Source organism: Spermophilus citellus (genome assembly GCF_964194105.1).
Source record: "Spermophilus citellus genome assembly, chromosome: X".
Lineage (NCBI taxonomy): Eukaryota > Metazoa > Chordata > Mammalia > Rodentia > Sciuridae > Spermophilus > Spermophilus citellus.
Window position 1 is genome coordinate 91,889,020 of NC_138190.1, and position 144,179 is coordinate 92,033,198.

Consider the following 144,179-nt stretch of genomic DNA (forward strand, 5'->3'; position numbering starts at 1 on the left):
TTTCTCTACATCCTTGTTGGCATTTTTTTAATTATTTGCATTATTATAAGTACTGCCTATAAAACTATTGTGCCACTGGAGCTCCTGATATTTGTCTTCTTGATGATTGCCATTCTAACTGGAGTGAGGGGAAATCTCAATGAGGTTTTGATTTGCATTTGCATATATTTAAAGATGTTAGAAATTTTTTCATGTTTGCTGTATTTCTTCTTTTGAGAAGTGTCTAGTTAATTCATTTGCCCATTTATTTATTGGATTATTTGTGGTTTTGGTATCAAGTTTTTTGTTATATTCTGAATATTAATCCTCAGTCAAAAGAGTTACTGCCAATGATTCTATCCCATTCTGCAGGCTGATTCTTCATACTGTTAATTGTTTCCTTTGGTATGCAAAAGCTTTTTAATTTGATGCTGTCCCATTTATTGATTCTTGGTATTATTTCCTGAACTATAGGAGTTCTATTGGGGAAGCTAGTGTCGGTACCTATATGTTGGAATGTTTTCCCTGTGTTTTCTTCTAGCATTTGCAAAGTTTTCAGTCTCAGTCCCAGGTCTTTGACCCATTTCAAGGTGACTTTCGTGCAGGGTGAGTGTTTTAGCCAGATTTTTTGTCATTGTCGCCTAAAGGCCTAATAAGAGCAATTTTAGAGGAAGAAAATTTATTTGAGGCTCAAGGTTTCAGAGAGTTCATCCATGGATGGCTATTTGGGCTTGAGATGAGGCAGAACAACATGGTGGAAGAGTGTGGAGAAGGAAAGCAGCTCAGGACATGGCCACCAGGAAGAAGAGATTGATAAATAGATAGATAGATAGAAAGAAGAGGGAGAGACAGAGAGAGAGAAAGAACTCAGCTCAACAAGGATGAAATATAAACCCCAAAGGCATACCCGTAATGACCCACTCCTCCAGCCATACCCTACCTGCCTCTAGTTACCATCCAGTTAATCCATATCAGGGGATTAATGCACTGATTATGTTAAGGCTCTCGTAATCCAATCATTTCACCTCTAAATTTCTGTATTGTTATATGATCTCTCTCTCCTATGATCCTACCTTGGCCATCCATGATGATGTGATGCAATCAATGTGGCTCTTGTCAGAGCCCATGATGTGCTGTTTGGACTTTCAGCCCCCCAAACTGTGAACTAAACAACTATCTTTTCTTTTTAAAGTACCCAGCCTCAGATATTTAATTATATTAGTGAAAAGTTGACTATTATAGTTTGTATCCTTCCAAATATTTTCCTTTGTATTTGTAGACATGTATGTACTTGTTGAAATATGTGCTTTTGTTTTGTGTGTATTTTACATAGGCATACATGTTGTATGTATTCCATAATGTGCTTTGTTTACTTACCAATGTATATTGGTTATGCTTTATGCCAAAACATTTAGCTTTACCTCATTCTATCTCATTGTTGCATAATATTCAGAAGTATGGATGGTAATATGTTCTTCATCCATTTTTCTACTAATGACCATTTGAGGTTTTTTTTTATTATTATAGAGAGAACTCCTTAGATCATGTTTGAGAATGGATTTTCTTCAGGATTAATAAGGAATCAGTGGGTCATAAAATTCATCCATTTTTACTGAAATATATGTGGGCCAAATTGTCTAACCAAAAGACTATAACAGTGACACCAGTAGTTTTTTGAAACAAAAGATAACTTGAATGGTGAAACAAAACATGTTCCTAGATGGAAAGGCTCAACTTTATAAAGATGTTGGTTTTCACCAAATTAATCTGTAAATACTATACAGTTCCAACTAAATCCCAACAGTAAATTTTTATAGAGTTTGGCAGGCTGAATATAAATTTTAAGAGACAGAGAAAATGAGAAAGAAGAGTTGATAATTTTTTAAAAATAATAAAAATAGGAGTGGTAATGTTGCAAGAATATTCACACAATTCAATGGAACACAGTAGGGGTTCTCATAGAAATATAACAATTTATAAATTGAGAAAGGTGAAACCTGAGTTCTGTGGGAAAAATTATTTAATGGGGCTGGTAAATTTGGATATCCATCTAGAAGCAAAGTTAAATCCCTACCCTGTACCCTATATAAATATACATGATTAGAATATTTACATTTTACAAAAAATAGAAGAGAAAATTTAAAGGAAAACTTGAGAGTATTTTATTATCTGGAGTTGAAGAAAGCTTCTTAAGCCATGGAAGAAATGTAGAAGTTAAATAAATAATGGAAAACATTAGAATGTATAAAATATTACTTTTTTACATCTTTAATGGAAAGAGGCATCATAAATTCAAAATAATATTACAAAATTTCTGCAAAATAAAAATGACCAATTGAAAAAGGGGCAAGAGGTATACATAAGCATAACAAATAAGGGTAAATGAAAATGGCTAAAAACAAGTAGAAATATCCCCAACTTCTTTAGTCATCAAGAAAATACAAATTAATGTAACATTAGGATAAAAAATTTTTCAATTATCCAATTAGAGAAAATTTAAATGTGCCAACAGTACTAGCCACTTGGCTAGAGTAAGAGTACTATCACAAGGAGAGTTTTGAGTTGCCAATACCTTTCAGGGAAGTAATTTAGCTATAACTATTCAATTTGAAATATTACTCTATGTATAAATATCTTTGGAAGGTTATACTCTTAATAGTAGTTGTCTTTGGTGACTAACCTGGGGAAAATTATTAGTGATAAAAGTTTAGCTTTAAAACATTCTGACAAGGGGCTGGAGTTGTGGCTCAGTGGTAGAGCCTAGCATGCATAAGGCACTGGGTTCAATCCCCGGCATCACATAAAAATAAAAACAAATAAAATAAAGGTATTGTATCCATCTACAACTAAAAAAAATATTTTAAAAAATATTCTAACAAGGTTTCACTGCCAGGGCTGGGGATGTGGCTCAAGCGGTAACACGCTCACCTGGCATGCGCCGGGCGCTGGGTTTGATCCTCAGCACCACATACAAACAAAGATGTTGTGTCTGCCGAAAAACTAAAAAATATATATTAAAAATTCTCTCTCAAAAAAAAAAAAATAAATAAAAATTCTCTCTCTCTCTCTCTCCCTCTCTCCCTCCCCCCTCCCTCTCCCTCTCTCTCTCTTCTAAAAAAAAAAAAAACACAAAAACATTTCACTGCCAGGTTCATAGTGCCAATAATGTGAATATTAGTTTGAGGCAGAAAATTTGTCTTTTAGGACTAAATACATCATGAGTATCTATAATCTAAACACTAATTATAATTTAAGAAACGGAAAAGGCTATATTTATTAATAGTTGCTATCAATATTATCTCTAATACCACACTAACCCTGAAAGTCTTCTGTTTAGAGATACAGAACTGAATGCATACCCTGATCTGCCTGACTCCAAAGCCAGTTATATTATATTATATAGTCCATTGCCTCTAATATATTTCAAGACAGATATGTAAGGAATATTGGTTGGCAGCAACCTTATACAATTTTAGTTTTCTGATTTGGGGAACAGTATTCATGATGTTTTTGCTTTCTTTATTCATTTTTCTCTTGGAGGTTAGTGATAATGAGTTATCGTTTTTTGATTCTCTTATTCTGTGTCATGCTACTTTGTTTCTTGGTAGTCTTTTTTATTCTCTTGGGTCTGTCTCTTTCCCCTCTCTTCCTCTTCATTTCCCTTACTTCCTCTCCATTTCCCTTACTTCCTCTCCCTCTTCCTCTACTCCTCTATCCCTCTCCCTCTGTGCATGTTTCCCTCTCTCTCCTTCTCTCTCTCTCTCTCTCTCTCTCTCTCTCTCTCTCCCCCCCCCCTCATTTTTTTTTCTGACCCACATTGAAGTTCTGGAAGGTCTTGCAAGTTTTGATCCTAAATTTTTCCACAGGAAAAAGAGAAATGACGTTTTTCCACAGGACTATGTCTAATTTTAGCATTGTTTATGCAATGACTTTCAAAGTATGTTTTCACATTGCTGTTAGTCTCTTTGTGTAGTTCTTGTGACCTAAGCAACAATCAAAGTTAAATGTTGATACTTTTAAAGAGGGAAAAGAGCCTGATGTAGCAAAATTAAACAAATATTTAATGAGCTCCTACTATGTGCCAATATAATTATAGACCTCAGGGAACATAGCAGTGAATTAAACACACACAAAAAAATGTAAAGATAAAAATGGATATATTTATGCTAAAAATTGATTTAATGGCAACGAAAAATGTGTTTTAAAATTTCTCAGTAGGTGATGTAACTTCTATTTGAAACAAGTTTTATCCATTTATAGATTTAATATCTTTGATCTAATCATTTTATTCTATTTTTTGTTTTATTTGTGGTGGGGAATCAGACCCAAGTCCTTTATGTGCTAGGCAAGCACTCTACCACTCAGCTTTACCACAGTGTAATCATTTTGTTTAAAATAAGTAAAAGCAAGCAGTAATGTTACTTGCCTATTTTTTCTTTTTCTTTTTGGTTGCCTAAATCATGTGCTAAGTATATATTTTCACTTTAGTCTTTTTGTGGTAACTATTAATTTAAAGCAATTTGCAGCACTGAATATTTCCACCTAGATAAAATCTTCTGCTCAAAGCCACTCTGTATTTTTTCTAAAGTTATGTGCCATTAAAAGTAGACTATAATATTATAATTTGTTAGTGAGATCTAAGATTTTAGAGTTGAGGAAATTACTTTTTTTGCTTTGGCAGAAATTTTAATAATTATACATTAAAGGTGAATACAGGGGCTAGGGATGTGGCTCAAGCGGTAGCACGCTCACCTGGCATGCATGGGGCACTGGGTTTGATCCTCAGCACCACAAAAAAAGAAAATAGAGATGTTGTGTCCACTGAAAACTAAAAAATAAATATTAAAACTCTCTCTCTCTCTCTCTCTCTCTCTCTCTCTCTCTCTCTCTTAAAAAAAGGTGAATACAGCTAATTTGGGGAGGATTTAAAATCCTTCGCTACCTTTAACACTCATCAACTTTCCTATTGGTACCCTGTGAGGAAGATGAATATAGAATATCCTTTTGTTTCTGGTATATTGGTGGCAACATATGGCTTTGTCAAAGACTTGCTCCTCAGAGCTGTATCTAATAGTTTTGGAGCAGATCGTAGGTTCTTCGTTATTCCCGTCCTATCTAATTCTTCTGGTCTACTCTTTTCTCTTCACTAGTCAACATTACTACTGTGATAAAACACTTTATTATATATTAATCCTAATACTACTCAATAACTGCTTATGTCTCTTGTGCATTAGCCCTTGTTTAAAGCTCCTGTAGACAGAGTCAGTGTCTTAAAACTTAAAAATCTTTTTTAAAGCATTGGCTGCTTCTTCAACACATTTCACATTGGTAAGCACATAATAAGAACTTGATAATTGCTTTGAATTCATTCATGGTCCACATGCAATGATTGGTGTAACGGTGTGGAACAAGTCAGGAGAACTTGATTTGAGGTTGAACTTCAACATTTATTAGCTGTACAACCTTAAAATTCTCACAATATTTGTGACATTGTTTCTTCATTCAAATTAAACCATTTTTTCTTGTTTCCTTGCAATTCTATGATCCACTGATCCAAAGGAGTCAATAAGACTTATTCAAATTTCTCCTTTCCCACCCATGCCTTAACCTTACTCATATTTCTACTTTCCCACCCATGCCTTAAATATAAATCCTCTGGGATTTATATTTATGGCTCTGCTTGATGGTATATAAAAATGATTTTTTAAAAAGATAACTCTAATACAGTGTGTTATATTTAGTAGATAATTAGTATAAAAAGAATAAAAATGTAGATTTTTTTCTACAGTCTATTGTTTTTTTCAGGCATAGTTACCAGTGGTTTCAAAACACATCCCTCAGAGAATGACAGGACTTTTTCTCTTTAATCTTTCCCTTACATACTTACTTTATTTTTAGCTGAGTAGAAGATCTGTGTGTTATAGACCAAATTTCCTCAAGCTGGCCTTCTTTTTAACATATGCAATTTTTCTAATCACAGTTATTTGTGAGAGCAAGACTGCACATGCCGATGCAAAAGACAGCAGAATCAGCCAATTTTAGAAATAATTAGACCAGTCATGAACATAAGGATTGATCTATGTATACAGAGCCTGAGAAGAAATCAGTCTTGAATAAATAAATAAATAAATAAATAAATAAATAAATAAATAAATTTATGTGTGTATGTATACACACACACACACACACACACACATATATATATATACATATATACATATATATCCTGATATTTATACTTAACATCAATCATTTTGATCAAATAAGAAAAATCATAATTAGATATTAAATATCTGGCTCAGTTTCATAGAGTTATTACAAATTTTTAATGGGATAAGATTTAGTATATAAATATTATATCTTTGACCTCTTTACTCACCACTGATGTTCATTTAAAAAAAAACTGTTTTAGTTGAATATGGACACAATACCTTCATTGTACTAATTTATTTATTTTATGTGGTGCTGAGGATTGAACCCAGTGCCTCACATATGCAAGGCAAGCGCTCTACCACTGAGCCACAATCCTAGCCCCTGATGTTCATTTTTGAGTAAGGACAAAGGACACTCCTTACTATCTCTGGAAAACCTTAAATTACCACTGGTGAAGACCCTGAATCTATATTCCAACCTTGTTTCATACTTTAACTTTCCTTTTTTAAAAAATATATTTTTAGGGCTGGGGATGTGGCTCAAGCGGTAGTGCGCTCGCCTGGCATGCGTGCGGCCCGGGTTCGATCCTCAGCACCACATACCAACAAAGATGTTGTGTCCGCCGAGAACTAAAAAATAAATATTAAAAAAATTCTCTCTCTCTCTCTCTCTCTCTCTCTCTCTCTCTCTCTCTCTCTCTCCTCTCTCTTTAAAAAAAATATATTTTTAGTTGTAGACGAACACAATATCTTTGTTATTTATTTATGTGGTGCTGAAGATTGAACCCAAGGCCTCATGCTTGCAAGGCAAGTGCTCTACCATGAGCTACAACTCTAGCCCTGTACCTTCATGTTCAATTTGTTATTTTCAATTGTGTATCAGGAATCATGTCTGTGATAGTGAATCCTACTATCATTACAAAATCAATGGAATCACAGTCAGATTGATCAACTTCCCCACTTCAATTGTTTTTTTCCTTGCAAACTTTCTAGGTTTTCTCCAAGCCAGTTTTTCCTCCAGTGCAAACAACCAGAAAAGGAAAAATGTCTTAGACTTTCCCTAAGAAGGTGTGAACCTCTAAGAGTGAGCAATGTCTAGAAAGAGAGTTACTAGCTGCAGGCTGGGAAGTTGGAGAGGTGAAGCAGAAAAGGAGGTGGGGAAAGAAAGGAGATTTGGAAACTGAATGATTCAAAGGCAAGAAAAAGAACAGGGGAATTGAAGGTCAGTTCAGACATTCATTGCACAAATATGGTTCCTCTCTTTTGCGATCCCTCTTATGTGGCTCATGCACCTGTTGGGGACTAGAGTCTTAAATTTGATAGGACCAGAAGGTGGAGTAAAGCTCCTAATTTAAACACTTCTTTAATGGACCAAATTATGTTATGTGTATGTAAGAGTATATAATAATGAATCCCACTATTATGTTTAATTATAATCCACCAATTAAAAAAAGAAATACAAAAATTTTCAGGAAAAATAGACACTTTTTTCTGTTTTAAAATATTAAACCTTGAAGCCATCTTAGAATCTTTACTCCCCATAATATTCTCCCAATTAATTAAACAGCACACAACAAACGCTAGAATGAATGAACAAAAACCCTAATGCTGCTTTCTCCCCTAGGCTTAATTCAACCTTTCTGCCCTACTACTACTGTAAGCCTAGACTGAGCCAAGAAATACTAAGTCTGAACTTCCCACTTTAGTATTTGACTTCCTTCAAAATAAGACCCACATGTATTCCAACTTTATATTTCCGTACTGCCCATCAGGGTCTTTCTATGTACCTAACTCAGTCTCCATTCTTTCTCTTTTTGTCATATGCATTTTTATCTCTCTCTTTCTCACACATTCTCTTTCTCTTTATACAACTTAATCCAATATCCCTTAAGACTCACTTCAAGAGAATGAGAATCTCATTTTAAAAACAAATTCTGTTGTAACTCCTGCTGTATCATATATCTTGGTAATTATTTTTCCCCCTCCTAAATGCTATATATATGTGTATGAATTCCTAGAGGTTGTGTCTTTAAAGGCAGAAATTATGCATTATACTTTTGTGTTTCACACATGCTTAGCAAAAATGTCTTTTTAAAAATTTTTAATTTTTATTTATTCTTTAGTTATATACAGTATCAGGACACACCCTGACATTATCACAAAAGCATGGAACACAACTGGCTCCAATGCAGTTCCCAGTACTCCCCCAGCCCTGCATCTCACCTCCTTTCCCTCCACTCCACCCATCCTTCTTAAATCCTTTACAGTTTACTATTTAAAAAAAAAAAAATTAGTGTCCTGTGGATACACCAATGTCAGGGCCTACCATGCCATATCCATGCACAACATCCAAAAGTTCATCAGATTCATTCCACTGTTAATGAATGATTCATGCTGAGTACAGACATAGAAGGAAAAATATTATAAGCCTCAGTTTCATTTTGTTAGGATAAAGATCAACAAAGGAACTTAAAGACAGAAAATATCTTTGGCATCCCAAATTTATAATGACAACAATGTATAGGCTGGGGTTGTGGCTCAGTGGTAGAGTGCTTGTCTAGCATGTGTGAGGCAGTGGGTTCAATACTCAGCACCACATATAAATAAATGCATGAAATAGAGGTATTGTGCTCATCTATAACTAAAATTTTTTTAAACAGACTGAATAGAGAACTTTCTAAAGCAAGAATTTAAAAGTTGAAATCAATTCAACATGAAAAACTTTTTTCTTATAAACATATTTGAGGATTTGGAAGGAAATTTATGTATTTTAGATTTTAGAATGACTCTATTGGGCTTCTAATAAATAAAATGACCCCTGAAACAAGTTTTTTTGGATAGTCATATTCAATGAACTTTTAATAAGATAACTGCTGTTTTGCTTCTTTCAAAACTCAAAGTAAAATTGTCATTGAATGCAGATATTGAGGGCACTGATATAATTATCCACACATAGTCCAGAGAACAATTTAAAACCTTGATAACAAAAGTCTTAGAAGAAACAAGCAAGCCATTGAAGGCAAGAAATCTTTTGAGGCTATTTCCAGTTACTGAAGTTTAAAAAAAACATTAAACTTGTAATTGTTACAAATATTATTTTCCAGATAGGTAAACTTTAAGCAGAGAGAAACCTTAAATTAGAAAAATGTTCTCTGAACATCTGAAGTGGAGACTGGTCTATTGGTCTGAGGATTATAAAATAATCATAAAATTAGCTCATTCTGAATAAAATGCTAATCTTAAACCACTTCATGAAATTGACATGCATGCCTTTAATAGCTCATTTTCCTTTTTTCTTTCAGATTTTTTCTCCTTAACATTTCATAAATGTCATAATACACATTAAGAATCATGATGCCTCCCCTGTATTTCTGAAATCATTATCTTGGATATTACTGCACAATTTCAAACATTTGAAATGCTGACATTGATTGATATAGTTATTCATAATACATGCCTATTGCTGATTTAATTACTTTGGGGTTAAATGAAGAAGCATTTTAGATGATGTGCTCGAATATAGTTCAATTATTGAAAACAAATCAAACAAGAAATACATTTCAAAAATGAAAGATGATAAAAGGACATCATTTCAGTGAAAAACTTTATTTTAAAATGCAGAATATTTATAAATTAATGGCATACAGGAAAGATGAATTCCTTGTCCTTTCTCTTTAAATATCAGCATCATCAAATATTAAGTGCCTGTAAATATCTACTCTAATTGATCTCGTGCTTTTCCTTGACCTTGATATATAGCTGGGTATGTCCCTAAAGAGCTAAATACCTGTTCATTTCTTCTGGTTTGCTGCGTAACTGATTCCTTTCTCTTGCTAAAAATCATTTGTTCTCCAAACTCTATTCCTTATAGGATTTAACCTCTCTTCTTGAAAGTTCGTGTATATGCCACAGCCCATCATATTAATGCCATCTGCACAACTTGTCAGTAAAATAAGCCTGCAGTGAAGGTAATGCTGCAGCTTTCAGTGCAGCTTCAAGCATAATACAGTCAACTCATGTTGGGAGATGATGTAAGATGAAGTTTCAGGGCTGTGATGAAGAGGTCTTCAAATTTAAATAGCTTCTGCAAGGCAAATGGTTCTGGGTTTCTCAGGTAATTGCAATCCCTGAAATCAAACCACCTCTCAAGGTGTGCAATGACATGGTTAGCAAATGTTTTAAATTGTTTTTTGAGCATCAGAGCTGAAAAGAATGACAGCTTTAGATTTGTTCAAAATTCATAATATTTGTCATTCAGCCTCTGAACCAGCTTGTTCCTATCATTTGGAATGGGGCTATACAGATGGCAACCACTTGAATGCCTTTTTTTTCCCAGAGACTGCTGTCCTAGAATTTTAGCAGCATATTAAAGAAAAAAAAAAGATTATGTCCTTTAAAAATAAATTCCCCTTATCCCCTGGGATGTTATCCTGGGAAAACCTGATACTTTATTAAAAATAAAACAAAACAAAACAAACAGGTGCCCAGCAATATTTCACATCAGTTAAGTGTTTACAGTAGAAGTTTCTTAGGTAAATCTTATGTGTTTCCAGTTGGAATTTTAATTTTGATGTGTTGAAATATTCAAAATTAGATTAATAAGAATAAGAATATAAAAATATTGATCTGCCCTAAATAGTACTTGTTAACCATTAGTGAGAAAGCTAACACATTATACTTAGGAGTACATGTCATTTAAAAAACTTGCTATAGGCAGGCATAGTGGCATATGCCTATAATCCCAGTGACTTGGGAGGCGGAGGCAAGAGGATGAGAAGTTTGAGGCCAGCCTCAGCAACTTAGAGAGGCCCTAAGCAACTGAACAAAAAAAGGGCTGGATTTGTAGATTAGGGGCAAAGAGTCCCTATGTTCAACCCCCAGGACTCCCAAACAAACTAAACAACTTGCTATGAATGACTATCTGTTTCACTCTTTAATGACCATACTGAATTTATTTATATAAAGATTTTTAGTTTTTAAGCACAAAATGGATAATTAAGAACAAGGTATGCTTATTTCTTTCTCAGCTAACCACACATACGAGGAACATATGTTCAAGAAAAAAGAGCATGCCAATGCTGGTAACATGTGGCAGTGTCTCTTGATTGTAGGCGGAGTATACTAAAAGTGAATAAATCTGCATTTAGCCATTTCTCTTTTGTGCTCTTCTCTATGATGACTACTTTTTTTGTAGTTTTTGGTTCATTGGCATGCCTCTTGCTCAGACTGTGTGCTTCTTGCCTTTTATCTTTATACCCTCCTCACTTAGCCAACTGGGGAACATAATATAAGGGCGGAAATAAGGCCTGATAATTGCTGAACATTTTCAGTTACAAGAACCACGAGATCAGTGATTTTTGAATTGATATTTATAACTTGAATACCTAGTGCAGTTCCTCATTGAATGAATGTGGAACACATGAAAATATAGCTTTATATTTTGTTAATAATGGTTACATCATCTTATTTCAGCCTTCCATAAGGAGGATTCAGGGGATAGTACCTAGAGAATTTTATTATCATCCCATGATACAGATACCAAGGCAAAGATGCAGAGTGATAAATTAGTTTACTAAAATTAACTTTATTTACTAAAATTTACAACTGTTGAGTGGCAGACAAGGCAAGGTTGCCCATTCACCAGTCATTGTTATGGTTTAGATATAAGGTATCCCCCAAAAGCTCATGTGTGAGATAAAACAAAACAGTTCATAGGTGAAATGATTGGGTTATGAGAGCCTGAACCTAAACAGGGCTTTCATCCACTGATGGGTATTAACTGGGTGGTGACTGTAGATTGGTTGGCTGTGGCTGGATGAGGTGGGTCGCTGGGGGCATGCAACTAGGGTTCATATTTTCTCTGTGGTGAGGAGAGTTCTTTCTCTCTCTGCTTCCTGGTGCCATGTTCCCAGCTGCTTTCCTCAGCCATACCCTTCCACCATGAAGTTAGGCCCAGAGCAATAGAGCTGCCTGGCTGTAGACTGAAACCTCTGAAACCATGAGTCCCCCCAAAACTGTTCTTCCTTTAAGTTGTTCTTATCAGGTCTTTTGGTTGCAGCAGAGAAAAAAAAGCTGACTAAAACAGTCAGTAAATGCCTTTAAGAATAGATATGGGAGAGCTTGTGATGTTTTGAGCCATAACTCATCCTTTACTTGTACTCCTACTTTTAACTAGAAAAGATACTTGCTGTGATTGAATATGGGCACTGGCAAGTATTTTTCCCTTACAGATATTTGAGTGTTTTTGCGCATGTGTTTGGTGACATTCTTTTGGTTCCTTCAAAGACACGAGGACTAAACATCTAATGTTTAATAATTTCTTTTATACAATGTTTGTAATTGGCCAGTTAATGTAAACAAGGTAGTGTTTGATTCCATTCTGTGAACCCATTGTCTTTTTTTTTCCTTGAAGGTGGCAGAATACTTCCCACAACTTTTCCAATCATAACTCTTGGTGAAATGGATCAACATCAGGTAGTCTAAATGGCAGTTTGGTCATAATACTGATTCTCTGAGGTTGAAAAACTATTCCAATAAATTTGATGAAAAATTAATGTCAGAATTTTCTTGGAAAATTATTTTACTTCTTGTTAAAGTTGACTGGAACTCAGAATAGTTTCAAAAAAAGAAAGACTTTGTGAACATATCACAAAATACCTTTTTCATTTATTGTTAGAAGATTCTGAAGTATTCTTTTCCTGAAGAAGTCCATGCTTTGCTTCATCCACACTAGGAATGGTTTTCAAATAACAAAGTAGCTTGGTGCTGCCATCTTAAGTGGCATTTGTAACCAAACCATAAGTTGCTGCTCTAGTGTTTGATAAACTCCAAACATTGATGCCTGTTGCTCATTTTTCATTGATTGAGAAGTCTCCTAGAAGGACACATGATCTTATCCTTTTCAGCAGTCAAAACCATTTGGGTCATTGCCAACATGAGAAAGAAAGAAAAATGAGTGTGATGCCCTATCAAAATTAGTCAGCTTTGGGATGGAGTTATAGCTCAGTGGTTGAGAAACTGCATAGGATGCAAGAGGCGCTAGGTTCCATCCCCAGCACTGGAGAGAGAGAGAAGGAGAGAGGGAGGGAGAGAGAGGGTGAGAAAAGAATTAATCAGCTTTACATTCAGAGGACTTGGTGGGTAGATAGAAATATTTTGCTACCTTCTGAGTCCATTTTTTTAAAAAAAATAGATTTTAAATATATGTCATGAAGATTATTAAAAATACTCTCCATTCTAAAGTTTATTTTAAAGATATTCCTCAAATTGAACACAATTTGTGGAGCCTTAAACACACCTTACTTGGCTCAAAGCCAACATATTTCTAGAAATTGTTTTCTTTCATGAGAATGAGAAGTGGAAAGGTAGGTGTTATGGTTTAGATGTCAGTTTTTCCCAGAAGCTCATGAGACAGTGCAAAAAACTTTGTGTGAGACAATGCAAGAAACTTTGTACATGAAATGATTGGATTATGAGAGCCTTAACCTAATTGGTGCATTAATCTACTGATAAGGATTAACTGAGTGGTGACTGTAGGCAGGTATGGTGTGGCTGGAAGAGACAGGTCACTGGGGGCATTTCCTTGGATTTTATATATAGTCTGTGGTGAGGGGAGCTCTCTCTCTGCTTCCTGGTGCCATGTCCTGAGCTATATTCTTTCTCCACACTCTTCTGCCATAATGTTCTGCCTCCCCTTGGGCCCAGTGCAATGGAGCTGACTATGATCTGAGACCTCTGAAACTGTAGGCACCAAATAAACTTCTTCTTCCCTGAAATTGTTCTTGTCAGGTCTTTTGGTTGCAGTGGTGAAAAAGCTGACTAAAACAGTAGGTAAAATTAACAACTATAACTTTCCTCTTTTCCTTCCTCTTCTTCCTCCATCCCTCCCTCTCTTATTCTTTATTTCTCCTTTTGATTATTTAATCGGAACACCCTGCAAAGGAAAAACACACAAACAAAACCACTCTTAAGCGATAATATCTGTCTACATCTTTGTTGGTAAAGTTTGGAGCTTCCTTAGAGGGTCAGGGTAAATAGAAACTTTTTCTTGCTGTTAAACTGGTGACTGATTTTTACTGAGGAGAAAGAAGTTCCCTGAGATCATGGTCAGAGGAGTGGCAGTACCACTGTTGTGGGGAGGTATATGCAAGAGACTGATTGAAGAGACCCATGTGGTCTTGCCATGATAGGTACAATTAGGATACCCTAGGGTAAATCCTGCAGTCACTGGAAGCATGAGGAAAACATTACTGGAAGGTAGGTCTATTATCCTGCTTCTTGCCATATGTACCACTGAGCAGGACTGCCTTGCAGATGGCAGAGAACCAAAGCAGTAACACCAGTAATATTGATGACCACCAGATATTAAGGATATTAGGAATTAGCCTCTTCTTTCTCATTTTCCTGTGATGCAGTAAGCTCCAAGATTCTTATAGCAACTGGGGCATGTGCAGAGTGTAAGCTCCAAAAATGCCTGGTGATAAATGCCTTAGCAGGAAAAAAAAGTGATGTTTTTTGCATTCAAGCAATCTAGAACAGGTTCAATAAAAAATATAGGAAATACATTTTAAAATGTGGAAGGATACATCAGACTTCTGAGAAGTGGGTTAATTGTTATAGGACTTTTGCTTTTTACTTAAAATGTGTATGTAGCTGGGGGTAGGATATGCAATTTTTTTCTTTAAAAACAAAATCAAAAGACAATATGGATTGATAAGAGGACCTAGAGGTGCATTGATGTCTACAAAATCATTTAGAGGAGCCCTAATCTCAATGTTTATTCCTAGTAGGACTTTGAGGCCAGGAAGCTCCAGATTCAGACATAGTTTTAAAGTAGTTTTACTAGTAGAAGTGCAAAAGTATGTGTGTTTGCAAATTTAATATTTTATACTATTATATAAACTGCAATTACATGACCAATTAATACTACTTATTAGTTCATTCAATACTTTATGAATATTTATTAGGAGTCTATTATGTGCTAGTCACTTTTCCAGGTGCTAAACTTACACAGGTAAATAAAAAAAAAATCAATCCTGCCCCTTCTGTTTATTTTAATTGACCACATTTTTTTTTGCCTTGAGTTTGCTCAAATGCAAAAAAAAAAAATCATTTTGTGTTGATATGAGACAAGCATAGTTCCTTCCAGCTGATTTTTAAGGTTGCTAATCCCATTCATGAGGGTTCTGCCCTTATAATGTAATCACTGCCAGAAGGAACCGCTTCTTAATACTATCGGTTTGATGATTAAGTTTCAACATAGGAATTTTGAGGGGATGCATTCAGACCATAACAGCCATTCTCTCTTGATAGAGTATTAACTTCCCAGAGCCCTAGCGCCACTTTTGTCATCATGGGCTCTTTTTTTTTTCCACAAAAAATATTAAACTTATGTTTTATGACTGCATTACCATAGAGACTACTACAATTGAGCTGAGTTCATTTTCATGATTTTCTTCCCACTTTAAAAGAAATTAAAACATTTTGTGGGTACTACATACTGTGTATATAATGCCTAATAGATAAACTGGTCCTGGTTTCACAAAGATTGTTCCTGCCTTGGTCACCACTGTAACTCAATGCCTACCATCAAGTAGGTGTTTAATAAATAGTTCCCAAGTGTATAAATTAGTTAAAATGTTGCTAAACATTAAGAAACATTTCTGGGCTGGGAATGTGGCTCAAGCAGTAGCGCGCTCGTCTGGCATGCGTGCGGCCCGGGTTCGATCCTCAGCACCACATACCAACAAAGATGTTGTGTCCGCCGAGAACTAAAAAATAAATATTAAAAATTCTCTCTCTCTCTCTCTCTCTCTCTCTCTCTCTCCTCTCTCACTCTCTCTTTAAAAAAAAAAAGAAACATTTCTAAATATTTGGATCACAGAAGACTTGAAAATAATTTTAATAGAGTCAAGATATATACTCATTAGATTTTTCCCCTAAATTTGTGCTCTAGTTTTGACACATATTTAAAATATTCTACACTCTCATATTTATTATTAAAACATCACAGATATGATTTATCTATAATTATAAATAAGTGGCCTTCTACTTCACTCTACTATCAAATAATTATAGTCAGATTGAGAACATAGGCCCATATCAGATTACTTTGTGTGGATTCTTTGATAATTTTCTACTGGGTTTTCCTTTATTTTGGAAAGCAGTTACAATAGGCAAATTTGAAAGTGATAGGATGCCTAAGAGACGACAATTAAGAACCAATTCAACTAATTAGAACAAATTTTAAAAATTTATGAAGTGAAAAAAAAAACCAACCAATTCTACTTTGCTGCTACTTAGAACTGTGATTTTGACAGTTTTATAAATCTGCAGTTTTAATCTATGTTAATTTTGATCAGGTAGGCCCTGCCTCAAGGAGCTTATGGATTAATACTATCCTTAATATGTTTTCCTTTCTGGGATTAGGGTGAAGGATAAACACTGGTAATCAAAAGGCTATGAGGTAATTATGGAGTAAGAGCAAAATAATTGGTAGTGGTGGGAGAAAATTACGTCTTAGTTATGTTGAACGAAGCAAACTATTCCTGTTTTACTCTCTAGTACATCTTTTTAATGATAGAATATTTATGTCCTCCTGCTCCTTTAGGCAGTGTTCAAAATGTTATTTTTCTATCACCAAGAGTCCTGACATTGTTGAACTTAAATTAAATATTTTATACTTTTGTAACATGTAACAATTCTCATGGGAACAGTTGTTGTTTGCTGATAGCACTTTAGGAGATATGATTTGTGATGACATGGATGAAAGCTTTTTTGTCTCATTAACATTTCTCCCATTGTAGGATGGATACTCTCTAGGCAGGTTTCCCATTGTGAATTAAATCCAGCTAAAGAATGTGGATTCTTGTTTGATTCCACAAAGGATGTGACTTACTTTGGTTATTATGAGTCAGTTGTCACCTCCATTAAGCCTCCCCTAATCCTTGTTGATCAGAATCAATCACTTCTTTCCTTGAGCTCTCTCAATAGGGTATCTTTATCTCTATTTAGCACTTACTTCTGCTGCTTTAGTTATTTGCTTAATTGTCTTATTTCTGTTGCAAGGGTGTATTAGTCAGCTTTTCTTAGCTGTGACCAAAACACTTGATGGGAACAACTTTGAAGAGGTAAAGTTTATTTCTGCTCATGTTTTCAGGCATCTCAGTCTATAGACACCAACTCCATTTTTCTGGGCCTAAGGTGAGGCAGAAAATTATGGAAAAAGGACATGGTGGACAAGTGCTACTCACCTTATGGCAGCTGGAAAGCAGAGAGAGCAAGGGAAAGGGGCTGCAGGGAAGATGTACCTCCCTAGGGCATGCCCCTAGTGACCAACCTCCCCTAGCTGCACCTCATCTGCCTATAGTTACCAACCAGTTAGTCTGTTGAAACTATGATGGAATTATTAGGATACAACTCTTATAATCTAGTCATTTCACTTCTCAACATTCCTGCATTAACACAGGAGCTTTTGGGAGACACCTCAAATTCAAACCATTATAAAGAGAAAGTAGGACTCTCATTCATCTTTGTGTTCCTCATACATGTATCATAATGCCTCACACATAGTAAGTCTCAAAACATTTTGGTTGGAAAAATAATTTCAAAGATGGAATAGAGGTTGTAATGCCATGATATCATTAGAGCTTCATGTATATTTTAAGAAGGTTGTATTTTAACAGTATGGGTGTGTCCTTGTGTTTGGTAAAACTCCTCTGTACAATCTGCCTTGCTTTTTTTTTTTTTTTTTTGTTCCAAATAGGATTTTCATCAGCCAGGCAGCTTTTAGTGTTCACAACCTTATCACTACCAGCTGTAAATTTCTTTGAAAATGCCTAGTGAGGGTCACCAGGCTAATGGATTTATCTACTATGATATTCTAGGAAATTATGCCAGCCAACTTGCCAGAAGTTGCTTCAAGGTCAAACGCTGAAATGTCTAAGTAGATTACAAGAGTGCCTGGAAGATTCTTTTTTGACAGTCTTGCCTATTTCTATATCCATATTCCCAATTCTGATTACATATTTCTACTGTCCAATGATAAGATGTCCTTTCTGTAACACCTTTCCTATTTATAGTCAATTATTTGAATTCTCTGCTCACTGGATATTTCTGAAAATGTTACCCTTTAGCAAGCACTTCTTTGACTCTAAGGAATAAAGAATAAAATCAGGAAGATGAAAGAGTAACACTTCATTAGGAAATGGATTCCTAGCAAGTAGACTCAGTTTGATCAGGAATTAGACTATTATCATAAAGGTGTACTGAGCTGGTCAAACAACCTTCTAGAAAAAGGGAACATACAGCTAACTCCCACTCTGTCAGAACTTCTGAAAGCATTATCAGTCCCTTGCCACTTTCTTTCTAGTTATTCACAGAAGACAGGACTTCAATCACTTGGCCAATTATGAAACACAATACTGGCTACCTGTTACTCTCTAACTTCCTGTTTACTTTGACAGATCTCTGATCGTTGGGTTTATTAAAGAAAAAAAAAACAGCATCCTGAAAAGACATTAAGTATATAACACACAGTCCATTTTGAGTTTCAACTGTGCTCAGGTAAGTTTCAAAATGCCTCAATACATTGTATACATATTCCTTGAAGGCAGGGATCATCTTTCTTATATTTTTTAAGCTGCACCTCTATCTTCATTACCATATTGGAGCTTCTGGTTTGACACTTGTGTCTGATTTTTTAAATGCTACATCTTATTTTGGTTTGGTTTGATTCAGCATGCCTTCCTTGACCTCCATATTGCAAATGTTAGTAACACTTTGGGAGCATCAAGGAGGAAGAGTGCTATATATGGGATCGGGGTAGAGGTGGCTGGAAGGGCTCAAAGTGTGAAGGTAAAAGGTTACAGCTTTAAGACATAGAATGAGAATTTAAGAGACTTAAGAGTTGGTGGGGCACACATTTGGGGGTGAGAGTTCACCTCTTCAGCTTCACCTGCCTCCAGGATTCCTCAGATTTGGGCAGAGAAATACACTGGACTTCTCACTGTATGAGCCATGGGAGTTTGCATTATTTTATAGTTGGATATTAAATGATAGGGTAGCCTTGAAAGGCTGGAGGACTTGGCAACGTTTGGATATTCTAGCAATTGTCTTCATATAGAACTTTTTCTGTTAAAAATCCTGAGTTGCGTTTTAACCCAGTTGGAGAGGAAAATCAAAGAGGAGGGTAAAGAAAGCTTTCTGTACTTCTGTGCCAAGAGAGTATGTGAGAATTTAACTCAAGATATAGCATTGGATATGATTGAGGAAAATACCAGAGAAAATATAATTGAATTCCTATAAAGGAATATATTCTTGAATTCAATATCATCTTTTACGTACCAAGAACATGCCATTGCCTCGTACCAGGAAACTAAATTCTATTGTGCTTACCTTGAAGTGCTGCATATAATGAAGTCATAGGCAAACTCTATTTATTTTTTAAAGGTAAGCAAGAGCAAAATAGCAAAACCCAAACCTCTCATTTCTATTGATCACAGGATGCAGATCTTATTTATTGTCTCTTTATCTGTCAAGAAATAGGAACATGTAACTCTAAAAAAAATGTGAATACTTTGATCTAGTTTGCTTCCCTTCCTCTTCAGCAAGTTCTCTGAGTATTTTAAAAGACTGAAAGATCAGAAAACACATTTCTTTTGATGTCTAGACATTATTTGGTTAGAATCATAGCATACATGTTTTGTTTTTGAAGAAGTAGTATGGAATGTTGTGTTAATACTGTGATAAAGAATAAAATGACAATATGAAAATGTTAATAATCTTTAGACACTAATACTTTGAATTTATAACAAGTTTTGATGAAATATATTTCTAGAGTTAAGTGATAAATTAGAAGACATGCTTAACTGTCATCTGCAACATGTTCAACCAAGGAATAATAATGCTTACAAAATTAAAGGATTTAATTCTGCCTAGGGGCTGGGATGTACCTTAGTGTTAGAGTGTGTGCCTTAGAATGCATAGGTCCTAAGTTAAATCCCTAGCATCAAAAATTTAAAAAGAAGTAAAATAATTTTGCAAGTTGTTTTCTCTGCAGGAAAAAATACTAGAGCAAAGTATCATCCATTAGTAAGTTAAATGTGAAAAATCAGTTTTTACATCATTATGTTATTTAGTTTTCTGAGTTGAAATGATGTTGTGTTTCTTACTTGGTAAAAATTTGTTCTTCTTTTCTTTACATGTAGAGGATTGGTTATCACAAAGGCTTGCTCTGGGAATTGAAGGGCATTGAGATGCTTAAGTTCTGTCCAGCCATTCCGTTCTGCAATGGCTTCAAGAAAGAAATAATAATTGCTGGGACACCCTGATAGTGTCTTTTCCACACAATTGTAGAAAATAATTGCTGTGACACCCTGGTAGTGTCTTTTCTATGCAATTATAATATGGACAGGGCACTGCATGTCAGTCACTGTTTTGTGTCTAAGAGACTTAGTGGTGGTGAGCAAGCACCTGTAAGTTCAGGAGGGAAAGATAGCAGAGGCATGAACTCAGACAATTATTTAAACCCAGTCCTCCATGTACAGAAAATAAAAAGCCCACACAAAATTGCACATAGAATATTCCTGTTTTTGTAGGAAAACAGAATGTGGACAACTTATTAAAATAACTATGAAAAGCCCTCAAACAATTGGGGGTGGTCATTAGCTTTTTGTAGGGAAATTCTTTCTCTATCTGTACTATAGTGTCAAGGTTATCTTTCATGTGGAGGATTTTGTAATTTTGCATTGATCAAGACTGTTACTTATTTGCAAAACTAGTTTATGCAAATGGTGATTAAATTCCTGGGTATTTAATCTTTTGAATATCATTTCAAAATAGGAATTATGGTACACTGAGATGATAATTAACTCATTATGAATATTTTATTTTAAAGTGTAAAACTCTGTGTAAAGCAAATTTGATGTTGCCTAAATTTTCAAGTAGCTTCTAGTTGAGATATTAGTAAGTTCCACTCATGTGCACAGAATTATGTATTAAGTGAGAATCTCATTACAAAAGCCATGCATTTAATAATTCTTAGTTTATAATGTGCATGCTAAAAATTCCTAGCTTGGGACCCTAAAAAAATAATAATACCCAAATAATGCTTTTTTAAAAGTGTATTTCAAATGTTTAGCCTTCCTGAAAGCAGGACAACTAAAACTACTATAGCTAGCTTTTGTATCTTAAAAGTTTTTAGCAATTATAATTAGTCTTTTTTAATCTACTAAGTGAATATAAGCATCTTCTGATTACAGATTTTGAATAATGGAGACCATTAGACATAAGATTTGATGAGATCAAACAGTATGTCTTTCATAGATTATATTAAATTCTCATGTCAAAGAGGAACCCCTTCATCTATTGTATGCCTATTAATGTATTTTAGCATTTTGTTTAACTATTTAGCACTTATCATGTGCTAGATAATATTCTAAGCATTTACAATAATCCAATGAGGAAGCATTATTATTATCCTCATTGTAGTTGAGAAGTACAGTATAATTGAAATAGTCTGGATTTTAAATCAGATTTGGGTTGAATCCTGAATTTGCCACTTACTAACAGTGTGACTGTGGACATTTACTGTGTATTTATATCTCTGAACCTCAATTTCCTTTAAACAAAATGAAGGACAACCTTATGTGCCTCATAGTACATAATATCTGTTTCTGTTGTATCACAAGGACATTGTGAACATTAAAGAGAATATAGGATAGTACCTAGCACCATTTTTTAAAAATATTTTTTTAGTTGTCAAAGGACGTTTATTTGTTTATATGTGGTGCTGAGAATCGAACACAGTGCCTCACACATGCTAGGCAAGCACTTTACCACTGAGCTATCACCCCAGCCCATTAACACCCTTTTTGAAATTAATAATTTCTCAATACAGTTTAATTTGCCTCCCATTCCCTTCTGCCTGTGTTAGTTAGGATTCTTAGTTATAAGTGAGGGAAACCCACATCAAACAGATTAACAAAAAGGAATGTGTTGATTCATTTAACTGGTAAATTCAAGGGGTTCCACCAATGCTATTAGACTGTCTTCCTGTGGCTTGGTACTTCTATTCACTGTTTTGGCTTATTTCCAGGCAGACTATGAATCCAATCCTTTTAAAACCTTAATTGGCCTTTTGCCAATTTGCATCTGGTCAGCTTCATGGGCTGGTAACCAATGACACATATCCCTCTGAGTCATGGTCCTTGAATCTGTGCCTCAGGGTTTCTGTTTTTGAGCAGTGGATCCAGGAGGTTTGGCCATTGACCCAGTCCTTAGTTAAATGGTATTTGTCTTGCTCTTTCTTGGGGCAATCCAAATAACAATAAATTAGGGTTCAGGGGCAATACAGTCAATCTGTCCCTTGTCTAAGGCAGAAGAATACCAATGGACTGTTCTTTAATGAAGGTAAGCATGCCCTTAGTCACACAGGGAACACACAAGAAAAAGTCCTAGGTATGGAGCCTAGGGGATAAATACTAGTCTTATCGTCTACTATACATCCTGTTCCCTAAAGTTTGCTAACACTCAGTTTAGCTTGGAGCACAGTATACAACACTTCCTATATGAGAAGATCCATGATTTCCTGTCAGCCATTTTGTATTGCTGGCCATAAGCAGAAAGTATGTCTATTTTCTTCCCTCTGTTTTCAGATATACCAGCTTGGACCATAGCTTTCATCCTCCCAATAGGTATTTATTCACGGTTAAAAGCTGTAACCAATAAAATCCAATATGCCAAAGTATTTATATCATGTCCCTGAACTTTGGTTGTCCCCAAGTCTGAGCCATAAGATATAAAAGGGACAATTCACTAAGTTACCCCACAATAGAGCTTACCAATTTCCCAGCTGGAGGCAAAAGAATCTTTAGTGTTTCACATTCCAATTGTAATCAACTAGTTCCACTTTGGATGTATGTTACTTTCCAATCCCACTCTTACAGATATGATTATTAAATTTATGAGCAGTCTTGCTTGCATTTATTGACTTATAATGTAGATTTTTTAAAATGGCTTAATCTAAATGTTCAAATTTTATCATAATAGCACTGTCACTCTCTAATCAAATGGGCAGTTAGAATACAGAAGGATAGAGTTAAACATAGGGTGCTACATTATAGAGAAATGATAAGAATGGAAAGTAAAATAAAATTTCCCCTTTCCTTAAAAATTTCCTGATATAACAAGAAACACATACTTATAGAGAGATCAGTCTATGTAACATGTAAAACCTTCAGGAAGAAGAGTAGGAGAGTAGTCTTTGAAAAAAAAAAGATAGAGAAATAAATGGAACTTTCCTGGAAATATAGCAATTGGAAAAATAGAATTATGAATGGCTCAAATATAATTCAGATGTACAGACATGCCATTGGTATATATTAGTTTCCAAAGAGATACAGATTTATACACGTTTTCAGCATAACATCATTTAGTGGATTCTTGAAACACTAAAATCATGTGTCCTGAATTTGCTGAGCCATCCAGTAGATTGCCTATGTTTTACAGGGTGCTAGATTCTTTGAAGCCTTACCAACTCTTTGAAATAAACGTTTTCACAGAAGTCAGTAGTTTTTTACAATAGACAGGACATTAAAAAATACAACCTTTAATGCATGAATATGAGATACCCCCTAAGCTGCAAGGCTAAATTTTGTTTTAATGATTTTTTTTTTCCTTCAGCCAACCCAACTTTCATTTATACACATTTCCTTTAATCATAAAGTTGATGTCAATGTTCATTTGGAAATGTCTTTAGAATTCTCATTAGCAATGTGAAGAAAAATTTTCATTGACTTTATCGAAGAAAAAGATGAGCACTTCCATATACATTTGTGAAAGGAAACATAAAAGCTGATCTCCAACTGACCAGGCTGCCTATTGAGTTTCACTGATCTTTCTTTTCTCTTCCCTAAAAGGGTTGCTTTGCTTTTCCTGTTTGCTTTCCTCTACCAAAGGGTAACAATGACTTATTCTGTGGTTGAGAAGGAAACAGTCAGGCCCTGACCTGAGCATAGGGGGAGGGGACTTGCTGTGTAATGTCTAGCTTTTACTTAGAGCTTGGCTTTTTGCTTGCATTTCTTTGTGACAGACAAATAAATGATACAATCTTGAGAAAGCTTTTAGGGTGTCCCAGAGGGCTGCCTTAGAAAAAACCAAATCTCTGTTGAATTCCAGAAAGAAAGCAATTTCTGTCTATGCGAAAGATGGAAAGGGTAGAACAGTGTGTTGACCACTGTAGGGATTTGAAGGATATCTGGGGAAAATCAGTTTCCCTGGGGTACAATCTAAGTTTTATTTGATGGATGATATCTATTGATGTAGCTCTGTCTTTTGTAAGGAGGCGAGCCAACTTATTATTGACTTATGAATCTGAAGAAAAAAGCCAGGGAAAATATAGAGCGGCAATGTACTTTCTACCTGTCAAGTATACATGGATTTGATGTCAAACTGAAGATAACATTTGTCTTGGGAATCACTTTGAATAATTTAGAAATAATATTAAATGATTAACACCTCATATGTTCTGTCATTCTTGTTCCTACCTGTTCTCCTATGATATAACATTATTATACATTGTGCTTCATCCCAAAGGATCCCAAAGTGGTTTACAATCACAGCATACTTTTAAATCAGTCCAGGTCTCCTGGATGAACGATGTATTTGGAATGAAAGAATTATAACTTCCTTGGCAGAACCATGCATAATTCACTAAGAGTATCTGCACTAAAAAAATCAGTTTATATATAATTCTTAATAATGGAAAAATCACTCCCTTAAGTTGAATGCATGTCAAAATGAGGGAGAGAGTGAAACAGCAATGCTGATTAAGAGCACCAAACTTGTGTAAAACAAAAGGATAAAGGTCACTATACCCTCCCATCAGAGATGAGTTTGTAAAGGATCATGTAAAGGGGATGGAAGCACATGGCAAATTACATAGTTTATGTGTCTGGGCACGTCCGTAAGTTATAATGCATTGTCAAGTATTCCAGAACTCTAGTTAGAGTGAAAAAGCTTATTGAACATACATTAGTCATTCTCCTGTGAAGCAAACCATACCAAGTCCACTAAACATGGACTATATTCCCTGCCTCCTCATTTGCTGCTACTTGATTTCAAATTTTCTGTATTAATTTAGGTGCTACCCCTCATTTTTCTCATTTTTATACACTAACATATTAAGGAAGAAAGTGGATTAAACAAAATCAATTTTTGTGACTTTCAGAGCATATCTGCTAATAGTCATTTGTAACAAAATTTATAATAATTTGGCTCAGCAAAAGTCTTTTCAAAATACTCTTTATTGTATATACTTTTGGGTACAACATAATGTTTCTATTATGTGTACACTGTGGAATGATTAAATCAAGCTAAATCACATATCCATCACATACTTATCACTTTTTTTTAAAGAGAGAGAGAGAGAGGGCTAGGGATGTGGCTCAAGCGGTAGAATGCTCGCCTGACATGCGTGCGGCCCAGGTTCGATCCTCAGCACCACATACAAACAAAGATATTGTGTCCACCGACAACTGAAAAAAAATAATAAATATTAAAAATTCGAGAGAGAGAGGAGAGAGAAAATTTTTTAATATTTATTTTTTAGTTTTCAGTGGACACAACATCTTTGTTTGTATGTGGTGCTGAGGATCAAACCCAGGCCACACGCATGCCAGGCAAGCGTATCCCCAGCCCACATACTTATCATTTTTATGGTATATTTGAAATATACTCTCTTGGTAATTTTCAAGGATATAATACATTATTATTAACCAGAGTCACCATACTGAACAATAGACCAGAACTTATTTATCCTATTCAACTGAAATTTTGTGTCCTTTAATAGAAATATCCATATTTCCATTCCCAATCCCACTCCCCATCTCCCACCCAGGCCCAACCCATTCTACTCTCTATTTCTATGAGTTGAACTTTTTCTTTGTGTTCCTGATTTATCTCATTTGACATAATGTCCTCCTGGCTCATCAATGTTCTTGCAAATGACAAGATTTCCCTTTTTAAGGTTGAATAATGTTCCATTGTGTTTATATGCCATAATTTTTTACTCCATTCATCTGCTGATGTCAGCATAATTCTTGCCAAGTAAAAAGTTTAAAATTTCTCCTGCTTACAACTTTAAGGTGTAACTAAAGCTTGAGGGGAATTAGATTTCTATAGTTTATCTAACCATGCCACCAAAAACTTAAGGCATACAAAAGAAATCAGTGTCTTATAGAAAACTAAATGCCAATATTTATAATTCTCTATTATATAATGTAGTTGTCTATGAACAAATTCCATTAATATTTTGCAAGAATATATGCTATAATGTATCATAATATCTTTTTTAATATTTATTTTTTAGTTTTAGGCAGATACAACATCTTTATTTGTATGTGGTGCTGAGGATGGAATCGGGGCCACACACATGCCAGGTGAGCACGCTACCGCTTGAGCCACATCCCCAGCCCATGTATCCTAATATCTTAATGATATTAATGAAGGTAGAAAACACATATTTTGAAAAGTACTTTTAAAATGTATTCTTTTTCTTCATACCAGACTTAGAAAAGAAGAACCTAGTTATTACAATGCAGTGAAATTTTAACATCTATCTAAATATAAGTTAACACACCCTTTTATGCGAGGGTAGGATTTGTGTACATGGTATTCCAAAGTGGTTAACTCTAAGCACATTTTATGACATCACATAGATGGCTTTGTACAATATAAAGCATTAAAGCTGAAGAATGTTGTCATTACAAGAGTAAGGAAACAGAGGCTGAGCTCTGTATATCCTCAGTTGAAAGAGATGGAGGTAATAAAGTAAAATGCTAGTTTTTTCAAGTTATTACATGTAATATGATTGGTTAGTCCTGGAAAATGTGAGGAAATTAATTAATATTGTCATCAGATAAAGATAATATTGGATATTTCTAACTTCAGTCAACAAGGAGCTCATAAATGACTGGCAATTACTGCCCAAAATTGGAAGAGAGGAACTAAGCCAAACTCCTCTCTCTCTCTTTTTCTATTTCTGAAGAATTACAGCTGTTCAGAAAGTAGCAATGTGTCCTACTTCTCTTTTTCTCTGTGTGTGGGCTCAACTATGAGCAATGGCTCTTCATAGTCTATTTTGTAGATACTTTGATAAATATATTTACCTTTCATGCTATATCAGTTATCTACTGATGCTTAACAAATTACCAAAAACTTTATAGAGGTTTATAACTACAGGGATTTGTTATCTCAGTTTCTATACCTGGGTGTCCCTGGCTCAGTATCAGACATAAGGCTGCGATCAATTTGTGTTCTGAGGTTGCCATCATTTCAAGGCTTAATTGGGAGAAGATACATTTCCAAGTTCACTCAGGTGGCTGTTGGTAGGCCTCAAGTCCTTGCCATGTCAGCCCCTACATAGAACAACACACAACATGGCAGCTGCCTTCTCTTGAAGCATACACCTCAAAGAGGTAACCCAAGAGGCAAGCCACAGTCTTTTGTAACCTAATCTTTTTTTTTTTGTAATCTAATCTTAAAATGACTTCCTATCACTTCTGGCTTATTTTATTTGTTAGAGTTGATAAATTCAGCCCACACTCAAGGGGGTGGAATTACATGAGGGTATGAACACTAAGAGGTAGAGATCATAGGGGTCAAGATAGAAGCTTTCTATCTCCCTTGTTCTTTTAATGACTTTCAAGTATAGTCTAGCATGTCTCTATTATTTTATGGTTAAAATTCCATATGAACATTTGCACTGTACTTCAAGAAAGTGTGGATACACTTGTGTAGTAATGCTTTCCTCCAAATCTTCAAGTACATTTGAGGTTCTGGAAAGATGCTTGTTTTCAGGTGTCATAGACATACCTCATCTTTCTACTTCAGGAATAAGGTTACAAGTTTGAAAGTTGCTAGGTTACTTCTAAGTTCTAGAAACATCAGGGACTTGTCAAATGGAGCCAAATTTTCATTCCCTCTAAATTCATTTGCTTTAAAATTCTACCATTAACCATGTTCTTTTGTTTGATCTTGACATTCTGTATTTATATTATAAGAGTTAATCTTTTCTATTTGACAAATGGGAATATTTAAAGTATATTCAGAAGTTGAATTCCTAGACTTTACTCACTTTTCAAACAGTGGATTTTATTTATTGGGTCAATTAAAGTAAAATAAAAATATGAAAATACTATTTATCTGTAACTGATTGCAACATATTAGGTGACAGTTTATGGATATAAATTTTTTGCTCTATTTTGTTTCAAAGGGGACACTTCAAAGGAAGGGAAATTTTGAATTCACCATTGAATAAGGAAAGGGCCATGTTAAGGCAGATGTCTGTCATGGAATGTATGAACTGTCATAACAGTATGCTTTTGATTTCTAAGTCAATTTTTAAATTATTCCCTCATTATCCTTACATGCCCTGAGATTTTTCTGATGAACATACTCTGATAAACTATATTTTGGGTGAGTAGGGGAAGATCTTAGGTATGCTGGCTTATTTCTTTTTTTCTTTTAATATTAACTTTTTATTGTTCTGCAGATGAACTACAAGAGTCTGCTATCTTTGGAAATTATGTTAAGATTAAAGGAACAATCTTTAAATCCTTTCTTTAAAAGGAAGAAAAGAAGATGATTTATATTTGTCACAAGAAAGACAAAGCCAGGTGGCTTTCTTTCCTTTTGCCCATTGGCACTTTTTTTTGTTTTGTTTTAAAGAAGGAATTTTCTTTGTCCTGAGGAAGAGCTACTTGACCATATTGGTAGGAGTGCCAAATATCATTTCAGCTAGGAGATAGGCAGCAAAGTACAAAAAATACAAGACATTCCAAATCTCTTATACCCTGTGGCCAGTTTATTTACAACCACATAGAAAATTGGAAATAGCCTGATTGGATTCCTGCTCATTTATAGGCATGTATATATTTGGTAGAGCTGACTTTACCTCTTCCTTCCTCTAACCCTTATCTTCCTTCCTTCACTCATTCCTTCCTTCCTTTCTTCTTCGTCTTTTAAGAAGCAGAAATGTCTGCTTCACACTATTTTTATCATAGTGTAAAGAGAGTGTAAAATGATAGAAATAAACAATATTTTCCTTTGTTGTATGTTTTTGGTAACAGATTCACTGATATATAATTCAGATATTATATGACTCACTCACACATTTAAAGGGTACAATTCAATGATTTATAGTATATTTACAAATTTCTGCAACCATCGACCAAATCAAATTTAAAATATTTTCATGACTCCAGATAAAAATCCTATAAATAGGCTTTAGCTATAAATAGCTTTAGCTATTTAATTATCTGCCTTTCTTCTCTTTTTTTGGTACAGGGATGCTATAATACTGAACTATATCCCCACTACTTTTTACTTTTTATTTTTTGAGACAGAGTCTTGCTAAGTTGCTGAGGGCCTCACTAAATTACTGAGGTTGAATCCTCCTGCCTCATCCTCCTAAATTGCTGGGATTACAGGCCTGCACCACTATGTCCTGCTAGCTATCACTCTTAACTCCCTTCCCCTTCATTTCCTTCAAGCCCTAGACAATCAGTAGTCTATTTTCTATCTCTCTAAATGACCTATTCTGGATATTTCATATAAACAGAATCATGAAATGTTGCACTTATATTTGCCTTCTTTCAGTTATCATAATATTTTCAAGGTTCATCCATATCATAGCATAAACCTGTAATTCATTCTTTTTTATGGCTGACTAACATTCCATTGTATGGGTAAAACATTTTGTTTAACATTCCTCAGTTTGTGAATATTTTACTTATTTCCACCTTAAAGCTGTTATGAATACTGCTACTATAAACATTCATTTACAAGTTTTAGTGTGGACATATGTTTTCATTTCTCTTGGTTATTATTAAGAGTTTAAATTCTGAGTCGAATGATACTCTATGTTTAAATTTTTGAAGAACTGGTAGATTATTTTCCAGAAATTTTGCACCAGTTTACATTTTCACCAGCAGTATATGAAGGTTTCAGGTTCTCCAAATCTCATTTTTATGTTATTTTTGATTTGTATTCCCCTAATGACTAATGATACCAAGCAACATGTTGTTTTTTTTTTTTAATAATGTTTAGTTGTCAATGGACACAATACCTTTATTTTATTTATTTATTTTTATGTGGTGCTGAGGATCGAACCCAGGGCCTCACACATGCAAGGCAAGCGCTCTACCACTGAGCCATAACCCCAGGCCCCAACTTTTCATGTTTTTATTAGCTACTTACATATTTTCTTTACAGAAATATGTATTTGGAGCCTTAGCCCATTATTTATTTAGGTGATTTATAATCTTATTATTGAGTTGTAAGTTATTAATAAGTTCCAGATTCAAGTTTTTTATCAGACATATGATTTGCAAATATTTTCTTCCAGATTGTCACATGTCTTTTCACTTTCTTTGTAGTATATTTTCAAGCACAAATGTCATTTTGATGAGGTCTAATTTATCTGTTTTTGTTTTGTTGTTGTTTTTTTTTATATATATCCAAGAATTCACTGCCAAATCCAAGATCCTCAAATTTTCTCTGATTTTCTTCCAAGAGTTTTATGGCTAATTGTATCTTATATTTATGTCATTGAATAATTTTCAGTTAAGTTTTGTATATGGTATGATTTAGGGGGTCCAGTTTCTTTCACATGTGGATGTCCATTTGTCCCACCAACACTTATTGAACAGGCTTTTCTTTCACTATTGAATGGTCTGAAGACCTTGTCAAAAATCAATTGACTGTAGGCATATGAATCCTTTTCTGAACTCTCAATTTTATTGCATTGATCTCTATATATGTCTATCCTTATTGCTAGTACCACACTGTCTTGATTACTATTGCTTCACAATAAATTTTGAAATGGAAAAGTGTGTGTCCTCTATCCTTGTTCTTTTTTAAAGATTTTTTAAACCATTGCGTGTCCCTTAAATTTATATATGAATTTTAGCATCAGTGTGTCAATTTCTACAAAGAAGTCATATGGGGCTCTAACAAAAATTATATTGAATCTATAAATCAATTTAGAGATTACTGAGAGCTAAGCAATATTAAATCTTATGGTCATGTAAGCATGTGATCTCTCTTCAATTTATTTAGATCTTCTGTAATTTCAACATTGTTTTGTAGTTTCCAGTGTATGTATTTCACCTATTTGGTTAAGCTTATTCCTAAGTATTTTATTCATTTTGATGCTCTTGAAAATGGAATTGTTTTCCCAATATCATTTTGGATGGTTCATTGCAAGTATAAAAATACAATTGATTTTTGTATATTGATCCTATATTCTTCTACCTTGCTGAAGTCATTTATTAATTCAAATAGAGTTCTAGGAGTTCATTATATTTTAATTTTAAAATAATAAATATTTATTTAAAAAACAAACTCATCTTTTGCCAACTCTAGAGAGCTCAAGGACTTGGCTCAGGGTATACTCCCTTCCAGTAGCCTTCCCCTGAGGCAGTAACCCTGTATAAAGACTTCTTACCAGGCCTGCCTCTCCTCCTGCAGCCTCCTATGTGGAAAAGTCTCTCCACAACTGCAGTGGCCCCACATACTGAGCGAGGCACCTGATGGCCCTGGAGCAGTTGGGCAGGTTCAGGATGCTGTGCTGGCAGTTGCATGCTGACAAATACAAAAATAAGCTAGAATTGGAAAATATCTGAAGAGAGAGAGAAATTATCCCTGGATGGATGCAATAACCATATGTAAAGATAAATTTTCACATTATAATGATCCAGATGTTTTGTGAGGAGCATATACATTTAGACAAGGAGATATGCTACACCTTAGATGGCAGTAGGCACTTTGATGAAAGAGATAAGGAGAACAATTGGATCTTGATTTTTGTGGAGAGGAGAGACAAGATCACTCTTCCTGTAGGCATTTATGACAGCTTTCATGCGGGATGAAAAAAACTATGTGAAAGCCATGCATCTATTTGTGGGAAAACCAATGTAAATGGTGTACAACTGGCCATCTGACCATTTCAATGCCCTGCAGAGAGTACATGAACTTTCTGGTACAAACAGCATTGCAGTGCTCCCTGAGAACTAACACATACCTTGAAGAGGTCCTAAACACTCATTTTCTATTGACTTTTATATTGTACACTTGAGGAAAGTGTACACTTGAGGAAGTTTTATATTGTACACTTGAGGAAGTTATCTTTCCTTTGCAAGATCAGTTGATCAGAATATTTCTTAAGGAAATGATCTATAAAACTGATTTTTACATAAAGCAACTATGGAAATGTAAATAAGGCACCTTGATTTTCTCTAATTTAATCAAGACTAGTGATGCAATAGCCCTATGTTTGCACATGTATTCATCTTCAACAAAATGGAAATTCCATCATCCTGAATGTGACTCCTTAGACACTCTATCAAGACATGATACCATCCCTGCATTTTTTTTTTAAATTAATTGTTTGGGGTACCTGAGATTGAATTCAGGGATGCTTTACCACTGAGCCACATCCCAGCCCTTTTTGTATTTTTTTAAATTTAGAGACAGAGTCTCGCTAATTCGCTTAGGGCTTTGCAGAGTTAATGAGGCTGACATTGAACTTGCAAATGTCCTGCCTCAACCACCCAAGCCACTAGGATTACAGGTGTGCACTACTGCACCTGGATATTCCTGCCTTATAAGAATGTGCAATAGTAGAGAATATAATTAACCAGATAGATGACACCTTTGTCCCAAAAGTGTAGCTTGGAGTGGGGAGTGGTGTAGAAAAAACATAGAAGAATGACTCTCACATTACAGTTTATACTCTGAGTTGCTTATACCACTTCCTTGTTTAAAATAAAGTACCTTGATTTTATGCTGGTTGCTTGCAGTTACATACTATTCATGTAGATATGGAATTTTTCCTGAATCATTAAAATCACCTGTTTAAAACAAAGTCAACCTATATATTGATCCATAAAAACCTAATCTAACCTAATCCCCGAGGCAGGCAAAATTTCCTGTCAAACTTCTCTATGTTCATTCAAATATATGTATACTTATTACATATATACATTATACACACACACACATACACACAAACATATATATACACACATGCACGTACATATATTCTTATTTCTCTAATGCATATAGATAGAATAATTCTTCCTCGATAGTGGTATAATATTCTATAATATTGATGCATCATTTTATTAAATGGTTTTCCCATTGATGGAAATTAACACAACTTTTTATTGGATTTGCCAATAAATCAATGCAAACAACATTTGCATATGCTTTTACAATAAGGGTCTTGGATTTGATTTTCTCCTTCTTACAAGCTACCACATTTCACCACCATGATTTCATGGATGCCAACAGAAGGCACAATGCTTCTGGTTCAAAATCAAAGACAAAAGACTTTATGACATACAGCACTGCAAGCAGTATGAGCACTAGCATATTTGTGTTAGCTCCCTTTTCCTCTCAGTCCCATAGGGAAATATGATATGGATTCTGGTAGATGCTTTACATGTAGAGGTGTTTTGTTAGTTCCAAGGAGCATTAAGTTTAGGTAATCCACCACTTCTATAATACATAGTAAGCAAGCCTACTATTTGTGCAGGAGGGAGATGCTAATTCATCCTTCAAAGTTATTAACTGCAACCTTGTAGTCCAAAGACTGCAGCAGTGTCAGTTACTCTCTGGATGCCCATCCTGTGGGTCCATTTTGGACTTACTTGCATGAGCCAACTCCTTAAAATAGATCTCTTTCTCTATGCACATATTCTGTTCTGTTCTCTGGAGAACCCTCACAAAGACACAAACAAGTAGTATTTGCCATAATATTTCTGGTTCCTTTTTAAAATTTGTTTTAATTAGTTATACATGATAGTAAATGCATTTATGTGCTTTGATATACATAGTATCATTTTTCTGATTATACATATTGTAGAATCACATTGGTCATTCTATATCCTTCTGTTCATATAGTCTGTTCATTCTACTATCCTTCCTATCCCAATATTCCCTCCCCTTCCTTCATTCCCCTCTACCTAATCTAAGGTAACTTTATTTTTCCATAGTATCCCCCCCTTATTGTAAATTAGCATCTGCATATTAGAGAAAACATTTGGCCTTTGTTTTGTTGGGATTAGCTTATTTCACTTAGCATGATATTCTCGAGCTCTATCCATTTACCAGGAAATGCCATAATTTCATTCTTCTTTAAAACTGAGTAATATTCTATTAAATATATATATATATATATATATATATATATATATATATATATATATATATATATATACACCACAATTTCTTTATTCATTCATCTCTTAAAGGACATCTAGGTTGGTTCCATAGTTTAGCTATTTTGAATTGAGCTTCTATAAACATTGGTGTGGCTGTATCACTGTAGTTTGCTGATTTTAAGTCCTTTGGGTATAAACAAAGGAGTGGGATAGCTGGGTCATATAGTGGTTCTATTCTGAGTTTTCTGAGGAATCTTTATACTGCTTTCCATAGTGGTTGCAACAATTTGCAGTCTCACCAGCAATTTATGAGTGTACATTTTCCCCATATCCCCACCAGCATTTATTGTTGCGTCTGTTCTTGAAGATTGTCATTCTGACTGGAATGAGATGAAATCCTAGAGTAGTTTTGATTTGCATTTCTCTAATTACTAGAGATGTTGAACATTTTTTCATATATTTGTTGGTTGATTGTATTTCTTCTTCTGTGAAGTGTCTGTTCAGTCCTTAGCGCATTTATTGATTGGGTGATTTGTATTTTTGAGTGATAAGGTTTTTGAGTTCTTTAAATATCGTAGAGATTAATGCTGTATCTGAGGTGGATGTGGTAAGAATTTTCACCCATTCTATAGGCTCTCTCCTCACATTATTGTTTCCTTTGCTGAGAAGAAACATTTTAGTTTGAATCCATCCCAGTTATTGATTCTTGACTTTACCTCGTGTACTTTAAAGGTCTTGTTAAGGACATCAGATCCTAGGCTGGCATGGTGAAGATTTGGGCCTACTTTTTCTTCTATGAGGTGCAGGGTCTCTGGTCTAATGCCTAAGTTTTTGATGCACTTTGAGTTCCTTTTTAATGTAAATGTTTCTCTTTTATTCATTACTTTTGGGATATTAACTTGTCGGTTTCTTTTTCTTTTTAAAAACTCTGAACTATTTCAAATAGAAAAATATAATGAACACTCATATACTCATTACCCATTTTTAAGAAATACTCATGATTTGCCATATTTCTTCAAATATTTTATAACTAATAACATAATACTAATAGAATTGGAAACCCTGTATTCTCTACTCTAAGAGAGAATACCCTTGTTTTCCACATTTTGTTCCTTCCCTAAAGATACCTCTGTCTTAAATTTTTTGTTGATAATAACCATGTATAATTGAATACTTGTTCTATGTGCTATTATATTTGGGTAAATTATATGGGCATATATGTTTCTGTCCTCAAAACATATGTATAATTTTGTTATGTGTATAGTTTATATGTCTATTTGATCAAACAACTTATTGTTCTAGTCCTATATTCCCTTATTGATTTTTTTGCTTAATCTATCACTGAATGAGATATGTTAAAAATTTCCCATTGTGAAGATAATCTATTTCCCTTTGAAATTGTGTCATTTACTATTTATATATTTTGAAACAGCTAACACGTTCATGCAAATTTAAAATGGTTACAGCTTCCTGGTATATTTGGGGTCTGTCTCTCTCTCCCCCATCGTGTGTGTGTGTGTGTGTGTGGTGCTGGGGATGGAACCTGGAGTCTCAACCTCTGAGAGCACTCTACCTCTGAGCCACATCTCCAGCCCTTTTTACTTTTTATTTTGAGATAGGGCCTCACTAAATTGCTGAAGCTGGCTTTGAACTTGCAATCTTCCTGTCTTGGCCTCCTGAGTAGCTAGAATTACAGGAGTGGCCCACTGTGCCTGACCTGGTACATCGGAATGTTTATCATTATGTTGTACCTCTTTTTCCACAATCCTTACCTATTTCCCTTTACTGTATCTTTTGTTTGCTACTCACATAGCAACTGTAACCTTTTATATCTGTTATTGTTTTTAGCATTTGCCTGAAAGAATCTTTAAGACCCTTTTTGGTATTGGCACCAAAATAGACTTGTAGACCAATGATACAGAATAGAGGACACAAAGATAAACCCCACATAAATATGGTTATCTCATACTAGACAAAGGTGCCAAAAACATTCACTGGAGAAAAGATAGCTTATTCAACAAATGGTGCTGGCAAAACTGGAAATCCATAGGTAGCACAATGAAATTAAACCTCCTTCACCCTGCACAAAAATCAACTCAAAGTGGATCAAAGACTTAGGCACTAGAACAGAGACCCTGCACCTAATACAAGAAAAAATAGGCCCAAATCTTCACCATGTCAGCCTAGGCTCTGACTTCCTTAACAAGACCCCTAAAGTACACAAAATAAAACCAAGAATCAATAAATGGGGGGGGGGATTCAAATTAAAAAGCTACTTCTCAGCAAAGGAAACAATCAATAATGTGATGAAAGAGCCTACAGACTGGAAATATGTTTCTAACTAGGGACCCATTCTTTGGAGATACACGATGTTGGGATTCACTGTGGTGTATTAATATATGTACATAGGAAAGTTATGTCAGATTTACTCCACTGTCTTTTCTTTTCCTAACCCCCCATTCATTTGTTCCCATTTGTCTAATCTACTGAATTTCTATTAAAAAGAAAATTTATTTTGGATAGACACATGCCTGTCACATTGCCTCTCACCTTGCTAGACTTATTTTTCTTTTGAGTTGTATATGTAGGCAGTTGTTGATTTTTTTCTAGCTTCCTTCTTAGAGCAAGATAAATCCACCCCAAATCTTGGTTTTTAGTAATAAAACTTGCTCATTTCCCTTCTTATATTTTACAGTTTTCTTTTTTTCTTCTTCAGTGCTGGGAATTGAACCCAGAACCTGGAGCTTGCTAGGAAAGCATTCTACCACTCAGCTACACCCCCAAGACCCTCTACAGTTCTTTTATTCCTTATTCCCCAAAGGGAAATTCCTGGACCTCCCTATTTTGCTTCTAAAATCTAAAACCAGCTGGCCAATAGCGGGTCCAGAATTGCCCATCGCTTGGCTTTTCTGTTCAGTTTCTGGTTTACTGAGTTGTTTTTCTTGCTTTTGAACTGAGTTGCATCTTCTTATTTTTATCTTTACATATTTTATCTACAATTGCAATGTATTTAGAACATTAGAGATACTTTAAATTGCGACCTTCCTATGCCATTTCATTTGAGTCTTTTTTGTTTTTGTTTCTGATGATTTGTAATTATACTTCTAACTTTTTTAACAAAATAAATTTTTACAATTATCTAAGGTGTAAAAGATAGCTTCTTGGGTTTTGATGACCTCTGTAAAGTTTTTTATTCTTGAAATATCTTAAAGCAAATCTTTGACTTAGAGAAAGTGTTTAAAATGTGTCAAGGTTTCCAACAATAGACATTAAAATCCATATTCAGTAATTATTTTGAACATTTAAATAAAATATAACACATGCAATATTTAACAAACTTTTTACCATGGGAAATTTGAGATAGATTTAAATATATATATATATATATATATATATATATATATATATATATATATATATATATATATAGTAGTTGGACACAATATCTTTATTTTTCTCATTTTTATGTGGTGCTGAATATTCAACCCTATGCCCCACACGTGTTGGGAGAGCACTCTACTCCTGAGCTACAACCCCAGCCCTTGAGGTAGATCTTGATGTATCCATCACCTAGCTTCATTGTTATCAACCTGTTGTCATTCTTGTTTCATTTATCCTGTGTCCACTAACATTTCATTCCATTGAGCCGGAACATGTCACAATAAATCTCAACTATGATATCAATTCAACCATCCACACTTCATTATCTCCAAATTAAAGATAAGGCTTTAAAATTATTGCCACAATATTATCACCTCCCCCAAAAGTAACAATTCATTACTTGTAGAATCCTGTTCGATTTTCCCTGATTATCTCAACCATGCCTTTTTAAAGTTAGTTTGAATCAGAATACAATCAAGTTCACATACTAAAGTTGTTATGTCTCATAAATATACTTTATTTTTTTTTAATTTTTTGTGACCTTGCTGTCCATTTCACTGCTCATTGCTAGCTATACCTAACAATACTATGTGCCAGTATTTCCTGCTTGGTTGCATAAGCCGTAAGATGAGCAAGACAGGTTTCTTGTTCCAAGGAACATAGAGTCTAGTGTGGATGTCAGAGTAATGGAGAACCAGGCTAGATGGTGACTGGGCCATCCCGGAAGTGTGAGCAGGGCTGGCTTTATGCTTGAGCACATGACTACTCAAACAGAAGCTCCAAGGCTATTTTTAATGTATGCTGATTTTCATCTTATGAGGTACTTTTCTCTCAAAAAAAAAAAAAAAAGACCAATACAAAGATTTTCATTCCTTTCTAAGGCATTTTTTTTATTGGTTGTTCACAACATTACAAAGCTCTTGACATATCATATTTCATACATTAGATTCAAGTGGGTTATGAACCCCCAATTTTACCCCAAATGCAGATTCATAAATCTACTTTAATCGGGCTGGGGATGTGGCTCAAGCGGTAGCGCGCTCGCCTGGCATGTGTGCGGCCCGGGTTCGATCCTCAGCACCACATACCAACAAAGATGTTGTGTCTGCCAAGAACTAAGAAAAAATAAATAAAATATTAAAATTCTCTCTCTCTCTCTGACCCCTCTCTCTCACTCTCCCTTTAAAAAAAAAATCTACTTTAATCAATCAGTTTTCCTTCATACTTTTATACCCTATGCCATATACTTGTTGAGTAATCTGGGCTCAATTGCAGGTCATGTGAATTTTATTTTTAAAATTAATTAAAAATAACTACATTTCTTGCTGAGAAAAAACTTATTAGTTTGAGTAAGTCCCATTTGTTGATTGTTGATTTTAACTCTTGTGCTATAGGTGTCCTATTAAGGAATTTGGAGCCTGACCCCAAAAGATGGAGATTTGGGCCAACTTTTTCTTCTATTAGACACAGAGTTTCTGGTTTGATTCCTAGCTTCTTGATCCATTTTGAGTTAACTTTTGTGCATGGTGAGAGAAAGGGATTCAATTTCATTTTGTTGCATATGGATTTCCAGTTCTCCCAGCACCATTTGTTGAAGATGCTATCCTTTCTCCATTGCATGCTTTTGGCACCTTTGTCTAATATAAGGTAGTTATAATTTTGTGGATTGGTCTCTGTGCCCTCTATTCTGTACCATTGGTCTACCCGCCTGAGAGGTAAATAGGGAGCCTACATCCTGGGAACATCCTGGGGATAAATTTTTACCCCTCACACTTCAGATAGAGCCCTAATATCCAGAGTATACAAAGAACTCAAAAAATTAGACAATAAGAAAACAAATAACCCAATCAACAAATGGGCCAAGGATCTGAACAGACACTTCTCAGAGGAGGATATACAATAAATCAACAAATACATGAAAAAAATGCTTACCATCTCTAGCAATCAGAAATGCAAATTAAAACCACTCAAAGATACCATCTCACTCCAGTAAGAAGGGCAGGCATTATGAAGTCAAACAATAACAAGTGCTGGCAAGGATGTGGGGAAAAGGGTACACTTGTACATTGCTGATGGGACTGCAAATTGGTGCAGCCAATTTGGAAAGCAGTATGGAGATTCCTTGGAAAGCTGGGAATGGAACCACCATTTGACCCAGCTATTCCCCTTCTCGGACTATACCCAAAAGACCTAAAAAGAGCATACAACACGGACACAGCTACATCAATGTTCATAGCAGCACAATTCACAATAGCAAGACAGTGGAACCAACCCAGATACCCTTCAATAGATGGATGGATAAAAAAATGTGGCATCTGTACACAATGGAGTATTACTCAGCACTAAAAAATAAAATCATGGCATTTGCAGGGAAATGGATGGCATTAGAGCAGATTATGCTAAGTGAAGCTCGCCAATCCCTAAAAAACAAATGCAGAATGTCTTCTTTGATATAAGGGTTGGGGGGGGTGACTCAAAACAGAGCAGGGAGGAAGAGCATGAGAAGAAGATTACCATTAAATAGGGACAAGAGGTGCGTGGGAATGGGAGAGAGAAGGGGAATTGCATGGAAGATGGAAGGAGACCCTCATTGTTATGCAAAATTACATATAAGATGGTGTGAGGCGGAAGAAAAAAGAGAGAGAGTGAAATGTGTCACAGTAGATTGGGTAGAAGAGGTGATGGGAGGGGAGGGGAGGGGAGGGGAGGAGGGGATAGGAAAGGGATAGGAAGAGTAGTAGAATACAATAGACACTAGGTATGGCCCTATGTATAAACGTGGCTGTATAACCAATGTGATCCTGCAATCTGTACACGTGGAAAGATAAGATTACATACCCCATTTGAATCAAATGTATGATATGTCAAGATCATTGTAATGTTTTGAGCAACTAATAAAAAAATAACTCATTTCTTGAGAATAGGCTTAACACCATTCTGTGTGTTGATAAGTTGTAAAAGACCTTGGAAGGAGAATTCTAAACAAATTTTTAAAGAATTATTTAATACTAAGGTAGAACATTATGCATTATTTATTGTTACATATTAAATTATTATAAAACTTAGATCAAAACACCAAACATTTATTATATCATGTAGTTCCTGAGGGTCAGGAATTTGGAAGTAGCTCATCTGTGTGCTTGCTCAGAGTCTCTCATGAAGTTGCATTCAAGTTGTTGGCCACACTTGAAATTTCTGAAGACTTAACTGGTGTTGAGGGATTCTTTACCAGGATGGCTTACTCACATGCCTCTTGGCTGGAGGCTTCAGCTCCTTGCTACCTGATCTCTCCATAGGGTTTCTTACAGAATGGTTTCCCCGAAATGAGTACTCTGAGGAGGAAGGGACAAAGACAAAAGTCATAATCTTTTGTTACCTAATCCCGAATGTTTATATACCATCACTTCTTCCATATACTATTCATCATGCAGACCAGCCCTAGTACAAATTTGGAGGAGAGCTTGAATGCTGTGCTTTTAAAATTATATGAACATTTATTATGATAAAAGAATTTAACAAAAGGATGCATCTCTCCCCAGTCTAGAAGACAATTAACTTGTATGGACCCTATCACCTCTACAAGCCCATTCTTCAATGAGGTGATCCCAGGAGTGATCATCTTACACATTGAAGTCACATCATTAAGATCCCATGACATTTCAGGGATGATAATCAGTAACAGAAATAAACAAACTCCTCAGAAAATACAATCATGAATTATTTCCAATGAATTTTTAAGCTATTAAACTTCTTATTAGCACAACACAGTTAATATTCCAGGCATGTATTATTAATGTTATTTTGTCATTATGAAAACAGGAAAAAGAGTACTTGTAGTAATACCATGGATTTAAAAATGTTATGAGAACAAGAATTATGCATGCATGAATGAGATGTTCATTACTTTATTGCTTCTTATTTTAACTGTATTAACATGCATACTTAGTAATATAAATCTATGGCATGGCCAAAGGTGGAATACTGTAGATATGATAAAAGTATGATGAACCTATTTTGTCAGTAGTATTCACTAGCTATTTTTAAATATTTTAAATATGATATTAGAACTAGATGAAACCTTAAAATGCATACTACTTTTTTCCCTTGTTTTAAGCCTCTGACAGGTAAAGTATTATACCCTAAATCAAAAGGCAAATTTGTAGTTGAACTCCAACTAGAACTAGAACCAGGACTCTTAACTCTTATTCTAGGATCTTTCTACTACCCAGCACCACTCTCAAATCACTAAAACCAAGACATCTTCAGCATCACCTACAGGTTTTAAATAAATTCAGTGGCATTTAGGAGGCAAACTACTATAATAGCAGATCTGAAACAAAAACAAAATTAATCCAATACTAATTTTATCATTTCTTAATTTTAAAATATTTAATTAAAAAATATATGTATATATTCAAGGTACAATGAGAAGATCTGATATACATTGTATAATGATTATCACAATCACATTAATTAATTCACCTATTACCCTATTCTGAACATTAGATCCTACAAAATGTTCATCTTAAAACTTTTTTTGCACCCTTTGGTCAATATTTCCCTATTTCTTCCCAGACCCAAGTCCCTGGCAACTACCATTCTACTCTCTGTTTCTATGAAGCTGACCTTTTTTAGATTCTACATATAAGTGAGTTCATAGGAGTTTTCTTTCTCTGACTGGATTATGTCACTTAGTATAATATTCTGTTGTTGCAAATGGCAGGATTTTCTCCTTTTTATGGCTGAATATTATGCCTTTGTGTATCTATTCTACATTTCCTTTATCTTTTCATCTGTTGATAGACATATAGGTTGTTTCCATATCTTAGTTATTGTGGATGGTGCTGCCATGAACATGGGAGTGCAGACATCTCTACAGCATACACATTTCATCTCCTTTAGATATAAACCCAGAAGTAGGATTGATGGATCCTGTGGCAATTCTATTTTTAATGTTTTGGGAACCTCCATACCAGTTTTTATAATGGTGGTACCAATTTACATTCTCACCAACCTTGCACAAGGGTTCCCTTCTCTCTACCTCCTTCCCCCTCCTTCCCACCAACTTGTTGTCTTTTCTTATACTAGTCATCCTAACATGTGTGAGATGATATCACCTTGTTTGGATTTACATTTCCCTGATGATGCTGAACAGCTTTTCATGTTGGCCACTTTGGCAACTTGTATGTCTTCTTTGGAAAAATGTCTATTCAGGTCCTTTGCCTATCTATTTTTTCTTTGTTTTTGTTTTTGTTTTGTTTTGGTATTGAGTTGTGTGAGTTCCTTATATTTTTAGATATTATACCGTTATTGGACATAGGGTTTGCAAATATTCCATTAATCGCTTTTTAATTTTGTTGATTGTTTTCTTTGCTGTGCAAAAGCATTTAATTTGATTAGTCCCACTTGTTTATTTTGCTCTTGTTTCCTGTGTTTTTGGTGTCATATCCAAAAAATCTGTCAAGCCCAAAGTTAAGGGGCTTTTCCTGTTTCCTTATGGTTACTGTTTAGTTTTTATGTTTAAGTCTTGACTCCAATTTGAGTTAATTTTCACATGTGGTATAAGACAAGGGTGCAATTTCATTCTTTTGCATGTGGATATACAGTTTTTCTAATACCATACATTGAAGAGACTTTTCTTTTCCCATTCTGTGTTCTTGCCACCATTGTCAAAGATTAGTTGGCCATATATGCATAGGTTTATTTCTGGGTTCCCTATTCTGTTCCATTGGTCTATGTTTCTGTTTTATGCCAGAAGTATACTCTTTTGATTACTATAGCTTTATATTATAGTTTGAAATTGGGGAATGTGAAGCCTTTCCCATTGCTTTCCTTTGTCAAACTTTCTCTGGCTATTGAAAGTTGAAGTAGTGAAGGAAATGAATAAATAATTTATACAAGGAATCATGTGTTATTTTTTCCTCTTAATTGACAGAGGAAAACAGTTGGTGGTCAAACACAAAATTTCCATAAACCAAAAATGAATGTTCCAGCTTTAAGGATCTTGAAGAAATACAAACAATACAAACAACATCAATTTTCACTTTCATAATTAGGAACCACAAAGCTAAATTGTAGAATTTTTATAGTTTCTGTATTCGTTTTTCAGTCTTTTGTCTACAAAGAATGTAAAGTCCTTTTGAGGAGCATATTCTATAAAATAATTGAGTAAATACAAATAGTAATGATCAAGGCAAGCTAAAATTATGTGTGGAAAAATCAAGATCAGATTAAATCAGGGCACAAAACTGTGTAATTACTAAAATTGAGCCTCACATTTAGCTCTGAGATTCCTGAAATTCAAAGAAAAAAGGAAGCAGTCATTTTAATGATCCTCAAGGAAGTTTTCCAAGTGGTTGTAGTTCAAAAGAAATTTCACACATTAGACTTTTTATCAGGAATACTGAATGATATAGTGGACAGCTGTTTCAATCTATACCAAAAGCTATAGTGAAATTTTTATTAGTGTTTCCTGTGTGTTCTTTGTACCCTGATATTACATTTGACTTGGTGCAGGTTATTTGAGGGTTTAAGGTAGAATAGGCCATAGACAAGCCATTCTAATAGTCTAACTTAATAAAAGAAAAAAACCTTGAAACATCTAGAAAAATGAGGGATCTGAAATCACTTGAATAATTTCCAAGAATATAATAAAATATGGTTATGAAAGCTTTGATCAGAAAACCATAGTTAATTTATAAATACTTATTATTGATGTGGTTATGAAATCTACCAGGAATTTCAAAATAATTACCAAAGGATAAATTATATAATAAAATGATTTAATGATCTCAAAAATCAGGTTATTTCAATATAATATGAGGATTGATAGAGATTGGTGGTACTGGAGAATAAATATATATTAAGCCTTGTATCCTATTATAGATGGAATAAATTGACATACATTTTTACTTTTATTAGTGCATTATGGTTATTCATGATATTTGGGTTCATTTTGACAAAATCATTCATGCAAGGAATTTGATCTATTCTATTTCAGTCTCCAGGCCCCACCTCTGAACTCCTTTCTCCCATTATTCTCCTTCCTCTACTCTACTGTTTTTCCTTTCACTTGTTTATTTACTTTTGATTGGTTCTATATATATATATATATATATATATATATATATATATATATATATATATACACATAAAAGTAGAATTCACTATGGTATATTTATACATGTACAAACATGATTCTGTTAAATTCATTCTGCATTTCCTCCCCTTTTCAGTCACTCCTCCCTCCTTCTCAATCTCTTTCTACTCTACTGAGCTTCCTTGTATCTTCTATGATATCTGACCCTTCCCCCCATGTTTTCCCCTCCTTTTTCTGTGGTTTTCTGTCTATGAGAGAAAACATTCAACCATTGATTTTCTGAGTCTGGCTTACTTCATTTAGCATGATGTTCTCTAGTTCCATTCATTTGCTGGCAAATTCCATAAAGTCATTATTTATGATAGAGTAAAGCTCTACTGTATGTATATGTATGTATGTATATATATATATATATATATATATATATATATATATACACACACACATAGACACACACCACATTTCCTTTATCCATTCATCTATTTATGGGCATCTGGGCTTGTTTCATAACTTGGCTATTGTGAATTGTGGACAAATATTTTTTATGTTTGTGGAGATTTAGAGATCAAATTTTAAATGTAAATGTAGTAAAAAAAAGTCCAGTATGCAAGAGTCAGATCATACCAGCTCCTGAGATCTAATTGTGTACATCTTTTCTTATATCTTCATTGTAGCATCATATTAACAACTGAAATTGGCCATGGTGGGAGTTGGTACAAAGTACAAAAACACTACAAATCACAGATCTTTTGGGAGGCTAGTTTACTAGAGCACCACATAACAAAACTATCATATGCTATCACTGTAGTACAAAGAGAAACAAAGTAAACACCAGAAACAAGAGTACCAGGGAAACAAATTTTAATAGACATGATATATTAAGTCTGGGCATATACATCAAAATAGCATGCCAAAATTAAGACCAAATATTTCACTCATCGTGACAAATGTGAATGGATTAAACTCTCATAAATGCAAGACTAATATTCTAAAATGAAGTTAAAGAAAGGTTAAAAATAAAGCAAAGAGCATAGCTATACTAGGCAAATGCAAATGAGAGGAAGGAAAAGTTCACCACTTCAATACCAGGCAAAGTAGAATTAAAAGTAAAAAGCAAAAAAGTATATTGAGTAGTCTGATTTCTATTGATAACACAATGTTTACTTATCAGATGTGTAACAATGAAATACATAACACATAATTGTTCGAATGTAAGGGAATTTGGTAATTATAATTATCAAAGGAGTTTTTTTTCATGGTACTGGGGGGATTGAGCCTAGTACTTACACACGCTAGGCAGCTGCTCTACCACTGACTACATCCCCATATCCTTTTAAAATTTTTATTTCAAAAGGGTCTTGCTTCTGAGATCTAATTGTTGCTAAATTTCCCAGGCTGGATTAAAGCTTGCAATTCCCCTGTTTCAGCCTACAGAGTAACTGAGATTACAAGTATGTGCCACCATGCCCAGTTTATCATGAGAGATTTTAATACTATTCTAATAACCTTAAACAAATAAAATAAGAAAGGAAGAAAATAAGAGAGTAATTTACTAATGCTGTCATCTTGACATATACATTAATACTATAGATTATACACTTCTGTTTTTTCAAATATCTATGAAAACTTACCAAAATTGGTCATATTTTAATCCACAAAGAGAGTCTTCCTACATTTGTCAAATTGGAAACTGTGTAAACCATATTCTTTATCAAAAACTCATGAATCATATTAATATCAGAATTATAAATAGAAAAAAATTATACCATTATATATCTAAAACTCTCTTCAAGAAACTGTGGTATCAAAGAAAAAAATGAAGCTTAGTTTAAATCATTATTTAGAAAATAATGCCAATGAAAACAATAGTAATAAAATTATGAGGTCAAAACTGCATTCAGAGAAAACTTAAAAGCGTTAGGTGCATTTATTTATAAAGTAATTATTTGGTACCACTTGTAAACATTAGTACAAAACCCTAAATAATAAATCAGAAGAATGAATCCAGTAATGTATTTAATTAATAATATTTGATAGTTAAGTAAATATTATACTATTAATACATGGATGGCTCAATATTATGAAACATAATAATTCATAATAATACACCAGAGAAAACATATTTCAGTAGATGCCTAAATGTCGTTTTTGAGGGATAAAATTCAACAGACATTCCTAAAGAAAATCCCTTATAAAATAGAATTAGAAAGATAATTTCTTCAAATTATAACTAACTTAAGTCTACACTTAACACTAGCATTATACTTAATGAAGAAATACCAGAAGCATTCCCTTTAAAATTCAGAACAAATAGTTATCTGCTATTACCTCTATTTATTTGACATAATTATGGGTAGGTTTGTCAAAGGTCTCATAAAATACATAAAATGAAGTACAGATAAAGATAGGAAATTTTTATTATTTGTAAATTGTATAATTCTGCAAAATCCTAGAGTATGAAGTACTGAACTATAATATCAATGCACTAAAATCAATGTATTTCTTTTTTTTTTTTAAAGAGAGAGAGAGAGAGACAGAGAGAGAGAGAGAGAGAGAGAGAGAGAGAGAGAGAGTTTTTAATATTTATTTTTTAGTTCTCGGCGGACACAACATCTTTGTTGGTATGTGGTGCTGAGGATCGAACCCGGGCCGCACGCATGCCAGGCGAGCGCGCTACCGCTTGAGCCACATCCCCAGCCCATCAATGTATTTCTTATACTTCAATAATTATCCATTTGGTAATAAAATAAAATCTTCACAGTATTAACACAAAAATACCAGGTAATAAAATTTAAGAAAACATGTACATTGAAAATATTTAAAAAGACTTTAGTGAATGAAGAAACTTAGGAAGTTTATAATATAACATACTCTTGAACAAAATTACATCACAGTATCATGTGTGTGCATGTACATTTAATATCTGTATGTATGGAGAGAGAGATGTCTTATAGCTAGAACATCTTACAGTTTATCTGAAAGAATAACCATAGAGATATTCAATTAAATTCTGATAAAGAAGATAAAAGGATAGAGAGAGATGACTTGTCTACTAGATATAAAAACATATTATAGAGCTTTAGAAATTGAAATGGGGAGATGCTGGTGCCAAAATGAAAAGATGAAAGGAACAGATATATAGGGTATTTCAAATCAGTGGAGAAGGCACAATTATTCAATAAATGGCTCTGAACAACTGGATAAGCAGTTGCACAAGAATAAATTCTAGATAAATTGAAGGGTAAAAATGTACCAAGCAATAAAACCCAGCACAGATGAGATGCTAATATATAACAAAGATGGTATTTCAAATTCAGTGAGAAAAGGATGGAATATTTAATATATGACTCTGAGACAACTGGCTATCCATATGGAAGAAAATAAAGTTAGATTTCTATCTTACATCAGATTAAAAAAAAGCAAAATCCCAGATGGGTTAAATACTAAGTATAAACAAATAAAAATAAAAATCCTGGAAGAAAAATAAGGAGACTACATTTATAGTTCAGGGACAGGGGAGACATTGGCAACACAAGAGAACCAGAAGTTATTTTTAAAAAACATATTTTACTATATAAAACATAAAAATATTGGGCATAACAAAAGAAATAATGTCAATAGATAAATTATAGATTTGGGGAAATTCTGTCTCTAAAAATGACTAGGTGTTAATATGTATTATATATAAGAATTGTTACAAATGGACAAGAAATGAAAATGATGTAATAGATAAGTGACAAAGGATATAAAACAGTACATTATAGAATAATAAATAAAAAGTAAAGATTCAAAGTTCACTGACAAGGAGTTTATAAAAACAAAATAATAAGTTGCCATGTTTTATTAATTCAAAAACATTTTTCATTTTTCACTGTTTTTCATTTCTAAAATTGCAATGCATCTTAGAAGTGATAGCATTCTACAGCTGCTGTATGCTAGGCATGAATTATATCATAGTTTCCCCTGCTGCATACACTTGAGCATCACTGTTGTCCATGTCTGGACAATCATAGTCTCTCAGTGTTTCATTCAGCAAATTCACTGGAGAAAAGAACATGAAAATTGATCATTTTCTGAAAACTTTATAATGACATTTCTGATACAATCAAGAAGACCACAAGTGACAAGTCTTCATCATTTTCTATGGCTGAAGAGTATTTATTGTGTGTGTGTGTGTGTGTATGAGTGTGTGTATGTGTGTGTGTGTATATAATATATATACATATACATACATACCACATTTTCTTTACCCACTCATCTATTTATGGGCACCTTAATTGATTTCATACCTTCACTATTGTGAATAGTGCTTCAACAAACATAGGAGTTCAAATCTTTTTGACATACTGATTTCATTTTCTTTAAGAAAAGGATAAAATCCTGTCATTTGTAGCAATGCAGGTAAACATGGGAGACATTTTTATTTTATCTTGTTGTTTTTTTTTCTTTCTTTCCTTTTTCTTCTTTTGCAGTGTTGGAGATTGAACCCAGGGCCTTTTAATTGCTAGGCAAGCACTCTACCACTGAGTTATATCCCTTAGCCCTGGAGGACATTATGTTAAATAAATAAGTCAGGCACAGTAAGACAAATAGTGCATGATATCCCTCATATATGGAATCTAAAAAAGTTGATCTTATAGAGAGTAGAATAGTGGTAACAAGAGGGTGAGGAGGGTAAAAGAGAAGGGTGAAAGGGGAGAGCTGATCAATGGATACAAAGGAAGAATAACTTTTGTTGTGTTAAGTTCTGTGTATAGTAGGATGACTATAGCTAACAGTAATATATATTTCAACAGAGCTGAAAGAGGATTTTGAATGTTATCACTACAAAGATATGATAAATATTTGAACTAATGAATGTGATCATTATCCTGATTTGATTATTTTATAGTATATACATGTATTAACACATCACATGGTACCTAATAAGGTTATGATTGGGTTCTCATTTCACCTCTGAACTCTCATGTATTGTCTCACATATGAGCTTCTGGAGGACACCTCATATCTAAACCATAACACACCAGAATAATATATGTTAAATTCTGTCTGTAAATGTCTATAAGAACTCTTTCAATTAGAATAAGGATTCTAACAAATAAGAAAGCATTGTCACATTTAATGGGTAGCACTTTTTCTTTCTTAATGGTACATAAAATAATAATCATACAGTCAAAGGCATTTTAAAATTTAATGAAATACAATATTTCTAACATCAATGAAACAAGTTCCTACTTTCTAAAAGATGTGCAAATAATTTTATCTTTATAAAAGAAATGATGACCCCAAATTCCCATATGTAATCATACTTAGCATTTATATAACACATGCAATGTGCCAGAACTCTTCTAAGAAATTTATATGTATTAACTCAGGTAGATATTTTTATGATGCTTACTTCATGAATAAGGAAAAAGGTATACAGAGGTAGAGTTACTTGTCCATGTTCACATAGCTAGTAAATGGCAAAAATACAATTTGAATCGAGATGTTTTGGCTCCAGAGTGTCCATGTTCTTAACCGTTGACCATTCATGTTCTCTCTCTCCTTCTCTATGTACCTCCTTCCTTCCCTCCTATCTCTCTGTGACACACACTTCAAACACATACTATTTTCCTCTTTCTGACTCTTTCTTATTTTACTTTATTATACAAATGTTTGTGAAGGAAACTCTGGAGGGATACAAGCTCAATTGTTGACACAGGTTATGGGGATGAAAGTGATATAGGACTCTGCCATTTCAAAAGAAGAAAGAAAAATGAGAAAAACTGCATTAAAGCTTCAGCCATGTGTGATATGGTTGTGTTTATACTTTATATAAACTTGAATGTGTATATGTGTATAAAATATAATAAAATAGTTATTAAAACACAATACATAAAATAGATATAAATGATCAACAAATATATTTGCATTTTACAAATAATAAAAAAGTCAAGTTAAAAAATGATGGCATATGACTTTTGTCTGTAAAACTGGCAAAGATGAAGAAGTGAAACATATAATATTACTAGTTTAACAGAAAAATGGGAGAGAGCTCTTATCTATTGTGAGTAAATATTTAACTGGGCCAACCTATCTGAAAGGAAATGTCCATATGATATTGAGACTTTTGATCTAGTAATTTTTTCTCTAAGAATTCATCCTAAGGTCACAATCAGAGATGACAACAAATACATGTGAATGATGTTCAATGTTGGGCCAGGCATATATTACAGTATATGGTGGCAAATGGCTGTAATCCAAGTAGCTTGGGAGGCTGAAGGAGGAGGATCACAGTTTCAAAGCCAGGCTAAGCAACTTAGTGAGGCCCTAAGCAACTTAGCAAGACCCTGTCTCAAAGTAAAAAATAAAAAGGGCTAGGGATGTGACTCAGTAGTAGGTAAGCGTCCTTGGGTTCAGTCCCTGGTACAAAAAAGAAGATATTCAATGTAGCTTTATTTACCTATCTATTCTTACATTTGTTCTTATATTCATTATATTTTGGTACCAGGATGCATATTTAAGTGCTGATTACAATAGCAAAGAAGAAGAATGAAGGGTAAGAGAAAGAGCAGGATGGGAAAGAGAAGGAGGACATAACCTAAATGTCTAAAAATACAAATGGCTAAATAAATTTTGGTATTTTTTAAATAAAAAATTACAACTTAATTAAAATTACATTCATGCAGATGGGGTTCTGGCTTAGTGGTAGAGCACTTGCCTAGCATGTGTGAGGTACTGGGTTTGATTCTCAGCACCACATAAAAATAAACAAATGAATAAAATTAAAGTCCATCAACATCTAAAAAAAGATTAAAAAAAATTACATTTGTAAGGGCTGGGTTTGAGGATCAGAGGTAGAGTGATCACCTAGCATGTGTGAGGCACTGGGTTTGATCCTCATCAACACATAAAGTAAAATAAAGATATTGTGTTCACCTCTAACTAAAAAATAAATATTTTTAAAAATTACATTTGTAAGTTATTGGAAAAGTTCCTATTATACTATAAAGTAAGCAAAAATGTGTATTTTATGATATGAAATTTATACTAGAGATTTATGAATTCCTAGAAAATTGGAAAAATAATAATAGTAGTTGGTTTAAATGTAGGATTAGTTATGATTTTTATTTTTAATTTATCCTTTATAGCATTCAAAAATATTCTATAGTTCTATTTAGATAGTTGCAGTTATTATTGCTATGTATTATATGCTTTGTATATTTTATGGGAATATAACTTTAATTATATTATAAAAATAAAAAATAAACTAATAATAGAATGTCATTCAGGAAGGCACTCGTCCTTTCATAGATTCATCTTTACAGTGTAATGTCACAACTAACAATAGCAGGAGCCAACAGTTATAGAGCAATACCATGTCCTTGGCATCTATGTATTAACTCATTTAATCCTCCCAACATCCCTTCTTCAGAAGCTGAGACACATTGAGTTTCAGTACTTGCCCAAGTTCGCACAGTTCATAATGGTCAGGGCTTAGATTTGAACCTGGTAGTTTGGTTCTAGAGACTTGTTTGTAATCTGCATAATTATATGTTAGCGTTCTCTCACTGTGAAATAATACCTGAGCTTATGAAAACGAAAGGCTTATTTTGGTTCACAGTTTCAGAGGTTTCAGTGCATGGTCTCCTGGCCCTGTTGAGGGCCTGTGGTAGCACAGTACATCATGGTGGGAGCACATGTTGGAGAAGGTCTGTTCACCTCATGGCAACCAGGAATCAAAAGGGGCAGGAATGACCAGAGTCCCAATATCCCCTTCAAAATCAAGCCCCCAATCACCTAACTTCCTTCCACTAGACTCCATCTCTTAAAGCTTCTGCCCCCTTCCTTTAGTACCATGAGCTAGGGACCGAGCCTTTAACATGAACTTTTAGGAGACTTTCTAGATCCAAACTCTAACATTATGCTCCTATCACAAATGGATTAAACAATAATCTGAAAATATCAGGGACGATGATGTAATCATACAGTATAATTGGAGATGAGTCTGAAATATAGGAGAAAATTGTTTGAATAAGTATGCAATTAAGATTATTCAAAATATTGTCTGTGACAGCTTGGGGCAAATGTGAAGTAAAGAACAACAATCTTAGTTTTTCTTCATATTCAGTTTATCCCTTGTAATGATATATAGAAAAATTTGATGTATTACTATATCAATAATTTCTTCCTTCCTTCCTAGTAGAAGCAATTATGTTTTTGTCCAGACTATTTTTAAAGGTCTCGCAATCCCATGGGCTCAGAAGTTAATTCTTCATAAAAGGTCCCTATGGGTATAGTTGCTTCAGGAAATCCCACCAAATTTTACCTTCCCAACCTACCCCCATTGTCCTGGGCCTCCCATTTGATTCTTGTCAATGCAAACCTCTCCATCCACCACCTGAGCACAGCCAGGTTCTGATGGTTCTTTGCTTAATTATGCTGCCTTGCCTTGAACACAGATTTTATTCCTGTATTAGTCCAGATTCTCCAAAAGTCCATAACTCCCTTCTTAACCTATTGACTCGGGTATGAGGATCCCACAGCATCTGGGTGACAGTCTTAACTTCCAGTTCAATGGAGTCATTGTGTTTCCTGGTAGAAGCAATCTCCTTCTGAAACTAAGACCTCTGGGCCAGCAAAACACAGTCATGGGAACAGAAAGTAAAAATTTTGCTAGTGGCTGACAAGGTCTAACAGTGAGTGGTGCCACTTCCATTTCCACCCTTCGATTCCAGGAACATGAATCTTGGCTATAGGAGAAACAGCATCATATATTGAATGCTGATTCAGAGTATATACTGCCTTAAGGAGAAATCTGGCCCCACCTTGCTATAATTGAGACTTTAAAAAGCCATTCTACTGTTTTATCAAACCAATAGCTTGAGAATAGCAAGGAACATAATAAGACTAATGAATTTCATGAGCATGGGCCTATTGCCACACTTCTTTTGCTGTGTTGTGAGTTCCTTGGTCAGAAACCATGCAGGGTAGAATGCAATGATGGTGGATAAGGCATTCTATAAATTCATGGTTGGTAGTTTGGGCAAAAACGTTGCCATTCATGGAAGGCAAATTTGTTTACATAATAAGTGTATAATCCATTAAGAATAAATACTGATCTTTTCATGATGGAAGCAGTCCAATGTAATCAACCTGCCATCAGGTATCTCACTGATCAACACTTGGAATGGTGCCATACCAGGTGTTCAGTTCTCATCTCTGCGATTGGTAGATATGGCATTCAGTGGTGACCACAGGCAGATAAGTCTTGCTGAGTAGAAGTCCATATTTTTTATTCTATCCCTGCCACTCTGGGCACTTTGTTCATGAGCTCATTGGGTGATCACAGAGTTGATGGGGGAAAGAGGCTAACTAGTATCTACAGAATGGGTCATCATATACACTTGATTATTAGAATTCTCCTTTCCTGAAGTCACCCTTGAGGATTCACATGGGACACAAATATCTTTTTTTTTTTTTTGTATCATTAAGAGAGGTCTGGTCACTTATATCTTTCCCAAATTTTCTTGTCATTGGTTTTTCAATCATTTTTCTTCCAATCTCTGACCATTCAACCAAGACATTGGCCATAGTCTGTAAATCAGTACATCTTTGCACATCTGGCTATTTCTCCTTCTAAGTAAAATTAACAACCACTTGCACTCTGTAAAACTCTGCCCACTGAGAGGGTTTCTCTTCACATACCCTTTAGGTATGTCCCAGAAATGGGCTGAAGTCCTATAGCTGTCCACTTTCAGGTGGTGCCTGCATGTTGTGCAAAACCATCTGTAAACTAGTACTGAGTCTTCTCTTCTGTTGGTTAATTGTAGGGAACTCCCATGAGACTACATTAGAGGGAGGGAGGGAGGGAGAGAATGCCGCAGTCTGGCTGGGCACAATTCAGGAGCCACTTGTCAAAAGAAACTAACTTTATTTTTAGAACTACAAACGCCAAACAAAACAGCTCCTCAGGAAAAAACCCTCAGAGCCCAACTGCCACCACCGGCTTCCCACAAGCCTCTCACCCCCACACAACCCTCACCACCTCCCACAATCCTCCTGTTCTTGAGGCTGATTGGCTGGGTCGCGTGGGCGGAGCCAAAGAAGTCCCCCAATGAGCAGCTCCGTGGAGGAGCCAATCAGCTAGATGTTGCTGGGGCCGCTGTGAGCCAATCATCAGCTGGCAGTCTGAAGGGCAGGGAAACAGCCCAATGAACATCACCGCAGAGGAGCCAATCAGCTAGATGTTGCTGGGCCGCTGTGAGCCAATCATCAGCTGGCAGTCTGAAGGGCAGGGAAACAGCCCAATGAACATCACCGCAGAGGAGCCAATCAGCTAGATGTTGCTGGGGCTGCTGTGAGCCAATCATCAGCTGGCAGCTGGAAGTTTGCTGGCAGCTGGAAGTTTGCTGGGGCCCCTTTGGCTGTGGCTCTCAACAAGAGAAAAATAAAGAGAGAGAGAGAGAGAGAGCACGCGCGCAAACAAGAGAGCATTGTAATAGGAATGGGGACCATGGGCTTTGGGCCACGTCTTCATAGAACTAATTGTGCCCTCAGGGCCCATTCAAGCCTGGCCATGTATATACCTCTTCTATTTGATGATGGAGTATTGCTGTATATCACCAGCTTTGTGTCTTGGTGGGTCAGATAACACCTGACAAGCCCAGACATGATGAACAGCACAAGTCTCATGGTAACTTAGTGGCCCATGGTTAAGCATTCAGTATCCAAGGCTCAATAGCAGGCCAATAGCTATCTCTCAAAAGGGAGCAGTTATTCACAGAAAATTACAGGGCTTTGCTCCAAAATCCTATGGGTCTATGCTGTAATTGACTAATAAAGGTCTACCAAAAATTCCAAACAACATTTCTATATGCTCTTGATACCTCAAGCACCATTTGATCTACCAGGACACATGGCCTAAGTGGAAGGGCAACCTGCATAGCATCCTGGGACTTTTGCAGAGCTTCATTTTATTCTGGGCATCACTCAAGACTAGCACCTTTTTGGGTAACTTGGTCAATGGATGAAAGTGATATACCCAAAAGAAGAATATGTGAAGAGGAATACATTGCCTCCCAGATCAAGAGGCCTACTAGGCAATGTGCCTCCTTTTTGCTTGTAGAGCGACAAGATGCTGTAATTCCTTTGAGCTTAGAAGGGTTAAGTGTTAAACTTCAGTCTGAGTTCAAAGGCAAGAGAAGATGGACATCTCATCTGGAAGAAAGGAAGAGATGCTGATGTTGATCTCACCTAGCAACACCCTCACAGACATACATAGAATTGTAATTAATCAAATTTATGGACACCTCATATCCCAGTGAATTTAGCACATAAAATTAACTGTCTCAGTTCCCTTTACTCCTACACCTGCTCCTGTGGGACCATATTCTGCTATGCCTCAGGACAGAGGATCTGCCTTTCCTTCTATAGGAAATAATAAAACTCAAAGCAAAAAAATCCATAAAACTAGAGCAGTTTTTAAAAAAAATTATTAGTCTGCTCAGGTTGCCATAAACAATATACCACAGGATGGGTGACAGGTGACTTAAACATCAGAAATGTATATTTTTATAGTTCTAGGGACAAGATATCCAATATCAAGGTGTCAGCAGGTTTAGTTTCCTATTGGGTCTTTCTTCTTGGCTTGCAGATGGCCATTTTATTGCCATCTCCCTCACATGGCTTCATCTCTATGTATGTATTCTCCTTGTGTCTTTTTTTTTTTATAAGGATACCAGTCCTGTCAGATTATGGCCTTTATGCCTTATTTAACCTTAATTACTAAAAGCCCTATCTCCAAATATAGTCATATTGAAGATTAGAGTTTTAACCTAGGAACTGGAGTAGGGAGGGGGATTCTGTCAATAACAATTACCATCATTACTTTTTCAAGAATTAGCAATTTGGGTGCAACACTTGGTTCTTTTACAACCCTTTATACATGTTTAATCACTATGTTCCAGTTTCTCAGAATGTTTTCTCTATATTGAATTTTTATTTCTAATTGATGTTTCTCTTTTGTGCTTCTCATGAAAGGGAAAATTTGGAACAAGCTAAATGTCCAAGAACTATTTTATTTTATTGATTGTTTTAGTCAGCTTTTTGGCTGCTATAATCAAAAGACCTGACAAGAACAATGTTAAGGAGGAAAAATTTATTTTGGGCTCACTGTTTCAGACATTTTAGTCCATAGACAGCTGGCTCCATTCCTCAGGGCTTGAGATGAGACAGAACACCATGGTAGAAGAGTGGGTGAAGGAAAGTGGCTCAAGACTCACACCAGGAGCTGGGGTTGTGGCTCAGTGGTAGAGTGCTTGCCTAGCGTGTGTAAGGGACTGGGTAGAATTCTCAGCACCACATAAAAATGAATAAATAAAATAAAGGTATTTTATGTATCTACAACTATTTTAAAAAACACACACCAGGAAGCAGGAAGACAGAGACTAAACTTGGCTCACAAAATATGTACTCTAAAAACCCGCCTGCCAGTGACCCAGCTATCCAGCCATACCCTACTAGCCTTACTATCACCACTCAGTTAATCCCTATGAGGGTATTAACCCAACGATTAGGTTGAGGCTCTCATAACCCATTCATTTCACCTCTAAACCTTCTTGCCTTGTCTCACACATACGCTTTTGGGGTATACATCACATGTAAACCATAACACTGATTATGATATTTTCTTATTACAAAAACAATACATGCTCATTAGGTACACACAAAAATACATACACAGAAATGCATGCATATACAAACTGTGACCTCAGAGAATACTCATAGCCCCTCTTATCTAGAAACGATGACTGTTAGCTGTTATACCTGGATGTATGTCTCAGATTTTAATTGTTTTCTAACATTTTCTATAAAGTGGGTTATTACCATGTATGCTGTTTAGTGATCTTTTGAAATCTAGTTTAGTAATCAACAACTACTTTTATATTTAGGCCAAATATCACCTTTGCTACTACTGCTGCTATTACTCCTATTAGTAATAATAATTATAATATTAACTTTGATACCAAAGTCAAGACCTACTGGTTGATATGAGAATAAAACAAACAAACAAAAAGATTGCAGGAATGCATTCACTACAATTCCTGGTTAATATTAAGAGGTTAATTAATTCTAATGTCAGTTTTTCTTTTTTCAGTCTTGCCAGGACCTATGTTTCCAGAATTTTCTTTCATTTTTCTCCCACTGCTCTGACAAACAACTCTCATAATAAACTACAAAATATTGAGAATGTCTTGCAAGGAATTTCCTAATGAGCTCCTCCCAAATATCTCTTTATCAAGGACACTTCCCTGTCTTGTCAAATACTCTGTTAAGGTGGCCTTTTAAGACATCCCATAGCATCCTTAATTCTCCTGTCATAGTGCTCACCACAGTTTATTCTCAATGCTTGCTTAATTTTCTTCCTTGCCAGGTCATATGCTTCCAGATCAGCTAGCCCAATAATTACATCCTTAGTATCTAGTCCTGTAGCTGGTATATAGTTGGCACATAATCTGCTCAGCTTCTAAGCATGTGCATATCTTCTTTTTCATAATAATAGAAAAAAATCCTATCTTGTAGGATTGTTAGCAGGATCAGATAAAGCATTGCATGTGAAATAAGGAATGTATGTAAAGTACTTCCACAAATAAAAAGCATTTAAATAATTTGTATATAACCTTGCACAAGGTTAATAAATCTTAATAGTTCCGAAAATTGTAATCGGATTTTAATGGGAAAATGTTAATGTACATTCTCTACCAATATTTAGTAATTATATAAAAAAGTAAGAGACATTTATAGCAGTCAAGATCTTTATAGTGTATTTCAATACATGATAAATTCATGAACATTTCTTATCTCCTAGAACAGTTGTATATCTTAAGAACTCATCATCATAAGCATTCTCAGGATTTTCACAGAATTAATCCTGAATAATTAATGAATATAAAAGAGTTAGGCAAGTACTGTAGCATGCTAATCATTTATTTCAATGTCAATTAGGAAAAATCGTCTCTTTGGCCTGCTATCTTAGAATATGTATTGAATAGTTAACTTTGAATTTACAAATATGAAAGGTCTCTAATTATTTTTCAAAGAAATATGATGAGATACAGATCAATGCCATTGGTGAAAGTTATAGCTTGTAGAAAAAAAATAGAGGCACTTTGATTTAACAAAATTATTAACTATATTCAGACTGTTCTTGCAAATGTGTTTGGTTTATAGATATATATTTATATATTTCCTCAAAACTGATAAGATATCTTAAACACTAATGACTAAAGAATTATCAAATGCAAGTCTTAAAGAATTGTAGGCATAATGAATATAAGTTTAATACAAATATAATTGAAAGAACAGGTAACATTTATTCATGCTTATAGTTCTCTCAAATGCATGTAAATCTTGACTGTTCTATTTCAAAGATCTTGCTCAGTCACAATTTATTGGTGTTAGCTCAAAGTTTCAGCCATAATGGTATGTGGTTGTGGCTCAGCAGTAGAGCACTTGCCTAGCATGTGCAAGGACCTGGGTTTGATCCTTGGAACCACATAAAAATAAATAAATAAAATAAAAGTATTGTGTCCAACTACTTATAAAAATATATTTTTAAAAAGTTTTGGCCATAAAGTAAAGATAAAGTTGATGTATCACCAAAAAGAGAAAAAAAAAATCTTAAAACATGTAGATTGCCTCTGTGAATTTGATAAAAAAAACAAAAAACAAAAACAAAACAAAAAACACAACGACTTATAGATTGAAGGATGAGAAAAGTAATCTTACCTTTATGTAACCTTGAATTTGTATTGTACATTACTCTGCTTGTCAGGAGAGGGAAATTTTTGTTAGGTGAAGTTTCCTTATTAAATAGTTGAAAGATTGTTACTTTTGACTTGGAAAATATTTTCTAGAATCATGATGAGTTTGCCATGGCAGAGAATTTCTGTCTGTAATTATAGAAACTTTTGGATGATAAACCTAAACTGAAAGTTCATAAAACTTGTCATTTTTCATTTTTCCTCTGCCTCTATGGCTTAGACTTTTAGAAGGTTTGGTCTTTTACCTGGAAGGCATTAGTAATGATTTTTCAATAATTAAAACAATATACCTTGTGAATTAAGTGTAAAAGCCTTGTATGTGTGTCATATGACTGAATTTGAGACTTAGCTCTGCCACTAATTAGTTCTGTGATCTTAGAAAGCCCTGTCTTTAAATGAGCTTTGGGTTTGTTTTTAATCTGTAGAATGGCAATGATGATTACCTCACAGGACTTTTGAGAAGATTATGGAGCATGTTGGCTGTACTTTATAAATCATAGACCATTACATAAACACAAATAATTATAGAGGGTTAGTACCTTTGTTTCACCATTAAATACAAATATTGTTTGAATTTGTTCATGAATAGACTTTGTTTTGTATTTCAGTCTTTTCATTTCTGAAGGTTTTGAAATGATTTTAACAGATAAGTTATTTGCAAAAACAGTCCAGTTTCTTAGGGTGAAATGTACATTCAAAAACAATGAATTGATGCTCAGTGAATTTCGTCTATTATTACCTCTATGTTCAAAGAAGTATTGTAATTTTAAATTTAGTGGGTTTTTTTTTTACTTTTAAAAATGCATTTCTACACTTTCATTTGGTAAACCAAGTTTTTTTTTTAAAGAGAGAGTGAGAGAGGGGAGAGAGAGAGAGAGAGAGAGAGAGAGAGAGAGAGAGAGAGAGAGAATTTTTTTTAATATTTATTTTTTAGTTCTCCGCGGACACAACATCTTTGTTGGTATGTTGTGCTGAGGATCGAACCCGGGCCGCACGCATGCCAGGCGAGCGCGCTACAGCTTGAGCCACACCCCCAGCCCATGGTAAACCAAGTTTTAAGTGTATATTTTGAGATATGTTAATTCCCAAATTGTGCCTTTAATGAAAAGGGTATGTTTTGCCTCTATAAGACAAAAAACGCCACTTTCACTGTAATATCCTGTGGTGCCCAGTGTTACTGATTTGTCTTTTCAGGAATAAAATTGGTTATTTTGGCTAGATAAGCACTGAGCCATGAGTGTAGCTCTTATTAAAAAGTTAACTTATATTATATTAATTGAATACCATGGAATAATCAGATTAAATCCATTATGAGGTCCTCCTAATCCACAAGTTATGTAATGATATAAATATCATGGCTAATATCTGTATGTTTCTCAATATAATATGAAGTAGAAAATAAATGTTCTTTAATAATTAGGGGTTGTATAAGCAGTTGCATATTATATACTTTCAGTGGAGTGTTAGAAATTAATTACTAGTACAAATATTTTAATTATGTGGAACAATGATCAGCTCTACCACAATGCCTAATGTTTCCAAAATAGACATTGGTGATTGGTATACAAACAGATATTTTCAGTAGTAATCATACAGAAACACTATCTTAATTGTCTATATGTTCCATAATATTTAGAGAATAATAAAAGATAATCCAGTTTTTATTTTTTTAAATTCAAATGAAGCTAAAGTGGAAAATAAACCAAACAAAGTGACAATAATGAAGCCTTCACTCAAATAAAAAATAGTTACTATAGTAACTTAAAATTGCAGAATTACAATGAAAGTGGAATGAAAAGATAATTTCAAATGCTATATTAATCTTCTGAAGTATGGGGAAGAAGAGTTGCTGTTTGATATTTGAAAGAGACTAGGTTGCTGTTTAACCTTCTAAGATGACTGATTTTGTCTTGTCTCTTAATAATAAAAAATAAATGTGGAAGCCTCTAACTGCAGGCATTAACTAGAAGAGAACTATTGGTTTTGCTTGTATTAATTTCCCTAAGATTGATGACTATCACTTTATTCAAGCAAGTCATAATTACCTGTGCGAATGGAGGGCAGACTGAATGAAGCAGTATATTTATAAATGGTCTCAGGGATATAAGTTTTGTGTTTATTTTCTACTTTATCCATCACTACAATAGAGGTGCAGACACGTGGAGGCATGAGATTTTACTAAAGAGGGAAGGAGGGGAAAATCCAGAATTTTGGATGAGTAAGAAACTACTCATTCAGTGGGTCTTATATATACCTAAAACCAATGGGATCATATTGTGTTTAGGTCTCTTTAAAATTTCCTGCTAATGGTACAGTAATTGTAGATGGTGTTAGCACATTTTTCTTGGGTCTGAAAACTAGAGTTATAAGTTTATAGTCAGAAAAGAGGTGATGCAAAAGCTAGGACCCACTCTGTTGATGAAGGAAAATTTACAGCAGGTCTTTGAAGTCTTCTCTGTATTCCCATAAACAGGGGTAAGTCACTCTTTTTTTTTTTTTTTTTTTTTTTTTGGTACCAGAGATTTAACCCAGGGACACTTAACCACTGAGCCCCACTCCCAGTTCTTTTTATTTTTTTTTTATTTTGAGACAGGGTCTCAGTAAGTTGCTTAGGGGCTTGCTAAATTGCACAGGCTGTTTTTGAATTTTTTTTTATAGAGAGAGAGAGAGAGAGAGAGAGAGAGAGAGAGAGAGAGAGAGAGAGAGAGAGAGAGAATTTTTTTATTTATTTTTTAGTTTTTTCGGCGGACACAACATCTTTGCTTGTATGTGGTGCTGAGGATCGAACCTGGGCCGCACGCATGCCAGGCGAGTGCGCTACCACTTGAGCCACATCTCCAGCCCCTGGTTTTGAATTTAACAATCCTCCTGCCTTAGCCTCCCAAGCCACTGGGATTACAGGCATGTATCGCCATGCCTGGCCACTCTTCATTTATTCAATCTTCCTTTGCTTCCTGCCTCTTTTCCTTTTTTCTTTCCACGGATGGATATTGAGCAAATTCTATGTGTCAGGTACTATGATGGCCACAGGGGACACAGTAGTGAACAATATAGTAGTCTTTCCTTTATGGAGTTTATAGTCTATGGAGAAGACAGACAATAAACAATTACACTGATAATTAATTACAATTGAGATTGAGGCTAGTTGGAAAGTAAAGGGTACACTGAGAGTATATCACATGAAGAAAACCTCAGTGGTTAGGAAAGAGTTTTCTGCAGATGCAATATTTTCATAGATTATTATAAGTAAATAAGACTTAGCTAGTCAATGAATGTAAGAAAGAATTTTTTGGAAGAAGAAATAACATGTGCAGAGGCTCTGAAGTTAAAACTTAGAGCATTTGAGGTAAAAAGGAGGCTAATGAGCTGAGAGGGTAGTGACCAATATGAGATTAGAAAGGTAAGCAAGGGTGTTGATCCCATTCTACTGCAATTGTTTGTATAAATGATTACAGAGACATTTTTCCCTTTTCATTTTTGTATCCTAGATGTCAAGTATAGTGCCAGATATATAGTAAATGCCCTATAAATGCTTGTTGAATTAATGAAGTAAAGGAAAAATAGCTCTCTCACAATTGGAAGGCCACATCATTTCAAAGCTCAGCTTTCATGTGACTATTATTTCTCTTATCATGTCTTATCACAAAAAAACACATTTATTTAAAGAAGAGGTGACTTTTTTATAAGCAAAGAGACTGAAAGGGACTGGTTGGTGAATCAGTGAATTGCTAAATTGTACTAAGAGGAAACCAATATTTCAAGGCAAATACTCTTTTTTTATAGTTAAAATCTATACCATAGTAAAACCCTCAAAGTCAAAGTGTCTATATGAACTTTGGAAACAGAAGCTAATAAAACTTAATGAATCCTACTTCTGAAAGCCACATAGGGTAAAGAGAAAAAAAAAGATGTGCAGCTGTTAAGAAATTAAGACCATAAGATACATAGTTTTTTTTTTAATTTCTCTAAACTTTGTTCCAATTTTATTTTAAATATGATAATATATGATTAGGTATATCAATAAAGAATGAAAAAAGTACATTGACATAATTATCCCAGGGTTATGAAATAATAACCAATACATTATTATCTAACAAATAGCATCTGGGCTATTTGCTAATGCAGCTGAACTCCCCAGTATAAGGAAAACACTTTTAAAATTGTAGGCTTGCAAAGGTGTATATACAGAGGAATCTCAGAGCCCCCTCTGAATTCCTGTTATCATCTGTTACCCTTACTTGACACAGGTGTATTGTCATAGGTTGACCATTTTGTGTATGCATCTTATCTCCTCCATTAGACCATAAGTCCTTTAAGAAAATGGCATTAGGCTTCACATCTCCAACAATTCTATGTATAGATGGTGTTAATTTAGAGTTTTATTGGAAGGTGCATAATATACAGATTTTATTCTAAGTAATTTTATTGCTTATAATGCCTGACAATAATGAAAGAGTACTTTAGTAATATTACTCTATGAGCTCAAGAATAATTTAAAATTAAAGCTACTAAAAATGAAATATTAGTGACTATTTTAGTTATTTTTGCACATAACTTTTTTGTGTTTAATTCTAATAAAAATGTGGTTTTGATAATCAATCTCATAATAGAAAGGCTAAACATAATACACATGCCTTTGCATATAAGTAGTCTTAGATTTTGTTATTGTTGTTACCAAGGTTTTCATTTATAATCTTTGAAATACTTCCATAGTCAAATTACATTGGAGGAGAAAAGCCATGGAAACATTTTATTGTAATCTGTTTACTGAATTGTAGAGTTGCTTTTTTTTTTGACCTGGGTTTTCAGAGAAATCATATTCAGGGCTTGCCCTGGGTTATTCAACCTCACTAACACAAGGTTGTCTTCTTTTTCTATATAAGGCACATTCTATTTTGTTTAATTCCTGATGGATTAATTCAACCACTTATTTGAGATACTGTAAAAGAAATAAGCACTATAAAGTGACACAAAAAAGACTTTATGTTAGAATCACAATGTCTGGTTTGTGGGCTCTATGAAGACATTTAGATGCTAGAGTTAAACTATGTGCTCCATTAACAATTAGACATAACACCTTTCCTAGCATTTTCTTTTGTCTTTCTCCATGCCAATGTAGTGTCATAAGTATAAATGCTGTCTGAACGTCAAAAAATTATAGAGGTAACCTTCTGCTCTCATTGTATGTCAAATTACTAGATCATAGGATTAACAAAAGAAACACCTAGAAGCTGCTTACCAATTTTTGGCATCCCTTCAGCCTTCTAAATCTTACAGGGATCTTTAGTTCCTCTAAATTTATATGACCAAGCAGATGTTATATATAAGCAAGATGTTTATTGAGCCTTGGAGGTTGCTAATAGCTTTGCAATTACCTCTCATGCGGGAGGGGGAAATAGACGGTAACTTTGGTTCTTTAAAATTCTAGTATTTTAATAATTCTGACAGTTATGAGAAATAGTTGAGCTATTCTGAATAGTGACTTTTGTCAAATGGCAGGATTTCACTAAGTATACACCTGTGTAGTTACACAAAATGAAAAACACTTGGTCCAACAAAATAATTCTCATACATAGGCACAGTGGACATCTGCATCTTTGTCCATCCTCTCTGCTCTAATCTTAAATGCCATTCAGACCCTCTCTCAGTGTATTAAACACCTTGCACTCCTTGTCAAAGATCTGTTGTACTTTAAGATCATTTGAACCGCTCCAGAAGGATTAGGAACTTTGTCCATGTTTCCCATTTCTCCAGGCCTCCCTAACCTGTGGCAGTTATCACATAATAGTAGTATTTCAAATAACTTGCTCATGCTTCCATGCACATCACACATGACAGCAAGTTTCTTCAAAGAGCCCTCTCCCGGGTATTTCTGGAAGGTTTCAAGGGCTCCCTCGTATGTATTCCTGAACAAATCACTAAACTCATCAGCCTTCTACCAGATTACCTGTTGTTTTTCTTTGCTCTTATTTGTCTCCATGTTACCCTCTGTATATAAGGGAACCCTTGCAAAAATGCCTACACCCCCCAAAAAAAAACTTAGGAGTTCAGGACTTGAACATGAGTCAAGTTGAAGCTACATTCAAGAAACCAAAACAAATAACAGCCACCACATTTTACCCAATATCACTTCACACTTTATTTTTATTTTTTAATATCTATTTTTTTAATTATAGGTGGACACAATATATTTATTTTATTTTCATGTTGTGCTGAGGATCGAACCCAGTGCCTCATGCATGCTAGGCAAGCACCCTACCTTTGAGCCACAACCCCTGCCATATCATTTCACACTTTAGAGGACTCCTGGATCCTTCTTCTCTCAGGAGGAATGATTCTAATAGGCTCCTCATACACATGGACTTTGATTGAGTTTATTTGACCACTGTGCTGGACATGTTGATTCTTGTCTGGATCATGTAGCATCTCAAGTTGGGACTCCCATAATTTTATTTTTCAAATGATAAGCAACATCTTTAAGATGCTTTGATGTAAGATCTGGCAGGTGTTAAGAGCCACTGAAAAAAGAGAATTGTTTTCTGCAATTAAGTCACCTGGTATTTTCTGTCTTTGGTGATTCAATTCCATCCCTTAATTGATATATCCTGATTCTCCCATCCACATCTTTCCCCGCTGCTTGAACTCACTCTATCCATGGCAACTCCCAGAAATTTTTCCATGCAAACTTTGATTATTGCCCTCTGTGATTCTGGCTCAAGGAAGAGATATGGCACCAGAATGCTTTTTTTCTCAATCTATTCAGCTCATATCTTACGAGGTACAACCAGTGAAGTCCTTATCCCAACATATTGTGATTATTTAATGCTGTCAACTCTGTCCCAATTTCTAATAATTTTGGTAGTGGGGATTGCCAAGTGCTTTTTTTCATAAGCAGTTTTCCCAGGCCTGGTTTCTCCCCATTAGGAAAAGTAGGCACAAGCAAACTGACAATTGTCAGAGAAATGGCCCCTGAATATTGCAATGAAAAGTCTGTTTGGCTTGAGAGACATTAATGAAATAGGAAGTCTTTGTGAACTTCATTATTTAAATATTTTTCTAAGAAAATGGATTTTTTTATTTTACAGTTTTATTGAGATACAATTCACATATCATACATTTGTTTTACTCTTTCAAAGTATACATGATAATGTTTTTCAATATATTTATCACCATTGTCAATCTTGGAACATTTTTATCACCTCACAAAATCAAAACAAAGCAAAACAAAAAACAACAGCAAGAAAACACCCTGTACCTTTTAAGCTATTGTCTTCATGCTCAATACCTCACCAGTCCTAAGCAACCACTAAATTACTATCTCTACAAGTTCAGCTGTTCTAGGAATTTCATATAAATAAAATCATATAACACATGGTCTTTTGTACCTGGCTTATATAATTGCTTAGCATAATATTTTGAGGGCTTATTCATGTGGTAGCATGCATCATTTTGTTCCTTTCTATGACAAAATAACAAAGTAGTATCACATTGTATGGTCATACCACAATATATATATATATCCATCCCTCCATTGATGCACTTATGACATTTTGTTGTTGTTGTCATTTTATACCAGAGATTAAACCCAGGGGTGCTTAGCCACTGTGCTACATTGCCAGCCCTTTTTAATATTTTATTTAGAGATAGGGTCTTGCTGAGTTGCTTAGGGCCTAAGTTGCTGAGGCTGGCTTTGAACTCACAATCCTTCTGCCTCAGCCTCCCAAGCTGCTGGGATTACAGGAGTGTGCCACCATGCCTGGTACTTCTGCTTTTTAGCTAGTGTGAATAATGATGCAGTAAGGATGCGTGTACATGTTCTTGTTCAAATACCTCTTCCCAATCTTATGAATATATTCCTTAGTGTAAAATTGCACTTTAACACTTAGGAATATATTCATGTTTAATATATATTCATGTAATTCTATGTTTACCTTTTTAAGGAACTCCCAGTTTTCCACAGCACCAATCCATTTTTATTTCCACTAGCAATGTCTGAGGATTCTAGTTTCTCCACATCCTTACCAATACTTGCTCTTTTTAGTTTTTTCAATTATAGCTATCTTTAGTGTTTGTGAATTGGTATTTCATTGTGTTTTTAATTTTTATTCCCAATGTCTAATAATGTAGAGAATCTTTTCATGTACTTTTTGGCAATTTACATATCTTCTTTTGAGAAATATTTAAGTTATTTGTTCATTTTTAAATGTTTGTGATATGGAGTTTTAACAATTCTTTATATTCTAGATACTAGACCCTTATCAGATACGTAATTTGAAAATATACTCTTCCCTTCTTTAGATCATTTCATCACATTGTTTTTAATGTCCTTCAATGTAGAAAAGTTTTTTTTTTATGTTGATGAAGTCTAACATCAGTTTTTTTTCTTGCTTATGCTTTGAATGTTATATCTAACACTCCTTTGCCAAACACAAGGTCAAGGTTTACTTTTATGTTTTCTTCTGAGTCTCTGGTGTTGTCTTTTATATTTAGATTGCTGATCCATTCTGAATTAATTCTGAATCAATTTTGGGTATGGTGTGGGGTAGGTATCTGACTTCATTCTGTGCATGTGGATATCTAGTAGTCCCAGAACAATTTGTTGAATATACTGTTTCCCCATTGAATGAGCTTGGCCCCTTGTTGAAAATCACTTGACTTTATACATATGGTTTATTTCTAGAATCTTAGTAATATTCCTGTGATCTATTTGTCTATCCTTATGCTACTATCACAATGTCTTAACTATTATTGTTTTGTAGTAAGCTTTGAAATTGGAAATTGTGTCATTAGACTTTTGTTCTATTTAAGGTTGTTTTGAATATTCCCTTATATTTCCATATTAACTTTAGAACCAGTTGTGAATTTTTACAAAGTTCTGGTAGGAATTGTGTTGAAGATGTTGGTCAATGAGGATTATTGTGTGAAATCTTCTGATTCATGAACAAGAGATGTTTTTCAATCTATTTACATCTTATTTATTTTCAACAACATTTTGTAGATCTTAGAGTATAAGGTTCGCACTCATCTTGTTAAATTATTCTCTTTTAGTTTTATTTTAAATTGTTAATAATAATTGTATATATTTATGGGGTATAATGTAACATTTTGATTCATGTGTATATTATGATAAAATCAAGGTAATTGGCACATCTGTCACCTCAAACATCATTTTCTTTGTGGTGAGACTATTTTAAATCATTTCTTTTGGTTATATTTAAGTATATAATACATTATTATTAACTGTAGCCACCTTGCTATAAAATAGAATATCAAGAGTTATTCTTCCTATAAAAACTGTGACTTTTGTACCTATTGACCAATGTTTCCCCTTTCTTTTTTTTTTTACCCCAAATGCAGATTGCAGAATCACGTCGGTTACACATCCACAATTTTACATAATGCCCTATTAGTAATTGTTGTATTCTGCTACCTTTCCTATCCCCTACTATCCCCCCTCCGCTCCCCTCCCATCTTCTCTCTCTACCCCATCTACTGTAATTCATTTCTCTCCTTGTTTATTTTCCCATTCCCCTCACAACCTCTTATATGTAATTTTGTATAGCAATGAGGGTCTCCCTTCATTTCCATGCAATTTCCCTTTTCTCTCCCTTTCCCTCCCATCTCATGTCTCTGTTTAATGTTAATCTTTTCTTGCTGCTCTTCCTCCCTGCTCTGTTCATAGTTGCTCTCATTATATCAAAGAAGACATTTGGTACTTCTTTTTTAGGGATTGGCTAGCTTCACTAAGCATAATCTGCTCTAGTGCCATCCATTTCCCTGCAAATTCTATGATTTTGTCATTGTTTATTGCTGCATAGTACTCCATTGTGTATAGATGCCACATTTTTTTATCCATTCATCTATTGAAGGGCATCTGGGTTGGTTCAACCACAGTCTAGCTATTGTGAATTGTGCTGCTATGAACATCGATGTGGCAGTATCCCTGTAGCATGCTCTTTTAAGGTCTTCAGGGAATAGTCTGAGAAGGGCAATAGCAGGGTCAAATGGTGGTTCCATTCCCAGCTTTCCCAGGAATCTCCAAACTGCTTTCCAAATTGGCCGCACCAATTTGCAGTCCCACCAGCAATGTACAAGTGTACCCTTTTCTCCACATCCTCGCCAGCACTTGTTGTTGTTTGACTTCATAGTGGCTGCCAATCTTACTGGAGTGAGGTGGTATCTTAGGGTGGTTTTGATTTGCATTTCTCTGACTGCTAGAGATGGTGAGCATTTTTTCATGTACTTGTTGATTGATTGTATATCCTCCTCAGAGAAGTATCTGTTCAGGTCCTTGGCCCATTTGTTGATTGGGTTATTTGTTATCTTATTGTCTAATTTTTTGAGTTCTTTGTATACTCTGGATATTAGGGCTCTATCTGAAGTGTGAGGAGTAAAAATTTGTTCCCAGGATATAGGCTCCCTATTTACCTCTCTTATTGTTTCTCTTGCTGAAAAAAAACTTTTTAGTTTAAGTAAGTCCCATTTGTTGATTCTTGTTATTAAATCTTGTGCTATGGGTGTCCTATTAAGGAATTTGGAGCCCAACCCCACAATATGTAGATCGGAGCCAACCTTTTCTTCTATCAGATGCAGAGTCTCTGATTTGATATCAAGCTCCTTGATCCATTTTGAGTTAACTTTTGTGCATGGCGAGAGAAAGGGATTCAGTTTCATTTTGTTGCATATGGAGTTCCAGTTTTCCCAACACCATTTGTTGAAGATGCTATCTTTCCTCCATTGCATGCTTTTAGCCCCTTTATCAAATATAAGATAGTTGTAACTTTGTGGATTAGTCTCTGTGTCCTCTATTCTATACCATTGGTCCACCCGCCTGTTTTGGTACCAGTACCATGCTGTTTTTGTCACTATTGCTCTGTAATATAGTTTGAAATCTGGTATCGCTATACCGCCTGATTCACACTTCCTGTTTAGAATTGCGTTTGCTATTCTGGGTCTTTTATTTTTCCATATGAATTTCATGATTGCTTTATCTATTTCTACAAGAAATGCAGTTGGGATTTTGATTGGCATTGCCTTAAACCTATAGAGAACTTTTGGTAATGTCGCCATTTTGATGATGTTAGTTCTGCCTATCCATGAACAGGGTATATTTTTCCGTCTTCTAAGATCTTCTTCTACTTCTCTCTTTAGGGTTCTGTAGTTTTCATTGTATAAATCTTTCACCTCTTTTGTTAGGTTGATTCCCAAGTATTTTATTTTTTTTGAGGATATTGTGAATGGAGTGTTTTTCCTCATTTCCGTTTCAGAAGTTTTGTCGCTGATATACAGAAATGCCTTTGATTTATGCGTGTTGATTTTATATCCTGCCACTTTGCTGAATTCATTTATTAGTTCTAGTAGTTTCTTTGTAGACCCTTTTGGGTCTTCTCGGTATAGAATCATGTCATCTGCAAATAGTGATAATTTAAGTTCTTCTTTTCCTATTTTTATGCCTTTAATTTCTTTCGTCTGTCTAATTGCTCTGGCCAGTGTTTCGAGAACTATATTGAATAGAAGTGGTGATAGAGGGCATCCCTGTCTTGTTCCAGATTTTAGAGGGAATGCCTTTAACTTTTGTCCATTCAGAATGATGCTAGCCTGAGGCTTAGCATAGATAGCTTTTACACTGTCAAGGTAAGTTCCTGTTATCCCTAGTTTTTCTAATGTTTTGAACATAAAGGGATGCTGTACTTTGTCGAATGCTTTTTCTGCATCTATCGAGATGATCATATGGTTCTTATCTTTAAGTCTATTGATGTGGTGAATAACATTTATTGATTTCCGTATGTTGAACCATCCTTGCATCCCAGGGATGAATCCTACTTGGTCATGGTGCACAATTTTTTTGATGTGTTTTTGTATTCGATTCGCCAGAATTTTATTGAGGATTTTTGCATCTAGGTTCATTAGAGATATTGGTCTGTAGTTTTCTTTCTTTGAGGTGTCTTTGTCTGGTTTCGGAATCAGGGTGATGTTGGCCTCATAGAATGAATTTGGAAGAGCTCCCTCTTTTTCTATTTCCTGAAATAACTTGAAAAGTATTGGTATTAATTCTTCTTTAAAGGTTTTGTAAAACTCCACTGTATACCCATCTGGTCCTGGGCTTTTCTTGGTTGGTAGTCTTTTGATGGCTTCTTCAATTTCATCCATTGATATTGGTCTGTTCAAATTGTGTGTATCCTCCTGACTCAGTCTGGGCAAATCATATGACTTAAGAAATTTATCGATGTCTTCACTATCTTCTATTTTATTGGAATATAGGTTTTCAAAATAATTTCTAATTGTCTTCTGTATTTCTATAGCATCTGTTGTGATATTGCCTTTTTCATCCTGTATGTTAGTAATCTGAGTTCTCTCTCTTCTTCTCTTCGTTAGCATGGCTAAAGGTCTGTCGATCTTATTTATTTTTTGAAGAACCAACTTTTAGTTTTGTTAATTTTTTCAATAGTTTCTTTTGTTTCAATTTCATTGATTTCCGCTCTGATTTTAATTATTTCTTGCCTTCTGCTACATTTGCTGTTGTTTTGCTCTTCCTTTTCTAGGGCTTTGAGATGAAGTGTGAGCTCATTTATTTGTTGGTTTTTTCTTTTTTTGAGGAATGACCACCAATGTTTCCCTTTTCTGTATCCATTCCCCTATCAGTCTCAGGTAATCATCCTTCTATTGTCTACTTCAGATATTTTAAGATTTCACACATAATTGAGATTATACAGTGTATGTCTCTCCATGCCTGGTTTATTTCAGTTAATATAATGTCCTCTAGGTTCTTCTATATTGTCACAAATGATGTAATTTTCTGTTTTTTTTTTAAACTCAATAGTATTCTGTTGTTTATATATACTACATTTTAAAAATCAATTAACCTCTTGATGGGACCTTGGGTTCTTTCCATTTCTTGGCTATTGTAAATATTGCCATAGTACACATGAGGGTGCAGATATTCCTTCAGCTTATTGATCTTGTTTCCTTTGAATATAGACACAGTTGTGGGATTGCTGGATCATACAGTAGTTCTGTTTTTATTTTTTTGAAGAACCTTCATGCAGCCTTCCAAAATGGCTATACTGATTGACATTTCTACCATCAGTGAATATGGGATCCCTTTTTCCCTCATATCCTTTTCCACACTTTTGATAATAACTGATCTAACAGGTGTGAGTTAGTATATCCTTCTGGTTTTGACTCAATTTTTAGAGATGTTAATCATTTTTTATGTATCCATTGGATGTTTCTGTCTCTTCATTTGAGAAATGTCTACTTTAGTCTTGCTATTTTTGACACAGGTACATGTTTTCTTGTTATGGAATAATCTGAGTTCCTCTCATATCTTAGATAATAGTCCCCCATCCCATGTATGATTTTTTAAAACTTTTTATTTTTAGATATACATGACAGTAGAGTATATTTTGACATTATTATACATACACTAAATATACCTTCCCATCCTTTGTTGTACATGTATGAACACAGGAAAGTTATGTTCAGTTCATTCTACTCTTTCCTATTCCCATTCCTCCTCTCTTCCCTTCATTCTCCACTGAGAGGGAACATTCGGCTCCAGTGTCTCTTCACTCTATTGTTTGCATTACTCCCTCCAGCCTTGTTATTATTGGTAAAAATTGCATTGGATGTTTAGATTCTTTTGTAATTCCATGCCAATTTTAGGATTTTTTTTCTATTTCTGTGAAAAATGACATTTTTTTAATGAGGATTGAATGAATCCATAAATTGCTTTTGGCAGTATGGACATTTTAATAATATTAATTATTCTAATTCATGGACACTGGATATTTTCCATTCATTTGTGTCATCTTTAATTTCTTTCACAAATGTTTTACAGTTTTCATTATAAAGATCTTTTATTTCCTTGGTTAAATTTCCTCTTGAGTATTGTTTTTGATGTTGTTATAAATGATTTTGTTTTCTTAACTTCTTTTTAGGCAGCTAATTGTTAGTGCATAGAAATGGTGCTGATTTCTATACACTAATTCTGTTCATATTTCTAAGTTCTTCATGAATCAGTCTGAGTAAATCCTATGTTTCTAGGAATTTGTCCATTTCTTCTAGGTTGCCATGTTTGTTGGTGTATGATAGTTCATAATACTTTCTTATGATCCTTTGTGTTTTGTGTTATCAATTGTACTGTTTCCTTTCCTGATTTTGGTGTTTTTGTTTATTCATTTTTGAGAAGTCTCTTTTTTTTTCTTAGATTAACCAAGAGTTTGTCAAGTTTACTTAGTTTTGTTGATTTTTTTCTATTGTTTATCTAGTTTCTATTTCATCTGCTTTGATCCTTATTATTTCCTTTCATCTGCTAATATTGTACTTTATTTTACTCTTCCTTTTGTAGTTATTCAAGGTATAAAGTTAGTTTGTTTGAGATCTTTCTTCTTTTTTGATGTAGGTATTTTTCACTATAAAGTTCCCTCTTAGAACTGCTTGTGCTATATCCCATAAGTTTTGTATGTACAATTTCCATTTGTTTGATTTGAGTTTTTTTTTCTTTTCAGCTGTAGATGGACACAATACCTTTAAAATTTTATTCATTTTTATTTAATTTTTTATGTGGTTTTGAGGATGGAACTCAGTGCCTCACACAGGCTAAGCAAGTACTCTATCACTGAGCTATATCCCCGGCCGGCCCCCTGTTTTGAGATATTTTTAAATTCCCCTTTAGTTTCTTTGACCCAGTATTTGTTGTGGAGCATATTGTTTAATTTGTACATATTTATTAATTTTCCATGATTCCTCAGATTATCAATTTCTAGTTTCGTATCATTGTGGTTGAAAAACATACTTGATATATGATATATATATTTAGTTGTTGGACACATGCCTTTATTTTATTTATTTTTATGTGGTGCTGAGGATCAAACTTAGTGCTTCACACATGCTAGGTGAGTGCTCTACCACTGAGCCACAATCCCAGCCCCTTGATATGATTTTGATCTTCTTAAATTTGTTAAAACTTGTTTTGTGGCCTAATATCTGATCTGTTCTGAAGAAATTTCTGAATGTACTTGAGAAGAACATGCATTCTGTTACCATTGAGTAGAATGCTCTGTGTATGTCTATTGGGTCCATTTGGTTTAAAGTACAGTTCAAGTGAAATGTTTCCTTGATTTTCTGTATAGATGATCTGTCCATTGTTGAAAGTGGGGTATTAAAAATCCCTTCATGTTGCAGACTGTGTCTGTCTTCAGATTTCTTAATGTCTGCTTTATATATTTGGAGGCTCCAATGCTGGCTTCATATATACTCACAATTATTGTACCCTTTTGATGAATTCACCCATTTTATCGTGATATAATGATCTTGTCTCTTTTTACATTTTTTGACTTAACAACTATTTGCTCTCCTTTGGTCTCCATTTGCCATAGATTATCTTGTTCTATCCCTTTACTTTCAGTCTATGAGTGTCCTTTAAGTAAAATGGGTCTCTCATAGATGGTACATAGTTGTTTTTTTTTGATACCAGGGAATGAACCCATGGTTGCTTAAGCACTAAGCTGCATCCAATCCATTTTGCCAACTCTTTTTTATAATTTATTTAGAGACAGAGTCTTGCTAAGTTCCCTTAGGACTTTGCAAAGTTGCTGAGGCTGCCTTTGAATGCGTGATCCACCTGCCTCAGCCTCTATGTCACCACTTTTTTTTAAATCAAGATTTCTGCTACTCCTTGCCTTTTGATTGGAGAGTTTAATCCATTTACACTCAAAGTAATTATTGATCGGTGAGGACTTACTAGTGATGTTTTGTTAATTGTTTTCTGGTTGTTCTTTTTTAGCTTCTTTGTTCCTTTCCTTATCAAATACTTGCTTTTGTTGTGGTTTTCTGGCTTTCTCTAGTGGTGTGTTTTGGATATTTTCTGATTATCTTTTGTGTATCTATTATAGGATTTTGTATTGTGATCACAAAGAGGCATACATGAATATTTTATACTTATAATAGGTTATTGATAACTTAATTTTGATTGTAAACACAAGCCCTACACTTTCACACCTCCTTTTCTAAAGTTTTATGTATATGATGTCACACTTCACATTTTTTATATGTACTCCTTAACAAATTTGTAGCTTTTGCTTTTTAAAAATAGCTTTGCCTTTTAAGTTTTAGAGATAAATTTGATTTATCCACTGCCATTAAAGAATTAGAGTGTTTTGGGTTTGACTAGTGAGTTTTATACTTTCATAAGTTTTTATGTTACTAATTAGCATTCTCTTCTTTAAGCTTAAGTATGTCCCTTTTGTATTTCTTATATGGCTTGTCTAGTGAAGATAAATTCTCAGTTTTTGTCTGAGAAAGTGTATTTTTCCCTCATTTTTGAAAGAAAGGATTGTTTGGTATATTATTCTTGGTTGGCGATTTTTTTGCCTAGGATTTTGAATACATCATTCTATTCCTTTCTGAACTACAAGATTTCTAATGAGGAATCAACTAATAGTCTTATAGTAATTATCTTATATGTGACAATCACTTTTCCCTGGTTGCTTTCAACACTTTCTTTATAACTTAACAATTTGATCATAATGTGTTTTGGCATTGGTCTGTTTGGATTTATATTATTTGATGTCCTTTATATTTTCTGGATCTGGCTATTTCTTTCCCTAAATTTGGGATGTTTTCTAGCATAATTTCTTTGAAATATTTTATTATTTTTGATAATACTATAAGTTATTTTATTTCAAATTGATCATTTCGAATGTAGAAACATAATTACTTTTGTGCATTGATCCTCTTTTCTGAAGCCTTGCTAACCTTGTTTATTAGTTTTAATAGTATTATTAAAAATAAATTCCTTTTGATTTTCTATAATTGAGATCATGTCATGTACAAATAAAGATAGTTTTATTTCTTCCTTTCCAATTCAGATGCACTTTATTTCTTGTTTAAATTTCTCTGGCTAGAATTTCCAACACAAAGTTGCAAACAAATAAGAAGAGTGGAGTCCTTGTCTTGATCTTAGAACGTTTGTTCTAAGATCTAGTCTTTCATCACTAAGTATGGTGTTAGCTGTGAATTTTTCATAGATGCCTTTAACAGAAAAGGTATTTACCGAAGGATTTCTTTTATAGTGCTTTAAGAAATTATCTTTTAAAATAAAACATCTGCAATTAAATTTAGACATTAAAACACACTATTTCTCCATTACTTGGGGTTTCATTATTCTGTTTAACATTTCAGAATATTGGAATGCCCTAGTCTTCTTGAGGTGGACTTTTGAAATTTATTTTTCTGTCCCCAAATCTCTCACTCTCTCCCAATGTTACCTACTGATTTTATTTAATACAAAATATACTCAAATGTGAATTGTTATGATTACATATTGCAGTGGGTAGGGATTTAAAATAACAAGAGACTTTCTTTACTACCTCCAAACTATTAAATAGATTAGAATGGAACTAACATCCTTGCTTCAATATGTTCCCAAAATAGAAGCAGGGAGAAGCTAATCTTTGTTCCTGGGTCTATTATCTTTTTCCTTCAACTTGAACTATGTCATGTACCTTGTTTCTAAGGTCTCTGTTGCCACTCCTTTGGCAATGCATTGTCCTTGTTTCTGACTCAGCTCTCTTGAGGCAAGCAGCTTCTCTAACTTGTCTGATGCAGCAATAATACAAAGAAAGGTTTTTAAAATACACTTATGAAAATTAGTGGATTCACTACTTAGTAACTTTAATAATTTAAGATTTCTATTCCAGAAATTGAATCGTTGGAAATATTTCAAAGCTAGATAGATTGCATGCAGTCTGAGGGTTGCTTAGCAATGTTCCAATAATTGGAGAAATATAGCTCATACAGATCAGTCAGGGAAATGCCACAGAAATTTGAGGAGTAAATTATATCTGGATCCATATAGGAAAAGGCTCCATTAAAAAAGATAACCATATTTTTTTTCTTCAAGCAGAGTGAAAGCATGGCTATTTTGATTAGCATTAAAATGCTGAATGTATCAGAAATGCTTTTAGTTGCAAATTACAGAAAACCTGATTAAGAGTGGGTTCAGCAAATAAGGATTTATTTTCCTCACATAAGTCTCAGTGTGGTTCTTAAAGTGTGATCCATGGACTCCCATGAATCCTTGAAACCCTTTGGACAATAATAAGAAGAAATGGTTTGATGTTGTCACTGTGTCAACTTTGGTACCAATGATTCAAAGCAAAGGAGGTGTTTTAGTCAGCTTTTTATCACAGTGACCAAAATACTTATCAATTATTTGGGGTCCATGGTTTCAAAGTTCTCAGTCTATAGATGGCTCCTCAAGGTGAGGCAGCACATCATGGGGGAAATGCCCTGGGGAAGAAAGCTTCTCAGCTTGTGATAAGGTCAGGAAGCATAGGGGGAGGGAAAGGGCCATAGGGAAGATACACCCTCACAGGTCACACCCCTGGTAACCTACCTCTTCCAGCCATGTCTTACCTGCCTACAGTAACTACCTAGTCAGTCCATTCAAACTAGTATGGACTGATTGATTAGGTTATAGCTCTCACAGTCCAATCACTTTACCTCTGAACATTCCTTCATTAAAACAGGAACTTTGTGGAGGAAACCTCATATTCCAAATGATAACAGAAGGAAGAAATTAATAGAAATTTAGCACAAATCACAGGAGTGGGTAGTGAGTTGGGGAATGCCTGACATACTTTCAGCTGATCTTTAATAAGCAGGAAAAATAATAATTCTATCAAATCTCAACACTTGATTATTTTTAATATTCTGTGGGATGAAATGCAAAGTTTGCATAAAGTACTTCTCTGTACACTGGAGCTTAAAGAGCTTTCACAGTTGAGAAGCAAACTAACCTGGCTGTTTTTCTCATGAAACATCATTTTTACTTAAAACAATGACATACAGGCAAACTATGGTAATAGAGACTTGAGTATTTGGCAGATACTATTTTAAATAAATAAAAAAGTGAACCTGTTATTTAAAAAAAAACAGTATTTCTTTCCAATAATATTTAAGCTTCCAAGTAAGTATAAGAGATATTTTATTTTATTTTATTTTTGATAGGGCTGAGGCTCAAACTCTGGCCCTTGTGCATGCTAGGCAAATGCTCTCCTACTAATCTATGTCCTCATCCCAATACATATTATTTATATGTTTATATGAATTAGTAAATAAATTTTTCAAAAATTGGCAAATGTCAATAGATATGTTCCAAGCAAGTCAAAGATTTTTTTTGGGGGGGAAGCCTCAGTGATGTTTTTAAATTTTTTACTTTGAAATAATTTTAGATTTATGGAAGAGTTAGAGATGTAAGAGTTCCTATATACCATTTATCCAATTTCCTCTAATGTCATAGCCATGTCTCATTTGTCAAAGCTAAGAAATTAACATTCCTCAGTAATGGGTATAATTGTAAGTGTTCTGAGCCCTAGAAGTTTGAGATCTGCTGGTTTACAGGTAGGCAATTGTTGGTATTGGTTTTGCTGGTCAAAAATACCATTGAAGACCTAGACATTACTGTTCTATAAATTTTTGATTTCAAAATTGTCATCTCACTTTTTTAAGATGATTCAGAATTTTAGGCTTTGCTTCTTAGTCTAAGGCTAGAATAGAGAAGGAAAGTATCAGCAAACTCTTTTAATGCTCTGTCCTTTTGCCAGGAAACAAAATGTCTCTTAGGAATACCTATGAAAAATAATAAGGTGCTGGTATAGACTAGAGGACACATATATTAACCCACAAAATTACAATTATCTTATATTAGACAAAGGTGCCAAAAATGTGCATTGAATAAAAGATAGCCTCTTCAACAAATCGTGCTGGGAAAACTGGAAATCCATATGCAACAAAATGAAATTAAACCCCTATCCCTCACCATGCACAAAACTCAAAGTAGTTCAAGGACCTAGGAATTAAACCAGAGACTCTGCATCTAATAGAAGAAAAAGTAGGCCCTAATCTTCATCATGTAGGATTAGGCCCCAACTTCCTTAATAAGACTCCTATAGCGCAAGAATTAAAACCAAGAATCAATAAATGGGATGGAATCAAACTAAAAAGTTTCTTCTCAGCAAAAGAAACAATCTGTGAGTTGAACAGAGAGCCTACATCCTGGGAGCAAATTTTTATCCCTCCCACATCAGATAGAGCACAAATCTCTCAGGTGTATAAAGAACTCAAAAATCTAAGCACCAGAAAAACAAATAACCCAATCAACAAATGGGCCAAGGACCTGAACAGACACTTCTCAGAAGAGGATATACAATCAATCAACAAATATATGAAAAAGTGTTCATCATCTCTAGTAATTAGAGAAATGCAAATCAAAACTACTCAAAGATATCATCTCACTCCAGTCAGAATGGCAGCTATTATGAAGACAAACAACAATAAGTGTTGTCGAGGATATGGGGAAAAAGGCACACTCATACATTGCTGGTGGGACTACAAATTGGTGCAGCCAATATGGAAATCAGTATGGAGAGTCCTTGCAAAACTGGGAATGGAACCACCGTTTGACCCAGCTATCCCTCTCTTCAGACTGTACCCAAAGGACTCAAAAACAGCATACTACATGGACACAGCCACATTAATGTTTTTAGCAGCACAATTCACTATAGCTAAACTGTGGAGCCAACCTAGATGACCTTCAGTTGATGAATAGATAAAAAAATGTGGCATATATACACAATGGAATTTTATTCAGCAACAAAAGAGAATAAAATCATGGCATTTGCAGGTAAATGGCACTGGAGAATATAATGCTAAGTGCAATTAGCCAATCCCCCCAATAAAGAAATGCTGAATGTTTTCTCTGATATAAGGAATCTGACTCATAGTGGGGTAGGGAGGGGGAACATGGGAGGAATAGATGAACTCTAGATAGGGTAAAGGGGTGGGAGGGAAATGGAGGGGGCAGCAAGGATGGTGGAATGTGATAGACATCATTATCCAAAGTACATGTATGAAGACATGAATTGGTGTGAACATACTTTATATATAACCAGAGATATGAAAAATTGTGCTATATATGTGTAATAAGAGTTTAATGCATTCCACTGTCATTTTTTAAATCAATAAAAAAATAATAAGGTACAGTGAGAACTCAAACACATGTTCAGAAGTGGTCAGCAAGGCATGTACTTTGCAGAAGGGTGTGCTCCCAAAGGGATTCTGGTGAGCAAGCACACCTGGGTGGGCAGTCTGCCAACATTTATCCCTCACAACATACTGCCTCTCATTCCTGATAGGAAGAGCTCAAGGGTATAATCTATGTGATTAACTAATTTAAAATTGGGGTGGACAAAAGGGAAGAGCTACAATTGTGATTGGCTATTTGTTAGGGAATTTAAAAAATGGCATCTCTGGTCACATGATTCTGTAATTTCAAGATGTTCTTAGTTTAATCACATGATTCCTTAGTTTCAATATGGCTTCCTTCTGACCACAGGGTTCCCTAACTTAATATGGCTCCATTATACAAGGGAAACAAGTTATAGTAACCATGTTGATGTTAACTTTGATAGAAAAGAAAGCATAAATCTTACATAGCTTACCACATTTCCTTTTACATCTTACTGATCATAAGTCTCTGGTCTATGGGCTCAACCCTAGAAAAAAACAGAACTAAAATGATTAGAGCAATTAATTTATTCCCAGGAGTAAGGTTAGGGGCCCATCAACCTTGAGATTAAGGGATTTCTGCCTATGTCCTTGGGAAAAATAGCTTCTATTATTCAGGACAAGTGGAGAGAATAGCTTTTAGGTAGATAACTGGCATTTTAAATGTTAGCTTGAAACTTCTGTAAGAGATTGCAGAAATTAAAAAACAAACTGGCTACTGACTATATTCTGAGTGTGGAGAAAGTGGTGGCATTATCTCGGACTGTCTCTAACTACTTTAAACACCTGGCATATGAATGTCCACATTAGGTTGTAAATTGCTATTTTCCAGCACTCATTCTACACATTGCACAATAATTTATAAGATCAAATGAGCGAGACACTCCCAAGTCCAATTTATCCCCCTTGACAACTATTCCAGGAAATCCCAAAACATGAATTGAAATGACTGTCTTTTTGTGACCTGCCAGAAGAGAGGGTAGAAGGTAAAGTTGAAGAGGAAATTTAGGGTGAGGACCTAGGTGTTTCTCTATTTGCATAAAATATGGAGTGAGCAGCAAGAGGATCAGTGCATCATAAAGTTGGATGACTCAAGGTGATTCTGAGAATAATGGAAGAAAAATGCTAGGCCAGAGAATCATAATCAAAGGATTCTTGGGGAAGAGGATCATTACCAAACCCCACTGTCGAATTGCCTATCCTGATAGTAATAAGAAATCTGGAAAGATTCCAACATGTATGGGTTAATATACTTTGAGTCTGCATACTGAGAGAACACAGAACCCCAAATACAACGTGCTTTGAACTTTTTGGTAGGAATTCAATATTTTATCATCTTAAATATATAAAAAGAATAGTATATATCTGACCCTTGAGAATAACAAGAGTTATTCAGGAAAAAATACAAGGGAAATGTGCTTTATTCTGAAATATAACTTTGATATTTGCCACCTTCTGTAGTGAGCTGGACATATGCAAGCCTGCTTTTCTTTGACCTAAGCCTCCTTGTAAGCAGCTTATTGTACACCTTTAGTTCCTTGGAATCTTCTTAAAGAAGAGTTGGAATGAGACTCCTCTTTTAATTAAAATATGCAAAAGTATTTAAATCTAGATGTCATTGTTGCATACTATAACAGTGGATGGATAGCCCTGCTAACTTGGTCATTCTACAATAAAAGCATTCATAGCAGTCCCACCTATCCCACCCAGAAGCAAAATGCATAGATTTACTAATTTACTAATAGGAACTAATTATTTAGTCCACTATCCCAGGCTTATCTTGAAATTGGAATTCATCTGCTTTCTTGGATGTTATTTGGAATCACTTCCATTTATAGGTTACTCTGTTTCCTCTAATGAGCAGTAGTAACAGACCACTTTCAAAACAACCTTGTATGTTGTATGGTGCTAATCTCCAGCCCTTCTTTATGTATCCTTAGCAAGAACCCAAAGTATTTATATCACTAGCCACAAGAGTTAGGGATCCCTGTTCTGGAATTCTATGTGAGTTTATTTACCCTGGCTGGTGAGTGCAAAAATAGGAGAGACATAAGCATATAGGCTTGGTTTGTTGTATTCACAATAAATGAAACACCTACCCACAGTGCTATTCATCCAAGACCACAGTAAACCTGTATTTCAGGGTGTCAGAAAGGACCTTCCTCAGCCTTGGAGTCAGAATGTTCCTAAGCCAACAGGGAGGAGTTAGGGAAGTGGCTACACTTTTACAGCATTGGTGCTAACAGTTTTGGCATGAATATGATGCAGTAACCTTGGTGCATAATCAGTATATTAGTTTCCTAAGGCTACCATAACCAATTATCACAAACATGGTGGCTCTCATACCTTCTTGATCTTTAGTTTAGTTCTATATTCAAAGGCCCCATTTCAAGAAGGTCACATTCTGAGATTCCAGGTGAACATGGAACATGGGGAGGATATTATTAACTCATTATAATAAGTAATATCAAAATGGGCACCTATAGCACTATCACAAGAAAGGATTCAGCATCTGTAATATTGTCTCATTCCAGCAAAGAAGCTAGGCATTGGCAGTTTGAATAAAAATGTTAGGATTCTAAAGCCCTCTGCAAAGAACAGCAGTAGGAAACATCTTAAAAAAAAAACTTAGGAAAGGAGAGATCCTTGTATTAAAGGCCACAATCTGGATAAATTTGTCAAAAAGCTCACATTACATTCCTGCTTGTTGATCCCAATTTATTACAACTAAATATCACTATATTAAAGTCAAAAGTAGGACCAAGATAACAAAATGGATATTGACTGGATCCTTGTAAGGAAATTCTAGGAAAGAAGGATGGACTTCATAGTGACAAGAAAAGCAAAGAGAAGTTAACTAGAGGTAATAAACTTTATTTATTTTTTTTTAATTTTTTTATTGATTATTTAAAGCATTACATAGCTCATGATATATCATCTTTCATACATTTGACTCAAATTGTGTTTTGAACTCCCATTTTCACCCCAAATACAGATTGCAGAATCACATCTGTTACATATTCACATTTTTACATAATGCCATATTAGTGACTGTTGTATTCTGCTACCTTTCCTATCCCCTACTATCCCCCCTCCCCTCCTCTCCCCTCCCCTCCCATCTTCCGGTAATAAACTTTATATGAAATTTTTTTAAAGTTGGTTACAGTATTTCTTCAGATTTATGAATGGGATTTGTTGTATATCTAACTTTGCTGGAATTTTGGCCACCACCACCAGTTAATAATCAGTAAATGTGTAGATTGCTGCTGGTTAACAGGAAGATAGGGTACAATGATCAAGAAAGCCACCAGTCAATAGGCATAAATGATGTCACAAGCAAAGAGCAGGGATGACTAGGAAACTCAAAGGAGAATAAGAAGAGATTTAAACAAAGGGTATTTTAACCACTTCCATGAGGAATGAAAAATCAAGAAAACAACATGCTTTTTGTTATTAGTCTTGTCTAGTATCACCTTATGCTGGATGTGAATGTAGAAAGTATTTGGAAACACTGATCAATTCAAACTTCAGAAAGGAAATCCATAGACAAATACCAACTGTACCTATTTTCTAGGTTTGCAGTACTTTCTGCTCCACAATCCTAAAATTTTTCAGAAATAATATTAACATGAATTATAAATGTACCAATACCACTATACATGAATGATACAAATAAGGCTCAAATTAAAGGGTTTTTTTTTCTCCAGCACTGTTTTTATTGACATTATTACTGAACAACAAAATCCATGTACATTTTTTATGCTCTGGCCAAAGAAAGTTATTTCTATCCAACTCAAATATTGGGACAAATAATCTACCAAACATTTTTTTCTGATTTTTAAAAATGTATTATGAGTGTTCTCACAGAAGAATAAGAAATAGATCATCTTCAGTCATGCATTTCAATTCCTCTTATAGAAAATAAAATAGTATGTCATTGGAGATTTTCCACAAATTCAAGAATGCACTTTTGCCTTAGTTGTACAATTAACTTTTTGATAACTATTTCAACTACATTTCAACTAACACCTAGAATCTGTCATCCCCTTGACCTTATTCTCTATCTACCCTGCCAATATACAGCATTGGATAAACCCAAACATCTGTTTTTTTTGTTTTTTTTTTTTTTGCTGGTGCTAAGTTCTGCTACAGAAAGTTGAAGAAAAGTGCCAATTGGCTCTACTACAAATTTATGCCATTTAATCTCAATTGAGCCTTCAATGCTGCTTGGCAATTCTTCATTCATCCCTGTGACGATGCCCCCAGCAGCTGTTCAAAATCTTTTTTACTTTCTACAAGCTCTCAATCCCCAAAGAAGAAAATCATGGGAAGAAAACAAAACCATTTCTACAAAGTATGATGCAAGAAAACTTCCCTGAAATAGGATTTAAAACTGCACATTAAAAGAGCACAACTATGTGCCTGAGGAAATTGACCCAGATCAATTAACACAGAAATATATTCTAGTAAAATTACTGGACTTTAGAGGGGAGGGCTTTCTGTTAAAAGGATCAAAGTCACTCATAAACAAGAGAAAATCAGATTATCATTAGACTTTGACAGCAAAGCTTTATGTTAACAGAAAAGTAGCATATTTAACACAGCCAAGGAAAGAAAATGTGAGCCAAAGATTTCACATCCAGCCTAACTTTCAAATAAAAAGGCCACAAAATATTTATCAACATGCAAGAACTCAGGAAATGTTCCCATGGGGCTTTTCCCATTTAGAGAACACACTTCTGATAGCAAAAACATTTGGAGACATCCTCAAACTCATGCCTGATGGCACTGATGGCTAAAAGAAGTATTCATGGAAAAAAGAGATGACCAAACATTTTATACCTCCAATAAAGGAATATTACCACCACATAGGAAGCCAAAAAAAGAATCAATTAATTAAAATCTGACCAAGCCTATGGAAACAACTACAGATTTACAGGAAACACAGGATAGATACAGCAAAATCTGAGACTGTGGAAAATTCTAAAGGATAAAAGACACAGTTTCTTCAATAAATAAATTGCAAGAAAAAGTGATACAGGGAGAACTTTGATTAAAAGAGATTTAAGAATTATCAAAGGGAGGCCTAACTGAAGTAAGTGTTTACAAACAAACATTGGCGTAACAAACTTATAAAGAAAATAAAGAGTTGATAACCATAAAGGTCAGGATTGAGATTATTTCTGAGGAGAGAGTTGTGATGAAGATGTGGCTGGAAAAATTCTAATTTTTTAACCTTAGTGGTTGTTTACAAGGGTGTTGACCTTATAACAATTGCGTAAGTTATATATTCATCTTATTACATTTCTATATCTGTTATATTTTATAATAAAAATGTTTTTTTAAAAAAGAAACACTACATAGTTGTTTCATGTTGATTAGTTTTTTGTTTTAGAGCAGTGAGGTAAATAATTTTAGAGCAGAGCTAGAAAGGGCAGCACCAGAATTGCCTAATTACTTAGGAAATCAGCCACAACTGTAGGATTGTTCAGTGTTCTAGAGGGAAAAAATAAATCAACCACATTCCTCTGCTTTTGTCCACTACAAGTCTCATCACTTCCATTATTTATTTTATAAATGTGGTTTCCTCCCCAGTAATCAAAGTTGTGAATAAAAATTACAGTAAATTTTAAACTCATAGATTGAGTAGCACCTGGTTAAAATTGGCATTTTCACATAAATTTTGCAATTTCTTCTCTCTTTAACTCAGATCAGAAAGGTACCTTTATATTTATCACTTTATCTGTTCAATCTCATATAAAATTAGGTCACCAAAGTAAATTCAATTATGTTCATATATACGAAAATAGAAGAAAGTAAAATCTCCCAGATATGTTACTTGCTCTTAGCTTTGTTACTTTATTACTAGTTAACTCCTATTACCCATTAAGCTTGTTTTTTATAATAATCATATCTTTAAACCTTTGACAATGGAAAATTGTAGGTATATATAGAAGTAGTTTTAGTATTATCACGAACCTCCATGTATTCATGATGTAGCCTTGGTGAATATCAACACATGACCAATCCTGTTTTACCTCTACACATATCCAATAACTCTTGTCACTGAATTATTTTGAATTAAATATTAGCCATCATTATGTTATATTCATCCCAAGGCATGCTTTCCAGAAAGGAAGCAAGAGAGAAAACAGTGTGCTCAAAGACTTGGCCAAATACTACCAGTTAAGGCCAGCGCCTAAAAGAGACCAAAGCCAACAAAACCCTGTAGCTCTACCCAGAAAACTTCTAATATCTTGCTAAAGTTTTCAACTTTGTGGTTGTACTTATATTACCAGTTATCACTCTTGCTATCAGACACCAAAGCTAACAGAAGTAGCAAGGCTATCCAGGAAGTTCCCCATATCTTACTAATGTTTGAATTTGCAACATTTCAGTTATAAATTCCAATCCACATGGATAATGGAAAGAATTGACCTGAAATCAAGATTTGGGTCAGTCCCAGCTCTGCTAATTTATTTTGCTCCTTCCTTAAGAAAACCACTTAAAAATTTGGGGCCAATTCCTTCAGAGGATGAGAGTGATATCTCAATTTTCTTCAAGCTCTGTATCTCTAAATTGACTTTTAGTAGCACTATCTCTTTTTGGAGTTAGAAGATAAAGCTTTAATGCTCTTCAGAAAAAGTTAACTATAGTTGAAAAATTCTCTAAGAATGAGGTTAAAATAAAGTAGCGCTTTAAGAAATATTTGAAAATACAAATTTTAGCTAAACATGATCATTGCCATTCCAAGAATCTGTGGCTCATGAGGTATTTTCTGGCATAGGTACGGAGACACAAGCAGAAATTGCTCTCTAAAGAGCTGGAAAATCATTAACGTACTATATAATGAAATGCTCATCTAACAAATGCGTTAAACCAGAATTCACATTCAGATAAATTTCAGGGCCAGATTGTCACTCTGATCTTAGCAAGGTACCTTAGAAAATAATAATGTTTACCTTCAAAATGTACTTAGCAATGACATTTATAAAACATAATTGGAATGCAAAAATGCATCTGAGTAAGAAAAAAACTCTGTGGATTGAAAATGCTTACTGTTAGTTTGCACTAATAATGTTCCAACCCCCAACTTCCTACCACCATGAGAAAATCCAAGCAGTGATATGACTGAGCCCACTATGATTTCTCTCCTTTAGTGCATTGCAATTGTTGTCTCCTGGGAACATGCTGCTCAGAAAGACGAAACACAATACCTAATTCTTTCCAACTATTCACTAAATTCATTGGAACAACTTTGACTTATATTTTGATATCTTGTCCGTCCTCAGGATCTTCAACTTCCAATTCATCTTCTGGGACTTATGTTGCTTCTTTTACCTGGGATTTGGAGGCTCTGGAACACACTAACCCTTTTATCAAAGTCAAGAGTCAAAGGTCATCTTTAGGACCTCTATCTCTGTTTTGCTAATTTTGCAAATCATGGTTAGTTGGCCACTTTCTGTTTTTCTTTTCATTTTGTACTAGGGATTGAACCCAGGGGTGCTTAACCATTTGGCCACATCCCCAACTCCTTTTTTTATTTTTTATTTTGATACAGGTTCTATATAAGATGCTTAGGGTCTCCCTAAATTGCTGAGGCTGGCTTTGAACTTGCCATCTTCCTGCCTCAGCCTCCCTAGCCACTGAGATTACAGGCATATATTACCGTACCCAGTTCTGCCTGCATTTGTATCCAATTCAAGGTCTGTTCAATGATTTCTAACTACAGGGAATTTCCTGCCCCTCATTCATTTTCTACAGTGAAATTTTTAGTTGCTTGTCCATGATCTGGATTCTCTGTAGAGTTATCGACTTTCCTTTCCACTAAGATAGTGAATTTAATTTCTAGTGTAGTTGAACCTTCCTATCTACTGACATATTTCTTGTCTGCTAATCACCATATGTAGAGTTTCCTGCCCAATTAGTTTCCCACTTTATTTTCCATTTTAACCCAGAATAACTGGTTTGTCTGGAGTTTCCTGCCTACTCTGAGACAAGACTTGTACCACTTATGACTATCATAGCTTGCTTCTATCCTACCCTGGTATTTTCCTCACACTGGGAGACTCTCTCACACTCCTACACATTTTTCTTCACCAAAATTACACTTTGAAACAAAAACCAATGCCAATCAAGTCTATATAGTCTTTTCCACAAACATGGGGTTTTGTTTCCTGACTTCAAAGATAACATTTACTTACATAAGTCAGATAACATGAATACCTGGTCTATAAAAAACATATCTTTGGATTTAATATTGGGGATGAATTCCCCCCTTCTCCTTCAGAGATGCATGTACTTATATGGACCAGATCACATGACTAAATTCATCTGGAATCTAATATCTCTATAATTAATTTGATAATGGCAGTTTCCCCTCCTCCCTCCAATAAGCATTTACTCATGTTGATCAGACTCCTGACTAATTTGTTTAGAATCCAATATCACTGGAATTAATTTTGATTGTGGCATTTGTCCTCCTTCTGATTCAGGTCAGCCTTTACTTATTTAGATCAGACTGCAACAACAAAAACCTAGTGAAACAAATGTTTTTGGGTGTGATTTGGGGGTGAATTAATTATTTCCTCTCTTCATTCAGAAAGATGTGCACTTATTTGGATTATACCACAAGACTAACTCATCCAGAATCCAATATCATTAGAATTCATTTTTGATGGTTTTAATTTTCCCTCTCTTCTTTCAATTAAGTCTGTCTTTATATGGTTCAGGCCACTGTCTAATTCTTCTAGGATCTAATATTATAGGAATTAGTTTAATGGTGACACTTTTCATTATCATCCTATATATATATATATATATATATATATATATATATATATATTTACTTGTATGAATCAGACTCATTAACTGTCTCACTTTGGATCAAAATCCAGTGGAATTGGGCTGGGGCTATAGCTCGATGGCAGAGCATTTGCCTAGCATGTGTGAGGCACTAGGTTCAATCCTCAGAACGACATAAAAATAAATAAAATACAGGCATGCTGTCCATCTACAACTATGAAAATTTATTTTAAAAACAGTGGAATTAATTTTGGTATTCATCTAGAACCTATACTTTCCACTGTTTTTTTTTTTTACCATTTCTTTGTCTAAATCTAAACTGAGCCTTCCCCTAATTCTAGTAGCATCCCATTTTACCCTTCACCACCTTTTCCCCAATTCCATCCCTTGAATGTCAATCTAAAAAGTGTCTAAATCCTGCATACTTTATTCTGGAGTTTTAATGCACATTGTCCATGTTTTAAAACTATAAAGGCAGAAAAGAAAAGTAGAAGGAGAGCAAGGAAAATACATTGAAACTGGTACCACAATGTGACTTAAAATCAGAAGTAGACAGCAAATGCTAACTTTGAAATAATAGAAAACAAAAATCTACATAATAAAAGGAATTAGTCCTCTGATGTATTGGCAACTTACTATTTACTATTTATAAGTTTATTATCACATATTGATAATTATTCTGTCCCTGTGAAGTAATAGCCTCTGATTTATTCTGTCTTCCATTACATAGCTCTTTTCCAGAAATACTTGTTTCTTCAATCCTCACAGAAATCTCCAAAGGAATAGAATAAATCCTTCCCTATCCAGTCATCTACTGAGCCTACCCATGACTTTACTTCTTCAGCAAAGTTCTGTCCTTACACTCCCCACTCTACAGGTACATAAAAACCCTAACAGAAACCCCCAGAGGAGAGAGCTTAATTCTGTTCTTCAATCAATTTTGTTGCGAATTTCCTTCTTCTAGGAAGTCCTATGCTCATACTGATACTATATCAGAAACAGTCAAGAAAGGGAGCTTAAATCAGTTTCCCTCCAACCCAACATGTTCAGATCTAATTCAAGACCTTTACTTTCCCCCAGAATAGTTTGTCCTTAAACATACCCTCACAGAAACACCCAGGAATGTGGGATTATTCAGTTCTTCATCAAACCGCATTCTGGGCCAGTCCACTGACTTGTTTAATTATGTTTGTTAGTCACTTAAATGTCTTCTTTTGAGAAGCATTGATTCAGATCATTCTAGCAAGCATAATTAGATGGTCTCTCAGACCTTACTTTCCCAGAATGTTCTGTCCTCATCTCTGCACCTTCACCCATACCTGTGTTGGAGAGGTTTTATTAGGTTCCTTCTGATCAAATCATGTTCTGAATCTTAACCTTTGATCCTTACTTCTTCCACAAAGTTCTTTCCTTACCCCCACCCCATACTTACTCTTTGAGAAATATCAGGGGAAGGAACTTAGTTCAGTAGCATTTCAACAAATCACATTCTGACCCTGCTGCTTGACCTTTTCTCATTCCTTAAAGGACTGTTCATATATGCTCACTCTGGTAGACACATCCAAAGGAGGAAGCTTAGTTCATAATTCCTTCAATCAATCATGTTCGGACCACATCACCAATTTGTTTGCTTCTCATCTATCTATCCTCACAGAAACTTGCAAGGTGGGAAGAATAAGGAAAGGACATCTAGGAATAGTATAAAAAATGAGAGGGGATCAGAACATGATTGGTCTTTCTTCTGGGAATTGCTGATGTGGCAAGGTCAGGAGAACAGATTTTCTGGAAGAATTTAGAGGGCGAGAAGTATGAGGTATGATCAGAAGAATTCAGAGGTCAGAGGGCAGGAGGTATGGTCAAAAGATAATCAATTAGTTGAAGGAGAAATGAAAATCCTTTACCTGGTGATTTCTATAAGGGTGAGTTTGTGGAAGGAAAGTAAATCATTCCAGAAAGTAAAAGTCTGGGAGCATACTCAAACAAGATTAGTTGAAGGAGACCTATACTAACCTCCCTACTCTGGATATTTCTGATAGAGTATTAAAACAGAATTTTCCTGAAAATTTAAAGGTCAAGAATGTGAATAGTTGAAGGAGACGAGACATCAACTAAATTCCTGTCTCTGTGAAAGCATGTGTATAGATAAAGACAAAACTCTCTGGAAGTAGTAAAGGCTATTGGTTTGACTCAGAATATGACTGGCTAAAGAAGTCATAAATATTCCACTTTATAGGTTTCTCTATGTGTGCTAGGAAGCACACAGATATTGCTGGGAAAAGTAAATGTCTGGGAGCAGATCATAACTTGATCTGTTGAAAGGGATCTGAGCTAAGCTCGCTCCTTTGGGTATTTCTAATAAAGTGAGTATATGAATACAGAACCTTCTAGAAGAAATGATCTGCCTTCACTGGGGGTCTCTGAGGGTGGGGAAAGGGAAATGAGGTCAGAAACTCTGGACAAAGTAAAGACCTGGGAACAGATCTAAACAAAATTGGGTGAAGGAGAACTACACTAGGCTGTTTGTTTGACATAGTGAGATTAGGAGAAAAAAACTCTGTGGAAGAAATAAAGGCTAGGAGATGAAGTCAGAATGTAGTTGATTAAAGGTAAACTGAATTATGTTCCTCCCCTAAGGTTGTGAGGTATATGTGGGGTTGGAGTGAGGTATGGCTAGAATTTTGGGGGTGAGGAGAATAAAAGGTCAGGGATTAGGCTCACAGCAACACTAGATGAGAATGAATAGAAAAAGCCCCATTTTTAGGGGCTGGGGTTGTGACTCAGCAGTAGAGGACTTGCCTAGCACATGAAAGGCCCTGGGTTCAATTCTCAGCACCACATAAAAATAAATAAAATAAAGGTATTGAAAACTACAACTAAAAAATAAATATATATAAAAAAAGAAAAAGCCCCATTTTCTTTAGGGGTGTTGTTGTGCAGGGGCTCTGACCCAGGAAACAGATTTGGGTTTTGGCAGATGGAAGAAGATGCAAGATGCAGTTAGGATAGAAGACATGCTTTATTCAGTGGTGACCACAGTCATTACCAGCCCCCAGCCAGTTCCATTTTAGTCCCCTCTTACCCATTTCCATAGGACCATTTTATAAGCAAGCCAAACAAGGAAGGCACAATGCCAACAGGTTACATAAGGGGGTGAGGCACATGCTCACAAGTTAATGTTTATGACTTTTAGTATATGTGCTGAATCATAGTGTTTCTGGCCTTGACTAACCATAATATATAGGCAGTTCCCAGCTCTGGCTACACACTAAAAACATTACATAGCCCTTGGGAAGTCTCCATGAGAGAGCCTCACTACAGCCATTTTGGGCCTGTCCCAACAGGTGTCTTTGAGGTTAGAGGATAAGAATAAATCATTCTGATAAAAATAAATGGGAGACATTTAGAACATGATTTGTTGAAGTAGTACTGAACTAATTTCTCTTCTGTTTTTAATATAATTTCTCTTCTGTTTGTAATATACTGAGTAGGAAGCTTATTCCATTCTTCCTTATCCAATCATGTTCTGAGTCCAACCACTGCTCTTTATTTCTTCCAGAATATTCTGTCTTTATACCCTTTTCACCAGTATGGACCCTGTTTTACTTAGCTTTTTCATCACTGTGACCAAAACGCCCAACAGGAACATCTTAGAGGAGAGTAAATTAATTTGGGCTGATGATATGACAGGTTTCAGTCCATAGACAGCTGACTCCATTGCTCTGAGACCAAGATGAGGCAGCAAATGATGGGGGAAGGGGCCTCAGGAAGGAAAAAAAAAACCCTTTCAGGGCATGCCCCAGTGGTGTACCTCCTCCAGCCCTGCCCCACCAGTCTACAATTACCACCTAGTCATTCAGACTAGGATAGACTGCTTTAGGTTACAGCTCTCATAATCCAATCACTTATATTTCTGCATTAATACAGGAGTTTTGGGGGACACCTGATATCCAAACCATAACAGACCCTCAAAGAAACCCTGGGGAGAGGGAACTTAGTTCACTGTAATCCAATCAGTCAACCTTTGACACCTACTTTCTAGCCTTTACATCTTCCAGAAAGATATCTCCTTATGCTCTCACACTCTAGGTGTCACCCTTGGAGAAGAGAGTCCCAGTCAGTTAGTTAGGACTGGTTCCCAAGTATTTACCATTGATAGAAATTTATGTCTTTATCACCCCACCCTCACAGAAATCCTCATGAGTTCTGGTCACTTCTTATTTATCCTACTGATGAAAGTAAGACCCTCCAAGGCAATCTTGCCAGGGAAAGGTGTTTTTTTTTTTTTTTTTTTTTTTTTTTAACCAATCCCATTCTGTCAATTTTCCTGATCCATACTTCCAGAAAATTCTATGTTCATTCCTCCATCCTTGCAGAAGTACACAGGGATATATTAGGTAAGTTCTTTAACCAATCACCTTATCACAGCTTTCCCTGATTGTTTTTTTTTCTTTCAGAATTCATTTTCACATTCTCCTTTCCTCACAAAAGCACCCAGAGGATGGGGGCTTTGCTCCATAGCCTTCTGATATCTCTACCTGAACTTTACTTTTTTCAGAATGTTCTTTTTTCACATTCCCTCATCCTTGAAGAGGCATCCAAGGAAGGTTCTGATTTTATTTCTCCCTCATTCAACATTAATTAGGACCAATTACCTCTACCCTGGTCCATATACCTTAAGTGGGTCCAGCTCTGACTATCCAAGCAATAATCATATAAAAAAACTAAGTTGAATAATTGTATTTCATAAAACATATAGCTATATAACCTTATTTTCCAAATATCCCTAAAGATGATTTAGAAATTAAAAGAAAGACTGGTCTATTATTATCATTTTAACAAAAATTCTTCCTCTTTTCATATATCCTTTGAAGTTGGAAATAGTTGTTTATACAGAATGCAACTGTGCCTTCTAGGGTCTCTCAAAAAAGCTTGTTCAAAAAGTAAACACATGAAGCAAAAAGTAATGCTGATGTTTTTCAGTTGTTAAAATTTTTGCTGTGAATGTTTGATTGTGAATATTTAAAAATAATCGTGGATTTGCATGTAATTGTAAAAAGTAATACAGAGAGAGTCCATGTACCCTTTACTCAGTTTCCCCCAATTATAACCATTTTCAGAACTACAGTACAGTATCATAATCATAATTCACCTATTACAATCCACTGATGTCATTCAAATTTCCCTTGTATTGATTTATGTGTGTATATTTATGTATTTCTACAAAATTGTATCCCAAGTATAGATTCTTGCATCCATTAGCAAAGACAAGATACAAAGAAGATTCATGTGCATTCCTTGTGTTGATCACTATTACTATCTTCTGCAACATCTACCCTGTCCCTAAATTGTTAACTACTAATCTGTTTTCCATTACTATGAATTATTCATTTCAAGAATATTGTATAAAAGAAATCATATAGCACATACCTTTTAAGAATGACTTTTTTTCACTCAGCTGAAATCTTTGGAGATTCATTTAGATCATTTTGTTTATCAATAGGCCCTTCCTTTTCATTGCTGAGTAGTTTTCCATGATATTGATATACTAAAGTCTATTTATCCAATCACCTACTGAAGGACATTTAAATTGTTCCCACTTTTGGGCTACTTTAAATAGAGCTGTGAGCCTTCCAGTATAGGTGTGTTGCATGAATGTAAGTTTTCAATTTTGTAGTATAAATTTCCAAGAGTGAGATTCTTGGGTTTTATGGCATTTCCATTTTTAGTTTATAAGAAACTGCCATACTCTTTTTCAATAAATAACACGTTAATCTGACCATATGCTAGTTTTATCTTTGGGGGTAACACTCTAGTGTTAACAAAGATTTCAATACCTTATTTCCAGACTTAAAAAAAAAAAAAAAAAACAACAAAAAACATTATGCAAAGTGACACCTGAGAGTAATGGGATTTTTTGTACATAATAGCCAAATCTCAAACATATAAGGACAGAGTAGGGTCTTCACAAATGAATGAATTCATTAATTTTATAAATGTTGTGTGCTTATATTTTATATTTAGAAAGAAAATTTGTTCAGAAAATTGGATAGTAAGTCTCCCATTGTTCTTTTTTAAAATATTATTTTAGTTGTAGATGGACACAATACCTTTATTTTTTATTTGTTTATTTTTATGTGGTGCCAGGGATCAAATCCAGTGCCTCACAGATGCTAGGCAAGCGCTCTACCACTGAGCCACAACCCCAGTCTCTCTCATTGTTCTTAACAACAATTAAATTTAAATTCAAAGTTCATTTAAGAAAAACAGTTGTTGAATACAAATAATTTATACTTTTCATTAATTCTAGGGTATTGGTTATATTATCACATGACCCTTGATAATCACCAAGATTTACAGAATCAATTTCTGACTAAAAATGTTTAATAAAATGCCACAGAACATTATCATATGGCAAAAGTGACAAATAAAAGTTTAAACAATCAGTTTCTGATGAGTAATGACCATGCTGATCAAAACTTAGGGAAAGTGAATTGTTCTATGGTACTATATATATTTTTGAACAAATATAATGATCTAAAGCTTTTTCTTGTAATTAAGTAAGTTTTTTGTTTTTATAGTTGAGTTCTCTTAATTTTTAACAATTAGCCTATAATTTTATTCACGTAATCACTGATTAATTTATTTTGAATGGGGTTTAAATTACATTCATATAAATGCAGCAATTAAAATATTTTCAAATGAGTGTTTTAGAATTTTCAAGATAAAATAATACAGAGCTTGGGAATATAACTCAGTGGTAAAATGCCTGCCTAGCATGCATAAGGCCCTGGGTTTGATCCCCAGCACCAAATAAATAAATAAATAAATAAAAATAATGCAGTTATAAAGTGTTCAGTTTGCTATTACTTTAAAAATATTTTTTCAATGTATTGTCCTGAATTAGGGTCCATTTTTAAAATATGTTTTTTTAGTTGTAGATGGACACAATATCTTTATTTATTTATTTTTATGTGGTGCTGAGGATTGAACCCAGTGCCTTACACATGTGAGGCAGGCACTTTACCATTGAGCTATAGCCATAGCCCTTATGTGCCATTTTTGACAAACCAGCTGTAATTTTTTTTTTGTTTGTTCAATTGGGGAGAAATTTCAGTGTGGTTTGAGTGTTAGATGAGATGAAATATTGAAAAGTATAGATCATTGACTTAAGAAAAGCAGGTGTTAACTTGGAAGGCTGAGGCAGGAGGAGCACAAGTTTGAGGACAGCCTGGGCAACTTAGCAAGACCCTGTTTCAAAATAAAAAAGTAAAAAGGACTGGGGATGTAGCTCAGTGGGAAAGCACCCCTGTGTTCAATCCCTAGTACCAAAAAAAAAAAAAAAAGGAAGAAAAGTAGGTGTTAAACAGTATGATCTTATTTGGGACAAAACTATATAAACTTACCTATTGTATATATACATTCCAAAGAAAGTTAAGTAGCATATATATTCATTATAAAATTGACATAGGAAATATTTGGGGTAGCAATGTGAAGGCTTAGTTTTAAGTTTTTGCTTACTTTTATTTTCTAATATTTTTATAATGCACATATACTATTTTGCAACAGTTAATTGCATTTTTAATTTTCTGCAAATGGAAATGTTTTATGGAACACATCATGACACTTGACTGTGAATTATTTTTTTACCAACAAAGAAAAAAATGCAAAAATTTCAAGTTAAAACTATTTTTATGAGTTTAGCCTAAATATATGTATAAATGGATTTTAATTCATAAGTTAATCAGTTTTACTGTTAATATTTAGAACAGTATACTTTCATATGCTCATATATAGGTCAGGTTTTTGAAAGTGCCATTTTATTTAGACATTTTTGTGTGCTGGTTTACATTTTATTCTGGATGGTGTGTTTGCTTTGTGCATACCATAAGGTTTGTTGGATGTAAATAGAATATACGAGTACACTCTGAATATACCTATACTAGTTTTAAACAAATTCCAGGAGTGGTAATAAGGGAGTAGTGGTGGTATTTACCTACTGGAAAAGCTTATCATTGGCCTGAATTAGCTTGAAATATAACTTTAAGTACAACCACATAAATTGCCTTAAACCTGAGATGTGTTTATCAATAGCTCACATAGGAATCTTCCATCTAATTAACAAGCATATATTAATTGAGTGCTAACTCTGTGCCAAATACTCTTCTTGCTTCTTGGGATATATCATTGTATGAAAAACAAAAATACCTTCCCTGATAGAGTTAACAGTTCAGTGGAGGGAGAGTGTTATAGTTTAGATATGAGGTGTCCCACAAAAGCTCAAATGTGAGAAAAATATAAGAATGTTGAGAGGGGAAATGATTAGGTTACAAGAGCTGTAACCTAATCAGTGGATTAATCCACTGATATGGATTTACTGCTTAGTAACTGTAGGTAGGTGTGCTGGAGGAGGTAGGTCACTGGGGTGTGTGCCTTTCGGGTTTATATTTTGACCTTGGAGACTGGAGCTCTCTCTGCTTCCTTTTGCTATAGTCCTGAGCTGCTTTTCTTTGTCACATCCTTTCACCATGATGTTTTACCTCCCCTTGAAGCCCAGATCTATGGAGTTGGCAGACCATGGACTGAACTTCTGAAACCATGAGCCCAAATAAACTTTTCCTCTTTTACATTGTTATTGGCAGGTCTTTGCTCACATTAATGAAAAAGCTGACTAAAGCAGAGGGATACATTTAACATAGCACATCAGTAAATTGTATGCTCTAAACAGCTTACTACAAGGACACAGCCACATCAATGTTTATAGCAGCGCAATTCACAATAGCTAAACTGTGGAACCAACCTAGATGCCCTTCAATAGAAAAATTCAGTAAAGCGGGATAAAGAGATCAGGACTATGAGGAGAGGAAGTTATTTTATTTTTTTTTAAGAGAGAGAGAGAATTTTTAATATTTATTTTTTAGTTTTCAGCAGACACGTTTGTTTGTATGTGGTGCTGAGGATCGAACCCAGGCCCCAAACATGCCAGGCGAGCGCGCTACCGCTTGAGCCACATCCCCAGCCCTAGGAAGTTATTATAAACAGGGTGGTCAGGATGTGTCTCACTGAGGTGACATAACAAGCATAGACTTGAAGAAGGTAAGGAATGAGCTATATAGGTATGGGGGAAATATGGCAGATAGAGGAACATTCTCCATGTGGGGAACATTCCTCATGAGTTATAGGAATAGCACAGAGACTAGTGTGACTGGGGTGCAATGAGTATGGGAGGAACAGAAATTCAGAGAATGTGGTCAGGGAGCTAAGATGAGGGTGCGGAGGGAGATCTTGTAGAGCTTTGTGGGCCATTGTAGGTAAGGTCTTTGGGAGCCATTGAAGTGGAGCAGGGGAATGACATGATCTGACTTAGATTATTAATGGGATATCTCTGGCTGCTAAAGAAAAGTCCAAAATGGAAGAAGACAGTTTTTGTCATAATCTGGAGATCAACTGATTAGTTTTGAATCCTGGATTCAACCACTTACTACTCAGTCTCACTTTGCCTCAGAGTAGCATCTGGAAAATAAGGATAATAATAATACCTACCTCACAGGGATTCTGGGAGGATTAAATTAGATAATTATGTGCAAAGCATTTAGAACAGCACAAGATAAACACTATATCTCACTCATTATTCTCATCAAAGCCTGTTTTCCTTTCCAGTATATTCTCTCCCCTAACCAACCCTAGTATAAACAGAAAAGAATATCTGTAAAAAGTAAGGTATGTACATGAGACAATTGACATGTTCATTTGTTTGACTATAGTAATCCTTTCACTGTGTATATACATATCAAATTAAGTATATCAAAACATCATTCTGGCTGGGTTTGGTGGCAACCACCTATAATCCCAGTGACTCCAGAGACTGAGGCAGGTGGATTGCAAGTTCAAATCGACCCTCAGTAATTTAGTAAGATCCTAAGCAACTCAGCAAGACACTGTCTCTAAATAAAATATAAAAAAAGAGCTGGAGAGCTGAGGTTGTGACTCAGTGGTAGAGCACTTGTTTAGCATGTTCAAGGTACTAGGTTCAATCCTCAGCACCACATAAAAATAAATAAATAAAATAAAAGTATTCTTCCCAACAACAACTAAATATATACACATATTCATCATTTCTAGTAATTAGAGAAATGCAAATCAAAACTACTCTTAAGATTTCATCTCACTCCTGTCAGAATAGCAGCTATATGAAGACAAACAACAAGTGTTGGAGAGGACGTGGGGAAAAAGGTACATTCATACATTGCTGGTGGGACTGCAAATTGGTGCAGCCAATATGGAAAGCAGTATGGAGATTCCTTGGAAAACTGGGAATGGAAACACCATTTGACTCAGCTATCCCTCTCCTCGGTCTATACACAAAGGTCTTAAAAAGAACTTACTACAGGGACACAGCCACATCATTGTTTATAGCAGCACAATTCACAATACCTTAACTGTGGAACCAACCTAAATACCCTTCAATAGATGAGTGGATTTAAAAAATGTGACATATATACACCATGGAATATAACTCAGCAATAAAAGAGAATAAAGTCATGTCATTTGCAGGTAAATGGATGGAGTTGGAGAAGAAGGTTGGGAGGGGAAGGGAGTGGGGAGGGGGTTAGCAATGATGGTGGAATGTGATGGACATCATTATCCAAAGTACATGTATGAAGCCACAGATTGGTGTGAATATACTTTATATACAACCAGAGATATGAAAAATTGTGCTCTATATGTGTGATATGAATTATAATGCATTCTGCTGTCATTTATTTAAAAAATCAATAATAAAAAAGGGCTGGTGATGTGACTCAGCCCTGGGTTCAATCCTTGGCACCAAAATTAAAAAATAATGAATACCTCACATATATAAAATTTAAATAAAATTTTAAAAATACATGGTGGATACAGTGAGCAAGATCAAAGCCATAGTCAAAGTGCAGATAATCTAGAAGCTCAGGCTAGTTTCTACTGTTATACCTGATCCACACACTGACAGATATCTATATGTTAATTTCCCAGAGTCATATACCCTTGTAAAAATAGGTAAGGAGGCTTTTAGAACTCTCAGGACTCCCTGGGAATCATGAAGCTCTTCTGTTGTCACCAGTATGTAGAGAACACCGCCTCATCCAGTATATTCCTACTTGTCCCTAAGCACCCGTGAGTCAGAACAGAGAGCAGGCTGCCAGACAGTCACCTTTCGTGTCCTACTTCAGCCATGCTTCTATGTGAACCATCCCATCTGTTCTCCTTTTCTTCATCTCCAGGCCTAAATTCTGCTGTTTCTTTATTTAAACCCAGTTTGAACTTCAAAGGTCAAATGCTGACCTGTGACTGTCTGATCAGATTTGCTATGGTTTATGCCTGACCACCTGGATCCACTAATGTAGAATCCAAAGTTGGGTTGTGTCATTATATGTGGCCTGACAATATAAACTCAGACTTTGACTTTTCTTTCAGGAAAATGAAAACCACATGCCTTTTCAAATATTTAAACCAGCTTCCTAGCCATGATCACATTCTAGGTTTTGCATTTCTTTATTCTGCAAGCTATATATAAGGGTTGAGGGTATAAAGATATAGTGCAAATGTGGTTTGGGAAACAGTGAGTGTACTCCTGATATCCTGAATAATTTCTAGGTTCTTAATAGCTTACTAAGAAGAATATTGTCAATGATAATAATTTGCATTTAATGAGTGCCTATATTGGGCCAGTGCTCTGTTAACTCCTTTATATTCATTATTATCTCAATTAATATAGTAAATAGCCTATAAGGAAATTTTATTATTTTCTCCATTTTTATATATGAGAAAATAATATGGTTTGAATATGGTTTATCCCCAAACTTGTGTAGAAGTTTAATCCCCAAAGTCCTATCCTAATGGTGTTGAGAGTGAAAAATGCATTTAACTATGGTGTTCAGAGGTGGTGCCTTGGAAAGTGATAAGATTAGTATATTAGAGTAGAACTATTATGATTGAATTCTGATAGCTTTATAAGGAGAGGGAAAAGAGATCACACAGACACAGAGATGCACATGTGTTCCCACTATGATGTGATGCAACCAATGGAAGTCCAAACGCCATGCTCTTTGGACTTCCAGTCTCCCAAACTGTGAGCTAAAGAAATGTCTTTTCTTTATAAAGTAGCCTGCATCTGGTATTTTGATAGTAATGAAAAGCAGATTAATAAAGGAAATACAAGTATAAAGAGTTGCATTAGTCAAAGAGTAAGTTGCAAAGCTTAGATCAGGTTTTCTGGGTCAATGCTAGTATTTTTTAAAAATCTTTTCTTTGTTTGTTCTTTTTAGTTATATATGACAGTAGAATGTATTTTGACATATCATAAATACATGGAATATAAATTCCCATTAGGAAAGTTATATCCAATTCATTCTACTGTCTTTCCCATTCTTAAGTATACTACAAGATTACGGGCTTCTTAGGCCTCTTCTTTTTTATTGTTTTTGTTTTGTGTACAATTCATTACCTCATCATTACCTCATAGTTATTCTTCAACATTTGATGAATATGGGGGGACAAAAAGACCGTTTATAAATGTTCAGCAATCCCTACCTTTTACTAAAAGAAAGTCCTTTTCTCTCTTTGTTCTTGACATGAAGGTTTGTGATGTTAAAGGAGGTATATTCGTTTTGCTAGAGCTGTGTAAAAAAATATTGGTGGCTTAAAATCACAGAATCTTATTTTCTCATAACCTGGAGGTGAAAAGTCTAAAATCAAGGTACTGGAAGGTAGCTGCCTTTTTACCCTTTTTTCCACTGAGCTCCAGCCCCAGCCCATTTTTTTTTTTAATTCTTTTTTTTTTTTTTTTAAAGAGAGAGTGAGAGAGGAGAGAGAGAGAGAGAGAGAGAGAGAGAGAGAGAGAGAGAGAGAGAGAATTTTTAATATTTATTTTTTAGTTTTCGGCGGACACAACATCTTTGTTGGTATGTGGTGCTGAGGATCGAACCCGGGCCGCACGCATGCCAGGCGAGCGCGCTACCGCTTGAGCCACATCCCCAGCCCTTTTTTTTTTTAATTCTGAGACAGGGTCTCGCTAAGTTTCTGAGGCTGATCTATAACTTATGAGCCCCATCCCCTCAGCCTCCCAAATTGCTGGGATTGCAGGCATGTGACACATGCCCAGTTCACATGCCTTTTTATCTGTGTGTGTGATTCCTGGTGTTTCTCCCTCTTCTTATAAGGACAGATTGCATTATGGCCTGGCCATATGACTTCATTTAACCTTAATTACCTTTTTTTTAAGAGAGAGGAGAGAGAGAGAGAGAGAGAAATTTTTTTAATATTTATTTTTTAGTTTTCAGCGGACACAACATCTTTGTTTATATGTGGTGCTGAGGATCGAACCCGGGCCGCACGCATGCCAGCAAGCGCGCTACTGCTTGAGCCACATCCCCAGCCCCTTAATTACCTTTTTAAGGCCCTATTTCAAAATATACATTCTGAGATACTGTGGGTTAGGACTTTAACATATAAAATTAGGGGAACATATTTTAGTTTATAATGAGTGCTTTCCTATTAAGTAAATGTTCCTTCATCTGGTAGATTTGAAAGCTATAATCAAATAAAAGAAGTTTCCAGAATGACTATGAAACCTGTATAAATCAGAGCCATCATCAAGATTTAAGCTTGAAACAGTTTTTGAAATGAAGAATCACAATAAACAGATAAACATAAGCTTGAACCTATCCATTGGAGAAGGAAGAAGAAAGAAGGGAGTTAAAAAGCATCTAGATAATCTGGAAGGACATAGAATTCCCAAACCTGCACAATATGCAAAAAAAAATACTAGTAGACAATGTATGTCACAATATCCCAGTTGATCTCTGAAGAAAATCAATATATGACTACACTTAATATTTATGTAAGGTGCTTATATTTTGGCCAATTGCTTATTTTGAGTTATGGCTCTAAAAATTATTATCCTAAATCATAATTGGATTTTAGAAAGGGTCTCACCAAGGAAGACCAGACCCTCTATCTGATTACTAGAAGATCAACAGAAGAATATAGGATAGGAGACTCAAAAATTGGATCCGAGGAAGTCTGCTAATTTTTAAAATATTCTTTTAATTGTAGATGGACACAATAACTTTAATTATTTATATGTGGTGCTGAGAATTGAACCCAGTGCCTCACATGTGCTAGGCAACTGCTCTACCACTGAGCTACAGCCCTAGTCTCAAGGAGGTCTGCTATTGAGTCCTGAGAGACAGTGCAGACCTCAGTAGAAGCTCCTGGCTTCAGGTAAACCTGTGGGCATCAGGAAGCCAGCAATAGGAACTGAGATTTTGGATGGATTTGAGGTTCTCTTAGGATTCAATGATCAGTCATATTCCTAGACTTAGAGACATGTTCTAAAAACTAAGTCAGAGACTTAGGTGCTGAGGCAGGAAAACCAAGATCTAATTTTAGGTATTAGGCCACATACTGGAATTTGACATACACACACACACACACACACACACACACACACACACACACACACAAACAGTATAGCACAGCATAGGGATACCAGCAAAGCAGCTTGATTTTTGAACAGGTCAGCTTCTGGCTGGCCTAGAGCTTCCTAACTTTCTTCTGCCTAGGAGCATAACTGATCTGAGTGTCTGGGGTAAGCAATAAACTGAGTTTTGTGAGTTAAAAGGCCCAGAAAGGCTTAGTTGTAAGGAACTCAGTACACCATTTGTCCCTATGGGATAACAAATGTCATAGCCATCTGTTCATTTCATTTTGCATTTAGGTTAATCAGGTCCAGCAGCAAAATATTCCAAAAATGCTTCTAGAAAAGCATTCTTCTTGGCAGTGGTGAATTGACTCATCATTTTCTTTTACAAGCATACACCACTGGCTTATAATAGAGCTTGTCTTACACTGTACTTTTCTTAAGACATCCCTACACAATCCTGCCAGTGGAACTGGTTGTCAGTTCTGAGTAGGGGTAGTGATTTCATCTAACATTAGCATCAATGTAAATATTCACGTTTCATCAAATAATAGAAGTTATGTACTCACTTCTTCCCAGGACAAATTTACAGGGAAGAAGGAAGGCAATTAAGAAGCACCTGGATCAATGAAGAGAAGAAAAAAATTAAAGTTGATTTCTGTGATATATGTTGTCCTGAGGCTACACTGAAGCAATGCAGCCTCCCTGGGGCTTCTCTTGTACACCACCTGGAAGTGTGAGTTGGTACAGATTGTAGCAGACTATCTGCTTAAAGGCATTGACCACATGGAGCCTGTGACATCTGTGGTTTTGGTCTTTAATGACTGTGTACTTGATTCTAATTCCGAGATATGTATTTATCCAGTGTAGGATCCTGAGAATACTTAAAAAGTGATAAAAAAAGTAAAGTAAATTAAATCTCTGTGCTTACATTTATTGTGTTTCATATTTAGTCAGTGTTTTAAAATAAAACATCAAAATTAATGATTTAGAATGTAATGGGGTTTCTTGCTCAACATTTGAATAGAAGAATTAAGGAAAGATAGAACCCAAAGGGGTATCCAGACATCATTTTGCCCAGTGTGGTGGGTTGAATTATCTCCTCCTAAAAGATACATTAAAGTCCTAGTACCTGTGAGTGTGATCTTATTTAGAAATAGGGTATTTGTAGGTATAACCAGATTCAGATGAGGTCATATGGAATGAGGGTGGACCCTAATCCAATGTGACTGTTGTGCTTATAAGAAGAGGACAATCTAGACAGAGAGAAGGTGGCCATGGGAAGATGATGGCACAGACAAAAGTAATGCTGCCACAAATGGAGGACAGCTGTCAGTACCTTGATTTCAGACCTTTATCATCTAGAACTATAAGAGAATAAGATTTTGTGGTTTTGAGCCACCCAGTGTATGGTCCAGTTTTTACAGCAGTCCTAGGAAACTAGTACATCCAGTTTTGTATCTCTTGTCAGGATTGTACTTAAACAGGGTCAATTAGATTTTGGAGCCTGCCATGCAATTTTAAAGATCACTGGCAACTGGTCAGTTCTGGAGTTTGATTTCTGGGGGGGAAGAAAGCCACAGAGACCTAAGCTACCATATAAAATTAATCACTTTTCAGGAAAATGCAGTCAAATGACTGAGAGCAGCTAATAATGTTTCCTTTGTGAGTGACTGGAGTTTTTAAGCTGCTGGATTTGTGTGTGTGTCTCAAGAATATTATAAGTATAGAAAGAAGGAAGTTGGATTCTTAAATCATTCTGTTTATATTCATTATCAACTGCAATGGACTGAATGTTTGTGTCTTCTCACCCCAAATTCATATGTTAAAACCCTAATCCCAATGTGATGGCATTTGAAAGCAGGGCCTTTGGGAAGTAATTAGATCATGAGGGTAGAGCCTTCATGATTAGGATTAGTGCCCTTATAAAATGGGGAGACCGACATGTGAGATCTTTTCCCCTCTTCCCTTTCTGCTGTGTGAGGATACAACCAGAAAATCGCTGATTACAAACCAGAATGTGGGCCCTCCACAGAATTGACTATGCTGGCACTCTGTTCTTGGACTCTGCCGGCTTCCAGACCATGAGAAATAAATGTGTGCCGCTTAAATGACTCAGTCTATGGTATTCCATTAAATAAACTGAACTAAGATATTAACAGATTCAAAATGTACAAATAGTGCTATGTGTGGAATTAGATGGTTTGCTTTTTAGTCAGCTTTCAAATTCATTTGTGGCAATCTGGGTCATGTCTCTTCCCTTGTAAGGTTTTCAACTTTAGGCTATTATACATTCTAACAGAGATTCTGCTTAAATCTTAGTAGTAATAAACAAACATCATTATTTTCATCCATGATTGATTAGCATTCTGACATCAGTGATCAATTCCTCACCATTCTTTTAGCAAGGTCAGTTATGGGTATATTTATAATACCATTGAATAGTTGAGGAGTTTGCATTATAAATGTTAAGACCATACAGGATAGAAGGGTCAGGTATATAGTTAACCTTGTAATTCCATTTGGTGTTGGGGCACAAAAAAGAGTCAGAAACATAAAGCTTCATCCTACAGAAATATTACCTTCTTGCTATATCCTGACTTTTACCCTATATGCTCTGAAATAGCAATGGTGTTTTAGTGTAGAACATTTACAAAGCTGTACTCCCCCTCCCCACCCATTTCCATTTCTCTGCTTCAGCAGCTGTCACTGCTTACCATACCAGGTGTTCCCACAGATCCACACAGGTAGGCAGTTCACTCATTTGATAAGGGGTTAGAACTTGGGAAAGTCAAAGACTGAGAATTTCCTGGAGGTTTTCAAAAAGATACCATTATTGGTCATAGAAATTATGCAAGTAGCACATTTACATTCATTTGTGTAGGGACTCAGTAAATAAAACTAGGAATTAAAGTAGCTCATTTATCCAGATTTTTCAGAAATAAGTGAAAGACTTTATGTATTTTGGATGCCTACAAGCTAGCACCCTGTGGTCCTACATATAGATATTTCCTGTTCAATATTATTGATAATTGGATAACAAACCCTGTATTTTCAAACTGCAGTGGCAGTATCATATTAGCAGATGCTATTACAATATGAATATTTTGGCATTTTTTTGTTCTTAGAATGTTACTAAAATAACTGAGTCTTATTAGAGAAGATATGAGCTCATGCAATTTATATTTAGAGAAAATTGAAAGCCAAGTGAGTTGGGACAATCAGAAGCTCATGAGTGGGTGTGAGATTATTTAAACTCTCTGAAAGCCAGAGACAAGTAGTGGAAGTGGGGTAAGAAATTCAGTGCACAAGTTTTGACAGCATCTGTAAATAATGGTATACATTCTCTTTCTCTTGTTATTATTTAAAACCAGCTAGTAGACAGGAGCTATAAAAACAGCTGGCCAGGATAACTTTTTTTTTAACTTCTAAAAATTTATTGAACATTTTTAATGCCAAGATACTGGATCTCAGTGAGATTATACAAATACAGATTATAGAAAGAACACACACCCCTTTAGTCTCCTGTGTTTTTCAATTAATTTAATTTTAAATACTGTTATTTGAATTGCCATATACATTATCACTGAGGAAATGAAAAAAAAAAGTAAGCCAGAGATATTAGCCAAGCAAGATTTAGTTGTAATTCCCATTTTGTGTATGTTGAAATAAGCCAGACTTGACCTAAAATTGTAGAGTACTGAACTTGGAAAGAACCAGAGAAACAAACAACCTTAGGGCACCCTCCCCCTTTTTTAAACATTTTAATTCATTCTTTTGACAAATTATTGAATGGCTGCTATGTGCCAGGCTTAGTAATAGATGTAGGGGATACAATTGCAAAAAGAGATAGTCTCCATCTTCAAAAATCTCATAGTCTAGGGTAGTGCTTCTCAAACTTTAATGTGATATAGATCCACTGGGGATCCTGTTAAAATGTAGACCTCTAATACAGTAGGTCTAGGTTGGGGCCTGAATTTCTGCATTTCTAAAATGCTCCTAGGTGATGCCCATGTTGTTGGATCATGTACAACACTTTGTGAAACAAGCATTGAGAGAGTGAACATGTGAGAAAACAAGTCTAATGTTGCCAAATGACCTGTCCAATATCTTATGATAAAGGCTAGTTTAGTGACTCTTAGCTCAGTGCCCCCTTGTATTCATACTGCTCTGAAGATCAGAGTTTATTATTTGCCTTAGGCACACACTTGAAGTTCTAATAATTGTTAGAATTAAATGCTGTTAATTTAATGATAAGAGTTACAGTTTTATGTTTGCATTGGAAGGTGAATTGAAAAGAAAATGGTTGGAAAGGAGGCCCTTCCATGGAAATTCTAGAGCACAGGAGAAAAATACCCAAATCCAAGAAGGGTACACAAGGTGGCTAAAAACAATCCATTAATTCATTGACTCGTTTGTATATAAAATATTATTTATAATCTACTCTATGCACAGAAAATATTTTACCTACTTCTATATAATGCACTGTATTGTGCTAAGAGCACAAATAGATGCCCATAGTTGCATGGTAGCATTACTGTAGCAGATATTATAGGAGATCAAATGCATTATTTGAGCTCTTTCCTCAAAAATTTGAAATCCATTTGTGAGAACATGCCTTATTTTTTGTTATTCCAAGAAAATAATTTCTATATCCAAGAAAGATCATGATTTTATATGAACAGCTGATAAGTGCTAGAGGAATTTGAAGTTGTGGAAGTTAAATATGAGCTGGGATTAGTCAGAAGTCTTGATAAATACATGAAAATTGAGCTGAATTATAAAAGAATTAGAGAATTTTGGAATTGATTGGGGAAGCATTATGAAAATATTTAATAATGTGGGAAACTCATGTAGGAAGGTACAGAGATAAAAATAATTATGAGAAGTTTAAATGATGGTAATAGGTTGACCTGCCTATGGAGGAAGTTGGAATGTGGGGGACCTGATGTTAAGAAAATGGGAATATGGATAAAGGATTAACATGTCTAAGAAAGGTTCTCTATAAACAAACAATAGAAATGTGTAACACAAAGACTTTCATCTTGTTCTGATTTTTTTTTTTTTTGCTAAATGTCCTGCTACCATATGATCACCACCTTATTAAGATTATTACTCAACATATTTAGTTCATATTCTAGATTTATATAATAACGAGATGTAAAAAATAATATGAACAGATGGGCGCTGGTGGTATGTACCTGAATTCCAGTGACTCTAGAGGCTGAGGCAGGAGGATCATAAGTTTGAGACCAGCTTCAACTACTTAGCAAGAACCAATTAAAAAAGGAATGGGGGTTGGGTAGGTATATAGCTCAGGGGTAATATACCCCTGGGTTCAATCCTTAATGCTGAGGGTTGGTGGGGTAAAGAAAGTAATATGAACTATATTGGAACTTAAAATATTTTGTTTGTTTATGGAGTATGGCCTTAAGCAAGCTCTCTAATATCCAGTTATCTGGCTGTTTTGATAACAAAGTAATCTTTAAATGCATAGCACTTACCAACACTGTCTTGTAATACATTTAGAAGACAGTGGCAGCTATCCAGTGCAATCTTAGATTTATAACTCCTCACAGAATAAATCCATTGAACATTTTATACATTATTTCTACAGTATGTCTGTAGTTACCACTAAACACTTAATGATGGAAAGATAATCAACAAAGATTTACATTTTATTGTGAAAGTTTTCTACATAAATCTCAGGATATTTCCATTTTTCATGTATTTGGCCCATGAATGACTTAGAAGATTATTTAAAAAAAGGAGTGAGAGAAGATAAATCATTTGGCCAATATAAACTGAAGCAAAAAATAACCCATTGATAATAGTTGATGTATTCTAAAATTCCTGAATTCACTTTCCTGAATTTATTGTGAACTTGACTCAAATGTGTGTCAATCTACCAGTATTTGTAGGGATTCTGACTGTGGAAATGTACAGGGAAGCATTCCCCTGGTGAGAAAACTCCCAGGGGTAACAGGCACCCTGTTTCCCACCCTTAGAATGTCCTATAATCTCTCTTAGGATCTAATAATATAGGTAACATATGTGCTGTGTCTAGCTGGTATTTCAGCCTCTGTGTTAGAGCCTCATCAAGCCTCAATCTTGATTACAGGCACATAGCTCCTGGGAATAGAACTTGTTTGCTAATAACTACAATGTTTCACCAAGTTCTGGTGTTCCTGGAGATGCCACCTATCAGTAACTTCAGACAATGGACTTTCTTGAGAACTGCATAAAGTTCCTAAGATTATATATTGTAACTATAAAATGTAAACTATAGAATAAGCAACCTTATTGATATGCTAAACAGTAATATGGTTATGGTGCTAATGACCTAATGTAGCCTATTATATAAATAAATATGGCCACTTAGACAAGGAGCCACTCTGCCACCTTCCCTGCCTCTACACCTTGTCTATGTCTCTCTTTATTATTATTCTTTACTAGTATTAATTGTTTGGAATTCTCTATACCATCTTCTTGGACTTTGCCCTCATATTTTCCATTTCCTTTTAAAAACACAGTTTTGACTCTGACTGATCAACTTCCTGATTTATTAGCACATGTTAAATTCAGTTTTATCCCGTCTAAAGTTTCTGCTTAGAAGTTATTCTTTGCCGGGGCTGGGGTTGTGGTTCAGTGGTAGAGTGCTTGCCTGGCATGTGTGAGGCACTGGATTGGATTCTTAGCACCCCATATAAATAAATGAATAAAATAAAGGTCCATTGACAACTAAAACAAAAAACAAAAGTAAAAAATTTTTTAAAAAGCTGTTCTTTTGGAATTACTGCAATGAGAACTTCACACAATATGTAATGAATATATGTTCTTACTTGTGCATAGACTATGCTGATCATCTATGTGGCCTAGCCCATCTGGTTTCTTCATATATTCCTCTACTTAGAAGGTTAATGCCTGTCTACACCCCAGTGTATTTCCGTACTCGGACACTACAAGATAGAAATCCCTCGGGTCTTTCTACCCTTTGTTTGATTCCTTTAACTCTTGGCAGCTCCAATTCTGTCTCTGGCAGCTGTTGGGGAAAACTTTTTTTTTTTAAACCTTCCCTGACAGGCCCTAAGATAATTCTGGGAAACTTTACTAACTTGCCCTTCCACCCACCCCCCCCTTGTGCTTTCTTTCCTTTGCAGATGTTTTGCCTTTTCATAACCCTAAATGTATTTCAGATGAACCACTGTAGTTTACAGTTGCTGCAGCTTTTCTCATACTAAGATTCCAAACAAGTTTTAACAGCTGCTAAGGAGGCTGGCAAAACGCCTTGATTGCTAATTCTGTGCTAAACTGCTTTTCACAATGGGACATTCTATAATATTTGATACTGTCTTTAAAGCAAATGATTTCTACCTTATATTGTTACTGCCTGTATTGCACATACTTCCAGCTTCAAAAATATTCCAAGTCCATGCTTTCCTAAATGGGCTTGATTTTATTTAAAACTCTTTAGAGAAGTTAGGGGTTCCCAACATTCTAGGAAAAGTTATGGAGAAACAGGTATGAGTGCTATAAATAGGGTCAGGTGAGTTGTACACAAATACACTAAATTGTAACTTCTGGAAACATGATCTCCATAAAGATGAAGGTTTGTTCTCTTGACTGTAATTTGTAAATAGAAAGAAGGAAAGCTGCTTGGATAAAATTGAAGCAGACAGATTCAGATGTCCTTAGTGTGTTTCCAAGCATCTTGGCTTGGGGGCTGCTAAGCAGTCTGAGTATGAGATGAAGATGTGATCTGAATCTCACAAATAACTCCACACTGCAGTAAATCTGCTGCCAAACAATGGAGAGTTCATTATATGTGTAACAAGGAGAGAGATGTCGTGCTAATGAGAAAATCATTGAAAACAGAATCTGAACTATAACTTCTAAAGGTGGCCACAATCAGTTGCTCTGTTGCATATATTCCTGACTTAAAAACAAATACTAGCTGGGTGCTGGGAACATGCCCATAATCTCAGCTACAAGGGAGTCTGAAGCAGGAGGATCCCAAGTTCCAGGTCAGCCTGGATAACGTACAGACCTTGTTTCAAAATAAAATTTGTAAAAGGCTAGGGATATAGCTCAGTGGTAGAAAACATTTGCTTAGAATGTGCCAGGTCGTGGGTTCAATCCCTAGTACAGCAAAATAAATAAATAAATAAAATAAAATAAAATAAAAAACTAAACTGGAAAAATAAATTGATAATCTGATAAATAATTGCTAATACCATATTTAACAATGAAACTCCAGAGCACTTTTTTCCAAGTACCTTTATGTACACATTCCATAGTTTGCTAATAATTTTATGAGAATAAAAGATTTCCAGTAAGTTTTGAAAATGTGTTAACTCCAGCATGATGACACAGAACTGTAATCCCAGTGACTCTGAAGGCTGAGACAGGATGATCACAAATCCAAGGCCAGCCTCAGCAACTTTGTGAGACACTGTCTCAAAATAAAAAAATAAAATAAAAAGGATTAGGGAGAATATATGTATAATATATCAAAATACAATCTACTGTCATATATATCTGAAAAGAACACCACCAACAACAACAAAAAAGGGGATTGTGGATGTAGCTCAGTGGTAAAGGGCCCCTGGATTCAATCCCTAGCATCTCCACCAAAAAAAGAATCCAGAAATGCTGCATTCAAACAAGTTTTTATTTTAATGCAGAACTTTTCAGAACCTTTACTATGTAAATTTTCATATTACATAAATATAATAAGAGGGATCTACCATTTGCTAGTATCACAGTTTATTTAACCACAGAAATATTTTTCTAGAGCATCTCCAGCAGGCAGAGCTTCTTCTCATATTCTCATATGAATATTCTCAGGAATATTAATTCCTTGGCAAACACTGACACAGCTTTCAGCCAGTCCTGAGCCAGTATGCCCTAAATTTCCCTTAGCAGTTAATCTTGTATGACTCACCACAGACAGGTATCATGCTAGTGAAATGGCTAGACTTTGTTTTGCATCAGAGTCAGCTAAGGATAATTTTCAAAGTGCAGGCTCTGGGCTCTACTCTGATCCAGCAAATCTGAGTTGAATTCTAGGAGTCTACATTTTAATAAGCATCAAGTGAGGTTTCTGATATAGGTGTCTATAGTTTTCATTTTGAGAAACATATCAGAAAGTGTGGGTCATTAATAAATGGTAAAAGAAGCGTGTAACTGATTAATGTCATTTTGATCTCATAAATTTAGTAATACTGATATTGCATATTAAAACTGGGATGTTATGCAAGTTTATTGATGAAAGGGCAATATGGATAAAATTTCACATTCAGGTAAGTCAGATATCAGTCATTATGAATACACATGTGGCATCAATGGGTTTGTTGACTTACTGACCCCATCCATAAAATATTCATGTAACTTGCATTTTTGTTCATGTGGCACATAACTAAAAGTAAAGAAGATGCCCTTCCCTTGACTCTTTAACTTGCACTTCCTCTTCTGGTAATGATTGTAGTTATCTGCATATTGCTTGATACCATGTGCTTCATGCCTCTGCTCATGCTCTTCCCATTGCCTGAAATATCTGTTTCTTCCTCTGGCAAATTTGTTCTCTGTTAAGTGTGAGTATATATATGGGTGGTTTGGAATGGGCATAACATTTAGACAGGTAAACAAGTAGTGCTTGAGGCTGGTAAAATATCTGTAGGTATGTAGTTGTTGGGGCAGGAATAGTATTTGTTAATCTGAAACAGTTAATAAAGATAGCATTAAGTTCCAAGACATGTTCATAAAGACTCAGGTGATTCACCAAGCTCCAGAAATTCAGCAATTCAAGAAGGGATTATTCTGAAGAGAAGTAGTTGAAATTGAATCTACTTTCTAAGAAACACTTTTTTTAACCTTATTGAATTTTGCTGATTATGAAATTTGGTTTGTTGGTTGTTTGGTAAATATTTCATTCCTTTTTTATTCTTATCTACATGAGTGCATCTCAATAATAGCACTTAAACATGCATCAGTAATGCATATGGACTAAATGGGATGATCCTACCTTCTAGGTAGACTTGGATATCAATCAAAGCACTTATTTTTAATCATTTTGAAAATAAAAACAAATACCGATGCAATCATATTGAAATCCTTTAAATCTTCAGCTAAAGGAAGCCGCTTGCCTTACCATCTCCATCATTCACATTTGGTAGTTCACTTTTTGTCATAATGCTGAATATCTGCCATGGTAGACATATACTGGTAGATGGATTATGATCATAATGTTTGATAATGGAGCAGAATTCTATTGAAGTTTTTAGAGATGTTAGATGTCTCTCCCTTCTAGTATAAGACCTTTTTCCAGGGAATAGAAAAGAAAGGAAATTGCATTTAGTTATGATTTACGAATGTCAGGATTTAAGTGTTGTAGGGCTTTGTGAGAACGGAAGAAATAGTGGAAACAGGAAGCCTGGCTGCCATAAGCACAGACATAACAAGTAATTAATTGGCTACTGACATGATGGAACCTACAGAGAACATTAGAAAATAGTATTGTACATGAAATGTATTAACGTTAATATTGTGAACAGCTGGATGGCTGGATGTTTGATAACGAAGCAAGTCATTTTAATTTGATTTAAGCTTCAGCTTTTAATTGAATTTATCAGAACATGGGAGAAATTAACAGGCAGCTTCTGGCAATTCAAAAACAATATTTTGGCTCAGAGTCTAAGCTTCTCTCTAAATTTGGGAAATCTGGCTCTGGATGAAGACAGAGCAAAGAAAAATCATGCTGTAATCCCAAGGATGGCAGATTTATGTTTCTGATTTCAAATAAACTAGGATTGTCACTGTTTGTTGGAAAGGTAACTATTTCTTTGGACATAATCATATCTTATATTGATGAACAGGTCAGTTCTAATTATTAGATGGTTGGTTGAATCAGCTACGTGACTTTTTGCTCTGTGAAAAGTCAAGAACATTGTGTAGAATCATTTTTCAAAGACCTTCAAAAGAGAGCAGTGTGCTGAGGCCAGAGATGAATCTTCTTGGTTAATAGACCCCAGAAGAGCTGGGCAAAAAAAAACTTTTTTTTTAATAATGGGACCCTGTGTCTTTTGACTAGGGCTAGCTAAGACTTATGTGTTCAAAATTGCTGCTTCCTACAAGAAATATAAAGGATCATCAGTTTTCTTTTCCTGAAAAGGGTACCCTAGGCAACCACATTTGTATCCTACTAACCTCAATGTATAATCTAACCTGTCACTGTTTTGCATCCTCAGATGAAATGCTTTATCATCTTGCTCCATTATTTGGTAGAACAATGCAAGGCAGAACAAACTATTCAGTGGTGATGATATGAATCATATTCTGGAGAAGAGGGGGGTGCCTCAGGATGAAATGTAGTTTTTCTTCCCCCTGCTGAGGTGATAGATCTCTTCTGCTCATCTTTTGTCTTATAAAAGAACAGATTCAGTTGTTTTCATCCAGTTCCCAAATTATAACAAGCTGAAAGTTTACTTTTTCAAAAATTGTGTGGACAAATAAGGAATAAGCCATTTTAACAGTCATCTGCTTAAGGGACTTTCCCCTGATTATCTTTGTCTCAGTTGATTTCTCCCTTGTATTCTGTGGCATTCATATATAATTTTGAGTGTGCTATTAGACTTATTTTTATTCTTTTACTTTACATATGTCTATCTTAGATCTCATTCTAAATAATAATCTTGTGAAAAATAGGGATTCTTATGTTTTGCATCTTCTATACAAAAAACCCTGCTATATACACTACAGGTGCTTAGCAGAAATTATTAGAATATGTTCATATGTGTTCTTGGGTAACCCCTATATTGGCAAAGGATACTTAAATATTTATTTGGCATCTTTAGGAAAAAGCATGGAAGTCCTTTTTGTTCTTTTTTCTTGGTAGAGACATTATATAGGTGCTCTGTCATTTCTACAACTTGATATTTTTATTATGTAAATCATAGGTTGGAAATAGTGGATTGATACATGGAGATAAGAATTTATTTTAAAACAGCTTTGAAAATGCAGCAATGAAGGCTTACAAATATTATATCTTAAAAGGACCATGTCTAAAAAGTGGTAAATAACCAATCTCTAAACTAAGAGGTTATGACCAAACAAGGTTCAGGCTTTTCAGATAATTAGTGATGGTGTCTTCTGATGCAAGTGAAGAGCTCTAATGATTGCTTTGGTTCACTGTGGTGGGTAGGACAGAGCAGGTAGGATACAGAAATACACAGCTACTACTGAAGCCCAGGAATGAAAGGAATTTTGGAAGATACAGTCAGCTTCTGATTATCTATGTATAGATAACTCACACCCCATGATGTATTTTAAATTCTATCACTGGCTAGCTTTCCTGTTAACCCAGTCTCTCACCTTTCCCTCTATCTATTCTGTGATCTTTGGAAACTTCCATTTAGTTTGATATCTAGATTAAACAAAATATAACCAGAAAGTACATTTTTGGAGGAAATAACTACACAGGACAAAAAACAAAATACAAAGCTGCAATATTGTAAATGCTGGGCTGTGGCTGAAATGTGCTGCTGTAGAACTTTCTGTGTGTTGTGAAGGCAGCTTTCCCCAACACAGGTTGTTTAACAACCTCATTTGCATCAGTATACAGGACTCAACTGAATGAGCTAATTAGAAACTCTATAAATAATACTGACTGCTATTCACTGTTACTATAGATATTGGTCAGACAGAATTGGGACCCCAGATATTATATATATTCAACTATTTAATAAATTGCTGAACAATGTACAGAAAAAAAGGTTCTTTAAAGAATCCATGCAACAGTATTGATAAATTTAATGTTTCTGAAAGTCCCTGTTGGTGATTTCTCTGGTCTTGACCTTGTACAGAATTCACTCAAAGTAGAGAGAAAGATATCCTTGTGGGAATTTGACATGGTATAGCTGAGGAGAATGATACTGACTGTTAACCCTTAACACAGTACATGCGTTAATCTTTGCCAAAGTACATTATTAATGGGATGTCTTTAAAAGATAGAATTTATCTGACTACAAATTTGTTTGGAGCTAGATAACTCAGATTTGTGCTTTTTAGAACTAATTCCCTCCCCCCTTATATAAATTTGTTTCAACTCTTTCTGTGTATTTGTCTTGTCTCTACAAGTCAAGTGTAAATGTATTAAGAACTGAGACTGTAGCTCATTCACTTATCTTTCATATTCCCCATAGTCTGTAGGGGGAACATTAGGTGCTGGATAAATGGTGTTTGCCTGAATGAATAACTTGATGAATCTATTTTCTTCACATGCATCAGTGTCCATTTCATTCAAGACAGGCATGTTTTCTTAATGAAATCAAGAGTCAGAAGATTCCATGGCCCTCAAATATTTGTCACTCACAGTAAGAAGGGGTTCATCCAATGGCTGACACCCATACTATTTTCTGTGGATAAAATATGTGTGTGTGTGTGTATGTGTATATATATATATATATATATATATATATATATATATATATTTCTCTCTCTTTCTATATATACATATATATGTATATGTGTATATATAATGACATGTATATGATTTTAATATTTCTTTACTGAGACTTCTTTATTTCTTTTATTTCGCTTGTACTTTATCATAAAAAAAAACTTTAGTTCTCTAAGAGATAACCTCCATTTTCTTCTTTAAAAAATTTCAGTTCTCTGACATTGTCCAATTTTTTTTCTTCTTTCCAAACATGGCTGGTTACCAATACTGTATATACTTTGCTATCAGAGGGTAGCAGTTTTATTTTAAAATAGCTGTAAATACTTATTTTCCTCCTGGAATGGAACCAACATATGACCCAGTTATCCCATTCCATGGTTTATACCCAAAGGACTTAAAATAAGCATACTACAGGGACACAGCCATGTGAATGTTTATAGCAGCTCAATTCACAATAGCTGAACTATGGAACCAAACTAGATGCCCTTCAACAGATGAATGTATAAAGAAAATGTGGTGTATATATACACAATGGAATATTAGTCTGCCATAAAGAAGAATAAAATTGTGGTATTTGCCGGTAAACAGAAGGAACTTGAGACTGTCATGCTAAGTGAAGTAAGCCAATCCCCAAAACCAAAGGCTGAATGTTCTTTCTGCTATGCTGATGCTAAAACACAATAACAAGGGGAAGAGAAGAATAGAAGTTCATTAGATTAGACAAAGGGAAATGAAGGGAAGTGTAGGATAGGAGTAGGAAAGACAGTAGAATGAATCAGGCATAATTTTTCTATGTTCATATATGAATACATGACTGGTGAAATTCTACATAATTTTCAACTATAAGAATGGGATATTAATTAGAATAAGTTATACTCCATGTATATATAATATGTCACAATACATTCTACTGTGATATATATCTAAAAAGAACAAATAAAAATAAAATGAAAAAATTAATTTTTGTTATTGATAACTGTCTTTAAGCATTTTAGTAGCCCAAGACTGTATTGAACATATAAATTAATGAATGAGAGGATCTTGAGTTGTACTTGTAGCAGAAAAAAAAAATGGATTTCTTTATGATCTCGGCTATCCCCATAAGCACAGAAACTATGGCAGTCATCTCCATTCTCCAGAATGGTGCTTGAAACATAAAAGATGATCAATGAAAATTTTAAAAGTAATGAATATAAATAAAGTCAATATAATCAAGTAGCCATACTGATGTTCTAGCTGTTTCTGAAACCTACAAAGTAATTTTCTACCTCATGGGCTTTGCACTGTTTCCTCTGTTCTCAATGTTCCATATGCCCACATGATTAATCCTATCATTTCCTTCAGCCCTGTATTAAAACATTACTTCTTTAAGTATGTTTCCTTTCTATGGTCTGTTAAAACATTCTTCCTCCAACTGCCTCATTCCAATTACTCTTATCTTGCTTCATTTTGTGTTCTTCGTTGTACATATTACTCTGTATTATTCTACAGTATGTGTTTGATGTTGCCTCTTTTCTTGCTCTGCCATGCTGTCACAGTAGGATTTGAGGTCTCTGATTTCTATGAATGTATCAGGTCAAGGTCTTATCAGGAAACAGGAATCACTGTAGATAGTTCAACTAAAAACAATTTAAGGAAGGATTACTTACAGCAGTTTAGACAGGGACAAAGGAATAAACAAGGTATATTGAAACTTGACCTGAAAGGACAAGAGGAAGAAATTAACTACAGCTCAGCTCAGTGGGAGCTGGAACTAGCACATGGGGGTTGCTTGAAAAAAGATGTACCCTTGTAGGGACTCACTTCAGGTGTGCTCTCTCTCTCTCTCTAGAGAGAGAGAGAGAGAGAGAGAGAATATATAGATAGAGAGTGTGTGTGTATAGATAGAAAGAAAGAAAGAGAGAGAGAAAGGAAGAAAGGAAGAAAGAAAGAAAGAAAGAAAGAAAGAAAGAAAGAAAGAAAGAAAGAAAGAAAGAAAGAAAGAAAGAACGAACGAACCCAGGTCCTTGTACATGCTAGGCAAGTGCTCTACTACTGAGTTACATCCCCAGCCCAATAAATATTTTTAAAAATAGAATAATCAACAGTAGATGAGGGTTTGGAAAAAGCATCAGTGACATTGATCTAACATGTTATCATTTAAGGTCTTGGTTCTTTTTCTGGAAGAGATGGTAGTTGTCCGAGGTGTACGTTTAAAGAACTTCATAGATAGCTATGCTGAGAGATATTCAGTGTCTTTTGCTTACTATTCAAACCAATCATCACTTGTTTATAATTTATGAGTTATATCTCAACATTCATTCCTGAGAGAAAATTTTCAATAAGAAATTTTTGGTTACTGCATGATTTTATTTCTCAGGGTAAAAGGTATTAAAAGATAGCTACTAAATAGCTTTATTATTATACAAAGTAAGTGAGAAGGATTTAGTGACTTCACTGATTAATTAGCTTAAACTCCCACCTTGATTATGAGGATTTAGGAGGATGAACAGCATAGACAGGGGACACAGATATATCTACAGGGGACATAGATATATCTACGATCTCAATTCTAAGTCATCTGTGTACCTATACTTTTTCACTCTGCTTTATTATAAGAGCCATTCTCGCATTAATGTGGATGACAGACTAGAGGAGAGTGTCATTTGCTGATAAAGGGAAATCAGGAGGATCTAGTATTAAAGCGGAAATGATGACTTTAGTTTGGATATATTGAGTCTGAGTTATCGGATACACAAAAGTCAATATCTTGCTGGTAGCCAGCATACACAGTTCTGAATATCAGGAAAGAACCCCGAAAATTATGAACACATAAGTTGTAGCTGAAATCACAACAGAATAAAATCACCTAGGGATAATTTGCAGCATGAGAAGATACAAAAGCTTTTTTGGTGTATGGTACCAGGGATTGAACCCAGGGGCACTTAATCACTGAGCCACATCCCCAGCCCTTTTTATATTTTATTTAGAGACAGAGTCTTGCTAAATTGCTTAGGGCCTCACTAAGTTGCCGAGGCTGGCCTTGAATTTGTGATCCTCCTGCCTCAGCCTCCCTAGTTGCTGGGATTACAGGGAATGACCACACGCTCAACTATAAAAGCTTTTTAGATCTACGCTCCAGGCCACCTCAGAGCAAACCAGAAACCAGCATCCTCACTGCTTAAATGTCTTCAGTGAATGCATAGGTTTGGGATAACATGTTCCAAAGGCTGCAGAGCATGGAGCTTAAAGTGATCTGAGAAGCAGTGTCAAATTATGAAATTGACATAATAAGCATCTCAGACAACTCCTGCTAAATGGTCCTTTTGAAGGGGCTAGGCAGAGAGAGAGTCCGGATGTGAGAAAATGATTCTGATAAACCATGAACAGCAGGTTGGAGTGTCATGGTGCCAGTGACAGGATGTGTGTGTGTGTGTGTGTGGTGGGGGGTAGGTTTCTTGAGTGCTGAGGCATAACCACCAGGGCCTTTCACAGGACATCTGCATCTAAGGTGGAGGGTAGAAGGGAGCTGCCAAGGGTGCTGAGCTGACCTAAAATAATGACTAAAAGATCTTTGAAGGGAGATTTTGCCAGAGCACAATTGAAGAGTGATGAAATAGAAAAAAAGAAGAAAGAAAAGAAATAATTTGTTATGGTTTACATATGAGGGTCTCCAAAAAGCTCATGTGTGAGAAAATGCAAAATAGTTTAGAGGAGAAATGATTGGGTTATAAGAGCCTTAACACAATGGTGAATTAATCCCTTAATAGGATTAACTAAGTGGTAACTGAAGGCAGGTAGGGTGTGGCTAGAGGAGGTGGGTCATTGGGAGCCTGGCTTTGGGGTATACATTTTGTAACTGGCTGAGGGTATTCTCTCTTTCTGCATCCTGGTGCTATGTTCCCAGCTTCTTTCTTCTGCCACACTCTTCCACCATGATGTTCTGTCTCATACCAGGCCTTGACTAATGGAGCTAGCTGACTATGGACTAAGATCGCTGAAACTGTGAGCCGCCAAATAAACTTGCCCTCCTATAAAATTGTTCTTGTTGGATCTTTTAATCACAGCAGCAAAAAGCTGACTAAAACATACTTTCACATTATTGGTTTTAAGGAACTTAACCTGGAAAGGGAAGGAGAGGGGTTCGTATCTTGAAAATGAGAGAGAGAAAGTTGGGGCTGGGGAGAGGAGTAAAGAGAGAAAAAAGAGAGGGGGGGGAGAAAGAGGGAAAGAAAGAAAGATGAAAAGAAAGAGGGAAAGAAAAGAAAAAGAGAATACCAAATAAGCAAGGTCTAAAGCATTGAAGGAACAGGGTGGAAAGCATGGTAGAAGAATTTGTCTGGAAGCTAAAGCTGAGTAGTGAGACCTTTTATTCAGCGATTGCATTAAATATAGTGAGGATAAAGTAATAAAAATATTTTGGGTAGGGCTGTGGCTGTGACTTAGTGGTAGAGTGCTCATATAGCACATGTGAGGCACTAGGTCAGTCCTCAGCACCGCATAATGTGTTCACCTAAACTAAAAAAAAAAAAAAAAAATACATATCTTAAAAAAAATTGGGGGTATTGAATTGGGACATTGAGGGCTGATATTTCAATTCCCTCTAATGAAAAGGCAAGGATAAGATAAGAGGATTTGGTGGCAGTGGTGGGTTGCTTTGAGAAAGGTTGTAAAGGTTTGGAAGAGAAAGAGCCAATAAAGCTGAGCAAGGTGTTACACACCTGTAATCCAAGTGGCTCAGGAGGCTGAGGCAGGAGGATTGTGAATTCAAAGTCAACCTTAGCAATTTAGTCAAGCCCTAAGCAACTTAGTGAAATCCTGTCTCAAAATAAAAAACCAAAAAAGGGCTGGGTATGTGACTCAGTGGTTAATTACCCTTGGGTTCAATCTTCAATCCCTGGTACCAAAAACAGAAGCCAGAAGAACTGGAGAGGCCCATACAAATCACTTAATTCTATGGTTTTCAAACTTTTTTTTTTTTTTTTTGTCAGTGAACCATTTCTCCCAATGAACTCTTTTGCAGAAGTTTAGCATATATAAATGAGGTAAAAGTTTAACCACTCAGCTAAAAGAGATGGACAGAAACCAGTCTGACAGCCTCAAATGTTAAATGTTTCCTGTTTTCCCCCTGCTTATTCTTCTCATTGCCAAATGCAGTTCTAGAAGCATCTCTGAGAAATGCTCAGGATTCCTTTGAGTAGTTTTAAAACCATCAATGTCTGAGTTTGATCCCCAGCATCACAAGGAAAAAAAAAACTTATATCAACAACAAAAACCCCTCAAAACCATCAATGTTATTTTGTTGGTGAGGAAACAGACCCAAAGAAACAAATTAAATTGCCCACAATAGAGCAAAGACTGGAATCCACCTCTCCTATTGGCAGGCAATCTACTATCATGGAACAATTACAAACGGTTCAGCTTCTTGTTTGGGCTAGACGAGATCCTTTATTCATTGGACATATCCGAGGACATTCAGAGCTTCCTGGGCCTCTGGCGGAAGGCAATGCTAAAGCAGATGCCGCCACTCACAATATGGGACCGCTTTTCGGTCTCCTCCTTATAGTTGCTATAGGCCCCTGCCTTGTCAAGAGAATGACACAATTTATTAAAGATCAAATTAACATTCTGACTTCTAAGCCAATACAGGTCCATTATCAACGCCTACAAACCAAGGATGATTTTGCTGAAGTTTGTCTCCGACCGATTCGAAGATGATTTTTCTACAATGATCCCTGCTTCATGCCTTCCTCCTTTCACCCTCTTTCTTCTTTATTTTACTATTCCTCTCCTCTGACTCTATGCCTTGTTGAACCGGAACCAATTAAAGACCTAATAATGACTGGCTGGATCGCTACCACTTAATGCCTTGGCAACAATGAGCTGATCTTGTAGTACCCAGAGACGGGCAACTTTCACGCTTACACTGCAACCTAAGACAGGGGAATGGGGCCTCCCCAGAGACGGGTAAGCACTGTAAGGGCAGTGAACGACCTAAGACAGGGGCTACTTGATTCCCTTTGACGTGCAACAAACAAAAGAGGGGGAACTGCTGGCTCGGATTCCCCCTGGCCCCCGGGGCTTGGTGCCAGCCCTGGTTTCTTGTGTGCACGCCAAAGAGGCCAGCTCCCAAGGCCTTGAAAGATTTGTGGTGTCTGTTTCCATATTATTCAGCCTATAACGGTTATGTGGGAACGTCCTGACCTGCTTGGGTCTGATAAGGTTCCTGGTTGAAGGCTTAGTATGAGTCGACAAGGACCACCTGCCCCCCTCCGTCCTTGCTTCCGCCTACCAGTAACTTTCCATTCTGTCTGAAAGAAATATATAAGTATGAGCTGAGATAATAAAGTCAGAGACTCTCCCTGGATGAAGAACCTTGGTGTCCTGTGAATTCTTTTAACCCCGACGTCTCCCGCCGGACTCGGTCCATTTCTGCCTTCTGGGGTTGTCCTCGTCCCAATCGGGGTTATAAGGAGGGAGCACAACAGGGATTGGGGCCATAGGTGCAGAACATTTACTGTATTATGCTATGGCACTGAGTGTGAACTTAAAATTAATTGCTTTCAATAAAAGTCTCCAAGAATCCTGAAGTTTTCCAACAATACTTACCCTTAGATGATTTCTTTCCATACCTCACATTTCTTATTTGTTAAAAGATATTAGAAAACATTTCCTACTAACCCTAAAACTTTAGATTAGATAAGAGAGTGTGTTGTGTTTTGAGATCCTTGGAAGGAATTTTGTGATACACTTTTAGTATTTTACTTGTGAAAATATAAAGGTTTTTCTGGGGGAAATCATCAAGCAGAAATGAGAATAAGAAACATTGGAACATTTAAAAAAGCTAATGGCCAGGTACAGTGGCACATACCTTAAATCCCATTGACTCGAATTGCTGAGGGTTGAAGAGCGCAAATTTGAGGCCAGCCTTGGCAACTTAGTGAGGCCTTAAGAAATTTGGCTTAAAACCTCAAAATTAAAAAAATAAAATAAAATAAAAGAGCTGGGAATGTAGCTGAGTGGCTGAGTGTCCCTGGGTTCAATTCCCCAGTATCCAAAAAAAAAAAAAAAGAATGCTAATGTACTACATGTGGTCTTGAGTAACTTATTCTCTCACCTGGAGTTATGATTCTGAAATTTATCATGTAGCTGTAGTTCATTAATTTTTAACATTATTAGTAATACTTTAGTGCAATAGCATTTAAGTATGATCTTAAAGCCACTGGCATAAACATCATCCAGGATCATGTTAGAAATGCACATTTGGGTCTCATCCAAATCCCCTGAATAGGAAACTTGGGGGTGGGCCCAGAAGTCCATGCTGTCACAGGCTCTCCCAGCTGATTCTGATTATGCTGAATTTTGAGAATTACTGCTTCAGTGTTATGCTGGATAACTTACACATAAGCTTCTTTCTATCTTGTTTTCTCTCTCTCATTCTCTCTTTCTCAGATTACATAAAAATGAAATAAAATTCAATTAAATTTTTAAAAAGCATCTGAGCCATGGCTAACCAGAAATAAAAAGCTACCAGGATACTAGAAGTGTTTGATAGCTAGTCCTTTTGTAGGCTTACTCAGAAGGGCAAACGGTAGGAAGAAAGGAATGAAGAATGGAATCATGGAGTGATTCAGGAAGAAGGTGAAGGTGAATTAATAGAGAATCCTTTTTGTAGCTATGTTATTATTAAAATGTCATTGAAAATATAGAATACACATTAAAACATACATATGTGTATATCTATATATACACACGTCCTTATTTGTGTGCCAGTGCATAAGCACACACCTAAAATGATACATGTTGCTTAAAAAGGTTAATGTGCCCCATTGGTAGAGATAATTACTCCCCCTCCCTACTTACCCCTGCTTCTGAATAATTTAGACCCAGCAGGGAGTAGCTTATTTTCACCACAGGACACAACTGTTGTTATTCAAATAGATCTTGCTGCCTTGGCCAGGCATTCTAAAATGAAATGAATCTCTATCTATCCATACTACTTTGACTCCCTTTTTTTGATTTTGGAGCTGTAGTTGCCTTTGCAAGCCATCTCTTTTCCCTGCTGCTAGCATCACATATCTTCATACTGAAAGTGAACACACAAAAAGGAGGAAAAAAGCATATTCTTTATTTATTTGGAAAGAAACCAGTTATTAACTGAACATTTATTCTTAAATGGCTTACTAGTGTTCAGACTGCACAAGGGTAGTACACTCTGAAAGGTACCACACAGAGTAACAGTTAAAGATGTCATTGTTGTACACAGAGGACACAGAGGACTTTAACCTACCAGCTGCCTGGGGATACTCAGGGAAGAATCTCTTGAAAGAAATTAATTGTGCAACACACACACCCCAAGGAAAACACCTCTAGCAGACAGAAAATAGCACCAAATGAGTTTTGTACATCTTTGGGATTTGTCATTTGCAACATGTTTGGGACCATAGAGATACTGGAGCAATAGCTTATCCTCTTTGCCAGACTTCTGTTAAAGGAAACTAGATGCCATTTGAAAATCTCTTGTCCTCACCCTTGTCAAGGTCCTTGCCACTCTAATAACTTTCTGAACAGACTACTCTCCTCCTACATTATCCCTTCTCCTATCCCCACTTCATGTCATTGCTGGACTGACCTTAGAAAAGTGCAATTTTGATTAGGTCACCAGGCCATGTATTAGTGAGGGTTCTCCAGAGAGAAACAATAGGATGTTTATACAGTTATGTGGAAGAGGATTTATTGGGAATTGGCTCAAAAGATTATGGGGACTGAGAAAGGACATGATAAGTGATGTGCAAGCTGGAGACCCAGGGAGGCTGGTAGTGAGGCTCATTCCAAGTCTGAAGGCCTCAGAACCAGGGAGCTGATGATGTAACTCTCATTTCAAGACCAAAAGCCTGAGAACTTAGAGAAGGGGGCTGCCGCTACAAATCCTAGAGTCTGGAGCCTGGAGAAGCTGGACTTGTAATGACCAGGGCCATATGTAGATGAACATGTACCAGCTCTCAGGGAAGATACCAACTAGACTTCTGTATTTGTTTTCTGAGTTGAGTAGATGATGCTCATCCACATTGAGGGCAGTTCTTTCTCACCTAGTTCACTCAGATTCACATAGGTTTCAAGGAATTCCTTGATCCCATGTAGCTGATACCAAAAATTAACCTTCAATGCTGCTGTAGTTTGGATCTGTAATGTCTCCAGCTTGGTACTATTGGGAGATGGTAGAAACATTAAGAAGTGGGGCCTAATGGGAAGTTTTAGGTCATTGGGGGGGGGGGGTGTGCCCTTGAAGGGATTATAGAACCGTGGCCCTCTTCTTTCTCTCTTTTTTGTATCTCCATCATGAAGTGAATGGTTTGGCTCCCACCATGTGACACACCCACAGGCCCAAAGCAATGAAAACAACCAGTCACAGAATGGAAAGTCCAAAGCCATTAGCCAAAATAAACCTTTTTTTCTTTATAGGCTGATTTATCCCAGGTATTTGTTATAGTAATGGAAAGCTGAATAACATAATAGTCCACATATTACATCTTGGTGTTTGCTTTGACAAATTAGAGATCCAGAGCTGATTATATGCCCCATTGTTAATAATTGTGCAGATCTTCCTTACCCATTTTTTGTGCACTATTCAATCCTGGTGTTTTCTGACAATTTTATTTTTTTAAGTTTGTTCATATTTTTAATATTTATTTTTTAGTTGTACACAATATGTTTATTTTGTTTATTTGTTTTTTTATGTGGTGCTGAGGATTGAACCCAGGGCCTCACATGTGCTAGGCGAGTGATATACTGCTGAGCCACAATCCCAGCCCTTAATATTTTTTTTAACCTTCATCTCTTTACATGTTTTTTCTTATTATTTTGTATTTAATTTTGGTAGTTGCCTCAAATTCCTTTTGGAAATGTGGAAAGGTGAAAATAAACAGATGCATAAATGAATACAGTAAGTCATTCTCCTTCTCAGAGGCTTCCATTGCTTCTTTATTATCATTGAAAAAATTCTGAATTTCTCAGTCAGTTGAGTGAGGTTCCCAATGATATGGCCTTAACTCACTTGCAGTTTTATTACCTTCTACCGAAGTATGTACATCCTTTGTTCTATCAGATCAAGAAACCTGTCTGTCTCCAAACTTTTCTCCATGTCTTTATGCATGTTATTACCTCTACTTGAACCATCCCCTTTTTTATCTCTGTCTATTGAAATGTGTTCTATTCACTTTCATAGCTCCTCTGCTTGTTTCTTCCTGAATCCTTCCCTGTGCCAAGTACCATTTATGATTTGCCTGCTCTAGAACATTTATTTATTGCTGTTAATATATTCTGAATTGTATTATAATTATTTGTATATTTAGCTTACACTGCAACCTCCTCCATGCCCTGAAAAAATTCTAAGCTTCTTGAAGGCAGGAACCATACCCCATTCATCACTGCATTCTCTTGACAGCATGCACATCAGTCTATTGGATATTTTAGGTGCTCCACAAATGATTGTTGAACAAATTTAGATGACTAAAAATAATAAATGCCACTGTATTTCTGTTTGGATAAGAGACCTCATCTGGGTTGGGGCTGTAGCTCAGTGGCAAAGTGCTTGCTTTGCATGAGGGAGGCACTGGGTTCGATCCTCAGCACCACATTAAAAAAATACACAAATAAAATAAAAGCATGCTGTCCATATACAACTACGATTTTTTTAAATAAAAAGACCTCATCTTTCAACATTGGGTACATGCAGAGAAATATGGAAACACTCAGCACAACCCATTTCCACTACTGGAAAACCCCAAAATAAGGGGTAGGTCCTGCTGTCACAGTGTGAGTAGCCCTTGCTCCTTTATGAAGGATAATTAGCTTCTTTTTAATTCAAAAAACATTAGCCAGTGTGGATTGGATAATTTGAGAGAAAAGCTCTAAAGAACACTAAAAATATACACATGCATGGAAGAAAATACAGACACAGTAACATATCAGTGCTAACCTCCTGGCAGACAATAAGGATATGACTTATTTGTTCTCCTGTACTATAGTCAGTGAAATAGTTGTTGCCCAACCTATCTGAGAAGTCACCAAACACTCTGAGTCAGTTTGAAGAATTTGATAAATATGCCCTTAGAGATGGAGAACAGGATACAGATGCCAAAAATAGATCTGATGAGTGAGTGCAGCAAAATTCCTAGTATGACAAAATCAGGAAGCCAAAATTTACTGAGCTAAAAACCATAACAGGAAAGCAAAAGACAATGATAATGCTTCATTCTTAAAGTTGATGCTGTTAAATAAACATACTAATATGCTTCTTTTTCTCACTTTATATCCTAATTTTTATATACCACGTTGCTTTTTAAATGACTGTTTTTGTTGTTGTTGTTTTGGTGCTGGGGACTGAACCCAGGGGTACTTAACCACTGAGCCACATCTCCAGCCTTTTTTCTTTTTATTTATTTACTTTTTTAAATTCTGAGGCAGGGTCTTGCTAAGTTACATAGGGCCTCACCAAGTTACTGAGGCTGGCTTTTGAAGCCAGATTTAAAGTTAGGTAGTCAGTGTAGTTAGGTAAATCGGGTCTAATACCGAGTGAAATCTAAAATGGAGGTCATGCTGAGAATGACTCAAGGAAAATACAGGACAATGGAATGTTAATGAAGTCCCGGAAAGGCCCTAGGCCAAAGTCCACCCTATAACAGCCCCCAACAGATTTGGAGATAGCCCATCCCAAAGAAGTGATAATGAAGTCCTTCCTGCCCAGGTTACTTGTTTGGCCCACCTGTGTCCCAACCCTTCCCCCTTCATCAGCAAAACTATAAAAAGGAGAGACAACTGCACTTCCACGGATTCCACCTCTTGGGTCCCCTTCTTCCTCCGGGAGAAGTCTTTTCTGCTGTCCTTTAATAAACTTCTAATTTCTACTCTGACCTTGCCTCGGCCTGCTTCTTTGGTGTTATTCTTCAACATCGGGGAAGCAAGGACTCGTCACCAGTCAACAGCGGTATCACTTTGAACTTGCAATCCTAAGAATTACATTCTGGAAGTACATTTTGTTGACTCCTCATTGTATAATTCATATTTTCCAGTTAGAAAAAGGGAAATAAAGGAAAATTAAAAAATGACATCAGCTGGGAAGCATAAGGAAAAAGGGACAAAGATAATTTCCAAGTAATTATTTTGAAGTTTGTTGTTTAGGCTTGAAAAACTGGCATTCAGCATGCTGTTGCTGACATATGGTTCCCTCTATGACCCTCAGAACCAAACAGTATGAATAATCCAAAGCTTGCCAGAATCCAAGACTTTTATATTAAAGTCATTCTTTTTTTTTCCTCAGGCATTGTGTAGCTGCTTTGCTGTACAACAATGGAAATACATTTCCTGCCTTTTTTCTTTTTTTTAATTCAAGAGCAAGCTTTAGAGTTTAAATAAAATTTCTCTATCAAATAAAGTGGGACAGCAGTACTTAGAACTATTTTTCTGTTTTTATTCATGACCTAGGTCACAGAAGAATGCTAGCTTTGAAGTCTTAAAAAAAAATTTCTTTTTCCTTTTTTTATGTTCAGAAGATATCACATTTGTCTTCCACAGTCTAGTAAGGATGTTTGATTTTAGTTCTTTGTATGCCCTCTGTTAGTAATGATCCAAATAGTAAGATGTGTAAAATAAAACTGCCTTTTTGCATATGATTGATAACTTTTATATTTGAAAAACTAACCTGGCAAAGCATTTTGTTTTTGCTATAGGTCTTCATAAGTCATCCATATAAAGGATGCTAAACAGGAAGAGGTAATAGTGACATTGCATTTAAGTATTCAGGTTCTATTTTAATTGGTGTAGGATTATCAACATTTTTCCATATAGAATTCCATTTAACAACCAACTAGGTGGTCTTAGTGTTTCATTAATTCTGATCACCTTCCACCCCCCTATTAGAGACATCTTCAAATTCATTAAAAGGGTGATATCACTCACCTCCTCAAAAACTTTTAGTTTCTCACCATTGTCTACTGATTCTCTTTAGTCTGGCTTTCAAGGCCATTCATGATTTGGCTCCAATTAATCATTCTAACTTTACCTGTCATTAATGACTCCCCTGCCTATACTTATATTTCAGCTAAACATACACATTTTACATACCCTACCACACATTTCCTACCACCATTACTTTTGTTCTTATAATACTCTCTATCTGGATCATCCAACCCTTTATTTCTACCTTTATTTGAAGGCAGAAATCCTACCTATATTTTAAAACCAAGTCTAAATGTCCCATGCTTAACAGTGTAACTTGTCCTATTTATTAAAGTTTTTCTTATTTTCTCTATTATTTTTGTTCTTAACAATTCCTTTAATTCTGGAATCTACTTTATAATGCTATAGCAGTGTACTGGCCTTTCTTATTCATGCCAATTGTTCACTTTGTTAAATGATGGGTGTGAACCCTCAATATCTACCACTGGATCTTTGAACCTTTCTCTCTTAATCATATTTAAATGTCCATATGGTTCTGATTAAGGGAACCCAGCATCCTAGCTATCTTTTTTCCCCCTTAAACCAGGGTGTGTTATTTTTTTGTCACTGTGACCAAAATACCTGACAAGAACAACTTAGAGGTGGAAAAGTTTATTTGGGGCTCATGGTTTCAGAGGTCTCAATCCTTGGTCAACTGACTCTCTGACTGTTGGGTCTGACTGTCAGAATATCATGGCTGCTCACAGCTCAGAAGCAGAGAGACGGCATCAGGAACCAGGGACAAGATATATAATCCCCAAGAGCATGTCCCCAGTGACTTACTTCCTCCAGCTATGCTCTACCTGCCTACAGTAGTGCATTCAAATTATCAATCTAGCAAATGGATTAATCTACTGATTAGGTTATAGTTCCCATAATCATTTTTACCTCTGAACATTTCTGCATTGTCTAACATTAGCTTTTTTGAAGGACGCCTCACATCCAAACAATAACATAGGGGTACCTAGTGACTTTCAGATAATGATGCTTTTCCTCCACTGAGATGTAATGTTCATTATGTATGGAAATAACACAAATTTCATTAATGGAAAACAGAGTATAAAACAGAGAGTTTGGTCTCTGAATCAATATTTAAGGTCCACATAGCACAACAGGACAGTAGTCTCCTCAGACATTTGAAGGAATGACCCACCCATCAATTTAGCCTGTGGAATATGTGACTCTGCAGGAGACAAAGCCTTAGATCCATCAATACAACCACACTGGCAGACCTGAGATAAGAGTCTCCTTAGCTTCAAGCAGAATTTGCATAACTCCCAGAACTCAAGCCTCAGGTGCCAACAATGCTCAAAATAATCTTTACAATTGTCTCAGGGTTTAGCTATCTCCCACTGATAAAGGGTGTTATTTATCATTTGTTGACTCATCCTTTAAAAGCAAACGTCCTGGCTACGTGTATAAAAGATTGTGAGTTCCCTTCCCTGTTTATTTGGTGAGTTAAGTTGGCAGGCAACCACCAGAGGGAAATTGATGTCTGTTAGTGCCACAGGTGTGATTTTCGCAATCTCTCTTTCTGGAAAACCTCCAGGATGTCACTGTTTTGAAGGCAGACTTCCCCTTGGAAAAAAAAAAAAGTAAATGAGTCCTGCACTATTGTCATGTGGAGCTGTAGAGAACAGCAAGGGCTAAAAGCCTCTTGCGAAATAAACACAAGTGACAAAGGATTAACTCTTTTCTACTCCTTTGTAGAAAACCATGTTCCTTTCTAAAGAGAAAAACTCCTAAAATTTGTCATTTGTGGGTTCATTATAAGACCCTCTCTGGGGAACAAAAAAAAGAGCAGCCAAATGATCTGATTGTATGGGTGGTCTGACAGCAACATCTGTCACCCATTGGCTTCAGATGTGTCACAGATGATTTGGCTGCCTAGTGTACTGTTGCCTTCCTTCTTCAGTGCTCCATGCATCCCTCCTAAAGCTGTGCCAAATTATTTGAGATTTTAAAAACAGCTCCTTATCTTTGATAGTTTTGATTAAAGAGCCACAAACTAGGTTTGGAGGAACTCAAAGACATTAGGCATAGGCAACTGGGGAGGGAGAAGGTCACAGGGCTAGAAGATTAATCTAGAATCCTAGATTAATAGTTTATACAAACCACTTATTCAAGGTCCATATTCCTAGTGTCATAATGAACTTGTGAACTATTTAGCTATGCCACTAGGAGTTTGTCAGTTTTTATAAACAAAACAAAGAAACATATCAATGCTGTGAATACCAGCTTAAATTTTTTTTCAGTGTTTTGCTCACATGGATGGATCAAAATTTGGGTAATGTAGGTTAAACAAGTGCAAAGTCTTTTTGATGTAGCACTTCTCAAAATCTTTATTCTGTTCCATGTGCTTTGTCCATCACTAAGAGGAAGCTGGAGTGGGCAGTATTTCCCAACTGTTTGACCATGAGACCCATTCCTCAGGGTCACCCAGTGATATTAGCTCTTCTCTTTCATGAACATGGTGGTAGACTGAATATTCACTTAACAAAATCCATCAGTAACATTGCTACTCAAGAACAGTTCACTAATGGCAATGGGGGGGTCATGGGAGGAATGGAGGAACTTTAGATAGGGCAAAGGGGAGGGAGGGAAAGGGAGGGGACAAAGGGGTAGGAATGACAGTAGAATGAGTTAAACATCATCACCCTAAGTACATGTATGAAGACACCAATGGTGTGAAAATACTTTGTGTACAACCAGTGACTTGAAAAATTGTGCTCTATTTATGTAATATGCAATGAATTTCATTCTGCCATCATGTATAACAAATTAGAATAAATAAATAATTTGATAAAAAGAACAGTTCACATGGTGAACTAGCTTTGTTTTTTTCTGCAGATGGAACTTGCTCTAGTCATCATAACATTCTGTCCTTGGCTTAACATGCAGCAGTGCAACTAGCAAAATCCTGCATATTTTTTGTTGTAGGTCACTCTGAGAAGTTAGTTTACTTATATTCAGATAAATAATATGTTTTGCACTTATGAAACATTCTTTAGTGAGTTTCCTTTTAGAGTCCTCACATAACTTGACTAAAATCTTATTTCTGGATGAAAATCTGGGTCTTTACTAGTCTGGTAGGAATAACAATTAGACTTTTGCTCTGGTTGGAGTGGTAATACTGGGTCTGATGCAAATTACTCCTTTTATTCATTTCTTCAATAAATATTTATTGAGAGCTTACTATTCCTAACACTCTTTTAGGTGTTTGGGACAGAATTGTTAGCAAAGTTCTTCAAGCTCATGGCGGTTACATGCTATGGGGGAAGAAGATAAGCAAATAAATACGTTCATGAATAAATGATATGTTTACAGATCAGATAATTAATATGAAGGAAATAAAACAAGGTGGTAAACTGGAAAATGACTAAGGAAAATGGGTTCATTATATAAAAAGTATGATTCATAAGTTTCTGATCTCTATAATGAAGTTCTCAATGACAAATGTAATATCTCTTATGAATATGAGGAGGTTAGAATTGAAAGAGGAGGTGAGCCAGTCATATGGAGATCTAGGTGATCAATTTCCAAGTGTAAATCATAGGAATTACAAGGACCCTGAGGTAGGTTCTTTACCTTCTTTTAAGAATAGATAAAAAGCAATTGTAGCTGGAACATAGCAAGCAAGTGAACACATAGTGTGATTTACTAGATCAGTGGTTCTCAAAGTGTGGTTAAGTACCTTGGTAGCCATAGACAGGCTAGCAAGCTGTTCTGTGGAGTCCATGGGATAAGAGATTATGTCCTTAGGCATCCACCCAATTCATGTAGGTCCTGATAGTTCTTTGATTACAAAAAAATCAGGGAGATACTATTCAATACAGTGGTTTCTCAAAGAATGATCCCCAGGACATCAATAGCAGTGTCATCTGGAAACTTGTTTGAAGAATAAATTCTCAACCCCATTCCAAACCCACTGAATCAGATACTCTGGGACTGGGGGCTAAGAACTTGTGTTGTAACAAGCCATTTAAGTGATTCTGATGCTATACAGAACTACAGAATTACCGAGCTGGAAAATAACTGGGGGTGTGGGTATGGAGAAAGAGTGTCACTGTAGAGTAGGAAGAAGTGTCTTAGTTCATTCATAAATCTTTCTTCTCCACTTGTGTCCTTGCACCAATCTCCAACTGAGGAGGACTTAGCTAATACTTCTATAATTATTCCTGCCTGAATTAGGAATAAATAAGCAACACTCTCAGGGTTATACATAAGTTATTTCAGTTTATCTTTATAATTACCCTGTGAACTAGGTACTTTTATCCTTCCCATTTTACAGATTAGGAAAAGGGAACACAAATAAGAAACTTGTCCTAGGTCACACAAGTACTAAGAGGAAGGATATGAATCCAGGCAATCTGATTCTAGAGCCACATCAATAATTATTTCTCTATACTGTCTCTCACTAGACACAAGAATAGTTGGGTGATATGATCTTAGGTAACATTGTTCAAACAATTGCATCCCCTTTTGACTTTGAATTAAAGTCACTGAATGATTCTCACAGAATCATCTAGTGATTCTTCTACTCCAAAGTCTTGAGAGGTGAAACATCTTACCTAAGATTATACAGATGGTTAGTGTCAGAGCCAAGACTTAAATCCCAACTCCCTCACTTTTGGACTCAGTGTTAATACGTTTGATTGGCAAAAAAAAAAAAAAAAAAAAAAAACCACAAAAAAAAACCAAAAAAAATCTTTTTTTTTAAAAGAGAGAGTGAGAGAGGAGAGAGAGAGAGAGAGAGAGAGAGAGAGAGAGAGAGAAAATTTTTAATATTTATTTTTTAGTTCTTGGCGGACACAACATCTTTGTTGGTATGTGGTGCTGAGGATCGAACCCGGGCCACACGCATGCCAGGCGAGCGCGCTACCACTTGAGCCACATCCCCAGCCCCCCAAAAAATCTTGATATAACATTATAAAAATAACAAAGTGAAGATACATACCTAGCAGCTCATGTATTTTACCATCCTGGCTATTGTTAGCACAGGAAGTTCTTTTCCGGACTTTGGTACCCACAAAGGACTACAGGACAGGGTCCCCTAGAAAGAATAATGCTACACTTTGCAATAAGAGTAAACATGGTTTCTCTATAAACAGAATTTGTTAGTCTAGGATAGAAGACTTGAACGTTAAATTTGATTAGTAATATATTTCATTGTGAAATACATGAAAGCAAGAACATGCGAGAACCAAAGTAACTTGTCACCCAGTTCTTTTTCTGTTTGTTTGCTTGGTTTTGTTTTAAACGCCTCTTCTTATTTCATCTGCAGTGAAATTTTGCAAAGGAAAAGTATGGAAGCTGATATTCTGTATGTTCTAAGATTAAGGGCTTATCACAAAACTTCAGCAATATTAAACTTAAAATCTTCTTTTAGACATATAAATCTTAATGTAACCCAGATTTTCTGTCTATACCTTCTGTTCCACATTTACAAATGTGTGATGTATAATTTAAGTTTTTAATCTCAATGTGTTTGCTCTATAATAAAATTCTGTAATAATAAAACATACTACCTCAGCTTCATTTTCTTTATAAACATACTAACTATTCTTGTCATTTTTTCTTTATTACAGTGAGCAAATAAAATAAATTATTAATTCTGATTAAAAGTCTAGTCCTTACTAGCATTTTTTCCCCATTAAAGTCATTCAAGATGCTTTTTAGAGGTTTCTAAGTGGCTATAAAGAAAAAATTATATTTTGTGGATTAGATGTAATTGTAAAATACATTTTCTATTTATTATTGGTCTCCCAAACATCTTCTATTTAAAGAAAAGGCAAATGTCTTCAAAATATTTGGGGATACTTTTAGCATAAAATTTGTTTCATTCATTTTTGGCTATCCTTAAAATATAGTATCTACAGGAGGGAAGAATGTTCCCTTAAAGCTTTCTGAAGGGGAACTCTTGGAGATAATTTCTTAAGTATTTTTAAGACTAGAGGGTATGCCAAGAAAAAACGGCCATCCTTTTAGTAAGGCTCTGAGGAGGAAGTATTTTACTCAAATATCAGCTTCCCTTTTTCCCCTTCTTTGATTTCAAGTAAAATTAAGGTTTTAGCAAAGAATAATAATAAATGTGAGTCATTTTACTCCAATGCTAATACTGGGTTTTGCACTGCAATAAAAGAAAACATTTCTAAACTGTTGTAGTTGCTGAAAACTGTGTCATAGACCAGTGCACTACAATATAGAAATTCTGGGTGTACAAATAGCTTTAATTAAGAGCTAGTTAGATTTTCAGGTAAATTAGTATCTTCCTTCCCCAACACAGCATGTTAGCAGCATTACTACAACTTGAAGAATTACTAGAAAGTGTTTTACTTTTCTCATTGCTGATTAACAAGGTTTAGAGCAAAGGCTCACTTATGTTCCAAGGGGAGGAGTTCTTATACTAAGATTAAATGTCTCCACAGGAGGTTAAGGGACAGTTCCCCCCCACCACCATCAGTACATATATAGTTTTGTTTCATCAAACAATATGTAGCTAAATGAATAGTTATATACAGCCATGCTTACTTCTTTTCTCCAACATTTTAGAAGCTGTACTGGACACTAGGATGACCAGCCATCCTAGTTTGCTCAGAACTGAGAGTTTTTTTCTGGAATGTGGCACTTTCAATGTCCTTGGCAATTCAACCTGGTTGTGCAAGAAAGTAGTTCTGATATGACAATGCAAATGCTTTATACTCAACTAGAGTTAATTCTGGGACTTAAAATGGGGAAATTTGGGAAGATGATACTTCTAATATTTTCAACAGTAGTGAAAATCATCAGTTTCAGTCAACTACAGGCCTAAGAACTAGTTAAATATTAAGGTCAGAGGTAACAGCAAAAGTATGAATCGTAATCTTTGGTGATTTAACTTTATTCTGGGTCTCAGGATTTACTCTAAGTGTCAAATAAACAATGGGGTTGGTATATTGAGCTGAATGATAATAGAAAGGATTATTAAAAATATCTGCACTATTTATTTTTATCTGCTTGAAGTGCAATAAAATGCAACAGGCTGTGAATTATTGTGTAATGGTTACCACATTGTGTCATTAGATGTGAGACAGATGGCTGAGATCCAGTTAAATGCACTGTTGTTTTCAGCCTATAGAATTATATTATAGTTCTGAGAGAAGTATGCATTAGAGTGTGCAATCTAGTATTGAAACCAAGAGTCTTTGGATTTTTGTTGTTGTTGTTGTTGTTGTTCTTTGATCCAGCAAAAAGTTACATGTTTCCAACCAAGTTGCTTAAACTTTGTGCCACTGTTTTCTGGTTCTTTGACTTGAGAGAGCACAAGATAGCTCTCAACTTCTTGACCGAACAATTTTGAACAGTCCCTAAAAGTAGTGGTCATTTCAAGATAAGACAGGAGAGAAGTCAGTTTTAATATTGGAGATGTGTTCTGTGAAGATGTGAATTAGAAATAGTCCTATTAGAAATAGAAATAGTTTTCCCCCCATGTTCTCTGCTGTTAAGAAACAATATGATTAGCATCAATTGGAAAGTTCTTAGTCTTACCTTCATTATCTGTTCCCAAACTACCTATCAAGTCTTATTTCCCACTGGGCTGTATGGCATGGAAGTCCACACATGCATCCTGGATCCAGATTTCCTGGGTTCAAAACCTTGCTCTACCATTATTAACTCTGTGACCTTGGTCAAGATACTTAATCTTTCTTTGCCTCAGTTTCCTCATTTGCAAAACTGGGCTTGGATTAACAATATGTAACTCATAGAAGTAAATATACAAAACACAAAGAATACTGCTCAGCACAGAATAAGTGTTTGCTATTATTGGTACTATTGTTGTTTTTATTATTCCTTAACACATGACCTTTGTTCTGAGCTTAATTCTCTCTTCATCTACATCATATTCTTTTCTTTGTATTTTTGCTTGTAAATGCAACATAATTTTTTTTCTGTTTACACAAATTTATCCATTCTTTAAAGATTAGTTGTATTTCAGTTTCCTATGTGGGACCTTTACAAAACTCATACTTTGATAAATTTCTTTATAATTACTACCAAAGCACATAGGTCAACTTCTCAGTTCTTTTCTCCTTTGACAATCTACAAACTTTATGACAGGTGGGGAAATGTCTTGTCTATTTTATTTTGTTTCACATTCCCTAGTATATTTCTCAAGTAAACAGTCAATTGATTCATATCAGGAAACTAATACTTAAATTAGGTTCTTAGATTCTTTTGAGACATGAATCTATCAATTACATCATTTTGACGATAGGCCACACAAAAATTTTGCTGAATTTACAGTTTTTTTTTTTTTTTTTTTTTTTTTAGCAGCTATGTGTTTGTGGTAGATCGCCAATTTTAGGTTGATTTTCTTTCATGTTTAGATTCAGGAAAGAATAAAAAGTGATGCTTTTACATGCAGTTCACATATACATCACTGAACCACATTTACTGGAGCCAATTCTAAAAAGATAGGATAAATGGTGATTAAAAAATTATTTTTTTATTATAGGATGCTATGGTTTGAATTTATGTGTTCCTCCAAACATATTTTAAGTTATTCACCAATGTGATAGTATTAAGAGATGGAGCCTTTAGAGGTGATTAGGTCATAAAGGCTCTTCCCTCATGAATAGGATAAATGTCCTTATATTAAAAGAGGCTTCATATGGCATTCATCCCTCTTGTCCTTTCACCTTCCTCAATGTGAGGAGGCAGAAAAAAAAAACCTGCCATCTTGAAAACAGAGAATGAGTTTCACCAATGTGTGAGTCATGTTTTTCATTGCTGTGACTGAATACCTGATACTAACAACTTAAAGAAGGAAAGATTTTCTTTGGCTCACAATTCAAAGGTTTCAGTCCATGGTTGGTCAACTGCTTTGCTTTGGGCCTGAGGTGAGGCAGAACCTGATGGGGGAAAGGTGTTGTAGAGGAAAGCTTCTACTTCATTGGGGACCTAGCCTTCAACACATGAACCTTTGAGGGACATTCCAGATGTAAACTGTAACAACCAGATACCAAATCTGCTGGCACCCTGATTTTGGACTTTCTAGCCTCCAGAACTAGGAGAAATCAATTTTTGTTCTTTATAAATTACTCGACCTGTGGTATTTTGACATAGCAATAGGAATAGAAATTGCCATCTACACAAAGAAATAGAATAATATAATCAACTCCATGTAACTATCACTAGCTTCCATAACTATTAATATTTTTCCAGTTTTGATTCAGCTATCTTACTCATTGTTTGTTTGTATGTAGGTAGGTACAACTGGAATATTTTAAAGCAGATTCATCATATTTTATCTGTAAATAGTTAGTATACATCATTGACCATTGAAGAGATATAAAATAATTTTTAAAAGGACTAAAAAGTAGTTCTCCATATCATGCTAAAATTATCAAATATTTTCCTACAATTTTACAACTTTAATAATACTACTTTATTCTCTTCTACCTCAAACATATAGGTAACCTCAGAAATAGATGTTCCTAGTGGATGACAGGAAATATATGTGAAACATGAAGGGTAGTTTATTGTCTCTGCTATGGTCTTTGAATTAAAGCAGGGACCATGGTTTGATAAAAAAAATACTGCATTATAATTTCAATATGATAGATTACTATAATAATCAAGTGGAAATTTTATATTTATTTAAATATATTTTTCAGCTCTGTGATATCTTTGAATATCTTAAATTAAATGTAGAATAGGGCTATCTATGCTCATGACACAATATAGCTCATCAATCTATTTTAATAAGGCAATTTTTCCTAAGGATGTTAGAACTTAATGACTTTAATTATTTGATGACATTGTTTCACAAGTGACTATGCTATCATTTCCTTCTAAATTGATCATAAAGTATACCAGTGTTGTTAAGGTAGGTGTTTAAATAGCTATTTACCTTATTAAGTTTACCAAATACTGTCCATATAAATGGTACTCATTTATAAATGATGGCAAGTTATGTTTTGTTACTGTACTTTTTTGAGTTACAGTTTAATAGGTCACCAGTATGAGCTATATATAGTTTGTAAATCCTAAATTAACAATATTATACAAAGAGGCACACTATAAGAAAAAATTTTTAGAGACATGCAGATATCTAACAAAAAGTTGAATAGTTCTATTATGTAAACCTGTGTTGGACATGTATAAGAAATAACATTTAGAATTTAATTTTAGCAATTGATACATTCTACCTGTCTATTTGAAGTCTATGTTGTTTATATTCTTTTCTCTAGTCTTAAGCATATATAGATAGGCAAATATAAACATCCCTGGTAGTATCATAAATCCAGGAAGGTAACATCAGCATTAATCAACTAGAGTGAAATGTACTCGACTGGCTGTCAGTTCTTTTTGTAAGTTAGGGTTCAATGAACTCCCATTTAGGAATCTTCTAGAATGAACCAAATTCAAATAAAAACTTCCCTGTAGACATTTAAAGTGGAACTATGTCTTTCAGTGATCTTTGTTCTGATATTTTTCTTTACATTTATAACTGCTTCCTCTGTGTATATTTTGACTTTTCAGGTATTCTGCTCTGACTTCATAACTTGATTTGATGTCATTAATTTTTATCAAAGCTTGTATGTATTCATATACTCTCACAGAATTAACTTTATTCTTTTATTTTTCCCTTCATTATGTGAATTTGACTAAAGCAGAGCTCTCTCCAAGTGAAAAGGTTTTATTTGGAAAATTCCTTTGAAATGACTTCTTTATTATAGCACTCTAAAATTGCCAGACTACAGCCATTTCTAGAATATTATTCCCAAGAAATTTCCCCACTAAAGTGAATTATGGTTTTCTGGTATGTATTTTTTCTCTTGCATGATAAATAGGGAAAAAAATAAAGAGGACCTTAACTTCAATTTTGAAGAAAAATGGTTTGGTCTGGTACCCTGAAATTCAATCTTCAATCATGGGTACTTTGAGCTTAAAAAATATTTATATCAGAAATGTTGTTCCTCCTCCCCCTCATCTTTCAGGCTCTTGAATATGATTTTCTTTTAAACTATTATGGGAAATCTACTTTCTGAGTAATGTTTGCCATGAAAATTTAAAACACAAACAGCATATCCAAGATTAAAATAAAGTAAAACAACTCAATAGCAGTCTGTCAGAGAGCTCGATTTTATGGTCTCATGAGAATAATTAGAAAAGTCAACCATGAAGCTAAGCTACACACAGAGTTGAGAAAATGTTTTTCAGTAGATCTTTTGATCTACAAGCTTTAGGTTACATTTCTTTGTATTCATGGATGTCAGATATATTTAACAAATAGTCTAGAAAGTAGAGAGTAATTTTTAACATGGAAAACCAAGGTCAAGAAGGTCAGTAGGCTTATCCTGTAATTTAGTTCTGCAACCTATAGAATCACCTTACCCGACTCAACTTCTATTTTCTCAACAGGAAAAGGGGAACAACATCTATTCAGGTGAAGCAAGATAAATATAGTAGATGTACAAACATTAGGAGATAGAAAAATTCCAGCTATTTATATTATGAGGTGAAGAAAAAGGGGAAAATAGAATAGTGAGTGATATCATAATAGTATAAATTATCATGGAATACATATTTATGATTTATTTTTCATAATCATGGAATAAAATAGTTCAAGGGGAGTCTTTAAGGTGATGATTTCAAAAGAAACTAAAATCTTTTCAATCAAAACAGTAACCACAATAATAAGAAAACTAGAGGACACAAAATGTTGGTTTTATGAAGAATCAGGTAGAAAATAACATAATGAGAGGAAACATCAGCAATTTCAGACTTATTGATAAAGGTATGTTCTAGCAGAGAGCAGACTGGAGGTTTGGATTTTCTTGACAGAAGCACTATCTCCTTCAACCATACTGCTTTTCCGAGAACTTTCCCAGTTTTTACACTGAAAGTTCCACATCCTGGCAAACCCCTCACTGACTTGGTCAAACTGGGCCTGTTGCTCTCCCTATCTTGTATGCAAGACTTTGGCTATGAGTTTGTTCAGATATTCAGTGGGGAGTGGAGTTCAATAAAACTTCTAGCCTTCATATTTTAAAAGATTGTTTTATTCTTTGCCACACATATTCTCTTCAAATTAAATATCATTTTAACAGTTTTGTATTAAAAGTATCTGCTGGGCACGGTACACTTTGTGTTATAGAGTGGATGTTTAGGGTTCTGTGAAGAAACAGAACCAATAGGATGTTACTAAAGCTCAGTCCTTGTCCCCAATGCCAATTCAATGATGAGGACATGGTTTTGAGAAAAAGTAAAAAGAAGTTTTATTGCTTTGCTAGCAAATGAGAAGCACAGGGGACTCCTTTCCCATTGGCTGTGATTCTCTGCCCATCAGATGGAACAGAGAGTTTTTTAAAGTGATTCATTCCAGGTGTTCCCTGTTGGGGGTTGTGATTAACTTGTTAATTTGGGACAGAGCCATTTCTTAAATCTTCTGGCACAATACCTGAAGTCTGAATTACTTGGTTCCTGTGGTGGGTGTGGATTCAAAGACAGAGAACTCTGCCTAGGATAGGAAAAAGGTAATCCTGTTGAAGCCAGAATTAGAAAGTCAGTGTAGATAGGTAAATTTAGTCAGGTGGGGTCAAAGAGGCCAATTTTGAGTGAGTCTGGGAAGTTGCAGACTGTCTCCCCCCCCCCCCCCCCAGGGATCTTATCAAAAACCTGCCCCTGCTCCACTCATTGCCAAGATAACCTGTCCCTGGAATTTCTCCTCCCTACAGGGAGCTATAAGGTTGTTAATGTGTCCTGGGCTGCAGGATCCTACCCTTCCCCTTCAGCTCAAGGGTTTCCCACCTTTTGTCCCTCCCACCAGCATTCCTGGGCCTAGTCACAAATGCAGGAAGGAGAAAAATAAGGGGGAAATGGCAGGAGAACAAAGGAAGCCTAGAACACGTAAAAAGGGCAGAACACCTGTCCCCGGGGATACCAGGATACCTGCTATGGCCCCCTTCTCCCTTCTCCCTCCTGGGAGAAGTCTATGTTACCCCTTTTTAAACAAACCCAGCTTTAAATGCTTGCCTTGGTGTGCTTCTCTAATGTTCAAACTTCAACATGTGGGGAAGTGGGCTCCTCACCGATAATCAGCAGTATGTATCACTTTTAGGGAGGGAAAGAGGAAGAAGAATCAAAGAAAACATGTCCATTTAAAAATAAACCTCAGTGGCAGAGCAGGAAGGGCTATATTAAAAGCATGAGATGGACCACTGTTACTGGTTATGTATATGGAAATGTTACCACTGTTTACTTTGGGGAAGTCCTTGCTTCCCTGAATGCTGAAGTATAACACCAGAGAAGCATGCAGAGGCAAGTGTAGAATGGAAAGTGGAAGGCTTTATTAAAGGACAGCAGAAAAGACTTCTCCCTGGAGGAAGAAGGGGACCCAAAAGACCTTCCAGGGAAGGTCTTCCCTTTTTTATAGTTAAATTCTTCTTTTAAGTCTTCCCACATTCCTTTCCTTTGTTTCCCTTTATCCTGAAGTGATAGAATACAGGTGGGAAGGCCAAAAGCTGGGAGATGCTTGGACTGAAGGAGTAATCTGGGCAGGAAGTGCCTGAGGTGGTTTGATTGGCATCTCCCAGTTTGCTGAGAGCTGCTTTTTTAACAGTTCCTTAGGAAGGGTTCCCAGGCCTTGGGGACATTAACATTTCAATTTCCCCAAGTGCTCCTCTGCTTTCCTGGACTCCATTCTCTATAATGGCCTCCATTTTCTTTATCTTTCTGCATATTAGACCCCATTTACCTAACTACACTAACTACCTATCTTTAAA